Here is a 121,896-nt window from a genome sequence, read left to right on the forward strand (position 1 = left end):
TTTGCGACAGGACGACTCCTGGGCCTTGCCAGGGGGAGGTGAGCTTTGGGCACCTTCCCTTCCGCCTCCGGGGATTAAAGAACCAAATCTTCATCCCCGGAGCGTATTGACTCCCCTGGCTCCGGTCGTCGTACCTGCGCTTCATCTTTTCCCCCGCCAGATGGAGTTGGCGGCGGGCGAAGGCATGGACTAGCTCCATGCCTTCCTCTAGGTGACGTGCGTACCCCTCCCTCGGCGGGTTAACCACTGTGTTTGGAACGGGACCGCATAGCAAGTCGGCGGGAGCCCGTAACTCCCGCCCATACATAAGCAACGCTGGACTGCATGCGGTGGCCCCGTGCTGGCTGGTTCGGTAGGCCATAAGCAAATAAGGGAGATGTTCGTCCCAGTCATCCTGACGGGTGGCGGTGAACAGTGCCAGTTGTTGGATTAGAGTTCGGTTAAATCTTTCCACCATCCCGTCAGATTGAGGTCTTAAAGGCGTTGTTCTGGTTTTCCGAATTGACAGGAGACTGCACACATCTTTTAGCAATTTGCTCTCAAAATTTCGTCCCTGGTCGGTGTGCAACTCCTGTGGAATCCCATGCCGGCACACAAATCCTTCCACGAAGGCCTGCACTACCACCCCTGCTTCTTGATTAGGGAGGGCGTAGGCCTCCGGCCACTTGGTGAAGTAGTCCATCACAACGAGGATGTACTTATTACCTAGGCGGGTGCGGGGTAGTGGGCCTAGGATATCCATGGCCACCCGCTCTAGGGGGGCCCCCACCTGGTGTAATTGAAGGGGGGCCCTCATCCTCCGTGCTGGTCCCTTTTTGGCAGTACAGGCGTCGCATCTCCGACACCAGTCCTGTATGTCGCGCCCCATATTCACCCAATAAAACCTCCGGCGTAACCGCGATATTGTCTTTGTCCTGCCCAAATGGCCGCCGGAGTGGGTACCATGCACCTGTTGCAATATGACGTTCTTGAATTTGTCAGGGACTATCACCAGCCAGGAAGTTCTATCAGAGGGAACCTCCACCCACTTGCGATACAAGATGTTATCCTTCAATTCCAGGGTCTGCCACTGAGCCCAATATGCCTTTGTTTGTGCCCCGAGGGGGGTGACCTCTTCCCCCTTTGGTCTTTGCCCCAATTTGACCCAATTGAACACTGGCCCCAGAACAGGATCCTCCTGCTGGGCCGTGCTCCATGCCAAAGTTCCGAATTCCTCATCTGCGGTTAGTGGCAAAATTGGCCCTCTCACCCGGGTTGCCCGGACAACGAGGGTCGGGTCCGAATCGCCCAATTGTTCCCTCTCCTCGTGTCTCGCACAAAATTTGCAGTTTTCCCCCAGACAAGGACGCCGAGAGAGTGCGTCCGCATTACCATGGGCCTTCCCGGCCCTATGGGCCACATCAAAATCGTACTGCTGCAACTTTTCCAACCACCTTGCAATTTGGCCCTCTGGTTCCTTGAACCGAAGGAGCCATTGCAAGGAGGAATGATCAGTTCTCACCAAAAATTTCCGCCCGTACAAGTACGGGTGGAAATGGTTCATGGCAGCCAGCATAGCCAATAACTCTTTGCGAGTGACGCAATAATTTCTCTCGGGCCTACTTAAGGCCCGACTATAATAACCAATCACTCTCTCCACGCCCTCCTGTGTCTGAGACAAAACTGCGCCCAATCCTTCCTGGCTCGCATCCGTGTCCAGGGTAAATGCCCCGTTGCTAGTGGGGTACGCTAGAAGGGGTGCGGATATCAGACACCCCTTCAATTTTTGGAAGGCCTCGTGGCACTCCCGTGTCCAATTAAATCGCGTCCCCTTCTCCGTAAGCCGGTGGAGGGGACGGGCCAACTCCGCAAATTTCGCCACAAAGCGCCGGTAGTAGGAGCAGAGTCCCAAAAATCCCCGCACCTCTTTGATGGTACGTGGTGCGGGCCACTCCTCTACCGCTTTAATTTTGTCTGGGTCCGTTTTTACCCCCTCGCGGCCGATCACGTGACCTAGATAGGCCACCTCTCTGGCAAACAAAGTGCACTTACTCGGGTTCAGCTTCAACCCTGCCTGTCTGAGGCACCCGAACACCTGGTCCAAATTAGCTACTGCCTGGGGGAACGTTTGGGCATGTACCAGGACGTCATCCAGGTACACCAGGCATGATTGCCATGGCATGCCGCCTAGTACATGCTCCATCAATCTTTCAAAGGTGGCGGGGGCGTTACACAAACCAAACGGCATCACAGTAAACTGATACAGTCCCTTACCTGTGGAAAATGCCGTTTTCTCCTTCCCTGCCCTATCCATCTCCACCTGCCAATACCCACTCTTGAGGTCCAAAGTTGTGAACCAATTTGAGCCCGCAACGGCATCGAGGGTGTCATCAATCCTTGGCAGGGGATATGAGTCCTTGAGTGTCACGTTGTTTAGCTGGCGATAGTCCACGCAGAACCGCGTGGTCCCATCCTTCTTTTTGACCAGCACAACAGGTGACATCCAAGGACTTCCCGAGGGCTCGATCACACCTGCATCGAGCATTTTTTCAACCTGCTCGTCAGCTTCCGCCCTCTTGCTCCAAGGGAGCCGTCGGGCGGCCTGACGAATAGGCCGGGCCTCACCGGTGTGGATCTGATGTTTCACCAGGCCCGTACGTCCAATATCCTCGGTGGACAGGGAGAAGAGGTCCAAATGGGACCCAACCAGTTTGTGTAAGGCCTCCCTCTGGGTACCTCCCAACTCTACGCTACTACGATTTACCATCTCGCAAATGGGATCGGGCCAATTCCTACTTCTTATTGAAGGCTCCCCCCGGGGTCGGCTCGGCTGGACGTTCTCGCCCCTCACTGTCGCGACTTCCTCAACTGGGGTGCAGCCAGCTACCCTCGTGCCCCTTACTATAGTGCGTGGTTCTGTACTCATATTTATTACTCGGACGGCCACTACCGGTCCGTCCGTTTTTACAAGGGTGCGGCCCACGATTAAACCCGGTATGGACTGTGCTGCCACCGGTTCGACCAGGCCGCAGGACTCCTGCCACGTTGGGCGAGCTGCCCACCGGGCCGGCACTATCGCCTCGGCCCTTGGGGGGATGGTCACGGCCTCGGAAGCCTCCAGCTCCGCTCTCTCAGCCGTGCTCACTCCCCCTAACGGCAGCTCTTCTACTCCCACCTGCAGGATCCCCCGGCACAAGTCGATTTTACAGCCGCTGGCAGTCAACAGGTCCAACCCTATTAAACATGGGTCGCACACCTCCGCCACCCAAACATCTATCTCCCTCCTTACCGACCCTAACTTGAGGGTCACAGAACCACGCCCTATGATCGGGGCCGTTACCCCAGTAGCAAGCTGCAAACTATAATTTTGCAGGCGCTGGATCTTATCCCAGCCACCTGCGCTCGAATCAAGGACCACAGGGCTGATGATCGTGGCGCTAGCTCCTGTGTCCACTACGGCGTCTACCCCCACGCCGGCAATTTTGCATCTAATTGTCAGGCTACCGGTTCCAATTTGGCCACAATAAATGACCTGTCGCGTCAATGAGGGCTCTCCTCCATCCTCTGCTGCCGAACACCGCCCTACGTGCCCGACACCTTCTAGTTTCCTGGGGTCTGGCGGGGGGGTGTCTGGGGTCGGCTAACCCGCTCCCCCCTGGGCGGCGTTGAGGACCTCAACCGCCGGGGATCATCCCGGCGCGCGGCTCGACAGTGCCGCGCCAGGTGACCCAGACGGTTGCAGGTATAGCACCTCACCTGATAAGGTGCTTGCCTCCGGAATTCCAAATTTCCCCCCCTGTAGGTCCGAATTGGATTACCCGCTCGTGGTCCACCGCGGGCCACCTCCGGGGCCGCCTGCCATGGTCCAGGTCCCGCCAGGCGCTGGTCCACCAGCCTCCGGACCATGCCCGCCAGGTCAGGACCCACGTCGGGGCGGGCCCCCTAAGGGGTCCGCCCTGCATCGGGGGTCCCACCTGGCGGACCGCCATTGCGAGACGCTCGCCCCCCCCGGGCCAGGGGCCTCGCTGCTTCCCAACGGGCCGCAGCGTCAGCCGCCTGGCTCAGAGTCTGCGGGCGCCACATGGCGAGCTGTTGCCGGAGCTCAATATCCGGGAGGGCCTGGATAAAATGGTCCAGCGCCAGGCTTTGCCGGGAATCCGCTGCCATGCTAGCATGTGCGATCCCCACTGCGCGGCGAATGTCGTGGGCAAGTTCCCCGATGGCTTCCTGGGGCTTGCGCTTTCGCAGCGCGAGCTGAGCTTTAACAAGCTCGCTCTGCTGTTCAATGCCGAATCGATTAATTAGGGCGTCGCGGAGGGCTGGCAGGGTGAGAGCACCCGCTGGTAATGCCGTCAGCACCTCCGCCGCCACGCCGCGCAATGCGGCCACCAGGTGTACTCCACCTTCGTCCTCACCCCAACCGTTGCCCTTACACACACAGTCGAACTGCGCCAGGTACGCGCGTAGATCACTCTTGCCGTCATACGGCGCGAGTGGGACCTTGTGGGACCACCTCGTATGCGAGTCGTTGCCCGCCTGCCGGACCCCGTGCGTCGCCCCTTGCGGGGTCAGCGCGGGGCCGAACCGGCCGGGCCCCCACAGTACATTACCCCCAAGGGGCCCTCGTGCCTCCCCGGTCCCTCCAACAACTACCCCTGTTGGTGTCGATGCATGGGTCACACTTCCGCAACCCGCTACCCATTCCATACCACCACAACCTTGCTCACCCACACCTCGCACCTCTCGTTCCATACCCTCCGGACCAGCCATACACCTCACTCGTGGCCTCTCACGAACATCCCGGTCTATCTCGACCCCCAAGCTTATTAAATCACCTGGCGCATCATACGCACGACCATATTGGTCACCACTTACACCGGGTCCTCTTTCTCTTCGCTTCTCCTCCATCACCTGCGAATCCCTCATCCGGTTAATGAGCACATCATCACGATCCGAACACAGACTTTGGACCAATTCTTTTACTTCCTCCTTTATCTCTTTCTTATCCTCTCTCCGTCGCTTCTTAATTTCGCTCACCCCTTCTTCCACTTCTTCTAATTTCTGCTTCACCTCCTTCATCTCTTCGTGCGCCCCTTTAAGTTCTTCCTCTAACTCCACTTAATTTTTTTCTATGTGCTCCCGCACCTCCCGCTCTTTAACCTCCATCACCTCTACCACCTTGTCCATTTTCCTCGTCAGGTCCTCATGTACCGTCTGACACTCTTTTTTAATTACCCCTACGTCCTTTTTCATCTCCTTCTGTGTCGATTTTAAACCCTCTATTACCGCTGTGTTCTTCTTTACCTGGTCCCCCAACTCCTTTTGTCCCACTGTCAGTTGTTCTACTCCCAGCGTCAACTCCTCTATACCCCCTTGCAATTTTACAGTCCCCTTTCTCACCTCCTTCTCCATGCGCTTCTTACAGTGCCTCACCTCCTCGCGCACTCCTCCGACCTCCTCACTCACCCCTCTTCTGATCTCCTCTCCCATCACTTGCATCTCCTGCCCAGATGCCACCCTCATCTGCTCCATTTCCTCCCTGTGAGCATCCAGTTTGGTTTCTACCCCCATTCTGACCCCCTCTATCTGCTGCCCCATTTGTTTAACTTCCCTTTCCGCTTGGTCCCTCATGTCCCTCAATTTGCCTTCCATACTGTTTTCTAACCCCTCTAACCCCTTCTGCATCCCTTCCATTTGATTCTCTTGAGCGGCCATTCTGTTTTCTACCCCCATTAACCCCTCCTGTATTTCCCCTAATCTATTGTCTAATCCCTCTATTCTACTTCCTAACCCATGTTTCACCCCTTCTATCCCATTGTCTAACCCCTCTAATTTCTTGTCTAATCCCTCACCGGTACCCCTCGCTTCGTCCCTCATTACCCCCATTTGGTTTCCCATTACCCCCAATTGGTTTCCCATTACCCCCATTTGGCCCTCCAATCGCTCACTCTGAGCATCCATCCGGTTCCCCATTACCCCCATCATTCTGCTTTCCATTTCTTCGCTATTCTTGTCCATAAGGGCCTTCATTTGTAGAAAAAAAAGGTTCAAATCCACCAGGGGCGCTGCCACGGTCGCGGGCGCGGTCGCCGTGACCAGCGAGGCGCCATTTTGTGCGTCTGCTACCCTCGCTGCTTCGCTCTCCTCACGTCCCTCAATTTGGTCCTGGACCGACCCTGCCTCACTCTCCTCTACCGGAACCCAGCCGACTTGGTCTGCCATAGCGCGACTTTCAAAATTCGGGTTTTTATTTTCGTAAAACAAAATCAAATTTCGCCGTTATAATTTCGAGCGCGGGAAACGCGCTCCGGAACGAATTCAACCTCCCAACACCAATTGTTACCCTAGTGGTACAATTGGTGTTCCAAAATTTGGGCCTAATAAATTTAGTCCCAGGTCCGAATCCGACACTCCTGACACCAATTGTTACAGACGCGGTTGTGGATGTTGGTTTACCGAGCGGTTTGGTATGACCGCGTCTGCACGTTTACCCGATTATACTCGAACCTTGGCCGAGTCGCGCTACGCTAAATCAATTGAGGAAAAGGACACAACGGCTGGGTTTAAAATGACACGACACCAAGGGTTCAGTTCTCAAGACCTCCGGAGGAGGTTATAATATTGCGGAAGGTCAGATTACAGGGATGAGAGAGACAGCATTGTAAGGTAGGCACTTAATTACGGTCTTATAATAGCCCCGACAGACGACAGATAAACCGGACAAAACTGACTCACACGGGGATTGATGGCAAGGAAAGCGGGTAGTCGATGGCTCAAGGTGCACCTTGGCTCAGGGACAGAATCGACCCGGTCCGGTCCAGTAGATGCGGGGAGGTCGCTCAGCGCTCGGAGGTCGCGACTTGTCTCTTCTTCAAGCTCGGGGCGCATCTGATCTCACATCCGGTAAGTCGCTGCGTATATCCGGCGGGGAGTGACACGCCCTCGGCTAGTTAGCTCCGCCCCAGATGGAATCGGTCCGCCCTTCTTATTGGGTGCGGGGGGGTTACCGGGCTCCGCCCTTGACGAGGAGCCGACAGTGAGCCCCTTCGTGGTAACCCCGTCGGAGCGCATGGTCAATGGCGGCTAACCAAGCCGGTGTGAGGACGCACACTCCCCGCACGCCGTTGTTGTAGTTGTTGTTGTTGTTGTTGTTGTTGTTGTTTCATGGGGAAGATGGGAGGAGGTATGGGGAGGTCCTAAACTCACTACTGGTGCCATACGATCACATTCTGGTGCAACGAAGAGTCAGAATTAATGGAAACGAGTCCTTAACTGACATAGACTAAGAATAACTAGCAAGATGTCCGAAAGTTGTCTACGTGAGATGCGGTGGACCTGGGCACGACATTTAATGGGGGAAAAAGGGGAAGGTCGGTTCTACAGAGTGTTATTTACAGGCAATGGGACTAGGGAATGGGGGATTGGGGATAGTTGGGGAGTATTGGGGAAATAGGGGAATATTTACAAGCGGATATGGAGGCCAAATGCCATATCCGCAACAATATATATATATATGTATGTGTGTGTGTGTCCTCCATAACTCCAAAACCATGAAACTTAGCGGCCCCAAAATTTGCATGCATACTTATCGAACTCCAAGGGAGTGCATGAATGAAAACTGGGTGTTTGGGTGTGTGTAAGCACCCCATTCTAAAGATAATTTACCGGCTTATTTAATTAAAACAAAAACGGACTTTATCCTTGGTCACTCTCTATCTCTCACAGGGGTCTTCAGCTTTTTGTGCCTCCTCCAACCGCCTTGCCTTGGAACAGGCTGCAACGGTTTCTACACGATTAAGTGCTCAATATTTATTTTTTCACTTTCTCACTCAAATCATCGAATGTCTGATTTTCATTTTTATGTCACTTTACGTTTTATGACTTTGTGGAGAATTACCTTTGGTGAAAATGTAGTTTTTCTTACCGATGGCCTCTCACCATCATTGGGACTCTGATTCGATTTCTACTTTAATTTATGTCAGTTGTTAAAGTAGATTTAGACTCGGTGAAAAGAAAAATTTGTGAAAATCAGTTCACTTTTGATTAATTCACGGTGTGGAATGATCTAACATGGTGCATGTTGTAGGCCTTGTCTACTGTTAGGCCATGCCATTTTCTGCTCATAAAGGTGTCTGAATGATTGTTTTTGTTTAAAGTTGTGCATATCATCACATGCCTGAAGTTATAAGCTCCTGGATTAGATAAGGATTTATAGATGCATGGCTTACAAATCACATTTTAAGACGTTGTCAAGGATTTACTTTGGTGTAAACGTGGTATTTGCTTTGAGTGGCCTCATACTGTAGCGGTTGCCGCTGAACATACACAATCGCCTTACACCTGCCGAGGACGCAACCACGGAGCGATCGTTGTGCCGGGCTCGCCCAGACCGCCCGGAGACGCTCAGTCTCGCCTTCCCCGGGCATGCCCGGACTCGCCTTTCCCGGGCTCGCCCGGCCCGTCCGGCGACACCCAGTCTCGCCGTTCCCGGGCATGTCCAGGCACGCCTGGCCCGTCCGGCGACACCAAGTCTCGCCGTTCCCGGGCATGTCCAGACTCGCCCAGGTCTCCCGGACACGCCCAGTCGCGCCTTTTAAGGGCAAACGCTCCGGCATGAGATATTCGAGTGCTTGTATATAATGCTGCCCGATAAACGGGCTTTTCAGAGTACCCGAGTTGATTTGATGCAATAAAGAAACTCGGACGAATTCCAGCTTTTTGTCGCGTCCATTCTTTCGATTCGAGTTGGAGCACAGCTCCTTCATTGGTGACCTACCGACATGGACACGGCAGTTGCCCTCAAACTGCCTACCTTCTGGGAGGCTCACGCGGCGGTTTGGTTCGCCCAGGCAGACTCCCAGTTTGCCCTGCGAGGCATCACCGCCGACTACACCCGCTTCCATCATGTGGTAGCAGCACTCGGCTCAGCCACCGCGGCCCGCGCCCTCAGCCTCCTCCAGCACCCGCCAGCCGCTGACAAGTACGGCACGATCAAGAAGCTCCTCCTCGACGCTTTCGCCCTCTCATCGACGGAACGTGCACGGCGCCTGCTCGACCTGCCCGAGCTCGGCGACACGTGCCCGTCCGAGCGAATGGATTACATGCTCTCGTTGCTCGGGGAGCACGCCCCGGATTTTCTTTTTCAAGAGCTGTTCTTCCGTCAGCTGCCTAGCCAGGTACGCCTCGCCCTGGCAAGCACGCAGATCACGGATCCCCGCGCCCTCGCCAGGGAAGCCGACAAGATCTCCTCGACAGGCCAACGCATCGGGGCAGCGACCTGGAGCCCGCCGCCATCCGAAGCAATGCCCATGGCGCCCGAGCACCCAGCACGGTCGGCGGCCGAACTGCCGGCGCAATTGGCGGCCGCTACGCCGTGCCGACTGCCTCCAACACGACGACGGGGCCTCCACCTGACCAGGCGTGGTGTTACTACCATGCCAGGTTCGGACAAAAGGCCCGGACATGCCGACCCCCGTGCACTTTCGGCAAGTCGGGAAACGGCTGGCCCGGCATTCATTACCAGCCATGAGCGCCGGCCACATGGGTAACTTACTTTTTATCAGGGACAAAGTGTCCGGACGGCGCTTCCTGTGTGACACCGGCGCCCAACTGAGCGTCATACCCGCCTCCGATCAGGACAGGTAGTCCGCGGTTTGTGGCCCCTCCTTGGTGGCGGCCAACGGATCGGCCATCCGCACCTTCGGCCCGTGCAACGTCACCCTCTGCTTCGGCAGCCAGCGCTTTCATTGGACTTTTGTGACTGCAAGCGTGCCCATGGCTCTGTTGGGCGCCGACTTCCTCTGCGCACACGGGCTGCTGGTTGACGTCAAACGGCGTCGCCTCGTCAACGCCGAGACCTTCAGCTCCCTGGCATGCACGTTGAGCAGCTCTGCGCCGACCGAGCTAGCATGCGCCCTCCCGGCGGCGAATGAGTTTGCTCGCCTGCTCACGGAGTTCCCGGCCCTCACGCGGCCGACGTTTTCGGCCGTCGCGGTACGACATGGTATCGAGCGCCACATACCAACTATGGGCCCGCCGGTCTACGCCAGAGCCCGCCGCCTCGACCCAGCCAAGCTCGCCGTGGCCAAAGCCGAGTTCGATGCTTTGGAACACATCGGCATCGTGCGGCGCTCCGATAGCGCGTGGGCTTCGCCACTACACATCGTACCGAAGCCGGGGGGCGGCTGGCGCCCATGTGGCGACTACCACAGCCTTAACGACGTTACCACCCCCGACAGGTATCCGATCCCGCACATTCAAGACTTCTCCGCCCGTTTGGCAGGATGGGTCATTTTTTCGAAGATCGATTTGATACGGGGATACCACCAGGTACCTGTCAGGTCGGCCGACGTCCCAAAAACGGCCGTCATCATGCCGTTCGGCTCATTCGAATTCCTTTGAATGCCATTTGGCCTCAAGAACGCGGCTCAGGCGTTCCAGCGCTTGATGGACGGCGTGCTGCGTGACCTGCCGTTCCTCTTCGTCTACCTGGACAACATCCTCGTCGCCAGCGCATCCCGGGCCGAGCACCTCCTCCATCTCCGAACACTGTTCGGGCACCTCAGCGAGCACGGCCTAATCATCAACCCGGCCAAATGCCACTTCAGCACGACGGCCGTTGATTTTTTGGGCCACCACATCACCAAGAATGGGGCCGTGCCGCTGCCTACCAAGGTCGAGGCCATCACCGCGTTTCCGCATCCCCGCTCCATCAAGGCCCTGCAGGAGTTCCTCGGAATGGTGAATTTCTATCACCGCTTCGTGCCCCACGCTGCTCAGCTCATGCGGCCCCTCTACGAAGCCCTCCGGGGCAAGCCGGCCAAATACGACGTCGTCTGGTCCGCGGCCATGGACGCGGCATTTACAAGCTCAAAGCGGGCCCTCGCCGACGCAACACTGCTCGCTCACCCGGTGCTCAACGCTCCCATCGCCCTCACCACGGATGCCTCCGACTACGCGGTGGGCGCCGTACATGAGCAATGGGTGAACGGGGTTTGGCAGCCACTCGCTTTTTTCAGCCGGCAACTCTGGCCGAACGAGCTCAAATATAGCACGTTTGACCGCGAGCTCCTCGGTCTACACCTGGCCGTTCGCCATTTCCGCCACCTCCTGGAGGGCCGACCCTTCACGGCTTTCGTCGACCACAAGCCGTTGGTTTACGCAATGGCCAAAGTCACGGAGCCATGGTCGGCCCGCCAGCAGCGCCACCTCTCCGCCGTGTCGGAGTTTACCACGGACATCCGGCACGTCGCCGGCAAAGACAACGCCGTGGCCGACTGTCTTTCTCGGGCCAGCGCGAATGTGGTCCACCTCGGCGTGGACTTCGCGCTTATGGCGGCTGACCAGACCACCGACACCATGGTGCAAGCCCTCCGGGCGGCGGACACGGGCCTCCGCCTGGCCGACATCCCCTTCGCGGACACTGTCCTGCTCTGCGATGTCTCCCAAGGCCAGCCTCGCCCCATCGTGCCTGTTACCTGGCAACGCCGCATCTTCGCCTCCCTCCACGGCCTTTCCCACCCGGGCCGGAAAGCTTCCCAGAAGCTGGTGTCGGCGCTATTCGTCTGGCACGGCCTTCAACGGGATGTCCGCGATTGGACCAGCACCTGCACGGCCTGCCAACAGGCCAAGTTCCACCGACACACCCAGGCCCCGCTGGCACCTTTCACCGTGCCCGAACGGCGTTTCGACCACGTCAACGTGGACCTGGTGGGCCCCCTCCCCCCATCACGGGGTTTCACACACCTGCTCACCATGGGGGACAGGACCACCAGGTGGCCGGAGGCCGTTCCCCTCGTCTCCACCACCACCGCCGACGTGGCGCAGGCTTTCATCGCCACCTGGGTCGCCCGTTTCGGCGCACCGGCGGACATCTCTTCGGACCGCGGGCCGCAGTTCACCTCCGAGCCGTGGGGCGCGGTCGCCCGCAACCTGGGGGTCAGGCTCCACCGTACCACGGCCTAACACCCCCAAGCCAACGGGTTGTGCGAGCGGTTCCACCGTTCCATGAAGGCCGCGCTCATGGCCGGCCTTCAGGACGGCGGCTGGACCGACCGGCTACCGTTGGTCCTTTTGGGTCTCCGCACGGCCCCCAAGGAGGACCTCCGGGCGTCCACCGTCGAGCTGGTCTACGGCCAGCCGCTACGCGTCCCGGGCGAATTCGTGCCCGACGCTACCAGTCCCTGGTCCACAGCTCGCCAGCGCTCGGACCTCCAGGAGACCGCCCGACGGTTTGCCCCCGTGCCAACGTCCCACCACGGTGACCCCCAGGCCTACGTCCCCCCAGCGCTTCGCACAGCGGAGTACGTTTTTGTGCGTCATGACGCTTCCGGGTTCGCAGGACCCTTCCGGGTCCTGCGACGGGACGACACGTCCTTCGTCATCGACGTCGGCGGCAGGTCGGACCGGATTTCGGTGGACCGCCTCAAGCCGGCGCACGTGGACATCGACCAACCACCTCGGTTGGCCCTTCCTTCGCGGCGAGGCCGCCCCCCGTCCACGGTGCCTCCCGCTCGACCACCCACCCCCACACCGGACCCCCCCCCCCCCCACGACCCTCCAGGGGTCGCTTCGGCCAGGTCATCAGGACCCCCCTTAAATTGACCCTGCCGGTGCAAGTCGATTCTGGGGGGGCATGTGTAGCAGTTGCCGCTGAACATACACAATCTCCTTACACCTGCCGAGGACGCAACCACGGAGCGATCGTTGTGCCGGGCTCGCCCAGACCGCCCGGAGACGCTCAGTCTCGCCTTCCCCGGGCATGCCCGGACTCGCCTTTCCCGGGCTCGCCCGGCCCGTCCGGCGACACCCAGTCTCGCCATTCCCGGGCATGTCCAGGCACGCCCGGCCCGTCCGGCGACACCCAGTCTCGCCGTTCCCGGGCATGTCCAGACTCGCCCAGGTCTCCCGGACACGCCCAGTCGCGCCTTTTAAGGGCAAACGCTCCGGCATGAGATATTCGAGTGCTTGTATATAATGCTGCCCGATAAACGGGCTTTTCAGAGTACCCGAGTTGATTTGATGCAATAAAGAAATTCGGACGAATTCCAGCTTTTTGTCGTGTCCATTCTTTCGATTCGAGTTGGAGCACAGCTCCTTCAATACCATCATTGTAACCCCGATTCGATTTGTTTTAAGTTCTGGTAGTCGCTAAGATAAAAACTCTGCGAAAACAAATCATGTGAAAATCCATTCACCTTTGATTGATTTACCACGTCGAGTGACTTTACATGGTACAATGCTTAAATGTTCCTCGTGCTCTTCGTATCGGCCATGCTTCCTCCCCTTCCCTTCGTATCAGCCAACCCCCTTACCTCTCTCTCCTCTCCCCTCCCTACTTTTCTCTCTCCCCCCGCTCCCTTTCCACTCTTCTAGCTCTTAATGTTCCCGTCATGAAGCAACTTTGCGTACCTTTGCTGGTATAAAATGTACGTCTGATAAATCGATAAGATGTTGTTTACCATCCGCCACTGAAGGTGGACGAAGTTCATGTTTCCACTCGTCTGTCTATTTGTGAGCAGGATACCTCAAAAAGATGTAAACTGATTCAGGTAAAATTTGGTGGACAGGTTCGGTGTGTGACAAGGACTAATTCATTTTATTTTGGTGAAGATCCGGATACAGATATGAGAATTTCATTGATTCTTCTCCATTGAGAGATTGGACCAAAAACAATATGTACCGGTAGCGCGATATCTCAAAAAGTTGTGGATGAGCTAGGACAAAACCAAAGCAGCTTCTAATAACAAAATAATAACACCAATGATAACTGCATAATATTAATCTTCCTACAAAACAATATTAATATAACTGGTGAGATACCCGTGCTACGCACGGGTGGGAGGCCAGAAGCAAACAGGCAATGCAGATACGGCGAATGCTAAAGCATGAAACCAATAAATTCCACATTCCTGTAGCACCTTCAGTCACACGTCAGACATGGACAGCAAGTTCGTGAAGGACTTCCATGAAAAACGTACCAGTTCACAAACAAACAGGTACGTTCACGTATAGAAACATCGATCGCGGGTCCGTGGCGAATCTGCATATGGTGATCCGCGATGTCACGTTCAGAAAGTAGAAACCATCACGGCATGTCGTCATTCACTTGAACTCGATATCTCTTTTTCATTCCAAACAGCATAACTCCAATCACAAATTAATCACAAAATAAACTTTTAACAACATTGTTAATGTTTCCTTCATTGTAAAAACTACCAAGTCAACAGTTAAAAGGATTTTGAGCCGATAGGTGTTACGGCCTTGGCAAGATCGACGGATACAGTGATCTGTTGGCTTATACACCGCCCAAATAGCTATGTGGAATTCTCTCATGTAGAGATTAAACCCACATCGTTTGAACTTTGGCCGAGGTCATTATTTACTTTTAATGATGTTTATATATGAATCAAAAAGAAGATAATTGGTTTTGGGTCGTCCTTTCAGCATATCTCGTGGGATTGTGAGTTGGAGAGACGACCGTGATGGCGGGGAGGGAGTTGGCATTCTCTCAAGAAGGGATTCAACCCATGTCCTTATAAAAGGTCTTTGTCCGAGGTCACCGAGTCCGATCGGTGCAGCTGTGAAGCGATCGGTGCAGCCGTTTGTGTGGCACCCGGGAAAATAATGTTATGTGGGAGTCCAAACCTGAAAATGCTAGAGGTCAAAGCTGAAATTGGAAAAACAATATAGCCTATTTTACTCCAGGAGATCCCAGGATTACCCACCCAAAATATCGTTGCGATCTGTTCAGCCGTTTTTGCGGTACCTTCGAACGGACGGACAGACGGACGGACATTTGGTGAATTACAGTAAGATTGTAATATCCCCTCTGCCTTCCTTGGAAAAGGCTGTGTTAACGACTTAACATGAATAAATAGCTTATCATGGGGCACGCCCCATGATAATTTTTTTTTTTAAACCATTGTAAATCACAAACACATCTGATTACCTGTTTAACACTAATCTGAAAGAAATCTGGAGGAATCCTGGCGTCCTTGAGGCACAATATGCTTATCGCATCCACCACAGACTAACAGACCCGAGCCTAGATCTACTGTAATCTATACACTCCAGAGAAGATAATAATGACCCTTCCTGGTGCTCCCGTAGGCACCAGGACGTACTCGTACTATAAGAGAGCCGTTTGTGTGTATGTCTGTGCCACATTTTCTCATCAATGACTGAATAGATCTTCATCAAACATTCAGCGGTTCATCAAGGAGTTCCAGGGAGTGTTTCAGGCAAAAATCTTTTTTTTATTTGGGGGGGGGGGGCGAGGGAGGGGGGGGGGGAAGTTGGATTTATCTTTTTTTTTTTTTTTTATCGGTCTATAATGCCTGAGCCTTTGTAGCTATGTGAAAGGTAATATTACGTAATCCTCGACGCCTTTCCAAGTGGGTGTAGGGAAGTGTTTTAGGCCCCCACAAAAAATAGATTTTTTTCAAAATGCCAACATGATTAGAATAGCATCGGGCAACGCCGGGTACCCCTGCTGGTAACTATATACGAAAGGCTTATGCCGTCTCTGTCCGGCCTGGAATACGGAATCGCTCCTCGGAAAGGAAAAAATATTAAATAGGAGTTGCTTCAAATGGATCCAAACCTACAAGAAAATTATATATTTTTTCAATCAGCTAAAAATTGAACGCGGGGGTGTATTAGGCAACATATTAGGCAACAGACCGCTGCCTCTGCCGCTCCCCCAAAATTTTTTTCTTTCTTTGCTGTTAAGAAATATGATTTTAGAATATGATGCTACTCTATACATCTACCATATAAAACACAGTGTGTGTGTGTGTGTGTGTGTGTATCAATGTGTGTGTGTGTATCAATGTGTGTGTGTGTGTGTGTGTGTGTGTGTGTGTGTGTGTGTGTGTGTGTGTGTGTGCTTGTATGTCTGTCCCCCTTCGAAAGGGTAGGTTTTAAAGGGTTTGAGTAGTGCTTTTGGAGGGATTTGAGTGGGTGGGTTTAATGGGAAATCTTTGAACACGACTGCGTGTCCAACAGTTAAAAGACCTAAAAGGCTTTGAGGACCCAAAATACCCCAAACACCCAAAATACCCAATGTACCCCAAACACCCAAAATACCCGAAGACCCAAAATACCCTGTAGACTGTTAAAGACAAAAGACCATGAAGACCCCAAGGACCCAGAAGACCTCAAGGACTCTGAAGACCCAAAACACCCTGAAGACCCAAACGACTGAAAAGACCCTGAAGAACCAATGGACCACAGAGACCCAAAAGAGCCCGAGGATCCAAAAGACCCAAACAATCCTGAGGACCCAGAGGACCCAAAATAACCCAAGGACTTAGAAGACTCCCAAGGACTCTGAAGATCGAAAATACCCCGAAGACCCAAAATACCCCGAAGACCCTTAAAGACCCGAATGAACCAAACAATCCAAAAGACTGAAAATACCCCGAAGACCCTAAAAGACCCTGAGGACCCCAATGACCCAAATTACCCATAAGACCCAAAATATCTCAAAGACCCTTAAATACCCCAAAGATCCACATCGAGGACCCAAAATACTCAAAAGACCTAGAGGACCCAAAAGACTCAAATGACCCAAAAAGACCGATAAACCAGAAGACCCAAAAGATCCCGAGGACCCAAATAACCCAGATGACACAAAAGACCCCAAGGACTCCGAAGACCCAAAAGAAGAGTAATTATGCCTCTTAGATTGTAATTCTGGACGGTGGCTTGCAAACTGAGCCTCAAGGTCGGTGTACAGAAGCGGTATTTTTTTAAACACAATAAATACAAGGAACAGGGAGGTGAAATTTGCTGCACGTGACGTGCAAAGTGCGCAGAGTAAAACGAGTGTTCATTTATGTCTGCAGGATGTCTAATAAATAAAGATGATATAAGCACACCTGATACGAGACCCAGACTTCAGACTTTGGCATGCTCACCTGGCTGTACCGTCAGAAACTGTTCCAACCCGTCAATTTTGACGGGCTTTATACTAGTGTATATATAATACGTAGGCTAATGCTATCGATCTGTCCCATCCTGAAACACGGAAACCCCCCCTCGGAGAGAGAAAAAAAAGTAAAAATTGCTTCAAATGAATCCAAACCTACAGGAAAATTATAATATATAAAAACCGAAGTTGTACGCAAGTGATTGCATCTTCATGCAAATAAAGTGCATTTCGTGCGACCTTTAGAAACTTTAAAATTAATCACTTGGCGTTTTACATCACAAAAAACTTCACAGGGTTGTCCAGCAAGGTCAAATACATCACAGTATGTCCCAAAAATAATTTCCAGGTGTACAGTGTGCTCAAGAAGAATTTATCACTTTGTGGAAACATCACCACCTTAAATTTCCCACTGCAGGTGGGTCGAGACCGGCACTCTCACCACGGAGGGCCAGAGTGCTGATATGCTAGTGCAAAGAATGTAGGGATGGTCACAATAAATTATCATGTGGAACCATCCCAATATCCTTTTGAATTTTTACAGTGTGTGTGTGTGTGTGTGTGTGTGTGTGTGTGTGTGTGTGTGTGTGTGTGTGTGTGTGTGTGTACACACGTGTATATAAATATCTATATTATAATAGCCGTAGGTGATTCTGTCTGTCTGTCCGGGGGTGTGGCTTACTCCGTTTAGAGAGTAGCTCCACCCATTCTGGGAGAGTCTTCATAAACAAATATCCACCATTTTATTAACTTGCATAGCTTTGAGACCCTTTTGTTAGGCCCGCGGTGTCTTGCTCTCTCTCACAGATTTATTTTAAACTCTAATTCGATATATCATTTCATTTTTCACAGTCGCTAACATAGTTTGACTCGTTGAAAAAAACGGGAAGAAAATCCGATGAAAGTTTCCGTTTATAGAACGAAATGCAATTTCGAAGGCCTTTTTTTTTTCTTTTTTTTTTTCTTTTTTTTTTCTTTTTTTTTTTCTTTTTGTATACTGAATCGAGGCTCGTGAAAGAGCTAACATTTACTTCACAAACAAATCGACCAGACAAACAAAATACACAAAAAGAGGGAGCGGAAGACAAGATGGGGAGAAAATGGGAAGCACACAAACACAACATCCGAGAGCAGAGAGATGTGTGGAAGGGAGAGGGCCCGGGGGGAGGAGGCATGGGAAGGGGGGGGGGGGAGGGAGAAGTATAAAGCACAAGGACACCAAGGACTTCCAGGACAGAAGTTGGTATTTCAAAAAGGGGAATTGGGGTGAAATTAGCGGGGGTAGAAAAGATCAAGGTTTTGGATGGGGGAGGATAAGAGATGGTGGTGAACAGCTGTTTTAAAGACTTGGAGGGTGGAGTGGGATTGAAGAGAGTGAGGGAGTTTGTTCCAGAGGCGGGAGAAAAGAGGAATGAAGGAGTGAAGGTGAGCAGAGAGTCTTGATTTTGGCAGTTTAACCAAAAGAGGGTTGCAGGCAGATCTTGTGCGACCTGTAGGAATATTTGCGGGACAGAGCCCAGAGAGAGCTGGGGGGGCAAGGCCAGAGAGGAGTCGGTAGAAGACGGAAAGACCACCAACCTGCCTGCGGTGAGTGAGTGAGAGGCCCTTGGAGTTAGCTTCATCGCGGGAGATTCCAATGATTCTGAATGCTTTGGTTTCAACAGCGCGAAGGCGAGCTAGGTGTGAGGCAGGAGCACCAGCCCAGAGGGGAGAGCAGTATTCCATTGAGCTGCGGATGAAAGCCTTGTATGTGGTGAGGAGCTCAGGTGTGCCAAGGAAGGACTTCGCACGACGGAGGATGCCCAGTCGGCGACTGGCTTTGGAGGCCAGATTTGAAATGTGGTTTTTCCAGGAAAGATCATGGCAGATAGTGAGACCCAAAAGCTTGAGTGACAGAACTTCTTGGAGAGGATTATTCAGAAAGTGGATGGGAGGGTTGTCCAGTCGGTCTTTTCGGAGAGACATCGTAAGAGTGTGAGATTTGTCAGGATTGAAAGACATGTTCCACTTGTTTGCCCAGTCTGTGATTTTGTCAAGGTCTGCAGAGAGTGAGGAGGCTGCAGACTGCCGATCTGAGGGATGAAGAATGGAGCGACAGAGAGTAGAGTCGTCAGCAAAGAGATAGAGAGGATTTTCAAGAGAGTCAGAGAGATCATTGATGAAGACCAGAAAAAGCACAGGGCCCAGAACACTGCCTTGGGGAACTCCAGCCTGAACAGGAAGAGGAGATGAGAGAAACCCATTCAGGGCCACACGTTGACTACGACTAGAGAGGAAGTCCGCCAGCCATGCGTGGAGATTTCCATGGATACCAAAAGAGGAGAGTTTGGTGAGCAGAGCGGGGTGCCAGACTGTATCGAAGGCACGTGATATGTCAAGGGAGACTGCTCTAATTTCCTGTTTGGCATTGAGGACCTCCATCCATTGTTGAGAAAGCAGAAGCAGCATGTCCAGAGTGGAGTGTCCAGGTCTGAAACCAAATTGATGATCAGAGATCAAGCCATTGGAGAAGAGGAAAGATTTCATATCTGAAGCAATGATGGATTCCATGACCTTGCTGATAATTGGGAGAAGGCTGATTGGTCTGTAGTTGCTGGGATCTGTTTTTGCACCTTTTTTGTGCAAAGCGGTGATGTTGGCAGATTTCCAAGCAGATGGAAGATGACCTTGAGCAAAAGAGAGGGTGAAGAGAACAGAGAGAGGGAGTGAAAGAGCGGAAGAACATGATTTTAGGACCCGTGGGCTGATGCCGTCAGGTCCAGTTGCAGAATCAGAGTCGAGGGTTGACAGACACTTTTCCACCTTGTCAGGAGGAAAGGTCACAGAGTCCAGGAGCAGCTGGGTACGACTGGGTACGGTGGGTACAGAGAGGGATGGGTTTGGGACACAAGATTTAGAGGCAAACACAGAGTTGAGGCATTCGGCTTTTTCACGTGCAGAGTCAGCCGTGTGGCCATTTAAGGTGAGGGAGGGGATGGAGGGGGAACAAACACCAGAAACAGATTTTACCAGACGCCACCAGGATTTGGAAGAGGGAGACAGATAAGAGAGTTCGGTCCTGAGGACGGAGAGATATTGTTTCCTGGCTCTCCTGAGGGTGGACACACACTTGTTTCGGGCTTTGTGAAAGGAAATGAGATTTCCTTCCGTTGGATTTGCTTTCCAGGAGACGAAAGCAAGTTGTTTCTGGGCAATAGCCTCACCACAAGATTCCGTGTACCATGGACGGGAGGAAGGGTATGACAACTGAAGACGAGAAGGGATAAAACTGTGCATGAGAGAGAGCAATTTACTTTGGAAGAATTCCCAGGATGAGTTGATGTCAGAGGCAGTAGAGATGGGAGACCAGTCCAGATGATTGATGGCTGCTTGAAGACCGTGCCAGTTGGCCTGAGTGAAATGCCAGACTCGTCGACGCTGAGGAGGCTCTCTGAAATAGGCTCTCCAGCCTGTAAAATAAAGCCCATTCATTGTCACCCTCACGATTTTATCTCGAATTCACCATCTGATTTCATTTTTATCGATGGTTTTAGACTCGGTTTCAGCAATCATTGAAAAAATAAACACACACGGGAAAATGCCGACATAAATAAAAAATCGCCGCACGCTGTATCATACACCGCCCAACATGATACAGACAGCAACATGTCAACATATATTAAAGTTTCTTTTGTGATTGGAGTTATGTTGTTTGGAATGAAAAAAGATATCGAGTTCAAGCAAATGACGACATGCCGTGATGGTTTCTACTTTCCAAACGTGAACTTCGCGATCGCCATATGCAGATTCACCACGGACCCACGATCGATGTTTCTATACGTGAACGTACCCATTTGTTTGCGAACGGGTACGTTTTTCATGGAAGTCCTTCACGAACTTGCTGTCCATGTCTGACGTGCGACTGAAGGTGCCACAGGAATGTGGAATTTATTGGTTTCATGCTTTAGCATTCGCTGTATCTGCATTACCTGTTTGCTTCCAGCCTCCCACCCGTGCGTAGCATGGGTATCTCACTATAAAAATTCGCTTTTTCTTTTCCATTAAAATATATTACTTTTCCATTTGATGACAGTCGTCACAAAAACTTCAATAATGATGCCGACATATATTTCTTCGTTCTTATTTCATTCAACATTATTATCCGGAAGTAAAGGTTCACGTGTTCATTCCACGTGTGGAAAAACAAACCATTTCACGTGTGCATGGACGTGTCATTCACATATGTAAAATAAATAAATTAACAGACGGGAAATTGCTGAGAGATATTTCGGTCGGAGCGATTATACACCGCCCAAAGGAAATTTTTCACTGAGAAACCGAGTGAATTCACCGAGAGGAATGTCATCGAATTTCACCGAGTTTCAGGAAATTGCTGAGAGATATTTCTTCGTTTTTATTTTATTAGTTACGTGCACGTACACTTTAAACATGTATATACAGTCACGAGAAAAAGTAAGTACACCCCATGTAAAGTTTTGACTTTTTCAACATATTTCAACATACAGCTATTTGATCTTCATTTCAACAATATTGATAAATAAAGGTAATATAATATAACAAATGCATATGTAATGTGTATATGTGTATGCATGTGTGTCGGTGTACATGTGTGTGTGTGTGGATGTGTATGCGTGTGTGTCTGTGTGTGTACGTGTGTTTGCGTGTGTGTATATATATGTGTGTGTCTGTATGTGTATATGTGTGTATGTATGTGTGTGTGAATGTGTATATGTGTATATGTGTATATGTGTGTGTGTGTGTGTGTACGTGTGTGTGGATGTGTATGTGTATATATGTGTGTGTGTCTATGTGTGTGTGTGTGTGTCTCTGTATGTGTATATGTGTGCATATACTGTGTGTGTGTGTGTGTGTGTGTGTGTGTGTGTGTGTGTGTGTGTGTGTGTGTGTGTGTGTGTGTGTGTGTGTGCACGCACATGCATTCACATGTTATCAGAAGTAAATATATTGTGTCGATTACATCATTTGTGGATCTGATAAATTGCCTGTGACCATTTTGTAAAACGGAATGTCCAGCAACTAAATGAAGATGTCCAAATGTCACACACGTCCATACTCGTGGGATTCCCACGGGTGACCCCACTAGTGTATGTATATATCACCCTGGTGATGTGTGTGCTCTCCCTACTGTTCTCCTCTCCACCCCTACACTTCCCACCCACCCTATTAATTTAATTTGATAAATTGATATATTAAATTAATGTGGTGCAGACGTAGCAGAGGCTTTATTGGCCAAATGTCTTCCTCCTCCGTAAAACTTCCTTGTGTATCCTTGTGGAGGATGAGCCATTATTTTTTATGGCAAATTAAATTTGACATCAAGAAATACATAATTCATAAACACACAAACACAAAACAAGAGAAAGCATTTTTAATGTAAAGGTTTTGTATCATTGACACAGCAACCACATATAGAACATTGAACCGGCACAGTGCAAGGCAGCAAGAAGGGAAATGTGATTCTAGGATGCATTATCAGGATACCGTGTCACCTGGACATACCTGTACTACTGTAATTACAAAAGAAAATTGCAGACAGATCTCATTTTGAATACTGAATTCATATATCATGGTCATCCTGTAGTTGAAGTAGTTTTGCAGTCGGAGTGCTCGGGGTTTGATGGGATAAGTAATGAAGAGGTGGTAGAGGGTGTTTTATTTATTTCCTCAGTTAAAGTAATACGGTTAGAATCTCATCCATGAAGTTTTGATATGGTGGGGTTAGGGTGCTGAATATTAGGATAAATACGAAAAATGGTCAAAAGGAAACCACCAGGGAGAGCGAATGTGAATACGTAAAGTAGACTGGGAGAAATGTGCTGCATCATGGTTTAAATACCCATAACCGAAACACTCAAACTGCATCAATATTAATATAATGATGTAATCAGCCTGTGCAGTTTATTATTTACACAGAGTGGATGAAACACAACAAGATGCAGCTGAAAACGAGAATAATCTACATAAAAAAAATAGACATCTACAGAAATACAAATAATAATCTACAGAAAACCAAAACACTGCTAGGTTCTTCAGTTGCACGTTCGTTCGTTCGTTTGTACGTGGCATGGAGTTGTAGGTTGGCATTTGTTCTTGTTGGGGGACGTCAGTGCCGCTGATGCAGTGCCCCTTTCAGGCGAGAGGAGCAACTTGTAATTTGTTCAGGGTGCTGTTAATATTGCGCCTACTCTTCACGAAGGACACCATCATGGGTAGATAAAACATTATTAATGTGAAACTTCTCCTTTTGGTGGGCTTCGCAGCAAGATTGTGTGTGTGTGTGTGTGTGTGTGTGTGTGTGTGTGTGTGTGTGTGTGTGTGTGTGTGTGTGTGTGTGTGTGTGTGTGTGTGTGTGCGCGCACCTCTTCAAGTTCTTTGTTTAGAAAGTAGAGGTAAGGGTTTGCCAAATGGTACTTTCGGAGAGAAAGGGTGATTGGGTGGGATTTTTTTTGAGTTGAAAGACATATTCCAAGTTTATGACCTTAGTATTTAGGCTTAGTGATTTTTATAAGGATCTGCAGAGAGGGACGAGGCGACTGCCTGCCTGTGTGAAAGATGAGAAATTATACGATAGAGGTGGGAATCGTCAGCAAAGAGAAAGATAGGATTTTCCAGGGAATCAGAAAGATCATTGATGAAGTTGAGGAACAGGACTGGGCCAAAGATACTGCCTCGGGTACTCCGGCCTCAACTAGGAGAGATGAGAGGATCCCTTTATGAGCTACATGCTGAATACAGGAGTGGAGGAAGTCAGTGGTCCGTGAGAGTAGGTGCCCTTGGATTCCATAAGCAGAGAGTTTGGAGTTCAAGTTGAGGTGCCAGACTGTATCAGGTGTTCGAGATATGTCCAGAGAGAAGACCCTGATCTCACATCTGAGATTGAGGGCTTCCATCCATTGTTTGGAATGTAGAAGCAGCAAGTCCAGGGTAGAATGACCGGGTCTGAAAACAAACAGATGATCTTCGATCAGGCAGTTGGAGAAAAGGAAGGATTTGACATCAACTGCGATGACAGATTCCATGTCCTTGTTTATAATCGCAAACAAGCTAATAGGCCTGTAGTTAAGAGGATCCGTTTTCACATCATGTTTGTGTATTGCAGTGATTTTGCTAATTTCCAGACAGACCGAAACGGACTCAGAGAGGACTGAGAGAACTAAGCAGAAATAGGATGACCAGGAGCAGCAGTGCAGGTTTTTAGGACACGTACTAATGCCCTTTGGGCGTGTCGCATAATCGGAGTTGAGGTTTTCCAGAAACCTCCCTACCTTCTCAAGTGAGAAAGACACGGTATCCAGGAGCAGTTGGGTATGAGAGGGTAATGGAGTAGTAGGGACTGGGGGATTAGGTACACACGATTTTGAAGTAAACAGAATTGAAGCCTTCAGCTTTCTCATGAGCAGAGCATTCAGCTGTGATGCCACTTGAAATGAGGGAAGAGATGGAGGGGGAGCATACTCCAGAGACAGACTTAACAATGCATCAATGAGCAGGTCTTTGAAGAGAAAGACAAGTTCGAGAGTGAAGCCTTGAGGTTGGCCAGATGTTGTTTTCTGGCTTTTCTAACAGTGGACACACCTGTTCTGGGCTTTGTGGATTGATCTGAGGCTACCTTCAGTCGGATTTGCCTTCCAGGAAGAGAAGGCAAGTTGTTTGGAGGCAACTTCCTCACCACAGGATTCTGTAGCAGGTGCGAGAGGATTGATATGATAACTGCAGAGGAGATGGTATAAATCTGTAAATAAGTGGAAGCAAGCTTGTGTGGAAGGATTGCCAGGCAGTATTAATTTCAGGAGAGATGGAAATTAAGGACTGCAGCTTTGACATGAGAAGGCAGCGTGCACTCCCTGGCAGTCAGCTCAAGTGAACTTCCGGGCTATACGGTGATGAGGCCACTCTCTGAAAAAAGTCAGATGTGTCTCTCACAAGTGCATGATCAGATGAACCTATTGGAGCAGAAGAGGAACAGTAAACATTAGTAGGAAAATTCATCATTACCAAGTCAAGAAGGGAGGATGTGTGATTGGGAGAAATCCAGGTTGGAAGGTTCATTAATTGGGTGAGGCCCATGGAGTCACAGAAGTCCTTTGCTGCAATGCCAAGGCTGGTTGAAGAGGTACCAACACCCAGCCAATTGGCATGGTAACTGTTGAAATAACAGCATATGAGGAAGAGAGAGTTGGGATGGGTGGTTCGGAGATGGTCCACGTTGGCAGAGAGGGAAATGCAAATAGAGTCTTCCCTCATTTGAGCACGATACAGCACACACAGGAACAGGAGGTAGTTGTGGAGGGAAAAGCACATCCAAAAGTACTCCTGGGTGTTAGAAGGTGGAAGGTTAGTACATGGACATTGGGAAAGAGAGTCTTTGACATAAACTGCAACTCCGCCATCACAATGGGGTTCAGGCCTATCAAACCACAACAGACAATACCTGGAGAGAGCCACCAAGGAATGAAGGACCACCCATGGGAGGAAAGATTCTGTTTGGCAGATAATGTCAGGTTTACTAGTAACGGGACAGTGGGGGGGACCACACGGGGAGCAGAAAGGAGGCAGGATGCTGGGGAAGCAGAGAGGACACTGGGGACGCAAAGAGGGGGTGGGCGTGAAGGAAGCATGGGGGGTAGTGGCATGGGGTGGATGGATTATTTGTACACAAAAAGCAAGTGTTTTACTCAATTTTAACGTTATGGAATAAGCTTTAACGTTATGCACAGGTTACAATCAAAAGAAGGTCAACAGGATGGATTTGACTGCTTATGGAGAATATGGTTGATAAATGTAAACACAAGGAATTGCATCATGTTACTGAAAGGTATGACCACACCGTATCAACTCAGAAGCAAAAGAGTGGTGGTTTTAGGGGCAACCCTTGATAACAGACACAAAGGTGGGGTGATTGGAATTAGGAAAACAAAACAGTTTGTGGAAAGGAAGGATATGGGGAAAAACGGGATATTTAAAGGAGATGGAAGCAAGTGAATGGAATTTTATGGAGGAAGCAATCAACAATTCCACCCTTTTTGCATATATAATATGTAGATGGCTCCTAAGCTTTTGCTGACCTTTTTCCAGCGACTCTATTCGGGCCTACAAATATAACTTTCCACTGTACATGGCAAACGACAGGTGCAGGTAACATGTCGCACGAACTGTGTTCAATGGCTCGGTCCTGACATCACGTCGAAGAATCATCTGACTGAACAACAACAAAAAAAACTCTTCCGTCCCACAAAAAAAAAATGTTATAGTTCCTGGAGTTGATGGTTCTGTGCAGAAAAGCACAGACTCCACAGGTCTGACCGTCTAAGCAAAGAGTGGAACAAACGTGCGTGCGAAGTGCGGAGTGAGGAATTGCGCTCATTGATGAGGAATGTTCTGAAAATGAACGCTTGGCCATTAATAACATCCGTAAAAGGTTTTTGTGGGTTTAGTACTTTCCCAGTAGCACAACAACAGCTGGCAATACCTTTCTAATGTCCAATGAAGGTCCAAAGTTTGTGTCCTGACTCAATTTGACTCGGTTACCAAATGAGCTGGACAAAAGTGGAAGGAGATTGATGACGGAAAAGGCCAAAAAAAATACCAGCTTTTGTGGGATTGAGATATAAACATCATACCAGTTCTGTACCGGAATTGCGGATTGTGTCGGATCCATTGGGGAGCATCACAATCCCGCACTTGTCAAGTGTAAATGAAAATCTTTCATGTAAATCCAGCCTGCTGTAGCTCCAGTTAGAAGAATTCCCAGTATGGGATTTACGACGACAGGCAGGTATGGGTTAATCCAGGTGGACGCTGCCGTCCATGCCAATCGCTCGGTACCTTTTTCCATTTGGGATAGTTCCAGGCCCGTCCACTGGGCTACTTACGAAACGGTGCCAGCCGCCCTATTCCTTGCAAGAAGGTGCTGCGAGGCCAAGGTTTTCTCCGCGGCTCAGCGAGCACAAACACCTGTTGCTGGGGAACGCTGCTCGGAATGTCTGCGTAGGCCGAACAAATGGACACAGGCTGGTATGGTGCACCGGAGGTCTTATCCAGGAACTGAGCTAAGGATCAGAGGAGTGCAACAGTTCAAAATCGAGTGTTAGTGATATTTTGGGGGATGAGTTCTGGCCTACGATTGTAAAGGAATACGTAAAACAGGTTCTATAGGAGTTTAGAAATTTGAAAGTGGCAAATATGTGGAGTATATTTTTATTAAAGTGTGGCATTGATACCAGTGAAGACACATGGCCTCTACCATACCAGTCGAGCTGTCGTGGAACTCACCCTTGCACTTCCCATGGGACTTTGCCTTTCTACTGGCAATAATAGCTTGCTGTTTCTGGATTTCAGTGATCACAAAACCTACAAAAAGAGGAATTGGTTAAAAATGAAAAGTAATATTGAATCCAATCAGATATTTTATATACTAGCAACGGTACCCACCCTATGGGCGGGGCTTCAATTGAGAAGCCCAAATGAAAAGGCAAAATATCAGAAATCGAAGGCTTTTTTTATTCTAAACGATTCATATAAACATCGGTTGAATCATATCACACGCAAATCATCAAAATCTAAACAGTACATGGCACCCATTTTGAAAAAAGATTGAATTCTGCAAAACGGAAGTGGCTGCTACACGTCTTTCTCAGTCGCACGTTTATGTGTGAAGAGTGCGCGCCAAATCTGTAACACGGAAGTGGCCGCTACACCTGTTTCTCAGTCGCCTTGCACACGCTGCCGTGTTACTTTGGAGCCGCACGTTTATATAGGAAAAGTTTGTCAGGAGTCGATCTACTCTCTCCTGATACGTAGAATTTCAACAAAAGCCACATCACTGTTCATATCGGTAAATATTATTCCATCGTGTTTGGAAAAATTGGAAAATTGGAAAACTTGGAAAATTTGGGGAAAAAATGGAAAAACAATACAGCTTATTTTACTTCCAGGGGTCCCAGGAATACCCACCCAAAATATCGTTGCGATCGGTTCAGCCGTTTTTGCGGTACCTTCGAACGGACGGACGGACATTTGGTGAATTATCGTAAGATGTGAAAAAGGAGGCATCCAAACAATATTCATACTAAGATATACTCTGCCATTTTTGTACCAATCAGAACAGCGTGCTATAGCCAAATGCTGCCTTACAGCGTGCTATAGCTAAATGCTGCCTTACAGCGTGCTGTAGCCAAATGTTATTTTGCTCCATTGCGTTCATCAAACTTTTGTTTTAGATGCTTTTTTCCAGTTCAAACAAGGCTAGATGGACATAATAAAGAGGCACGACTTCCTAAGATGACACAGTTGGTCGTGGCACATTAGTCCTGCAAGCTGGGCGTGAAATTGACCTGGATGAGACCCGCATTCTGGACGTCGCGGAAAACAAATGCCAAAGATTGCTTCTTGAGGCGTTGCATGCCAAAGGGCGAGAAAATAGTTTAAGTGGGGAGACCTTGAACATCCCCCACACATTACACACCTATTTTGAATTGGAAAAAAAACTGACGTTAGAATCGAAAAGGCAGCGCCACGACACGTACATAAACGCAAAGCTGCATTACGCCGTTTACTTCAGCCCAGCTCACAGGCCCGGTACCTGACAGTACCACACCCACCTGTGTACAATTAACACTGCACTGAATCTACATATTAGGCAACCAACACATCACCACTGAGCACCCAGTCACACAGGCAGTCAAGGTCATGCCCCCAGAAGTACAACAACCAAAAGGTGCACATACATATACGCACCTGCATGCATATAGTACTAGATCACAACAGTAGAAAAAGCAGCAGACCATCGAAGACTGACGCCATTTTGAATGAGGTCCAGACACATTCCTTTGATTAATTATTTGGACCAGAACGTGACTGGAAATGGGTGCATGGACATAAATGCTGCCGGGTTGTGGAGCCTGGAGTCTTTGGCCTGAGGAACTCTATTAGAAAGCAGGTGAAACGTCACCTGAGACCCGAAATCAGATTGGCACTTTACTAAGGAAACTATAGCAATTCCACAACTTGCATTCACCCTGCACCCCTCATCGTTACCTGCATCCATTGTCCATCTCTGTCTATTTCCCCCACCCCCCTTCTACTGCTGTTCCTTTTGTTATGTTGTGTCCTTCTCCATTCTGTGTTCTAGATCTTTCATGAGCCTTGAATATGGATCCATAGTTTCATTGTAATATCCATTGTAACCTGAACCAACAACAAGTTTGTTGGCTCAGGGTACAATCCATAATGGGTCGCCACTCCGATGCATGATACAACAACAACAACAACAACAACAACAGGCATTTTAAGGCCATTCTCCCTGCTAGAGCGGGGGTTAGCCTTGCGGTCCCCATGACAATCTTCTCCATCTTGCCCTATTTTCTGCATCTCCCCTTGTTGACCCCCTTCCCCGCATTTCTTCTTCCACCACCTTTAGCCAAGTCTTTCTCGGTCTTCCCGTCCTCCACTTCCTTCTACATTCATTTCCATCACTCTTCTCAACCAGTCACTTTCATCCTTCCTCAACACATGACCAAACCATCTCAACCTGTTCCTCTTCACAGCATCAATCACAGGCTCTATTCCCATCATCTTTCGCAATTCATCATTTGTCTTCCTCTCTCTCAACGATACTCCGCACATCCATCGAACCATTCTCATTTCCACCCTTTCCAGGCTTCGTTGCTGCGCTACGTTCATTACCCATGTCTCCCTCCCATAAATCATAACACTTCTCACACATGCAGTATACACCTTTCCCTTCAGCTTCAACGACACTCCCCTCCTCGTCAGCACGCCACTCAGTACCGAAAAACTCCGATGCATGATATCCAAATATATTAAGAAAGTGATGCCAAAATATCAGGAAACACAATTGGGTTTTTTGGCACAAAGGTAAATCAAGTATGTAATTGAGCAAATTAAATTAGTTCAGACAATCTTGGTAGAGAAGCAGAGGAAAGCAAAAGGAGGATAGGGGGTATGAGGTAGCTTGGAGGAACGCATACATATAAAGGGAAAACTGAGAAACAAAATGAAATGAGAAAGGCGAGATGGATGTGTCATGTGACACTGAAGGAGAGAAAACTAAATGTGGAATTAAGAGATAGGTTAGTTGTAGAGAGCATTCGTGAGGTTATGCGTAAGGGTAGGTTGAGGTGGTTCGGACACTTGCTGTGTGAAGAGGTGTATAAATATGAATGTGAATGTGGAGAGCTAGAGGCCATCCAAGGAAAACATGGAAAGAGTTTCTGCGAGATGATCTCAGACTTAAAGGACTAGCAAGAGAGCTAGCAACGGATTGTGCGGCCTGGAAAGGCGGCCATTAGGTGAATCACGGCTTACACATGCAAACATGGAAACGGCCGTAAAATGACGATGATGATGACGACTACTTGGACACACCTGAGTCCAGGTCATCACATACACGCTTTCTCTCTTTTATAAAGGCCTCCATCCAGCATTTGTGGTCCTCAGGTTGCCGAGTGCACAAGAGCAGCGATGCTTCAACTGACCCCTTGCAGCGAAGAAGCAAAGAAGGCTTTGTGGAGATGTCTGTGACCTCTTCGACCACAAAGTCATCCATGACCACGCGGGACTTGTAGTAGAGGACATCACGCCGAATCAGGTCCTACGGGATCAGAAAATCTCAGCAAATGTTCCCTACACATCTAAGTTTTAACAATTAAATTGAAACATTTCCCTGGCCGCACAAAGAAAGGTCGGTGGGAGAGACCAAACCTTTTTGCAGAGTATTAGTTGGTGGTCAAACAGGATAGCATAACGAGGTTGGGGCCGCCCATTTGGTTGGGTACCGATGGTGACATCTCCTGAATGGATACGCTCGGAACTCCTCACCAATATGTCCTCTCCCTGAAAGAATCCAGAACTACAGTTGGCTAATGACAGATGGTAACGAAAAGTACGAACAACATTTTATATACGATGAATATGGTTTTCCTCAACTGGATTACAATTAAAAGCAGCGCCACTGAGTTACCGGAACAGACATCTTCCCGTATCCGGACTCCACGTCCTCACCTCCCAATTGCAAACTTCCACCTGCCACCTCGCTATTTTCCCCACGTTCTCCATCCGTCTCTTCCGCTCGTTAATAAGGTTTGCGACGTTGCTCATGGCTGCCAGCGCTGAAGCTACCACATTGTGATCACTGCAAAGTCAGAAGTGGCCAAGAAGTCGAGACGTAGAGACCGTCGAAGGACAAAATCACGCATTTACGGTCATGCTAACGTTGTCGGTGAAATTATGGTTTGAATGTCAGCAATGATTAAGGCCTGAGTCATTGTCGGGGTTACCTGTGGTCTTGTGGTGTGCATTTCAGCAACTCTTTCAATTGCAGGGGGTACTTGCAAATCTTCTGTACAGGATGCAGCAGAAAGCCGTTGAGGTTGATGCTTATCATGTCCTGGCGGAGACGACATTGCTCGAGAAATAGGCCGTAGCTTTTGTTCTTGGAAAGGCGTGAAACCTCGGCACATGCATCTGGGTGGTTGTTGCAATACTCGGAGTATATCTTAAACCTATCGCACTGCATGGGTGTTGCCAAAGAGGAGGTCAAAGATCAAACTGTGCTTCAATACAAGGCATAACATTTGAATTTCGATTAGAGCACAATTGTGCTTACGTTGTTAAGGAAGCAGGAACCAAAAAGGCTGAGGTGTGAGTGCTGCACGTCATATCCGGCCTCCAACTCCTTCAGGAAGCCCTGCTGGAAGTGGTATATCTCTTCAATGTTGCTGAAGATTGTGGCGAGCTGTTCGGTGCTGAACATGTCTGGGCGATTTTGGCACTGTTTGATGTAACCCTATGGGTGAAACCCCATGTATGAAACTCACAGTGACAGAGAAATACATATGTGACAGAAAACAATTCATAGACACTACAACAGGTGTAGCAGACAATTACACATGTTTGACTCGAACTAGAAAACACAAACCACCTGGCAGATGTTCTTGAGGTTTTGTATATAGTCTCTTTCTGTGCGGAGAATCTCTTCGATGACATTGGCTCGTTTCTGCATCCATTTGTTTGTTGAAAAGCCCGTCCTGTGCCCATGATCAATGGCCACCACTGGGCCATCGTCTCCTTCAACTCCTCTTTTAACTTCACTTCGATCAACCTGATCGCCATCTTCTGACAGCTCTTCCTGGTTCACACACAACTGCACAGCAGAGATTTTGGAATGAGGTAGTGAGAGAAACAAGCAGCTGAAACACCACCAACACTACCATCACCTGGATACTAGTACAGCCCTAAACCACCGGCTGTTATGAACATGACTCCCACCCAGAACTCTACGACTATTGCTACAACTAAAGCACCACCATTGCTGCTAATACTAACAGCACCCTCATTACTACCATTAATATTACTATCACTAATAATACCATTATCATGAATACAACTATTAGACTATTTTATTTTTGTATACGCACAACAGCAATAGGGAACAAGGACATCGGGAGATCTGTGGAGAAGAGAGGGCTGGGGCACAGTACATGGGATAAACAGGATGAACACCAAGGGCAGATCCAGGAATTTCAAGACGGAGGGGTGCATCAAGCCATAGCGCTGGGGGGAGGGGTTTGGGGGTTTGAGCCCCCCCCCCCCGGGAATTAAAAAAAATTGATCATCAGAAATGGCATTTCATGTGTTCATGGAAGTTTCTGCAGTTCCTTGAGTTCTTCCCTGGTCCAACAGTTCAGTAGATTCGCTGAAAGGTCGGTTTGACTAATGTTCTGACATCATGTCCTACATGTGAATTCTACATGTTCCTCTTGTTCCGATTCGCGATGACTAATGGCCAGATCGACGAACTGGTGAACCGACTTTCCCAGCTGTTCCTTCTGATATAAATTGATGAAATCATGTGTGTGCGTGTGTGTGTGTGCATGTGTGTGTTTGTGTGTGTGTGTGTGTGTGTGTGTGTGTGTGTGTGTATGTTTATGCATGTGTGTGTATGTGTGTGTTTGTGTGTGTGTGCATGTGTGTGCGTTTGTTTGTGTGTGTGTGTGTGTGTGCCTGTGTGTGTGTGTGTGTGTGTGTACGTCCTGCTGGTTGGTCCTAGCACGGAGAAAAGAAAGAAAACCAGAAAATTGTCTGAGGAGGTCAGACACACGATTGTAGCCAAGCATGGACAATCTCAAGTCTACAAGTCCATCTCCAGAGACCTTGATGTTCCTGTGTCCACCATACGCAATATTATCAGGAACATTAAGGCCCATGGCACTGTAGCCAACCTCCCTGGATGTGGCTGCAAGAGAAAACTTGATCGAAGATCGCAGCGAAGGATTGTTCGAATGGTGGAGAAAGCACCTTGATCAACTCCCAAACAGATTCAAGCTAACCTTCAGACACAAGGTACGATAGTTTCAACTCGCACCATCCGTCGCCAACTCAATGAGAGGGGGTTCTATGGTAGAAGACCCAGGAGAACCCCACTGCTGAGAGAGAGACATAAGAAAGCCCGACTGAAGTTGCGAAAACACACCTGAACAAACCAAAATCTTTCTGTGGACAGATGAGACCAAATTAGAGCTTTTTTTTTGTAAAGCACATCATCTCTATGTTTACAGAAAACAAAATGAAGCCTTCAAAGAAAAGAACACCTTCCTTATAGTCAAACATGGAGGAGGTTCAGTGATGTTTTGGGGTTGCTGTGCTGCCTCTGGCACTGGGTGCCTTGAATGTGTGCATGGCATCATGAAATCAGGAGATTACCAAGGCATTTTGGAGCACAATGTTGAACCCAGTGTCAGAAAGCTGGGTCTCCGTCGAAGGTCATGGGTCTTGCAGCAGGAGAACGACCCCACACACACTTCAAAAAGCACCCAGGAGTGGTTCAAGACAAAACGCTGGACTGTTCTGAAGTGGCCAGCAATGAGTCCAGATCTAAATCCCATTGAACACCTGTGGGGAGATCTGAAAACAGCAGTTGGGAGAAGGCACCCTTCAAATCTGGGAGAACTGGAGCAGTTTGTCCAAGAAGAGTGGGCCAAGCTGCCAGTAGATAGGTGTAGGAAGCTCAATCATGGCTATAGGAAGCGCTTGACTGCAGTTATTTTGTCCAATGGCTGTGCCACCAAATATTAAGTCTACGGTGTTTATAATTTTGTCAGTGCCATTTCTTTTTATTTTCTGATTTAAAAGGATATATTAAGTTCTGAATCAAAAACAAAGGTTCTGTAATATTAACAGTGAAATAAAGAATTGTGGAGACCAAATATTTTTGTCAATTTCAACTTCTTTTTAGAGAAAATTGTGAGTTATTTGAAAAAAGTACAAGGGTGCCAATACTTTTGGCCATGACTGCATGTAGCCACCTTAGCTTGACAAAAGTAGTGATCTCAAATTTGCATGTTGTAATCCTATTGTTACTAAGGTCATTTTATTTGTAATATTTGCCATGATAATTAGTTACATGTTATCAGTTATCGCAAAACGCACCCTCACGAAGTTGGCAGGGAACCATCCACGCGTCTCCCCGATTTCTCCAAACCACCATTGTGGATACGTCACCCCATGCACACGAACCAGCTGCCCCGCTCGCAGGCCCAACTCTGAAACATTCATGGTCACATGGTCCCACAGTGCCTCGGCATACACTGCACGGCCTGCAGTGAGCAGCTGAAACAGCAAATGACACAATCAAGTGCATCGTTTTCTGGTGTCATGGTAAATGAGCTGCCAATGCAAATCACGCAGAGTGGGAAGAGCACAAAGACAGCTCGCTCACAACAAGGCAAGAAAATCACGAAAAACATTCGTCTACCATTGATTGCTCCTGCAGAATGAAACCCTCTCCTGTTTGTCCTTTCTTAACCATTTGGCATGTCTTCCTGTCCTTTCATCTACACGTACAATTTTAGGCACTTTTGGTATGTGTTTGTGTTTACATAGACACGTATTTTGTTTTGTAGCTTTTCTTTCCCCTCTCTCTCTCTCTCGCTTGATTAATAAACATAATAGAATTACACCATCCTTTACAAAAATTGAATGCAACGAGATCGCATATAAAATAAAATAAATAGCACCGCAAAGCGGGCGTAACCCCTCAGCCCATGCATGGTGGAAACCAATTTCAAGATGGCTGCCGTGGCGGCCATATTGAAGATCGCAGCGCGCCCATTTTCGAAAGGAACCTTCCTCTACTCAAACCCCAACACACACTGCAAAAATGAATTTAATCGGACAAGCCGTTCTGCTCAAAATTGACGGAAACCAATTTCAAGATGGCTACCTTGGCGGCCATATTGAAAATCGCAGCGCGCCTATTTTCGAAAGGAACCTTCCTCTATTCAACCCAAACACACACTGCAAAAATGGATTTAATCGGACAAGCCGTTCTCCTTGAAATTGACGGAAACCAAAAGTTGATGGACGCCCAGACGCCCATGACGACAACACCCCTGAGCCCAATTTGGGCTGAGGGGTGAAAAGCATTGAAGAGCAGGGCTGCACAATACTTAGTACTGTTGAATTAAGCGAAATGCAGTATGATGGGCAACAGCGTATCACGAGATTCGATGCAACACAATTATGCGGAGTGCAACGCAGTTCGACATGATGAAGTCGAGACACAATGCAACACTGCGGCATAATGATACATGGTGCTGGAAATGCGACGATGAGACATCGTGCAGCATGATACAGTGCAGCACTATTCGTTGTGGAGCATGGTACAGTGCAGCACGAAACGTGGTGCAGCATGCCATAGTGCCGCATAATACATGGTGCAGCATGATAGTGTGCAGCACGAGACATGCACTGCAGGATGATACAGTGCAGCACCACACATGCTATGAAGCACGATGTAGTGCAGCATGAGACATGATACAGAGCAGCACAATACATGGTACAGCATGAGACATGTGATGCAGCATGATACAGTGCAGCACAATACATTACGCAGCATGATACAGTGCAGCACAAAGGCATAGTGCAGCATGATAGTGATACAGTGCGGCATGAAACATGATATGCAGCATGATACAGTGAAGCACGAGACATTATGCAGCATGATACAGTGCAACACGAGACATGGTGCAGCATGATACAGTGCAGCACAATACATGGTGCAGCATGAGACAGTGCAGCACACTACATGGTGCAGCATGAGACATGTGATGCAGCATGATACAGTGCAGCACGATACATTAAGCAGCATGATACAGTGAAGCACAATACATAGTGCAGCATGATACAGTGCGGCATGAAACATGAGGTGCAGCATGATACAGTGCAGCACGAGACATTACGCAGCATGATACAGTGCAACACGAGACATGGTGCAGCATGATACAGTGCAGCACGAGAGATGCGATGCAGCATGGTCCAGTGAATCACGAGCCATTGTGCAGCATGCTATAGTGCAGCACGAGACATCGTGCAGCATGCTACAGTGCAGCACGAGACATGCGATGCAGCATACGATGGAACCATCTATATCCTGTACATCAGATTTGAAGTGCATTATTGGAGTCATTCATTAAAATTCGTTACCTCCGTTGGTGAGGCTCAAGCACGAGCAGTGTATAAATCCAGGCAGGAACAGCAATAAGAGTGGTGGGAACAGAAGAGTGGATTTAGAAAGAGGGAAAGATTTTAAAAAAAAAAGTATGAAAGATGATCTAGCTCAATGTAGAGTAGACTGGACGTGAGAAGGCGGGTCAAGGGCCTCTGCACTCGGATACAACATCAAGGATTAAGTGTTGAAGCTGGACCCGGCTACCTGGCTAGACAGCAGGTTGCTATACCTTACACCAAGATGGCAACCCTCGGTGTCCTGTGCATGTATAACACTCAAAAGAGCAATTGGAAAGCCTGAATAGATGAACCCGCAAACCCCGGACATGTTCACCTTCTCCCCATAGATTGATGACATGATAAGAGAACATGTTTGCACCAACAGTTTGATGGACGCTTCCATGTTAGTAAGGCTGAACATTTATTCAGACAGATCCGGAACCTCTTTCTTTGCTTCACCTGCCCTCTAACACATCTGCACCAAAATAGGTACAGAAGAGGCCGCGTGAATAACATCCATTCACAACCACAAAAAGAGAATGGCAATCAAGGTTTTCATGTAACCCTGTTTTTCCATGGCATTCCAGATCCAAAAGAGTGAATTCTACAATCGCAGGTGGAAGTGTTCTTGTTGTTGTTGTTGTTGTTGTTGTTGTTGTTGTTGTTGTTTTATACCACCATTTCATACTACTTTCCCAAAAATTCTGACTTTATGTTATTTTATCCACACATTGTAGTCTATGTCACAATAAATCTTTATTTGTTCTTCTTGCTAATCTATTGCTCATTCAAAATCTCTTTCCTTCTGCTCATCTTCTTCTTCAATTGTCAATCTTTCACTGTTCTTTCCATCTAATTGCTAGTCATCAACCTCTTTCTCACTTTTTGTCCACTAAATCCTACAATTATGAAATTACTTTTTTCCTCTTTTCCTTTTTCTTTTTCTTTTCCACCCTCGTTATATAACCTTCTATCTGCTGTTTCTTCCAAATGTTCTTCTTTGAAGTCCTCTTTCCACTTATTTCATTCTATCTGTTGTTTCTTCCAAATGTTCTTCTTCGAAGTCCTCTTTCCCCTTATTTCAAGACCAGGTCAGAAACTGTCAGCAGAAATTACTTTTTCATTCTTTTCCTCCTTTTTTTTTTGTTTTCTGCCCTCGTTATATAATCTTCGATCTGCTGTTTCTTCCAAATGTTCTTCTTCGAAGTCCTCTTTCCCCTTATTTCATTCTATCTGCTGTTTCTTCCAAATGTTCTTCTTCGAAGTCCTCTTTCCCCTTATTTCAAGACCAGGTCAGAAACTGTCAGCAGAAATTACTTTTTCATTATTTTCCTCCTTTTTTTTCTTTTCCGCCCTCGTTATATAATCTTCGATCTGCTGTTTCTTCCAAATGTTCTTCTTCGAAGTCCTCTTTCCACTTATTTCAAGACCAGGTCAGCAGAAACATAAGCACCAGATTGACAGCTACCAGCAGGAACAGGATGGCGAAAACCACTGCATTTTGTGTGTCAGGGCTAAAGTTGCAGTTGAATAGCTGATAGAAAAAAGAATGTCTTTCCCTGGATGCATGGGACCTCCCACGTCGTACACCCAATGCCATCCCTCACCTGCTTTTGCTCTTCCTTCTGCACTTCCCTCTAATTCCCCGTTACAATTTCTGTAAATGTCCTCACCTTTTCACCAGCGGGTCGACTTCTTCGTTGATGTCTGTTGCTTGCTCGATCGTCTGTTTCCTTTTTCTTGTAGATGCTCGTGCCCCTTTTTTCTGCGTCCGTGCAGAGCCTCCAGATATAATCCTCCACAATGAAAGCAGACACCTTTCTTTTCAAAATGATTCTGTTTGTTGTTTGATATTCTATCCGTACAGTCGTCTGTCTCTGTCTCTGTAGATGTGGCTTGGCACACCCTCTTGGTCTGTACCCTCGGTCCTGCTTACCCTCTCATTTTCTGTTTGCCCATTTTCACATCTAGCAGACAAAGATGGGGAAGTCTTCCCTCGAGAAAGCAGCCTGAGGGGAGAGAGAGAGAGAGAGACTGCAACGAAAACAAGGAAAGATATAAATAAATAAAATTAACAGGCAAGAGAGAAAGAGCGAGAGAGCAGTATCCTCGAGGTATTATCACTTCTGTGTAGGATGCAGAGAGCAGAGAAAGAGGTGTGCGGCCGAGAGAGAGCGATGGAGCAGAGTCAGGGGAGGAGAGCAAACACAGACAGATGGGCGGGGAAATGAAGCAAGAAGGAGGGGGAGAGAGAAGGACCATTAATAGGAAGGGGAATTATGTTCTGGCCAAAGACATGTGGGGAAGATGTATTATCATGAGCAATGACTCTAATGCTCAGCAAAAATCTGCATGGGGGCATCAATGATAATATAATTCAGACAATTAGGACATTTCCATAAATAAAAATGCAAAAACTGTCTAATATACCAAAGCTAATCATGGAAAGAAGGAGGTGATGAGGAGACTAAATGCATGCAAGAGAAAGGTGTGATGAGTTTGGAGGTGTTGCCGCTGCAGTAGGTGAAGGGTCCCTCTTGGTTTGCCTATGCTTCGCCTTGCTTAAAATTCATTGCACGGAGCTTCCAGCTGGCCTCGCGTTGTTTGCCCTTTTTTTCTTACTCCCTTTTCAACAATTAAATTTGCAACTACGTTTAGTTCTCCTGTTCAGGAAATGCAACCCCAGAGGTACTAAAAGGAGAAAAAAAAAGAAATGGTGGAAATTGGTGAGATTCTGGAATTAATAATTTCCCAAAAGACACGATGCGGAACTGCTGACCAAGGTTGTTTCAGTGATGGTTGAAAGTTGATGAGCTTGTTTAGACTATAGTGCAGCTGCACAGTAGCACAAACTTTGAGCCAATTCACATTGCGAGAACAGTAGTCATTGAGAAAAAAAAGGTGCGGGCATTGGAGCAATCCATGTAGTCGCAACTGATGCTGTTCAACCCGGACTGGATTTATGAGTTATTTTGCATCAAGTCATACATAAGAATATTTGGAACGTCCAGATGACTTTAAATATCTGCATGAACTCTAAATTTTGCAAACGAGGAAGTTTTAATCAAAATAGGGTACAACTCTCAGATTTAGTGCTCTATAACTATCAAGACCTAGTTCTGATGATGATGATGATGGCCTACCTTGGTGATGGTGTGCTGCTCCCTGCTGCCTGTTAGTGGACCAAGGCACGACCTCGTGTCTGAAGAGTCTTCAGAATAGTCGTCATCATCACTGCTTGACGCCCCTGGCACAGCTCCCAGGCCGCCCAGCCCTTCTCTGCCATTTGTCCAGCCTTCGCCTGAGCACACAGAGCCCTGGCTCGATCAAGCATGCACGCCCGATGGTTTGGTTACAATTATATTTTTCGTTTCTTTCATTCCTCATTTCAACAAGTAAAGGTATCTTTACACTTTTGAGTGTAAACGTCTTTCTTTAAGACAATGACAATGATGCATGCACTTTGTTTGCAGGACATGTATGTCAGAGATCCCAGCATCTCAAGGTGCAGCAGAGTACGTGTGTGTATTGTTATGCAACCGATGCCACCCTTCTACATCTTCTACATCAGTTCAGAAAACTGGCAGAAAGTGATACGGAACAAGCAAGAATCACAGAGAAAACTGTCACCTTGCGGCAAATACACCCAACATACAGCAGGCCCCAAGTTAACTATTTCATTGTAATATATTCCCTGTTGTGTAGTCGGTTAGAAGGGAATATGCATTGTGTGGGATTAGATAGGTTTTCCCCCATCATCCGCTTACCTTTCAACCACTTTCAACCATGCCACAATTAAAATCGGCCCCCGCTAAAACAAACCATCACTCTGCCCCCACAAGGGCACGAACCACCAGGCAGCTCAGGAATTAGCTGCCGTTTCTTTGCTGCCAGTGATAACCCTACTTGCTTCAAAAACCCACTGGACACATACCTTTTTTGTTTTTTTTGGTATACAGAATCGAGGCTCATGTAAGAACTAATACATTGAACATGAAAACATGCACAGACACAAAAAACATACAATTAAGGGAGCGGGAGACTAGAGGGGGAGGGAGAGGGAAGCACAGAAGAAACAGAAGAGAACAGGGACGTCGGTAGATCTGTGGAAGGGGGAGGGCTGGGGAGGAGGGAGAGGTACATGGTATAAAGCAAATGAACACTACTAGGAATTTCACTACTAGGAATTTCAGGAAAAAAGTTGGGGATTGAAACAGGCGGATTTGGTGTGTCTTAACAGGGGTAGAAAAGATCAAGGTTTTGGATGGGGGAAGATAAGAGATGGTGGTGAACAGCTGTTTTAAAGACCTGGAGGGAGGAGTGGGATTGAAGAGAGTGTGGGAGCTTCTTCCACAGATGGGAGAAAAGAGGAATGAGAGAGTGAAGGTGAGCAGAGAGTCTTGATTTTGGCAGTTTCACCAAAGAGGGTTGCTGGCAGATCTTGTGCGACCTGTAGGCAGTGGCGTACCTAAGGTATGGCAGGTATGGCATGTGCCCTTGGGCGCCACTTGAAGGGGGGCGCAACTGAGCAGTTTCTATTAAAGTCAGACAAGCCATCCTCGGATAGTAAAAAAAGAATTTTCTTCAGATATATGATCTGTCTTTGATTATCATGGGTGAGAAACACTAGGATGGCTAGATTGTTAAACCACTTATATAAACTAGAACGCCACTCAGTAGAGCGCATACTCCCGCCGTGGGTCAAGTTGGAATAATACCTTTTGTTTTACATCCCCTCTCCCCAAAACAATAAATGAAAAAGAAAGTAGGCCCTAACTGTCAGATAATTTATTTTGATATATGTCGCAATTAGAGGAGAAAAATATCATTTAACAATAGGAATAAAAGCTTTAATGCAGTAAAACAGAAAAAACAAGTACAAAAAGTTTTAATTAAAACAAAAGCCGCGTCGATGTTACACAATGCCTAGATGCAGCTGTGCCTATAACGTCGATGTTATAGGCACAGGACAATCCTATTGATTCGATTACTTGATGTTAATTTTGTGCAAAGTGAAAATATATCTCGGCAATTTCCCGTGTGTGGCGACGAATTTTTAATATATCTCGGCATTTTCCCATCTGTTATTTCAGGCGGTGTATGACTGACCATGCCGTGATTAAAAAAATATATATCTCGGCAATTTCCCGTGTGTGGCGACACGTGAACGAAGCTATGCTCCTCTCTCCACATTATTGTGACGACGTATAAATTAAATATTTCATCGTGACGATTGTCATCAAATGGACGAATTTTTAAATATATCTCGGCATTTTCCCATCTGTTATTTCAGGCGGTGTATGACTGACCATGCCGCGATTAAAAAAAAAAAAATCTCGGCAATTTCCCGTATGTGGCGACACGTGAACGAAGCTATGCTCCTCTCTCCACATTATTGTGACGACGTATAAATTAAATATTTCATCGTGACAATTGTCATCAAATGGACGAATTTTTAATATACCTCGGCATTTTCCCATCTGTTATTTCGGGCGGTGTATGACTGACCATGCCGCGATTTAAACAAAATATATCTCAATGGACTTGAAGTTACAGGCTTTTGAGAATTCATTTCGTTCTATAAAGGGCAACTTTCATCGGATTTTCTTCACGTTTTTTTTCAACCGAGTCTAAAACTATGTTAGCGACTGTGAAAAATGAAATGATATATCGAATTTGATTTGAAAGAAAACTGTGTGAGAGAGCAAGACACCACGGGCCTACAAAACAGGCCTCAAAGCTATGCGAGTTAATAAAATGGTGGATATTTGTTTATATGAAGCCTCTCCCACAATGGGTGGAGCTATGGTTCCCAGAATGGGTGGAGCTTTGAGGTTTTGTCTTCTCTGCAAGAACAACAACAACAAGAAGAAGAAGAACAAGAAGAAGAAGAAGAACAAGAAGAAGAAGAACAACAACAACAGCAGAGGGCACTCTATGAGCAGCGTCTGCGACGCGGCTAAAAATTCCCCAAATAAATTCCTGGATCCAGAATAATATTCTGAGCTTCACCAAAAACTAATCAATTCTTCCTTATCCCAAGGGCAATCATCCCACCGACTTTCATCCAAATCGGTTCAGAACTTTTCCAAATATCTTGTTCACAAACACACGAACACACACACACACACACACACACACACACACACACACACATACACATACACACGGACGGACACGATCGAATGCATTACTTCCTGGCGGGAGTAATTATTAGGTAAAAATACAGTGCTGGGAGCTACATGACCACATACCTCACAGTACCACTGCTCATTGCCAACTGGCAGTAAGACCATTCTCCTGCGCAAACTAGGGAGGTAGTCTAGAATTTTGTGCAAAATCTGTGAAATTTAATGTTCTTATTAAAAGTGCCATTTCCTTATTTCAGAGCATTGTGTAAGAAGACCATGAAACGTTTATTCACGAAGAAGAAGGAAAGTGGAGCTGAAGGACGGAAGAGACGAAAGTTGGAGACGGAGGAAGCCAAGAAGTCGAGCAAGTTCTTCATGCCCTTCTTTGAAAAGCCCGGAACAAGTTGTTCGACACGTTCCATGGAGTCGCCTGCACCTGCTACAAGTTTGTTAGAATCCGAAGGTGGATCAAGTACAAATGCGTCACATGCCGAGGAGGAAGTCAAGTCAGATAAATCCGAGTATGACGAGATTAAAAGTGAGGCTGCCAGAGAGAACGTGGACATGACAAGAGGGGAAGATGATGGTGGTGATGATGATGTTGAGTTTATTGACGAGATTTTACCTGACGATATTTTACCTGACGACACTGAACCTAGTGAACTGGATGGTGTTGAAGAGCCTCGAACTGTCATACCAGAAGTGATTGAACAGCTTGGCATTGGACTTCTGAAGTTCGACAAGGATACTGGAAAAGCAATTCTGCCTGACGCGTTGAGAACAGAAATAATAAAGCTGGGTTCGAAGTATTTCCAGAACAGTGAGGGGCCTTTCCTACAAACAAATAACTGCTCGATGAACAAAACTTGGTTCAGGAGGAAATTGGGAAATGGTCGTGGTGAGGAAGTGACTCGCTCATGGCTGGTCTATTCCCCTTCTAAAAAGTCTGCATTTTGTATCTGTTGTCTTCTCTATTCCCGTTCCCGGTCAGACCATCAATCCTCATTGGAGCAGGAAAGTGGATTCAACCAGTGGAAAGCACCTGAAAGGATTAGTGTTCATGAAAATGCTAAGAATCATCGGGAGTGCTTCACATGGTGGAAAGAAATGGAAAGAAATTTAGGTGAAAACAGAGGAGTTATTGACGCGGAACTTCAGTCACAGATTGAGAAGGAAAAGCAGAAGTGGCATGATATCTTGACGAGAATCCTTCACTGCATAAAATTCCTTGCGACTCAGAACCTGGCTTTGCGAGGACCCAGGGAGTCACTTCAGCTGGACGATGACTCCAATGTGGGAAATTTCCTTGGCTTACTGAAACTACTGGCCATCTTTGACCCTGTCATGAAAGAACACCTCACTCGTGTGGAAAGTCATTCTGGATCCACGTCTTATCTTTCACCAGGTGTCCAGAACGAATTCATCCACATGATGGCATCCACTGTTCGCCAAAGTTTACTGAGAAGCATTCGTAAAGCCAAGTACTATGGTCTCATGTTCGACTCGACTCCTGATCAGGCACACCGTGAGCAGATGTCAGAAGTAGTAAGGTACATGGAAGTTAATTTTGAGAGGAAAACAGTCCGTGTTAGAGAGTCCTTCCTTGGTTTTATCCAGATAAGCCAGAAGGATGCTGAGAGCTTGGTTGAAGACATCTTGAAACAGCTTGAGAAGGACGAATTGGAGCTACAAGATTGTCGGTCACTGTGCTATGACAACGCTGCTGTGATGGCTGGACACAGAAGTGGTGTTCATCAAAAAATAAGTGAGAAAAACAACCTGGCAGTGTTTGTGAATTGCGACAATCACTCACTCAACATGGTGGGTGTACATGTAGCCAAGCAGGATACAATGATGGTCACGTTTTTTGGAACCATCGAAGATCTCCACGTGTTCTTCTCTCGTTCAACACAGCGCTGGGAAAAACTCAAAAACGCCGTGCCTGTGGTTGTTAAGTCGGAGTCTGAAACCAGGTGGAGTGCAAGGACAGAAGCAGTGAAGCCCGTCAACAAGTACCTTGAGGAGATACTTCAAGTTCTCCAGGACCTGATAGACAATGAAAACGAGACCAGTGAAACAAGAAGTGACACAAGGCAGCTGTGTAACCGCATGTTGAGTTACGATTTTCTGACTTTGCTAGGATTTTGGAACAAAGTACTCATTCGCATTGACCGTATTCAAAAGAGGCTGCAGGATCCTCGCATGAACTTCCACGATGCTGCCCTGGATTTGAAATCCCCTCCGAGATCATTTTGGTGATGAAAGAGTAGTGTTGGTCAGTGAGTCACTCGAAGAAGGACTCGGTCTCTGTCAAGAATGGAATATTGAAGTTGAAAGACGTCAGAGACAAAAGAAACGAATGGCTGATGAGAACTCGAGAGACGCTGGGTTAACAGTCAAGGAGGAAATGGAAAGAGTCATGAAGGGAACACTCGACCGTCTTCACAGAGAAATGGATGAAAGGTTCGCTCGTTTGCACGACACTGACGCCAAGTTTGGGTTCCTTCTCGATGTCGAGGGACTGTGTTACGGCGTCGACAGTAACGACCAAAAGAAGAAGTGCGAAAATTTGGGCGAATTGTACAGCTCTGATGTTGATGGACAGCAGCTATATGAAGAAGTTTTGGATTGCAGAATGTTGCTATCAAGTCGGGCCAACATGAAAATATCAAGACCTGAAGAGCTTCTCGAATTAATTGTTCAGTATGGAGATGAGAGCGTCTTCCCCAATCTTCGCATTGCTATTCAGATAATGCTAACCATCGCAGTTTCCATCGCCAGCTGTGAGAGATCATTCAGCAAGTTAAAACGAATTCTTTCGTATTTGAGAGCCTCCATGGATCAAGGCAGACTCTGTGATCTTGCTCTGCTGAGTGTAGAAAGAAGAAAATTAAAAAAACTGACTTTGAGCACATCATAGACCAATTTGCATCAGTGAAAGCAAGGAAGGTGCAGTTGTAATTTTCATGTAGTGCCATAATTTGTTAATTAAAAGATTAACGAGCTTGACTTGTATTTTTGAGCTGATTTTATGGTAAAGTTATCTAAAAGATGGGTGTCAGATGTTTGGACAGGGGCGCAATTTCAGTGCTTGCCATAGGCGCTATTTTCCGTAGATACGCCCCTGCCTGTAGGAATATCTGGGGGACAGAGCACAGACATAGCAGGGGGAGCAAGGCCAGAGGGGAGTCGGTAGAAGACAGAAAGACCACCTACCTGCCTGCGGTGAGAGAGAGAAAGGCCCTTTGATTCCGCTTCATCGCGGGAGATACCAATGATTCTGAATGCTTTGGTTTCAACCGCGTGCAGCCGAGCTAGGTGTGAGGCAGGAGCACCAGCCCAGAGTGGAGAGCAGTATTCCATTGAGCTGCGGATGAAAGCTTTGTATGCGGTGAGGAGCTCAGGTGTGCCAAGGAAGGACTTCGCACGACGGAGGATGCCCAGTCGGCGACTGGCTTTGGAGGCCAGCTTGGAAATGTGGTTTTCCCAAGAAAGATCATGGCAGATAGTGAGACCCAAAAGCTTGAGTGACAGAACTTCTTCAAGAGGATTGTTCGGAAAGTAGATGGAAGGGTTGACCAGTCAAATGACAGACCAGTCAGATGGTCTTTTCAGAGAGACAAAGTGAGAGGGTGAGATTTGTTAGGATTAAAAGACATGTCCCACTTGTTTGACCATTTTGTGATTTTTGTCCAGGTCTGCATAAAGTAAAGACGCTGCTGCCTGCTGAGCTGACGGTTGAGATATGGTCAGATATGGAGAGTGGAGTCATCAGCAAAGAGATAGAAAGGATTTTCCAGAGAGTCGGAGAGATCATTAATGAAGACCAGAAAAAGCACAGGGCCCAGAACACTGCCTTGAGGAACTCCAGCCTGAACAGGAAGGGGAGATGAGAGGATTCCATTCAGGGCCACACATTGACTGCGACCGGTGAGGAAGTCCGCAAGCCATGCGTGGAGGTTTCCATGGATACCATAAGAGGAGAGTTTGATGAGCAGGGCGGCGTGCCAGACCGTAATGAAGGCACGTGATATGTCAACGTAGACAGCTCTGATTTCCTGTTTGGCATTGAGGATCTCAACCTATTGTTGAGACAGCAGAATCAGAATGTCCAGAGTAGAATGACATGGTCTGAATCCAAATTGATGATCCGAGATCAAGCCATTGGAGAAGAGGAAGAATTTGATGTCAGAAGCAATGATGAATTCCATGACCTTGCTGATTATTGGGAGCAGGCTGATTGGTATGTAGTTGCGTGTTTTTGCATCTTTGTTGTGTAAAGCAGTAATGTTGGCTGATTTCCAAGCTGATGGCAGATGACCTTGAGCAAAAGATAGGGTGAAGAGAACAGAGAGAGGGTGAGATAGAGCAGCAGAGCAGGATTTTAAGACCCGTGGGCTGATGCCGTCTGGACCAGTTGCAGGATCAGAGTCGAGGTTTGACAGAAACTTCTCCACCTTGTCAAGAGAGAAAGACACAGAGCCCAGGAGCAGCTGGGTTCGACTGGGTAAGGTGGGTACAGAGAGAAATGAGTTCGGGGCACAAGATTTTGAGGCAACCACAGAGTTGAGGCATTTGGCTTTTTCATGTGCGGTGTCAGCTGTGTAGCCATTTGAGGTGAGGGAGGGGATTGAAGGGGAACACACATCAGAAACAGATTTGACCAGATGCCACCAGAATTTGGAGGAAGGAGACAGGTTTGAGAGTTCGGTCTTGAGAGTAGACACCTCTCCTGAGGGTAGCCACACACTTGTTCCGAGCTTTGTGAAAGGAAGTGAGATTGCCTACAGTTGGATTAGCCTTCCAAGAGGCAATGGCAAGTTGTTTCAGGGCAACTGCCTCACCACAAGCTTTAGTGTACCATGGATGGGAGGAAGGGTATGACAACTGAAGGAGATGGGATAAATCTGCGCATGAGAGAGAGAGCAGTTTACTTAGGAAAGAATATCCAGGAAGAGTTGATGTCAGAGGCAGTGGAGATGGGAGACCAGTCCAGATGATTGATGGCTGCTTGAAGACCGTGCCAGTCGGCCTGAGTGAAATGCAAGATATGTCGACGCTGAGGAGGCTCTCTGAGAATGGCCAGAGAGATGTCCACTTTAACAAGGAAATTATCTGATGAACCGATTGGAGCAGAAGAAGAACAGCAGACATTTGCAGGGAAGTTTGTCATAACCAAGTGTCGAAGAGAAGATGCTCTTTTGACTGAGATCCGGGTCGGGAAATTGACAGATTGTCAGGTCAGGAGGAGGGAGTAACCAGGAAGAGATATTATGGAATCAGAGACATCTTGAAGGAGGAAAGTTTCTGTTAAGCAGATTAAGTCTGGTTTGTCAGAAGCAACCTGTATGGAGAGATCAATCAGGTTTGAGCGAAGGCCCCGGATGTTTGAGGTCCATACCGTTAAGGAAGAGGGAGGGGGGAGCATCGGATACAGGACAGGGGAGCGTGGGGGTAGGGTAAGACGTAGGGTGAGAGGGGGAGGTCCGGAGAGTTGTTGATAGTGTGTTGGAGATTGCAGAAGAGTTAGGAGAAAGGGAAGGATGAGGAGGACAATAGGTTTGATGGTGATGGGAAGAGGCACAGTGAGGTGTTGTTTGAGGAGGGGGGGGCAGAGCAAAGTCGAAGGTTGGAGGAGGTGGAGGTATGTGATGGAAGGAAGAGGAAGTGGGGAGGAGGCAGCTTTGAGGAGGAGGAGGGAGGAGGGGGGGGGGGGAATTGGAGAAAGATGGTAGGGGGGGAGATTAGAAAGGGAGGGGTTGGGGGGGAGTTTTTAAGGGGTGGGGTGAGGGGGAGTTTTGAAGGGGAGGGGGGAGGGCGGAAATTAGAAGGGGAGGGGCAAGGAGGGACATTTGGAGGGGAGGGGCAAGGGGGGACATTTGTAGGGGAGGGGTGAGGGGGGAGTTTAGGAGGGGAGGTGTGAGGGGGGAGATTTGAATGGAAGGGGTGAGGAAGAGTTTTGGAGGGGAGGGGTGAGGGGGGAGTTTAGGAGGGGAGAAGGGATGGGGGAGTGTATAAAGTGGATGATTAATGACAAACAAACATTTATTACAAACTGGGTTTATTGTGATTTTCAAGTCAGAGATCCATTTGAAAATGATAGAGGAGGGGTGGAATGAAGGTGAGTTTAGAGAATGTAGAAAGGAAGAACTTTAAGAGATTTAGTATTTTTTTTAATGGAATGAATTGAAGAGGAAATTGAAAAAAGCCTTTTAAGTAGGAAGGAAAACAGCGTGTTGTAATATACCACTGAATAAAATACTGCAAGGGAAAGCTTAAACATATTTGAATAATATTTAAACAAAACCATGAAAAAACAATCTGGGAAAAGGCCCTGAAGTGAGGACATGGATCCGAGAAAGAAGGAGAGAGGGTTGAATGAGTATGGTGGAAACTAGAATTGGAAAGGTATCGGCTGGAGAGGTGTAAGAAAAGGAGAAAAAGGGGGCAGAGCGAGACAACAGCACTTGGTCATGGGCAGGGCCCGTGAGGAGAGAACGAAAAAAAATTTGTAGTTAAAACGTTAGACAAAGGGTAAGATGATCAGGGGAGGTAAGGGGAGAAAAGAAAATCAAAGAAAAAGCAATACAGCGAAGGAAATAACTTAAATTCACAAAACACCGATGGGGGAGGGAAGCCTAGAGGGACCAGGCAGCGCACACGGCGCGAACAAAAGAAGACTAATTACACACAAGTTTGCACAAATTACAAACCCAAACCAACTAGAAACACACAGTAACATATACACAATAAAATACCAGTGGAAATTTGACAAAGACACAAATGGGAAAATACTTAACTTTGATGACGTGGAGAGCTCGAAGGACGCTTCCTCGCCAGAGGAACCGGAAGTGGAAGCCCAAACATCATTCCACATCATTCCAGCTTACCTTTCAATCAATCCACATCATTCCAGCTTGCCTTTCAATACTCGCTCGCTATTCATACCCACCATTGCCAGGCAGTGCCACATCACCATGAGGTCAAACACAAACAACCACAACCATTGCCACCTCAACCACCTTCCTATGCCTCACTGCCAGCAACCACTATCTTACCTGCCCAGGACGCAAGTAGTGCTACGCTCGCAGCTTGAGCACGGCTCCGCTATTGACCAAGCCCCTGTTTCGCTCTACCACACAAGAATACAACCTGTGCTAACCATCCTACTGTGCCCTTCTGCCAGCAACGGCCACTCCATTTGCAACGACCACTCCACATGTCCAACATGCCGTCAGCGCCTTGGTTGTGCGGCAAATAGGGAGTGCCACATCCAGCCCCATGTTAATTCAGGAGCACATGCTTGTGGCTTGTCCCAGAGGCAACTGAGACCCTTTTACGAACTGCATTATTGGATAGAAGTGTGACATCATGATGAGACAGGTCTGGACCAATGGGAATGCCATGCCCACCACAAAAAGGTGGAGCATGATCCTTGTGTCTGGCAACCATGTCCATGAAGACCACAAAGTAACACCCCTCCCGGGATGAATAAAGGGTGGAGCGCTTGTGCATTCCGCGGTTCGGTCTAGTTTTCACAAGTGGAACGGAGCAGAACGCTGGTGGAGCACCGGAGAATGAGCAGCACAAGTGGAACGGAGCAGAACGCTGGTGGAGCACCGGAGAATGAGCAGCACAAGCGGAATGGACATGGAGTGGAACACAGGTGGAGCACTTGAAGAAGGAGAACTCGAACTCAGAGAAGGAGAGCAGACCAACCACACTGGCAAACAATAGCCCGTCATGCAAGGAGACACTCCTCAAATCCAGTACCACTTTCCTTACCCTCCCCACAATTGGGTCCAGTGTGGGCTCACGAGTCCATGCTGGGTGAGCCAAGAACTGTCCCTGTCACTCTCCTTTGTCTACTATTCCCTCACATGTGAGTCTGATTGGCGCCATGTTGTGTTATCGTAAGTAAGGTGTATAAGAGGTCAGTTAGACAGGTAAGATCTCCACTGTACCTCTTCTCTACTGTACATCGCGCCCCACACTAATTTCCCCGTTGTTGTCTTTTGCCGCACCACACAAATAAATGTATATCTGCTGTACTGATTGTAAATAAAAACCCTCTTGTCTTAATGTGCCACATACCTTTCCTCGCCCCCCTTTTGGAAATAATAAACCCCCAACACATGTTCTTCCGATCTGCCTTGGATGTCTTTTCCTTATTGATCCAGCAAAGTCGGCACTAGCAATAGCCGTGAAGTCTTACCCGACCTGTTTTGCTCCAATTCAGTCAGCGCTGTATTTCTGCTCTGCTTGGCAGTAATCTAAGTGCAGCGCTGAGGGCACAATCCCTGGTTAGTTGGGCCACGTCAGCCCCAGGTAAATGGTGTTAGACATTGGGATCCTGGGAGATTTGACCATCAGATTGGCGTTCATAGTTGGTTCCAACCTGACGGGCCATGGAGTTATCTGTGGCATGCCGGCCTAGAGACCGGAGGTTGGGAGGGATTTTGAGGGGGTTCCCCTCGCAGTGAACCCTGAATCCATATCAATATATATATGGACATGCACAGACTCGGGTAGTAGGTCCAGCAATTCAGCCCAGGCAGTGCTGCTGATTGATGCCCAGATCGTCCCAAACTGACACAGATGGTAGTTGCACTGCCAGGCAAGCAGCGGTTCAGAAGTGAGGTCCGGTGAGGTAGTTTGAATGTGGAATAAATGGAGGGGAGAGGGGTCGAGGTGGTGGAGATGATGCAGAGAAGCAGTTTGGAAGTGCTGTCTGTGCAGGAGGTCAGATGGAAAGGAGACAGGGCAAGGAGGTTGGTAGATACAATACAAGCTGTTGTACGCAGGTGGTGATGGAAGGAGTAATGGTGTGAGAATAATAGTATCGGAAATGATCAGCAAGTAGGTGAGGGTGGGTAGGGGCAGGTGGGAGGTGGGGTTGAGTTGGTGAGAACCAGAGACACGTGCACTTTCCCCAGGCCTCAGTATGTATTGCACCACCCTCGCCGACCACCAGTATTATTATATATAGACCAATATTAGTATGGAGTATGTATTGCCAGGCCTCAGTCAGGTGTGTCCTCAGTGCAGAGCGAGCCCGCCTTTGCGGATGTTTACCTGTGCCACCCTGCAATCCTTCCCCATGCTACATTTTGGAGACCTGCCCACATGTATTCTTCAAGACCTTGCCTGAGCTCTCCCCTTTGTGCATGAGAGGATATGTGCATGTGCTGATATTGTCCCATTTCTGTATTAAGTACCTGTCATTTTATTGAGTGTATTTATTTATTTGTCTTTATACATTGTTTCAGTCTGCCTTGCATCTCAGGATTCTCAATTTTCATCTTCCTGTGTCTCCTTTCAATAAACAGTTATTCCTTAAATACACGTGTCACCTGATAACCTGCTGTTATTCTCGCATGCGCGCAATTTGTTATCGAACATGATCCCTTTTAATTTGGCCATCCACAAAGCACATCGCTTCAGTGTGGCGGGGCCACGTTAGCATGCTGTCGATGCTAAAATACTTTATTATAAAATGGACTTGAGTGTCCTCCCCCATCTATTGTTCTAAAGCCCATTGTGATCTTCAATGGTTATGGGATCAAGGCCAACTAGAGGCAGTTGGGATTTGAAACTTCAGAAGTTGAGCTAATCTCACAAGCATTACAACGTCACTTTGATTTTTAATAAAAAATCCATCTGCTTCATTTTTGATGATTGGAAAGCTCTTAGTGAACGTCATCTCAGGATATGCTCCGCAGGTCGGTCAGAGCGATGAAGAGAAGAACAACTTCTGGTGGGCAATAGAGAAGCTGATGGAAAACGAGAAAGACGAGGAAGTTCTTGTGGTAGGAGGAGACCTAAATAGACATGTGGGAAGGAGTACAAACGGTTTTGAGGGAGTTAATGGGGGTTACGGATATGGTGTGAGGAATGGAGAAGGTGAAAGGATTTTGGAGTTTGCTGATGGAGCTGGTTTGTTGATTTGTAATACTCAGTTCCAGAAAGAGGATAATAAGCTTGTTACATACATATCAGGTGGGTCGACGACAACCGTTGACTAACTGGTGGTGCGTAGGCGAGATGGGGGCTCCTCCGGGACACGAAGGTGATCCCAGGGGAGGAGGCTGTAAAACATGCACCACTTGGTTGTCTGCGACATAAGGGTGAAAGGTGCGAAGAGAGCTTGGCGGGTGAAGTACCAACCGAGAATGAAGGTGTGGATGTTGAAAGAGGTGACAGTGAGGGAGGCATTAAAAGAGAGGCTGGGTATGGTAGAGGATGATGTGGTTGAGCTTGAAAGTGGTTGGATGTCAACGAAAGATAGTCTGTTGGGAGCTGCTGGTGAGGTATGTGGATGGACAAAAGGACCACCGAGGCACTCGGAAACATGGTGGTGGGATGATGAAGTTGGAAAGAGGATTGCCGAGAAGAGGAAGAAGTTCAAGGAGTGGCAGAAGGTGAAGGGTATGGGGGCAGAAGAGGCAGCGCATGGAAGTTATAAGGCAGCCAAGAAGGCTGAAAAAAAAGAGGTAGCAAAGGTGCAGGAGGCTCCTAGGAAAATGTTCGGAGAACGCTTGGATTCGGAAAGAGGGTCAGAGAGCGGTATTCAGGATCGCAAAGCAGATAGCGAAAGAGAGGTGTGATGTGATGGGGGTGAGTTGCTTGAAGGATGAAGTGGGACAAATCGTTGTGGACCCAGATGGAATTAAAGGAAGATGGAAGAGATATGTGGAAATGCTGTTAAATGCAGAGAATGAATGGGATGGCAACATAGAGAGTAACCCAGTTTTAGGACCGGCAGAGAAGATAACTGAGAAGGAAGTTGAGGAAGCGATAAAAGCAATGAAGAGTAGAAAAGCGGAAGGGCCGACGGGAGTTGTGGGAGATATGTTGAAGGCAGGGGAAGTTGGGGTGTGAAGAGAATGACAGAGATCTGCAATCTGGTGGTGAAAGAAGGCCGCATTCCAGTGGATTGGGAACTGAGTACCCTCGTCCCTCTATACAAGGGGAAAGGTGACCCTCTGGACTGTGGCTCGTATCGAGCGATAAAATTATTGGAGCATGGAATGAAGGTCTTGGAAAGGGTGTTGGAGAAGAGGATAAGGAAGAAAGTGAAGATCGACGAAATGCAGTTTGGATTTATGCCAGGAAGAGGAACGACCGACAGATGTGCTTTTTATTGTAAGGCAGTTGCAGGAGAAGTACATGTAGAAGAGAAAGAAGTTGATTCTTGGGTTTATTGATCTGGAGAAAGCATTCGATAGGGTTCCACGCGAAGTAGTGACATGGGCATTGAGGAAGTTGGGAGTGGATGAATGGTTGATCAGAGTAGTGATGGCAATGTACGAGAGAGCACGCACAGCTGTAAGGACGAAGGACGGGAACAGTGGTGAGTTTTAAGGTGAAGGTGGGGGGGAATCAAGGATCGGTACTAAGTCCACTACTATTTGTAGCTGTGATTGAGGTGCTGGCTCGGAACGTAAAGGAGGGTTTACCATGGGAGTTGTTGCATGCAGATGATCTGGTGTTGATTGGGGAGAGTATGGATGGACTGAAGGAGAAGATGAGCAAGTGGAAGGAATGTATGGAGACAAAAGGTCTGAAGGTGAATATCAGAAAGACGAAGGTGATGGCAAGTGGTAAAGCAAGTGGTGAGGTGGAAGAATTGGGAAGTGGCCGTGTGCTGTGTGCAGGAAGGGTGTCGGAGTGAAGTCCATTCAATGTACAATGTGCGCTGAGTGGGTTCATCAAAAATGTAGTGGTCTGAGAGGGTCATTAACCAGTGTGTCAGCTATATTCAAGTTTAAGGTGTGCACAGAGGGAACTGCAGATGGAGGAAATGTTGAGTTGGATTTTGGAGACGGTGTGAAGCTGGAAGGTGTGAAAACATTTTGCTACCTCGGAGACATGCTGAATGGAGAAGGTGGATCAGAATCGGCAACGGTTGCTAGAGTGAGATGTGCATGGAAGAAGTTTCGGGAATTGAGTGGCGTGCTGATGAGGAGGGGAGTGTCGTTGAAGCTGAAGGGAAAGGTGCATGCTGCATGTGTGAGAAGTGTTATGATTCATGGGAGCGAGACATGGGTAATGAACGTAGAGCATCAACAAAGGCTGGAAAGGGTGGAAATGCGAATGGTTTGGTGGATGTGCAGAGTATCATTGAGAGAGAGGAAGACAAATGATGAATTGCGAAAGATGATGGGAATAGAGCCTGTGATGGATGCAGTGAAGAGGAACAGGTTGAGATGGTTTGGTCATGTGTTGAGGAAGGATGAAAGTGACTGGTTGAGGAGAGTGATGGAAATGAATGTAGAAGGAAGTAGAGGACGGGGAAGACCGAGAAAGACTTGGCTAAAGATGGTGGAAGAAGAAATGCGGGCAAGGGGGTTAACAAGGAGAGATGCAGAAAATAGGGCAAAATGGAGAAGATTGTCATGGGGACCGCAAGGCTAACCCCCGCTCTAGCAGGGAAAATGGCCTTAAAATGCCTGTTGTTGTCTTCATTTTTGAACTTCAGGGAGGAAGTACTCTGCCTACCCTTCGTCATCTTGTCTACATGCGAGGCCAGTTTATATACACGAACTTAGTATTAATACTCAGAACAACTCTGTAAGCACATTACAATGCTACCAATCAAAAGGCACTGGTGACAACACACAACTGCAAAATGAACACAAAATCCTTTTTCAAACGAAAATACTTCGATTACAATAAAGATCTGATTATAACAAAACACACCTTTAGTATGTTGCCGTCTTCGTCGCCCCATGTGGTTGAGACCCGTTGGTGTACTTTTAGAAACAACGAGGGGCCGGACAGGGTCAGCCAGTGGAATCCGTGGCCATCGTTTGCTCTTAGATAAGAGGAGACAATAATTTTAATCAACCGGAGAGTGGTAGTTATCTGATGGTCGTGCTGCCACACAGGAATTGGCCATTTTTCTTGCCATGTGTGTATCATGTCTATTGTGATCCTGATTGACAAATGTATAGATGAGAGTTGTATGGACATAACACAAGATCAAATACAAATGTTGCTCAAATAATACCACTGGATTTATGACATTCAAGTCTAACAAGATGATCATGCGGGGAAAGTTTTTGGCCCAAGTTTTTCATGAACGAGCTGGCCAGGCCTGACATTTGACCACTCAGTAAGCCGGTACTCATTTTTCTGAGCTCGGAAGGGTGACAAGCTGAGTCAACCCACCTGGTGTTACCGTAATCAAATGGTTGACAGGGGCTCGAACTCAGGATCATAAGATCTGAAGCCAACCACCTTATCCCTTAGGCCAACACCAAGCTAATATAGTCAAGGATGGCAGTATACAACACTTTGTGATACCTTTGATACCCTGCTACAGTTTATAGTCGGGATGTGAATAGAACCAGACTAAATAGCTCAACTGTAAGTGCGCTACCTCTGCACAATCCGATCAGACTCTGCAATGCAGGACAACAGGTTTACAAATTGATTTTATCTTTTGGGAAGCAAAGCTACACGAGATAAAAAAGATGGAAAGCAGGCTTATCTTTACACACTTTACAGTGCCTTTAGAAAGTATTCACACCCCTTGACCTGTTCAGTGTTCAGCCTGAATTAAAAATGCATTAAATTGGGATTTTTGTCACTGATCTACAAATAATACTCCATAATTTCAAAGTGGAATCTTTTTTTAGAAATTGTTACAAAATAATTAAAAAAGAAAAGTTTAAATGTCTTGAGTCAATAAATATTCAACCCCTTTGCTATGATAATCCAAATTGAGCTCAGGTGCATCCAATTTCATTTGATCATCCTTGAGATGTCTCTACAACTTGATTGGAGTCCACCTGTGGTCAATTCAATTGAGTCTACATCATCTAGAAAGAAACACACCTTTCTAAGGAGTATGGCAAAACATTTTACCTTTTTTTCCCCCGAGGTATGCTTCCCTTGATGCATGTTAAAATAGCCGAGAATAGAATAACGCACATGCCATCACAGCAACGACAAGCGAAGAAAAAGTGACGACGTGGACGCAAGGTACGCATGCACACGTCATGTCCGAATGCGTGCACAACCGTAACGGGTTCTCGGGGGGAAAAAAGGTAAAATGTTTTGCAACACCCCTTATATAAGGTCCCACAGTTGACAGTGCATGTCAGAGCAGAAACTCGACCATGAAGTCCAAGAAACTGTGCGTAGAACCCTGAGATAGAATTGTGAGGAGGCATAGATCTGAGGAAGGGTATAAAACAATTTCTAGAGTATTGAAAGTTACCAACAGCACAGTGACCTCCATCATTAGGAAATGGAAAGAATATGGAACGACCCAGACGCTTCCTAGAGCTGGCCGACTGATCAAACTGAGCAACCTGGCAAGGAGGACCTTGGTCAGGGAGGTGACCAAGAACCCAATGACTAATCTGACAGAAATACAGAGTTCCTTGGCTGAGATGGGAGAACCTGCTGGAAGGACAACAGTCTCAGTAGCACTTCATAAATCTAGGCTTTATGGGAGAGTGTGCAGACGGAATCCACTCCTGAGAAAAGGGCACACGACAGCATGCCTGGAGTTTGCAAAAAGGCACGTGAAAGACTCGGAGAGCATGAGGCAAAAGATTCTGTGGTCTGATGACACAACAATTGAACTGTTTGGCCTCAATGTGAATTGCTACGTCGGCAGAAACTGAGCACAGCTTCACCCACCGTGAAGCAAGGTGGTGGCAGCATCATGCTATGAAGATGATTTTCAGTGGCAGGGACTGGGAGACTTTTGAGGATAGAAGGAACAATGAATGGAGCCAAATACAGGCACATTCTTGAGGAGAACCTGCTTCACTGTGCAAAATACCTTAGACTGTGATGAAGACTTACGTTCCAACAGATCAATGACCCCAAGCATACAGCCAAATCAACACTGGAATGGCTTTAGAACAAGAACATGAAAGACCCTTGAGTGGTCCAGCCAAAGCCCAGACTTGATTCCCATTGAGAATCTGTGGAAAGACTTGAAGATTTCTGTTCACTGACACTCCCCATTCAACTTGACAGAGCTTGAGCAAATCTGCAAGGAAGAATGGAAGAAACTACCCAAATCCAGATACATACCCAAGAAGACTCGAAGCTGTAATCACTGCCAAAGGCGCTTCTATGAAGTATTGACTCAGGGGGCTGAATACTTATGTAAATTTGATGTTTCATTTTTAATTATTTTATAAAAGTTTCTAAAAAAAATTGCACTTTGATATTAACGGGGTTATGTGTAGATAAGTGACAAAGAATCTCAATTTAATTCATTTTAAATTCAGGCTGTAACACAACAAAATGTGAAAAAGTCAAGGGGCGTGAATACTTTCTGAAGTCACTATCGGACATTGTAATGCAAAACATGGATACAAGTGAATCCAAATATTTTTTTTTTTACTAACCATGAAGTAGAACTCAGCACATCTTTTTCCATTTCCCTACCCCTTTATGGGCACCAGGACACCGAAGACCAGTTGTGAATGTCTCTATGTCGGAGTATGTTTCTCAGAAACGTGTTCCATCACAGGATGTGACCGAAGCAGCATTCAAACAGGGTAGGAATTTTGGTTTTGTGCATTTTAGTACCCCACCATACAATGGGTGTGAGCGGAGGAAAGAAATATTAATAAATACTCCGACAGACATGCAAAGCAGCATCTGCGAAGCACCATTGTATAGCTGAGCTGGATTCAAACCCAGACGAGACAGCTCATAGGTAAGCATGCTACCTGTAAATTCTGCTGTCCGTCCAGTCTAATATACATGTTCTCCTGAAGCATTTCGAAACGAGATCCTCTGTTAATGTGTTGATAAAATACTACGACTTCATCTATGTCTTTACCAGTAACAATGGTAACCGTGTGAGGCAGGTGCGTTTCTCACCTGAGTGCTCTCATCACGATTTCTCTGAATGCCATGGATGGAAAGTGGGCGCTGGCGACTCAGCCGTTCCTCCTTACAATGTACATCTTGATCTCTGAGCCCGGTTGAATTCACCGTTTCATCACCAGGTGTGATTGGCTCTGAAGAGGTCACCTGCTGCAGGTGAAAAAAGCATTTGATTAATTATGTGATACATTTTAGTGTTGGTGTACAGCGCCTCCATCTTTGTCACCTGGCTGAGCCAGGTGATACCTGGCTTTAGATATGGACAGATTAACCAACGGGGTTCTCAAAGCTCGACCTAAAACACACAGGGCACCAAAGAGAAGACTAATGAATTGTCAGCTCAAGTGATTTTCTCAGGTTATTAAAAAATGTCTGATGCTGTACATAAAAGTGCAGTAGGGTGGGATAATTGGTAAGGAGCCACAAACAATAAGCACATTCTCCGAGTCATTTAGTACATTTTCATTACTAATTGTTGTAACTAGGGCATGCCCGTACGTGGGTGCAATGCCCGTACGTGGGTACGTGGGTACGTGGGTGCGAGTACGGTGACAATCCCCCCCCCCTCTATTTACATGAAATGGTTTGGTCCATGAAATGTTTTGGTCCATTCGCAACGCCAAAGCGAACGGCGAACGGCTTGCGAGTACAGTGACAACCCCCCCCCCCTCTATTTACATGAAATGGTTTGGTCCATTCGCAACGACCACAGAACCCCCCCCCCCCCTCTATTTACATGAAATGGTTTGGTCCATTCGCAACGCCAAAGCGAACGGCGAACGGCTAAATCGCCATAGCTCGGTAAGTACTTGTCCGATTAATATGAAACCTTGAAAAGGCACATCCTCGGGTCCCCAGCAATATACCTGGCAAGTTTAAAGTATATCGGACCGGTAGTTGTCGAGAAACAGCGGTCACAGACAAACATACATACAAACATACATACAAACATACACACAGAGATTAGTGGAATTATAGATAGACTAGGGCATGCCCGTACTATATATATATCTAAAATTATACCCCCCCCCCTCTATTTACATGAAATGGTTTGGTCCATGAAATGTTTTGGTTCATTCGCAACGCCAAAGCGAACGGCGAACGCTTTACATGAAATGGTTTGGTCCATGAAATGTTTTGGTCCATTCGCAACGCCAAAGCGAACGGCGAACGGCTTGCGAGTACAGTGACAATCCCCCCCCCTCTATTTACATGAAATGGTTTTAATTAGTTTTAAAACATAGTTTAACGCCAACATAGCGGCAACATAGTTTGCCAACGTGAAATAAATGAATACGCTCTCAAATGTGCCGTCCGAGGCAGAGTGTGTTCGCCACGTTCGGCACACGCGATAGCTCGCTGCTCTCTGATTGGTTGAATCGTTTTTTGGACATAGCTCGGTAACTACTTCTCCGATTAATATGAAACCTTGAAAAGGCACATCCTCGGGTCCCCAGCAATATACCTGGCAAGTTTAAAGTATATCGGACCCGTGGTTGTCGAGAAACAGCGGTCACATACAAACAAACAAACAAACAAACAAACAAACACACATACAGAGATTACTGGAATTATAGATAGATGATTAAAAAAAAAAACGTTTTATAGTCCATCCCCTGCGCAGCAGGACACGGGGTTTGGTAATCACTTCTGTGTGTTGTCTGTCTGTCTGTCTGTGTGTGTGTGTGTGTGTGTGTGTGTGTGTGTGTGTGTGTGTGTGTGTGTGTGTGTCCAGGCCGTAAATCTTTTACCATTTGAGCTATTGTGATCAAATTTTCACGAAAGCTTTAATATGATAATACGGAGAAGGCAAATTAATAATTTTATCAAAAGGTCAAAAGGTGTAAGGTCAGCGTCACATAAAATCATCAATTTTCATCCAATTGACTTGAAATTTGAATTTACCATTTGTGTTTTGTCATCAAATTTTCACCAAAGCTTTATTATGATAATACGGAGAAGGCAAATTAATAATTTTATCAAAAGGTCAAAAGGTGTAAGGTCAGCGTCACATAAAATCATCAATTTTCATCCAATTGACTTGAAATTTGAATTTACCATTTGTGTTTTGTCATCAAATTTTCACCAAAGCTTTATTATGATAATACAGAGAAGGCAAATTAATAATTTTATCAAAAGGTCAAAGGTCAGCGTCACATAAAATCATCAATTTTCATCCAATTGACTTGAAATTTGAATTTACCATTTGTGTTTTGTCATCAAATTTTCACCAAAGCTTTATTATGATAATATGGAGAAGGCAAATTAATACTTCTATCAAAGGGACAAAAGGTCAAAGGTCAGCGTCACATAAAATCATCAATTTTCATCCAATTGACTTGAAATTTGAATTTACCATTTGTGTGTTTTTTGTTTTTTTGTTTTTTTTAAATACTGAATCGAGGCTCGTGAAAGAGCTGACAACCGCGAGGGAAAGACAGCACAGGGGGACCACGAGGGAAAGACAGCACAGGGGGACCGCGAGGGAAAGACAGCACAGGGGGACCACGAGGGAAAGACAGCACAGGGGGACCGCGAGGGAAAGACAGCACAGTTTTGTCATCAAATTTTCACCAAAGCTTTATCTATCTATAATTCCAGTAATCTCTGTGTGTATGTTTGTATGTTTGTATGTTTGTATGTTTGTATGTTTGTATGTCTGTGACCGCTGTTTCTCGACAACCATGGGTCCGATATACTTTAAACTTGCCAGGTATATTGCTGGGGACCCGAGGATGTGCCTTTTCAAGGTTTCATATTAATCGGAGAAGTAGTTACCGAGCTATGTCCAAAAAACGATTCAACCAATCAGAGAGCAGCGAGCTATCACGTGTGCCGAACGTGGCGAACAGACTCTGCCTCGGACGGCACATTTGAGAGCATATTCATTTATTTCACGTTGGAAAACTATGTTGCCGTTAAACTATGTTTTAAAACTAATAAAAACTAATTTGCGATTCATCGTATTCATCGCTTCACATTTGCGACAGTGAAGACTTCACTTCCGGCAGCCAATCACAGAACGCGTTGTTGCGAGCCCGAGAGCCTGTGCCATTACGGTTCGTAATTCGATTTCTTCCGGAGAAAATAATAATTTCTCGATTTCTTATGCGCATTATTTCTCCCAATTCAGTCAGAGCGAAGGGCGGAAGCGAAGAGCGTTGTTTTTTTTGTTTACGGGCGTACGGGCGTACGGGCGGGGTAGAGCGTACGGGTAGCGTTTTTTGTTTTTTTGGCAAGGAACGGGCACCCACGTACGGGCATGCCCTAGTTATGATAATACGGAGAAGGCAAATTAATAATTTTATCAAAAGGTCAAAAGGTGTCATGTCAGCGTCACATAAAATCATTAATTTTCATCCAATTGACTTGAAATTTGAATTTACCATTTGTGTTTTGTCATCAAATTTTCACCAAAGCTTTATTATGATAATACGAGAAGGCAAATTAAGAATGTTATCAAAAGGTCAAAAGGTCAAAGGTCAGCTTCACATAAAATCATCAATTTTCATCCAATTGACTTGAAATTTGAATTTACCATTTGTGTTTTGTCATAAAATTTTCACCAAAGCTTTATTATGATAAAATGGAGAAGGCAAATTAATAATTTTATCAAAAGGTCAAAAGGTCAAAGGTCAGCGTCACATAAAATCATCAATTTTCATCCAATTGACTTGAAATTTGAATTTACCAATTGTGTTTTGTCATCAACTTTTCACCAAAGCTTTATTATGATAATACGGAGAAGGCAAATTAATAATTTTATGAAAAGGTCAAAAGGTGAAAGGTCAGCATCACATAAAATCATCAATTTTCATCCAATTGACTTGAAATTTGAATTTACCATTTGTGTTTTGTCATCAAATTTTCACCAAAGCTTTATTTTGATAATATGGAGAAGGCAAATTCATAATTTTATCAAAAGGTCAAAAGGTGTAAGGTCAGCGTCACATAAAATCATCAATTTTCATCCAATTGACTTGAAATTTGAATTTACCATTTGTGTTTTGTCATCAAATTTTCACCAAAGCTTTATTATGATAATACGGAGAAGGAAAATTAATAATTTTATCAAAAGGTCAAAAGGTCAAAGGTCAGCGTCACATAAAATCATCAATTTTCATCCAATTGACTTGAAATTTGAATTTACCATTTGTGTTTTGTCATCAAATTTTCACGAAAGCTTTATTATGATAATACGGAGAAGGCAAATTCATAATTTTATCAAAAGGTCAATAGGTGTAAGGTCAGCGTCACATAAAATCATCAATTTTCATCCAATTGACTTGAAATTTGAATTTACCATTTGTGTTTTGTCATCAAATTTTCACCAAAGCTTTATTATGATAATACGGAGAAGGCAAATTCATAATTTTATCAAAAGGTCAAAAGGTGTAAGGTCAGCATCACATAAAATCATCAATTTTCATCCAATTGACTTGAAATTTGAATTTACCATTTGTGTTTTGTCATCAAATTTTCACCAAAGCTTTATTATGATAATATGGAGAAGGCAAATTAATACTTCTATCAAAAGGTTAAAAGGTCAAAGGTCAGCATCACATAAAATCATCAATTTTCATCCAATTGACTTGAAATTTGAATTTACCATTTGTGTTTTGTCATAAAATTTTCACGAAAGCTTTATTATGATAATATGAAGAAGGCAAATTAATAATTTTATCAAAAGGTCAAAAGGTGAAAGGTCAGCATCACATAAAATCATCAATTTTCATCCAATTGACTTGAAATTTGAATTTACCATTTGTGTTTTGTCATCAAATTTTCACCAAAGCTTTATTATGATAATACGGAGAAGGCAAATTCATAATTTTATCAAAAGGTCAAAAGGTGTAAGGTCAGCGTCACATAAAATCATCAATTTTCATCCAATTGACTTGAAATTTGAATTTACCATTTGTGTTTTGTCATCAAATTTTCACCAAAGCTTTATTATGATAATATGGAGAAGGCAAATTAATAATTTTATCAGAAGGGCAAAGGTCAAAGGTCAGCGTCACATAAAATCATCAATTTTCATCCAATTGACTTGAAATTTGAATTTACCATTTGTGTTTTGTCATCAAATTTTCACCAAAGCTTTATTATGATAATACGGAGAAGGCAAATTAATAATTTTATCAAAAGGTCAAAAGGTGAAAGGTCAGCGTCACATAAAATCATCAATTTTCATCCAATTGACTTGAAATTTGATTTTACCATTTGTGGTTTGTCATCAAATTTTCAACAAAGCTTTATTATGAGAATATGGAGAAGGTAAATTAATAATTTGGGCAAAAGATCAAAGGTCAGCATCACATAAAATCACCAATTTTCACCTGATTGACCTGAAATTTTAAGAATTATTCATATTGGGTCACTGAATTGGTTCACCAATCAAAAGATACAAGCTGATTGTTTTGTTAGAGCAAAAGGTCAAAGGTCAAGGTTGCATAAAATGACCAATTTTCACCTGATTGACCATACATTTTAAGAATTTGCATATCGGGTCACTGAATTGGTTCACCAATCAAAAGCTAGAGGCTGATTTTTTTTTTTAGATCTAAAGCTCAAAGGACAAGACTGCATAAAATCATCAATTTTCATTTTGTATTATATTTTAAACTATTTTCGTTATTTTGAGCATATAGAAGAAAAATAAGACGTCTGAATACAAACAGACGTGGACAGGTTTTGCATTTTTAGATGCTTCGTAGTTCACTTTGTAATAGTTTTTTCAAGGCTCAATTGCCAAGATGACGTATTTGGCCCCATGTACGACAAAGGCATGGGAGATTGCGAGCAGACGCTGCAGGCATGAGTCTGAACAATCGAATCGAGGATGTCAGATGAAGTAGGGTGATTGGATATACAGTGACGCAGAATTGTGATGGATGTAGTGTATTTAAATTTGACTTCCCCAAACTGCACTTTCATGAGAATGGTACATTTTCCTAACTCAATTTGGCCAAATAACTTTCTCATTGTGTATGCCTCCAGGAAGATGGGATTTGGGCAATTTATTTTGCTATGTATAAGAAGAAGGAGAAGAAGGGCGTATTGTCTGTTATACGGAACCCACTGTCAGTGTGTTTCCTTCTACCCTGTCACTTTCCTCTTCCATGTGTCTAACCTTTGTATTGATAAATGAGAGGGCATCAAATGCTACCATGTTTGTGTATGCCGCACTGAATATGCAGACGTCCCCTTTTGCAAGCTCAATGCACATCGCCATTACGGAGCAACCATTTATATTATGAACAGTGATGTATGAAAGTAAAACAAATGGAGATTCCCAGTTCTCATTCCTACCTCGGGGCTCTTGGGCGATGGCAGAGCTGGCAGCACCATGGCGGAAACAGGGCGACGTCGATGATGAAGAGGTATGTGTCGAGGTGCATCCTCTTGGCCCTCCTTTGGATACGGTGGGTTTATGATGGAGGTGGAGTGGCACAGTGTTGGACCTGAAAGCTCAGGAGTAGATAAATCACTGCTAGGACTGAGGCATGGTGTGTCTGGAAAGGAGAAAGTACTGCAGGGAATTGGGCTGGGCGAGCTGGTGTTGGAATGAGAGCACCGTGGAGTCTGCAGGCATTTTTGTGGTGCCGGTATCTGCATACATATCACAATAAACACATTTTCCTTGTGCTTTTTTGTTTTTTTTCTCACGTGCTTTTTTTCTCCTGTAAGACTAAACCAGAGAGAACTAATATGTGTAAACGAGTAACTTTTGAGTCAAGCAATGGGCAGATGTGACTGTTAATATGACAAAGAGATAGTATATGACAAGCGATTGAATTAATAAAAAATGGAGGATTAAATGTAATGTGTGAGTTTAGCAAGAAATTGAGCATTAAATTAAACTTCTTTTAGCATTAAATAATTAAAGCAAATTTTTGAAATCTTACTATAATTCACCAAATGTCTGTCCGTCTGTCTGTTCCCAGGTACCGCAAAAACGGCTGACCCGATTGCAACAAAGTTTGGGTGGGTAATCCTGGGACCCCCTGGAGTAAAATAGGCCATATTGTTTTTCCAATTTTTCCAATTTTTCCAATTTTCCAATTTTCCAGTTTTTCCAAACACGATGGAATAATATTTACCGATATGCACAGTGATGTGGCTTTTTTTTTTTCTTTTTTTTTTTTGTAGAACAATAGAACAAACAACAAATTTTGTAGAACAAACCAGACAAACAAAACATACAAAAAGAGGGAACGGAAGACAAGATGGGGAGAGAAGGTGAAGCACACAACCACAACACCCAAGAGCAGGGAGAAGCGTGGGAGGGAGAGGGCCCAGGGGGAGGAGGCGTGGGAAGGGGGGGGGGGGGGGAGAGGTATAAAACACAAGGGGACCGAAATTAGCGGGGGTAGAAAAGATCAAGGTTTTGGATGGGGGAGGATAAGAGATGGTGGTGAACAGCTGTTTTAAAGACCTGGAGGGTGGAGTGGGATTGAAGAGAGTGAGGGAGTTTGTTCCAGAGGCGGGAGAAAAGAGGAATGAAGGAGTGAAGGTGAGCAGAAAGTCTTGATTTTGGCAGTTTAACCATAAGAGGGTTGCAGGCAGATCTTGTGCGACCTGTAGGAATATTTGGGGGACAGAGCCCAGAGAGAGCTGGGGGGGGGGGGGGGGGCAAGGCCAGAGAAGAGTGGGTAGAAGACGGAAAGACCACCAACCTGCCTGCGGTGAGTGAGTGAAAGGCCCTTGGAGTTAGCTTCATCGCGGGAGATTCCAATGATTCTGAACGCTTTGGTTTCAACAGCGTGAAGACGAGGTAGGTGTGAGGCAGGAGCACCAGACTAGAGGGGAGAGCAGTATTCCATAGAGCTGCGGATGAAAGCCTTGTATGTGGTGAGGAGCTCAGGTGTGCCAAGGAAGGACTTCGCATGACGGAGGATGCCCAGTCGGCAACTGGCTTTGGAGGCCAGATTTGAAATGTGGTTTTCCCAGGAAAGATCATGGCAAATAGTGAGACCCAAAAGCTTGAGTGACAGAACTTCTTGGAGAGGATTATTCAGAAAGTGGATGGGAGGGTTGTCCAGTCGGTCTTTTCGGAGAGACATCGTAAGAGTGTGAGATTTATCAGGATTGAAAGACATGTTCCATTTGTTTGCCCAGTCTGTGATTTTGTCCAGGTCTGCAGAGAGCGAGGAGGCTGCAGACTGCCGATCTGAGGGATGAGGAATGGAGCGACAGAGAGTAGAGTCGTCAGCAAAGAGATAGAGAGGATTTTCAAGAGAGTCAGAGAGATCATTGATGAAGACCAGAAAAAGCACAGGGCCCAGAACACTACCTTGGGGAACTCCAGCCTGAACAGGAAGAGGAGATGAGAGAAACCCATTCAGGGCCACACGTTGACTACGACCAGAGAGGAAGTCTGCCAGCCATGCGTGGAGATTTCCATGGATACCAAAGGAGGAGAGTTTGGTGAGCAGAGCAGGGTGCCAGACCGTATCGAAGGCACGTGAAATGTCAAGGGAGACAGCTCTAATTTCCTATTTGGTGTTGAGGACCTCCATCCATTGTTGAGAAAGCAGAAGCAGCATGTCCAGAGTAGAGTGACCAGGTCTGAAACCAAATTGATGATCAGAGATCAAGCCATTGAAGAAGAGGAAAGATTTCATATCTGAAGCAATGATGGATTCCATGACTTTGCTGATAATTGGGAGAAGGCTGATTGGTCTGTAGTTGCTACGATCTGTTTTTGCCCCTTTTTTGTGCAAAGCGGTGATGTTGGCTGATTTCCAAGCAGATGGCAGATGACCTTGAGCAAAAGAGAGGGTGAAGAGAACAGAAAGAGGGAGTGAAAGAGCGGAAGAACATGATTTTAGGACCCATGGGCTGATGTCGTCAGGACCAGTTGCAGAATCAGAGTCGAGGGTTGACAGAAACTTTTCCACCTTGTCAGGAGGAAAGGACACAGAGTCCAGGAGCAGCTGGGTATGACTAGGTATGGTGGGTACAGAGAGGGATGGGTTTGGGACACAAGATTTAGAGGCAAACACAGAGTTGAGGCATTCAGCTTTTTCACGTGCGGAGTCAGCCGTTAAGCCGTTTGAGGTGAGGGAGGGGATGGAGGAGGAACAAACACCATAAATAGATTTGACCAGACGCCACCAGGATTTGGAAGAGGGAGACAGATAAGAGAGTTCTGTCTTGAGAACGGTGAGGTATTGTTTCCTGGCTCTCCTGAGGGTGGACACACACTGGTTTCGGGCTTTGTGAAAGGAAATGAGATTTCCTTCCGTTGGATTTGCTTTCCAGGAGACGAAAGCAAGTTGTTTGAGGGCAACAGCCTCACCACAAGATTCCGTGTACCATGGACGGGAGGAAGGGTATGACAACTGAAGACGAGATGGGATAAATCTGTGCATGAGAGAGAGAGCAATTTACTTTGAAAGAATTCCCAGGATGAGTTGATGTCAGAGGCGGTAGAGGGAGACCAGTCCAGATGATTGATGACTGCTTGAAGACCGTGCCAGTTGGCCTGAGTGAAATGCCAGACTCGTTGACGCTGAGGAGGCTCTCTGAGAATGGTCAGAGAGATGTCCACTTTGACAAGCACATGATCAGATGAGCCGATTGGAGCAGAAGAAGAGCAGCAGACATTTTCAGGGAAGTTAGTCATAACCAAGTCCAGAAGAGAAGATGCTCCGTTGACTGAGATCCGGGTCGGGAAATTGACAGATTGTGTCAGTCCCAGTGAGTCGCAGAAGTCCTTTGCTGAAGAGCCATGGCTGGTGAGAGAGGTACCCACACCCAGCCAACTGGCATGGTGACAATTGAAATCACCACATATGAGGAAGAGAGAGTTGGGATGGGTAGATAGAAGTTGGTCCATATTATCAGACAGCGAGATGTCGATGGAGTTATCACTGTTTGGTGGACGGTACAACACACATATGAACAAAAGGTTGGAGCGAAGGGGAAGCCGTAGCCAAAGGTATTCCTGGGGGTGAGGTGGAGAGAGGGCAGTGGAGGGCGAGTGAGGAAGAGAGTTTTTTATAAAGATAGCAACACCCCCTCCAGGACGAGGCTCAGGTCTATCATACCGGAGGAGGGAGTAACCTGGGAGAGATACCAAGGCATCAGAGACATCATGAAGGAGGAAAGTTTCTGTTAAGCAGATCACATCTGGTTTGTCAGAAGCAACCTGTATGGAGAGATCAGTCAAGTATGAGCGAAGGCCCCGGATGTTTGAGGTCCATACCATACCATACCTTTTATTGAAATTCTACAAATACTGTTTAGATTTTGATGATTTGCGTGTGATATGATTTCACGGATGTTTATATAAATCGTTTAAAATAAAAAAAGCCTTCAATTTCTGATATCTTGCCTTTTCATTTGGGCCTCCCAATTGAAGCCCCGCCCGTAGGGCGGGTACCGTTGCTCGTAAATTTAATTTGCCAACTAAAAAAACACCACAAAACGAGTTCCATTAAAGACATTTCACACTTTTAAAAGATCAAAAGGCCTACATATCCTTTCCCCCAAATTAAACTACAACCTAACAACTCAGATCAGTGACACAAGGTTACCAATAACACAGTAAAGAGAAAATGAATTTAGCCCATCGGAGGTATAGAGCAGGTAGTGCTAGGTATAGAGCAGGTAGAACGCCTGATTCAAAGCAGAAAATTTGGATAGGGTACCAGCAAACAATAACATGCTCTTTCCAAATGATAAGGGTGGGATCTTGCACATCCATGACCTAAATGTAGATGTGACAGCTGGGTTCACATCCAATCTGAGAGATGGCATGCCCTACAATGCTGCAACCCTTGCTGGTATTACTTCAGAATGGCAGTTACGATCAGGGATCAAACTAAGGACCAGATAGATAGGTCCATACGCAAGAAAGATAGCAATAAGCTCTTATGCCTCCTCAACAAGAAACTCCTTTACCTCATTTTAATGGCAACATTGATGATATGCTGCAGAGAATGTACGATATACAAGTGTCGCACCGATTTCAGCAATATGGAACACAGGCAGACCTGCTAACCTAAAGTTATAGCAAACAGGAACTTTTGATATTTCATTGAGGCCTTCAAGTTCACAATAATCATCTTTGAGCACAGTTTGGAGTTAGGACATTTTCGCAGGCAGCTACAGGTATCCCTAACCAATTGTGTTCTCTCGACCAATATGCAGGAGGAAACGTAGCATTATTTGGTTTGGATAAGGGACCTCACTTGACAATTAGAGTGTATAACTACAACGGCACTAGGTAGAACGCATACCTCCGCAACAGTTTACGTTTTGGATCCCACTGATAGGCCGGATGTGGATTCTGACATGAGCCAAAATTGAATCAGTTTATTCTTGTCACCTAACCAACTCATCCACCTAGTTTTGTCATCTCGTCCATAACTTTTTTGAAATAGGATGCTATATATATTTTTGGCCCTATCTGAGTTAGGGTTAGGGTTAGGGTTAGGGTTAGGGTTAGGTTGGGCTATCTACCCATCCCAACTCAAATTAGAGATTCTCAATGGTGAAGAATCACTTGAAAAATTATTGTATCCAGATACGGATACAGATCTTCACCAAAATCTAATGAATTCGTCCTTGTCAGGCACCCAACCAGTCCACCAAAGTTCGTCCAAATCTGTCCACAACTTTTTGAGATAGCCTTTTCACAACCAGACAGACAGTAGTGAAAACATAACCTCCGTCCACCTTCAGGGGCACCTGGCTTCAAAACAAGACATCAATAATGATGTATTTTGTAACATAAAGCAAAATAATAAACAAAAAAAGTCCAAATTAGATTTGATAGCATGAAGCACCTGGCTTTATTTTTTAATTATTAGCATTGTTGAGCAAACCAACCTGTACGCCACTTCCATTGCAGACAGAAGTTGGACTTGGGCTGGTTACTCCACAAACTTCCACTGAAGTATTCCTTTCGTTCATTGAGGGTGGCCCACAAGCGTGTTTGGATGGCAGGCCCCATGCAAGGCTGCCCGCAGAATTTTCCTCCTTGTTCTCCTCGCGAGCTGTACTTGGTGTCGACTGTGTTGGCATTGACATTTGGGTGCTGTGAAGCTCCATTGGCTTTGCTTCCAAAGAGACAGGCTTTTGCCTATTTGACTGAATGAAGAAAATATAAAAATAGCTCAAGAAGTAGGAACAAAAGAGTATGGTCAATTAAATAAAAACAGCGTAAAACCAAAAAACAGCAAAAAAAAATAAGAAAAGGAAGAACGAGCAACCCACCTTACTTAATAGACAAGGCCGAGAAGGGGTATCTGTAGGACTGAGAGTTTGAGAAATGACAGTTTGGTTTTCTCTCGGGAGCCATGGGTCTCCAAAGAAAAGCGAGGGCTTTGTGGAGTCCGGTAAGGTGTGTCCACTGTGGTGAACAGACAAATCCTTTTGAAGTCCAAAACTGGAGCCAGTAAAACTGAGAGACTTAGGACGTATCCTCGTCAACAACCCCTTAGGTGTTTTGTTTCGTGCTTTCTCAGATTTTGAGGTACTCCCCCCAGGTGTGTCAGGTTCTGGAGATATGGGAGAAGAGTTGCCAGTCATTACTTGAACCAAAGTTTCATCCATGGGCTCTGTTTCAGTATGGTAGGCTATGGAGGAATCTGGACTGAAGGTGGGACTTGTTGAAACTGGAGACCCTATGACCTCATATCCAGGCGACTTTGAATCTGCACAATCATCAGAGTGCAAATGCTGCAAGGGTCTAATTTGAACATGTTGAGATCGAGTAATAAACCTTCGCTGCCGATTGGTCCCCGATTCAGACAGGCACGTGCTCTTGGAGACTTTTCTCTGTTCATTAACAACAGCAGTTGGTGTGTTAAAACTTTCTTTGAGAAGTGTCTGAGGTTCATTTGATACTTTACGGATATTATATGGTTTGTTAATAATAAGTTCGTGCTGTAAGGGTAGAGATCTTTTTCTGGCAGTGATGTCCTTTAAAACTTTTACAGTTTCCTTAGTAATCATCGTTTTCACATCTCTATTTGTCTCCACATCTTGGGACTTTGTTGTCGATTTACCTGGCTCGATCCAGCCCAGGTCGCAAGCTTGACGCATACTCCATGAGCGCTGGAGCCTCCCGGTTAACACTCCACTTTCACTGCCTGATTCATCCGATGGTACAGAAAATCGCTGCCCTTTTGCTGCGGCAGCCTTGATACGATCATGATTGCTGTGGGACTCATAATCTGATGCAGGTGTCTGAGCCTCTGCCAATTTTGATCCTCCATCACCCTTCTCCTCATTTCCTTGCCTCATTTCATGTACATTGGAGAGTTGCTGACATGTGGATTGCTTACGTCTGGCTGAGAGTAAAGACCACGGCCACGAGTGTTGGACTAATGATAATTCCGGCCAAGCATTTCTCTTGGACCCCTCTTGAAGAGGTCTTAATGGCTCGCAATCATCCTGAGTTGTGCTCTTTACTCGAGTTGAAAGTCTGTTGGCAGTTGGGATCACTTGAATTGCCTCTGTTTGTCTTGGGACAGGAACAGGATCTTTGCTGCCCCCTTGAGTTTTCCAGGGTTTCCACAAAGAGGGTGAATCACTGTCTGGTCGTTTGGAAATCTGGAAATGAAAAGGTAATAACATATCATGTCAGTTACCATAATCATATAATTAGGCCTCCTCCTATAGGATAGGGGAAGGCTTGTTGCTGTTGTAGGGTTTGTTTCTATAATTGGTGCCCCCAATTTTTAATAGAACCACAGAGTTTCTTAGACCCCTTAGGAGTACCAAACCACCATTTGATATTTTATTTTCTTTCTGCACTCTAAACACTACAACTTTCTAAACTGTATCAATTTCCAAACTGTATCAATTTCTAAACGGAATCAATTTCCAAACGGTATCAATTTATAAACTGTATCAATTTCCAAACGGTATCAATTTCTAAACGGAATCAATTTCTAAACGGATTCAATTTCTAAACAGAATCAATTTCCAAACTGTATCGATTTCCAAGCTGTATCAACTTCCAAACTGTATCAATTTCCAAACGGTATCAATTTCCAAACTGTATCAATTTCCAAACTGTATCAATTTCTAAACGGAATCAATTTCCAAACGGTATCAATTTATAAACTATCAATTTCTAAACGGAATCAACTTCTAAACTGTATCGATTTCCAAACGGTATCAATTTCTAAACGGAATCAATTTCTAAACTGTATCAATTTCCAAACGGTATCAATTTCTAAACGGATTCAATTTCTAAACAGAATCAATTTCCAAACTGTATCGATTTCCAAGCTGTATCAACTTCCAAACTGTATCAATTTCCAAACTGTATCAATTTCCAAACTGTATCAATTTCCAAACTGTATCGATTTCCAAGCTGTATCAACTTCCAAACTGTATCAATTTCCAAACTGTATCAATTTCCAAACTGTATCGATTTCTAAACGGTATCAATTTCCAAACTGTATCAATTTCCAAACTATATCAATTTCCAAGCTGTATCAACTTCCAAACTGTATCGATTTCTAAACGGTATCAACTTCCAAACTGTATCAATTTCCAAACTGTATCAATTTCTAAACGGTATCAATTTCCATACTGTATCGATTTCCAAGCTGTATCAACTTCCAAACTGTATCAATTTCTAAACGGTATCAATTTCCAAACTGTATCAATTTCCAAGCTGTATCAACTTCCAAACTGTATCGATTTCTAAACGGTATCAATTTCCAAACTGTATCGATTTCCAAGCTGTATCAACTTCAAAACTGTATCAATTTCCAAACTATATCAATTTCCAAGCTGTATCAACTTCCAAACTGTATCGATTTATAAACGGTATCATATTCCAAACTGTATCAATTTCCAAACTATATCAATTTCCGAGCTGTATCAACTTCCAAACTGTATTGATTTCTAAACAGTATCAACTTCCAAACTGTATCAATTTCCAAACTGTATCAATTTCCAAACTGTATCAATTTCTAAACGGTATCAATTTCCAAACTGTATCAATTTCCAAACTGTATCAATTTCCAAACTGTATCGATTTCCAAGCTGTATCAACTTCCAAACTGTATCAATTTCCAAACTGTATCAATTTCCAAACTATATCAATTTCCAAGCTGTATCAACTTCCAAACTGTATTGATTTCTAAACAGTATCAACTTCCAAACTGTATCAATTTCCAAACTGTATCAATTTCCAAACTGTATCAATTTCTAAACGGTATCAATTTCCAAACTGTATCAATTTCCAAACTGTATCAATTTCCAAACTGTATCGATTTCCAAGCTGTATCAACTTCCAAACTGTATCAATTTCCAAACTGTATCAATTTCCAAACTATATCAATTTCCAAGCTGTATCAACTTCCAAACTGTATCAATTTCCAAACTGTATCAATTTCGAAACTGTATCAATTTCCAAACTGTATCAATTTCCAAACTGTATCAATTTCCAAGTGGTATCATATTCCAAACTGTATCAATTTCCAAACTATATCAATTTCCAAGCTGTATCAATTTCCAAACTGTATCAATTTCCAAACTGTATCAATTTCCAAACTGTATCAATTTCCAAGCTGTATCAATTTCCAAACTGTATCAATTTCCAAACTGTATCAATTTCCAAGTGGTATCATATTCCAAACTGTATCAATTTCCAAACGGTATCAATTTCCAAACTGTATCAATTTCTAAACTGTATCGATTTCTAAACGGTATCAATTTCCAAACTGTATCAATTTCCAAACTATATAAATTTCCAAGCTGTATCAATTTCCAAACTGTATCGATTTCTAAACGGTATCAACTTCCAAACTGTATCAATTTCCAAACTGTATCAATTTCTAAACGGTATCAATTTTCAAACTGTATCGATTTCCAAGCTGTATCAACTTCCAAACTATCAATTTCCAAACTGTATCAATTTCCAAACTGTATCGATTTCCAAGCTGTATCAACTTCCAAACTGTATCAATTTCCAAACTGTATCAATTTCCAAACTGTATCAATTTCCAAGTGGTATCATATTCCAAACTGTATCAATTTCCAAACTATATCAATTTCCAAGCTGTATCAACTTCCAAACTGTATCGATTTATAAACGGTATCATATTCCAAACTGTATCAATTTCCAAACTATATCAATTTCCAAGCTGTATCAACTTCCAAACTGTATCGATTTCTAAACGGTATCAACTTCCAAACTGTATCAATTTCCAAACTGTATCAATTTCTAAACGGTATCAATTTCCATACTGTATCGATTTCTAAACGGTATCAACTTCCAAACTGTATCAATTTCCAAACTGTATCAATTTCCAAGCTGTATAAATTTCCAAACTGTATCAATTTCCAAACTGTATCAATTTCCAAACTGTATCGATTTCCAAGCTGTATCAACTTCCAAACTGTATCAATTTCCAAACTGTATCAATTTCCAAACTATATCAATTTCCAAGCTGTATCAACTTCCAAACTGTATCAATTTCCAAACTGTATCAATTTCCAAACGATATCAATTTCCAAGCTGTATCAACTTCCAAACTGTATCGATTTCTAAACGGTATCAATTTCCAAACTGTATCAATTCTCAAACTATATCAACTTCCAAGCTGTATCAACTTCCAAACTGTATCGATTTCTAAACGGTATCAACTTCCAAACTGTATCAATATCCAAACTGGAACAATTTCCAAACTGTATCAATTTCCAAACTGTATCAATTTCTAAACGGTATCATATTCCAAACTGTATCAATTTCCAAACGATATCAATTTCCAAGCTGTATCAACTTCCAAACTGTATCGATTTCTAAACGGTATCAATTTCCAAACTGTATCGATTTCCAAGCTGTATCAACTTCCAAACTTTATCAATTTCCAAACTGTATCAATTTCCAAACTGTATCAATTTCCAAGTGGTATCAATTTCCAAACTGTATCGATTTCCAAGCTGTATCAACTTCCAAACTGTATCAATTTCCAAACTGTATCAATTTCCAAACTGTATCAATTTCCAAACTGTATCAATTTCCAAGTGGTATCATATTCCAAACTGTATCAATTTCCAAACTATATCAATTTCCAAGCTGTATCAACTTCCAAACTGTATCGATTTATAAACGGTATCATATTCCAAACTGTATCAATTTCCAAACTATATCAATTTCCAAGCTGTATCAACTTCCAAACTGTATCGATTTCTAAACGGTATCAACTTCCAAACTGTATCAATTTCCAAACTGTATCAATTTCCAAACTGTATCAATTTCTAAACGGTATCAATTTCCAAACTGTATCGATTTCTAAATGGTATCAACTTCCAAACTGTATCAATTTCCAAGCTGTATCAATTTCCAAACTGTATCAATTTCCAAACTGTATCAATTTCCAAACTGTATCGATTTCCAAGCTGTATCAACTTCCAAACTGTATCAATTTCCAAACTGTATCAATTTCCAAACTATATCAATTTCCAAGCTGTATCAACTTCCAAACTGTATCAATTTCCAAACTGTATCAATTTCCAAACTATATCAATTTCCAAGCTGTATCAACTTCCAAACTGTATCAATTTCCAAACTGTATCAATTTCCAAACTATATCAATTTCCAAGCTGTATCAACTTCCAAACTGTATCAATTTCCAAACTGTATCAATTTCCAAGCTATATCAATTTCCAAGCTGTATCAACTTCCAAACTGTATCGATTTCTAAACGGTATCAATTTCCAAACTGTATCAATTTTCAAACTATATCAACTTCCAAGCTGTATCAACTTCCATACTGTTTCGATTTCTAAATGGTATCAACTTCCAAACTGTATCAATATCCAAACTGGATCAATTTCCAAACTGTATTAATTTCCAAACTGTATCAATTTCTAAACGGTATCATATTCCAAACTGTATCAATTTCCAAACTATATCAATTTCCAAGCTGTATCAACTTCCAAACTGTATCGATTTCTAAACGGTATCAATTTCCAAACTGTATCGATTTCCAAGCTGTATCAACTTCCAAACTGTATCAATTTCCAAACTGTATCAATTTCCAAACTGTATCAATTTCCAAACTGTATCAATTTCCAAGTGGTATCATATTCCAAACTGTATCGATTTCTAAACGGTATCAATTTCCAAGTGGTATCATATTCCAAACTGTATCAATTTCTAAACTGTATCAATTTCCAAACTGTATCGATTTCTAAACGGTATCAATTTCCAAACTGTATCGATTTCCAAGCTGTATCAACTTCCAAACTGTATCGATTTCCAAACTGTATCAATTTCCAAACTGTATCAATTTCCAAACTGTATCGATTTCCAAGCTGTATCAACTTCCAAACTGTATCAATTTCCAAACTGTATCAATTTCCAAACTGTATCAATTTCCAAGTGGTATCATATTCCAAACTGTATCAATTTCCAAACTATATCAATTTCCAAGCTGTATCAACTTCCAAACTGGATCGATTTATAAACGGTATCATATTCCAAACTGTATCAATTTCCAAACTATATCAATTTCCAAGCTGTATCAACTTCCAAACTGTATCGATTTCTAAATGGTATCAACTTCCAAACTGTATCAATTTCCAAACTGTATCAATTTCCAAACTGTATCAATTTCTAAACGGTATCAATTTCCAAACTGTATCGATTTCTAAACGGTATCAACTTCCAAACTGTATCAATTTCCAAACTGTATCAATTTCCAAACTGTATCAATTTCCAAACTGTATCGATTTCCAAGCTGTATCAACTTCCAAACTGTTTCAATTTCCAAACTGTATCAATTTCCAAACTATATCAATTTCCAAGCTGTATCAACTTCCAAACTGTATCGATTTTTAAACGGTATCAACTTCCAAGCTGTATCAACTTCCAAACGGTATCAATTTCCAAACTGTATCAATTTCCAAACTGTATCAATTTCCGAACTGTATCAATTTCCAAACTGTATCAATTTCTAAACGGTATCATATTCCAAACTGTATCCATTTCCAAACTATATCAATTTCCAAGCTGTATCAACTTCCAAACTGTTTCAATTGCCAAACTGTATCAATTTCCAAACTATATCAATTTCCAAGCTGTATCAACTTCCAAACTGTATCGATTTTTAAACGGTATCAACTTCCAAGCTGTATCAACTTCCAAACGGTATCAATTTCCAAACTGTATCAATTTCCAAACTGTATCAATTTCCGAACTGTATCAACTTCCAAACTGTATCGATTTCTAAACGGCATCAATTTCCAAACTGTATCGATTTCCAAGCTGTATCAACTTCCAAACTGTATCAATTTCCAAACTGTATCAATTTCCAAACTGTATCAATTTCCAAATTGTATCAATTTCCAAGTGGTATCATATTCCAAACTGTATCAATTTCCAAACTATATCAATTTCCAAGCTGTATCAACTTCCAAACTGTATCGATTTCCAAACTGTATCAATTTCCAAACTATATCAATTTCCAAGCTGTATCAACTTCCAAACTGTATCAATTTCCAAACTGTATCAATTTCCAAACTATATCAATTTCCAAGCTGTATCAACTTCCAAACTGTATCGATTTCCAAACTGTATCAATTTCCAAACGGTATCAATTTCTAAACGGTATCAATTTCCAAACTGTATCCATTTCCAAACTGTATCAATTTCCAAACTGTATCAATTTCCAAACTGTATCGATTTCCAAACTGTATCGATTTCCAAGCTGTATCAACTTCCAAGCTGTATCAACTTCCAAACTGTATCATTTTCCAAACTGTATGAATTTCCAAACTATCAATTTCTGAGCTGTATCTCGGATCCAGCTGGGACTTTTGGAATGACATTTTGCAACAATAATAAGAAAATAAAGCATGCTGGGTTGACCTCAATGTTTGACCTTGACCTAATTTAAAGGTCGTGACCCAATTATAGGCATTTAAAGACATTTCATCAAAATAGACTTATGTTAATCCGATCAGAACGGAACTGCCCTCTCTAGATAGTCCCGAGCAAGGCACATTTATGCTTCATTGACATCATTCCCCTCTGGATTAAAGGTCAAGTTAAAATGGCGGTTTAAAAAATAAAACGTTTTTTTTGGTCACATTCGCTCAATTTTGCCAATGCGTAATCTCAAAGAATGCTTGGCCTCCTTCTAAGATGTTCTTGTATCATAATAGTGGACCTGCACTGAAGTTATGCACCTCATATTTGTTCGATATCCTTAAACCTACTTTTTTCGGATTGTGGCCTAATTAACAAAAAACACCTTTTTAATCATAACTTGAATAATTTTCCTCCGATTTTCATGATGTTGAGTTTTATGGATAGATTATAGATGGGTCGACATTTTTTTAATTTACACTATATCCCCAAATGTTGAAGGTCAAGGTCATATTGTGGTCCAAACAAAAACGGGCATCATTGGATCACGGGTCAAGGGTTAGTCGTGGGCGCCCGCCAAGGCCAAGGATAACCGTCCACTTTTTGGGGGAGCCTTACCCTTCGCAATCGCTTTGTGATCGCAGATATCTAGTTGTAAAAGTGACATTACAATGATTATTGGTGAGCTACACCGACTTAACAGAATGCACAACATTGTTTGTGGATAATTTTAGTGAATGGAGTTAACTAATAGCTGATGTAGTGTCAATACATAAAGTTGGGTTGGCTGTTCATGTTCCCATCATGGCTCATGATGCATGGTAAACCCAGGTTCAAATGCCATATACCATGTGTTTGTTCATTAATTATCTATTAATTTCCGTGTAATTAATGTAAAATTATTTACAAGGAGATTAATAGATAATTTCATCTCCTCCTCCATGAGCGTTGGATTAAAAGATACAAAGCTAAAAAATTTAGTTCAAAATCTACATTTCAAACGAGGGTTATCAATAAGGCCTGAAAATGTCCGTGTTTGTTCAAAATTCACTGCAGGTAAACTGATACATCGTATGTGTTACATGATATGAAAATCAAAACGGAATTTGGATACTTTTTACATATTATGGGTCCACATTACTTATGGGTCCACATTACTTATGGGTCCACATTCAAAATCAAGAAGATGAAATCGTGCAAAACAAGTAATTAATGTCTTAGACCATCAACCAAAGCATGAGGTTATCAATATGCATGAATTTCAATAATCACATTTGCCTATTACATGTTCTTTCCTCCATTATTAAATTTTACATTGATCTAAGTCTCATAGTGGAGCTTGCACATAAATCACATGCCGAGCAAAGACATTAGAAGAACGCAGTGTACATTAGCGAGAATTACAAAGATCTCAAGAGACAATAGACAAATACTGGGCAAGTGTATTATATATTATACTAGCCGAAAGCACCCGGCGTTGCCCGGGTTCTTTTTGAATGAATTTACTACTATAATTCAGCTTTTACTCGCGGCCGTAGAAGATTGAGTACGACAATTCAGCTCAGCTTTTAATTGTGAAATGGGCCCAGCCCGGCCAAAGCGGCCTCGACAGGCCTCGCCACCTAGCCTATAACCTTCCCGGGGCACGTCCCGACATTTTAAGTTCTTTTTGAATGAATTTACTACTATAATTCAGCTTTTACTCGTGGCCGTAGAAGATTGACTACTATAATTCAGCTTAGCTTTTAATTGCGAAATGGGCCTCGGCCGGCGTCGCCACCTAGCCTAAAACCTTCCCGGGGTCCGTCCCGACATTTTTTGTATTTGTTTCCTCCTATCTTTCACCGTTCAGGAGATTAGCTTGCGCAGACAAACAAACAAAAACTTTCTTTTATAATATAGAGAGATAGTGTAATATTTGGGATTTAAACCTGGTGTCCAGCACCATGGGTCATTTTACCTAGTGCTGGCAAATGGCATACTCGCCTTTAAGGTGCATAACCTGGATTCGAATCTCAGCCCAACTATAAATTGCCATTTTGGTGTTTCACAGGCAGGGTGATTGATTAATGTGTGTGCCGTGCCTCCGATGGACGTTGAATTGGGCATCCTGTCTGCCGACGTTGATTGGTCAACCTTCGCGAAGAGTAGGCGACCCATCACCGGCACCATGAACAAATTACAAATTACAAATTCCTGCTCTAACCTAGAGAGGGTGTTGCATCAGCAGCAAGGCCACACCTTCAGCCAATGATACTGCCCCGCAGCCCTATGCTGCATATGAAAGAAGAAGAAGAAGAAGCCATTGACTTCGGTGAAATACTAAAATGGCTGAGTTCTGCAAGTTAAATTAAAATGACTAAATACACAAACTAAATATACAAATGACTAAGTTAAATGACTAAATATACAAGCAGGTTCTGCCAGAAATACAGAATGCACAACAACTTGACGAGGAGCGATCAAAAGTTATTTTGAAGGAGATACAATAACCAAATCCAAGAAACATTAACGTTTTATTTTCAACATACAGTAAAGTACAACTACATCATGTTAGTAAAGGATATAAATGTATTTGTTACATCTCACTTGGCCTAAAATCGACTGAAGATGGCAGAAATTTGTAATTTGTTTAGGGTAATGGGAATAATTCACCTACTCTTCACGAAAATATTTACATCCAACAATTGATGCCACCAGATGGGGAACACAGCTATCATCTATCCGAGGAAGCGGCACACTCATTCGTGCAGCACCCTGCTCGAAAATCATCAATCCGACAGATTTTATAGTCAGGCCAAATTTTCGAACTGCGCATAGAGGGCAAAGGTCAAATGGGCAAAGGAGGTCAAAGGTCAAATGGTCAAAGGAGGTCAAAGGTCAAAGGTAGAATATCTATTAATGTAATGAAGGATATAATTGATTCCAAATGTTGCATGTTCTGAGCAGTTAAGTTTTCATACTACTTTATTGTTCAATTTCAGCAGAGCTTCAGGAAATATACTTCCATAGAAAAAGCTATTCTCAGGCCCTGATGACAGATCTCTACTAAAAAGAGCCTGACCAAACAAATAGCAAAGGGAAAGCTTCACTAAATATAGTTTGGCCGCACACATAAATGATCGCATAGCTTTAAAGATGGAAAAATATTATTATTAGCGAATGCATGACCTTCATTAACTCAACTGGACTACCGTCTACCGGATTTCCCGCGGCCCCGCACGATCAAGGGGCTCCAGGAGTTCCTGGGCATGGTAAATTTTTACCACCGCTTCGTGCCCCACGTCGCCCAGCTCCTCTGCCCCTTGCACGAGGCCCTCCGGGGCAAGCCGGACAAAGGTGACATCGCCTGGTCGGAGCCGATGGCCGCGGCGTTTGCGGGCGCAAAGCTGGCCCTGGCCGACGCCACCATGCTGATGCACCCGGCGCCCGATCGCCCTCACCACCGACGCGTCGGACTATGCGGTGGGCGCGGTGCACGAGCAGTGGGTGCGTGGTGCTTGGCAACCGCTGGCGTTTTTTTTAGCCGGCAGCTTCGCCCGCACGAACGCCGCTATAGCACCTTCGACCGTGAGCTGCTCGGGCTCCAACTGGCGGTCCGACACTTCCGCCATCTCCTGGAGGGCCGTCCGTTCACGGCTTTCGTCGACCACAAGCCCCTTGTGTTCGCAATGGCCAAGGTCGCTGAGCCATGGTCGGCACGGCAGCAGCGTCACCTCTCTGCCGTGTCCGAGTACACGACGGACATCCGTCACATGGCGGGTAAAGACAACCCAGTGGCGGGTAAAGACAACCCAGTGGCGGATTGCCTTTCCCGGTCCGTCGTGCATGCGGTCCACCTCGGGGTCGACTATGCCCGGATGGCGGAGGACCAGACCGCCGACCCCGGCATCCAGGCCTTGCGGACCGCCGTCACAGGCCTCCGCATCACCGAGGTGCCATTCGACGCCGCGGGCGCGGTCCTCCTATGCGACGTCTCCCTCGGGCGGCCTCGCCCCATCGTGCCCGCTGGCTGGCGGCACCCAGTTTTCGACGCCATCCACGGCCTGTCCCACCCGGGCACGAAGGCATCCCAGAAGCTCATCGCGGCGAAGTTCGTCTGGCATGGCCTCCGGAAGGACGTCCACGACTGGGCCAGGACATGCCTCGCGTGCCAGCGCGCAAAGGTCCACCGCCACACCCAGGCCCCGTTGGCCCCATTTGCGGTGCCCGAGCGTCGGTTCGACCACGTGCACGTCGACTGGTGGGACCTCTACCCCCCTCGCGGGGGTTCACCCACCTCCTCACCATGGTCGACCGCACCACACGGTTGCCGGAGGCCGTCCCATTGGCGGCGACGTCTGCGGCTTATGTGGCGCACGCCTTCATCGCCACTTGGGTTGCCTGGTTCGGTGCCCCCTCGGACATCTCGTCCGACCGCGGCCCCCAGTTCACCTCGGAGCTCTGGGCCGCGGTGGCGCAAGGGCTCGGGGTGAGACTACACCGCACCACGGCCTACCACCCCCAGGCCAATGGCCTGTGCGAGCGCTTTCATCGCTCAATGAAGGCCGCGCTCCGGGCCAGCCTCCGTGACGGCGGCTGGGCCGACAGACTCCCCTGGGTCCTGCTGGGCCTCAGGACGGCGCCCAAGGACGACCTGCGCACGTCCTCGGCGGAGCTGGTCTTCGGGCAACCACTGTGGGTACCGGGTGAATTTATCCCCAACTCCACGGCTCCTTGGTCCATGGCGCAACAGCGCTCCGCCCTTCAGGAGACCGCCCGGAGGTTCGCCCGGGTGCTGACGGCACACCACGGTTGCCCGCCTTCCCACGTCACCCCGGAGCTTCGCACGGCAAAGTATGTCTTCATCCGGCACGACGCCCACCGGGCACCGCTACGGCCCCTGTACGACGGGCCCTTCCACGTGCTGGAGACCGGGGACAAATTTTTCACCATCGACATCGGCGGTGCCCCGGATCGCATCTCCGTGGACCGCCTCAAGCCGGCCCACCTCGATCCGGACCACCCCCCGCACGCAGCTCTGCCTCCGCGTCGAGGCCGCCCCTCCGCTACCCCCCAGCCCTGCACCCATCGCCAGGGGGCGTTTTGGCCGGGTCATCCGGCTTCCTTGCAAACTCACCCTTCAGGTGCGTGGGAATTATGGGGGGGTGCGTGTGGCGGGCACAAGGGGCAATAATTCCGCGCACCAGTGGGTGGCGCGAGCGTCCAGGCGGAGAACGAAAGCACATGCCCCGCCTTTCGACCGATCGGCCACGCCCGGGGACTAGGCGTGGCCTCGGCACATAAATGCGGGCTCTAAGCTCGAGCCCGCCCAGTGCTGAAGTACGAGCTTTGAATAAAGACTCTTTGTTATGCCAACGCGTTGTGGCCTACCTCTCTGGCAATCGAGTCGTGTGTGTGCAGCACCACACCACCATCAATCAATGGTCGTAGAGGAAGGCCCCAACCTGACGTCCCATCTGATGGACGGCGCACGCTTCGAGGCTTTGCCCTGCCCGACAAGCACCAGTACGAAGGTTTGAATCCTCGGGTTGAGAATCAATCCCAGACCGGCCAGATCACTATCCTATTCGGACAATATTGAGAAAGTGTTAGCATTGTTCCAAACTTTTGGCCTCCGTGAAGACTCTTGTCTGCCCTAGCACAGACCAACCATCAAGTTGTTAAACCGTTCGGGTGGTCACTAATACATCCAGTGATCATTTTCAATATTTACAGCTATGCAAACTGACTACAGCAAGCTAATCATGAATGTAGCTTATTATCTGCAAACCAGGAAGTAGTTCAATTATATCAGCAGAAAAGGTAATCATGAATGTAGCTTATTATCTGCAAACCAGGAAGTAGTGAATGTAGCTTATTATCTGCAAACCAGGAAGTAGTGAATGTAGCTTATTATCTGCAAACCAGGAAGTAGTGAATGTAGCTTATTATCTGCAAACCAGGAAGTAGTAAATGTAGCTTATTAATCTGCAAACCAGGAAGTAGTTCAATTATATCAGCAGAAAAGGTAATCATGAATGTAGCTTATTAATCTGCAAACCAGGAAGTAGTGAATGTAGCTTATTATCTGCAAACCAGGAAGTAGTAAATGTAGCTTATTAATCTGCAAACCAGGAAGTAGTTCAATTATATCAGCAGAAAAGGTAATCATGTATGTAGCTTATTATCTGCAAACCAGGAAGTAGTGAATGTAGCTTATTATCTGCAAACCAGGAAGTAGTGAATGTCGCTTATCAATCTGCAAACCAGGAAGTAGTGAATGAAGCTTATTATCTGCAAACCAGGAAGTAGTGAATGAAGCTTATTATCTGCAAACCAGGAAGTAGTGAATGAAGCTTATTATCTGCAAACCAGGAAGTAGTGAATGTCACTTATCAATCTGCAAACCAGGAAGTAGTGAATGAAGCTTATTATCTGCAAACCAGGAAGTAGTTCAATTATATCAGCAGAAAAGGTCATCTGTTAAGTGAAAGTGAATGGCCCAAACTGCCAAATGTCGATGACAATTTCGATTCGGCACGTGATGTCATTAAGAATTATCATCCTTTTTCCTTCAGATAACAAGTTGTAAAATGTCAATTTGAAGCGACTAACGTTTATTTATTTTACAAAATTTACAGGAAAAGGCGGGTCATATGATGCCACACAAGTGAATGAATTGTTTTAAGAACTAAGAGCTAACCTTCAATTATTAATTTGTAGATGCACTTTAACCGCGTATTTTGCAGCTTCACCATTGATGACAGGAAGTCTCCTGTGAGGCTAGGGCAATCTGCTTAGATAAAAAAGTCAATGTTATCCAAAAGAACGAGCGATTCAAAGTAATATTGATGCTGTTACTGAATTTTTTTTGGAAGTTAATACATTCTAAACTAGAACGCCACTCAGTAGAGCGCATACTCCCGCCGTGGGTTTAGTTGGAATAATACGTTTTGTTTAACATCCCCTCTCCCCAAAACAATAAATGAAAAAGAAAGTAAACTCTAACTGTCAGAGAATTAATTTTGATATATCTCGGAATTAGAGGAGAAAAACATCATTTAATAATAAGAATAAAAGCTTTAATGCAGTAAAACAGAAAAAAATCTTTCCCAAAAAAATTTCCCCAAAAAATTCGTGGATCCGGAATAATATCCTGAGCTTCACCAAAAACTAATCAATTCTTCCTTATCCCAAGGGCAATCATCCCACCAACTTTCATCCAAATCCGTTCAGAACTTTTCCAGATATCTTGCTCACGAACACACACACACACACACACACACACACACACACACACATACACGAGTGAATGCATTACTCCCTGGCGGGAGTAACTAGAGAGTTCATCGAATACCTCACCCTGCACAGTCTTGAGAAAAAGGACACACAAAGAGTCTTTCAAACTCTTGTTTTGCATTTCCAAGTACAATCTATATTTCCTATGAACCGCGATTTTGGCTGAATGTCAATATTCCCCAATGCTGAGAGTGCAAGCGGCAAATTTGATTGGTCGAGATGGCGTAAAATGTGGGAACGTTTTGTCCAAATACCGCTAAACTGGAGGTTTTTGGAAGTGTAAACAAGGAGATTTGTGTTCGACAGTGTTTATGTATATTGTTGCGGATATGAGAACTGTATTTTTTTTGATTGTGTGTATTATTATTATTGTTATTATTATTCTGCGCCTCCTGCCTCCGGAGCTGTGTAAAGGTCAAAGGGCGTCCCATAATTAGTCCATAAAGCATCCACACCACAGCCAATCATAGAATACCCCTGTTCAATAGTTATATCTTAGTATGTGTTTTAGGGTAAGGCTGTGTCTCCCATTAATTGAAATACTCCATTGCACCAGTGAAAGAGATAGATTCCCTTCATTCCCATTCCCAAAACCTCCATTCCCCCTTTCATCGATTGGAAACTACCTCCGCTCCAATTGCCGCCATTGACCACGAGGCAGGGTTGGGGAAGAAAGGCGGGTCCCCACCTCGTCATAGAGGGGAGGAGTGAGTCAGCCCCACTCAACCAACCACGAACAAGGGGTTGGACTTGGAGAGGGTGTGGAGAGAAACATCGAGGAGGTTCGCGAAGGTTGAGGGGTGGGGCCTATATAACCCGCAGGCAGGGCGTTTCCAAAGAGAGATGAGCCTTTACCGAGAGACGAGAGGGAGTCCAAGGAGTTGAGTCCAACCAAGAAGTCCAGAGGTGAACTGCAGCTCGAGCCACCGCAACTGCATTTGCTGCAGCTGGAGCCACCGAAACTGCAGCCACAGCAGCGTGAGGCCTGGACGGCAGTTTGGAGCAGGGCCGCGAAGGAGCGGCAGCTGCCCACGAGTCGATCGGCTGCAGGACGAGTTGGACCTCCCTATCCCGCCAGCCATCCATCTCCCGCCAGTCCTATCATCATGCCGACTGGGCATCCTCCGTCGTGCGAAGTCCTTCCTCGGCACACCTGAGCTCCTCACCACTTACAAGGCTTTCATCCGCAGCTCAATGGAATACTGTTCTCCCCTATGGGCTGGTGCTCCTGCCTCACACCTGGCTCGGCTTCACGCTGTTGAATCCAAAGCTTTCAAAATCATTGGAATCTCCCGCGATGAAGCTATCTCTGAGGGCCTTTCACTCACTCACCGCAGGCAGGTAGGTGGTCTTTCTGTCTTCTACCGACTCCTCTCCGGCCTTGCTCCCCCAGCTCTCTCTGTGCTCTGTCCCCCAAATATTCCTACAGGTCGCACAAGATCTGCCAGCAACCCTCTGATGGTTAAACTGCCGAAATCTCGGCTCTCTGCTCACCTTCACTCTTTCATTCCTCTTTTCTCCCGCCTGTGGAACAAACTCCCACACTCCCTTCAATCCCTCTCCTCCCTCCAGGTCTTTAAAACAGCTGTTCACCACCATCTCTTATCTTCCCCCATCCATAACCTTGATCTTTTCTACCCCCACTAATTCACCCCAGATCCACCTTGTTTGAAATTCCAACTTATTTCCTGGAAATCCTGGCAGTGTCCATATGTTTATACCTCTCCCACCCCCCCCCTTCACATGCCTCCCCCCCTTCACATGCCTCCCCCCCTTCACATGCCTCCCCCCCTTCACATGCCTCCCCCCCTTCACATGCCTCCCCCCCAAAGCCCTCTCCCTCCCACAGATCTCTCGATGTCTCCATGTCTCTCGGTCCCTGCTCTCAAATGTTGTGTTTGTGTCCTTCCCCCTCTCTCCCCATCTTGTCTACCGCTCCCGATGTTATTTGTTTTATGTGTCTGTTTGTCTTTCTGTGTGATTAATGTTCGCTCTTTCACGAGCCTCGATCTTGTATACAAAAAAAAAAAAAAAAAAAAAAAAAAAAAATTCCCCGCGTGAGTCTGTCCTTGTTTGTTCTGTCCCTGGGTTAATTAAGACTGTAGGTAAGCTAGCGTTGCACTGTGTATCTAATCTCGTCTGTAAATAAACGTGACTGCTTTCTTCCTACTTATATGTGTAAATAATAAATCCAATTCCACTTCTGTACGTCTTCTTCCTCTTTGTATTCGGTCGCTTTAGAGTTTTCCCGATTGAATAACGGTGGCGCGATCCGGCCAAAGTTTGGGGCAAATCGGGTATTAGTCGGGGAATAACTGTTCGGCCGCGGTTACACCACCGCTCGGTCAAAATAACATCTTTAACTGCGTCCGTAACAATATAATTCAATTGAAACAGGAGGTTTTAAAGGCTGTGGAAATTCTTTTCGGAAGTTTACCACCGATGATGCACCGCCTTTTACACCACCTTATTTAACGCATTTAATTAGTTATTCGTGCCTGTTGCTTGTGTCCATTATGACGTCCCTAAAAATCAAGTTTCCTGCTTGGAATGATTTTCAATTCTGTTTGACAGGCAGACGGAGAAAACAATTACCTTACTCCTCTGTGCGCATGCTCGCTCGGGAGGAGATTCCGTACAATTTCCGACATTTAGAGCCAAAGTACTGCTAAACTGCAGGTTCATGCTCGATTCGTGTCCTACAGTGTTCAAAATATATAATTAAAAATAAATTAAGTAGTACCTCTGCCATGGACTGATGTCTGTAGACAGACAGACAGACAGACAGAATGAGCCTATTGCTTAACCCCACTTTTCACTTCACACGCAGCATGGGGTAATAAACAAGGATGTCTTTGACTGACCGGGGGGGTGGGGGGGGAGGGGGGTGTTTTTAAGCCGGTGTAATCATCATTTGGGGTGTACACAAAATCCCTGCCGTTTTTGGTAGGTGTTTCCTGGAGCATTGGGGGTGTGGGTAGAGCTGGTCAGAGCTACAGTCACCTGATATACCATTTTCATCTTCATGGACAAAGCCATCTTGGATTTCCTTTCACGTCTCAATTTAGAGCCGCTCTGCTTTTGCTTGAATTCATCCAAAAATGTCAGAGGTGCTGTTTATATCATTAACTTGAAGCCACGAGAGGACATTTCCGAAAAGGAGAAAGCCGGAAGGTCAACTGGCAGTTTGTGAAATTTGGAGAGACGTGGAGGGCACCACTATCTCATTGACTGAGTTGTCGGATGTCACCGATAAAAAAAAGTTTGCAGAAGGGAAGCTGATAGTTAATTTAAGAAGGTGACATTACTCTTAGTCACAGTCACATATTCTTTTAGGGTGGGGATTAGGCAAAGTGTCACCGAACGTCACAGTGGGGAGGGAGGATGTCAAAAAAACTGCCAAAAAAAGAGCCGCACTTTGTGTACACACCCATACCAGAGCTCCAGCTGCACGTGGGCTTTATTCAAGATGGCGATGCCAGCGTACAAAATACAATGCCCCCAGGGCAGCACAAAAACATTCTGCCCTCAGAGTTACAAACACCATAGTCAAACACAACGGTGTTTAGAGATTACTGAAGGATGAAGCTTAGTTTTGTAGAGACAGAATAGTGGATGTAACGGGTTTAGCTCACCTAATAGTCTCAACACCATTACATTTTTACGCTTCCACTGACGAAGTCACAAAGTCATGAGGCATTGCTTTTGGGTTGTCCGTCTGGCTGTCCGTCTGTCCATCCGTGATAGGTTTTCGTTATTGAGATAACCTAAGAACTGCTGAAGGGATCAAAGTCAAACTTGGTACAAGTATGCATAAGGATGTAAAGATAAACAGATTTGATTATGGTGTCAAGAGGTCAAAGATCAGAGGTTATGTTAGGTGAAATCCTGTTACCACGATAACTTGTGAATGAGTGATGGGATTTTGACCAAACTTGGTACAAGTATACATAATGATGCAAAGATGAACTGATTCGATGTTAGCATCAAGAGGTCGAAGGTCAGAGGTCATGTCAGGTAAAAATGTTATTATCGAGGTAGGGAATTGAACTAAACTATGGACATGTACCATGATACATATGCACAGATTAGATACTGTGGTAAAATGGTCTTGAGGTTTTAGGTCAAAGTTAGAGTAAGCAAAGACTTCATGTGGGCAAGGGCATATCAATCGATGTCGCGACGTCAAATTATGTCTAGTTCTAAATGTCCGAGTTAGGGTCTTCCTCGGTGTGTTTGCAAGCTTTTTACAGCGTAGCCCATAGGGCAAAGCCGTCTAGAACAGTGTTTGTCCGTCTGTGTGTATGTCCCCTCAAACGTATACCAATCAGAGCTGAGGATCTGGTCACATGACAGGGATTACGACAGGATGTGATTACGTCTGATGTCATTACGGCGGCTGACTCTCCACACTCCGCCATTTTGATTTATATGCCGTTAATGCCGAACATATCGTCGAACCTGTCATATATCACAATCGCCATGCTCTACCTTTACGTTTTTCATTCAGTGTGAAACACAAACAAACCGATTGTTAAAATGACCATCAAATATTGAAAGCATCGGCGTTACGGGTTTTCCAACAATACGGTACATATAGGCCTTAGGCTTCATGCCTCACCTTCGGGCCGTTTTGGACAAATTAAGCCCAGGTTTCTTAATACAGTAGTGCATCATTTCAGTAGTATAGTTTTCGTAATAGTAATAATAATAATATAGTAAATATGACCATAACATTTTAATCCCAATGGCGTGAATACAAAGTTAATGGATTGAAGCGGTGTATGGTTCATGATTAATGATAAGTGGTGTACGGTACTAACAACCGCTGAAGTAAGGAATTCGCCTCAGTTTTTTGATAGCATGTTATTAACCCAATCGTTGTGGGGTATATAGATTACAGTAGATCTTCCCTCAGTTCTCTAAGTTCATATATTTTCTCCTGCCTCTGGAACAAACTCCCTCACTCTCTTCAATCCCACTCCACCCTCCAGGTCTTTAAAACAGCTGTTCACCACCATCTCTTATCCTCCCCCATCCAAAACCTTGATCTTTTCTACCCCTGCTAATTTCACCCCAAATCCACTTTTTCGAAATACCAACTTCTGTCCGGGAAGTCCTTGGTGTCCTTGTGTTTTATACTTCTCCCACCCCCCCCCCCCCCCTTTCCACGCCTCCTCCCCCCAAGCCCTCTCCCTCCCACACATCTCCCTGCTCTCAAATGTTATGTTTGTGTGCTTTCCCTTCTCTCCCCATCTTGTCTTCCACTCCCTCTTTTTGTATATTTTGTTTGTCTGGTTGATTTGTTTGTGAAATAAATGTTAGCTCTTTCACGAGCCTCGATTCAGTATACAAAAAAAACAAAAAAAAAAAAAAGTAAAACGTACCTCACAGATGTCGGGGTTCCTCCAAATTTCTTTGTTTAATGTTACAAACAGGATTAGCGACTGTTTAAAAAGCGAATCATGTGTGTTTGTGGTTTATAATATTTTACAAGCCCGGCTACGCCGCTGTTAGACTTTTGGTCTTGTTGTTATTTTTTCATCCACGTTAAAGCTTCATTAAAGGCTGATTGTGATTGTGGAGGATTTGGGGTGTGGGAGAGGGGAAAGGGAGGGGTTGGGTGACTATGTGGGTTCAAATGCAAATAGTCACACAAAACTTTCGGTAGTAGGTTATAGACAGCCACCGCCCAGGGTAGCACTACCATTCTGACATATGAGTGTTAAAGTGGTGCCTGGAACATTCTTACACACTCCATGTCAGGATTGCTGGTCTTACTTTCTGTCTCACTCAAATTATAGCTACCGGTACCAGGCTAGTTTCAATCTCTCCTTCTTACAAACAAACATCATTCCCTTTTTTCTCTTGTATTTATATGCCTGGCCTCGATGAGCGCTATATAGTCCATGCATGGAGCCTTCAACATAAAATAAATAAATAAATAAAATGAAAATAGCATTTACACCCTCCATGGCCATTCACAAAGAAAACGTATCACATATGTATTTTCATATACTCTTATCTGAAAAGCAAAATAACTGAACTGCATAACCTGCTCTCAGATACAACATGCACATTACTCAAGAGTGCATTATTTTGCTGGCCTCTCCTTCTCCAAATAACTTATCTAGCATAAATAATGACGTCAGTATTATGAGATCATACCACAGTGGGTAACCCTGGACATCTCAGAGGGTAAATTTTACTTCTCAACAGCCTGCTAATAGCCCTTCAAAGATGGTGTAACTGCCAGTCATATTTAATGGCCCCGTCACTGCCAGCCTGCCCAGTCTCATGGGCAATTGAACTATGATGTAAATGGGCTTTTATTTCTGTCATTGTCATTAGATGTCAAAAAGTGTCATGATAATTGAATAAAGCACCGCATTGTTTTTACGTTAATTTATGTATACAATAAATGTGGGGGGTGGGGGGAAGGGGGGAATAAGTGGGGGGGGGGGGGGGGGAAAGTATAATCAACGTTTTATGGCCTTTCCTAATTCCAAAGTACTGCAGGCCAGCTGGACTATAACTTTAAATTTTTACTTATAGCCAGGATATAAAGAATAATATACAAAATGACTATTCTTTATTGTAATGAGTTATTTATAGCTGTGGATGAATGTGAACATTTCCCCAATATATTTAGCATTTCCATCACTTTAATACACAAAACAGATAATGCAGGCACTGTGGATTGAATACGAGGTATCTTCATGTTTTATTCACTCAGTCGGATTTTTATATCATTTTGAAACTCAAAACTCGTGTGAAAATTTGTTCACAACTTTGATGACAAAGAGGCCTTATGCTGAGCATGAGCACCCAATGGCAGTGATCAGTCAGCATTTTAAAACTTTCTTTAAAAAACTTTTCTCCTGCATTTACCCATAGATTATTTATGCTATAATATATGTTTTTAAATATCCAGTCATTCTTGGCTGAAAGCATTACAGGAACAATTCCAAAGAAACATCAACGTTTCAACTGGAGTTCCCCAAGGCAGTGTTCTGGGCCCTGTGCTTTTTCTGGTCTTCATCAATGATCTCTCTGACTCTCTTGAAAATCCTCTCTATCTCTTTGCTGATGACTCTACTCTCTGTCGCTCCATTCCTCATCCCTCAGATCGGCAGTCTGCAGCCTCCTCACTCTCTGCAGACCTGGACAAAATCACAGGCTGGGCAAACAAATGGAACATGTCTTTCAATCCTGATAAATCTCACACTCTTACGATGTCTCTCCGAAAAGACCGACTGGACAACCCTCCCATCCACTTTCTGAATAATCCTCTCCAAGAAGTTCTGTCACTCAAGCTTTTGGGTCTCACTATTTGCCATGATCTTTCCTGGGAAAACCACATTTCAAATCTGGCCTCCAAAGCCAGTCGCCGACTGGGCATCCTCCGTCGTGCGAAGTCCTTCCTTGGCACACCTGAGCTCCTCACCACATACAAGGCTTTCATCCGCAGCTCTATGGAATACTGCTCTCCCCTCTGGTCTGGTGCTCCTGCCTCACACCTAGCTCGTCTTCACGCTGTTGAAACCAAAGCGTTCAGAATCATTGGAATCTCCCGCGATGAAGCTAACTCCAAGGGCCTTTCACTCACTCACCGCAGGCAGGTTGGTGGTCTTTCCGTCTTGTACCGACTCCTCTCTGGCCTTGCCCCCCCCCAGCTCTCTCTGGGCTCTGTCCCCCAAATATTCCTACAGGTCGCACAAGATCTGCCTGCAACCCTCTTATGGTTAAACTGCCAAAATCAAGACTTTCTGCTCACCTTCACTCCTTCATTCCTCTTTTCTCCTGCCTCTGGAACAAACTCCCTCACTCTCTTCAATCCCACTCCACCCTCCAGGTCTTTAAAACAGCTGTTCACCACCATCTCTTATCCTCCCCCATCCAAAACCTTGATCTTTTCTACCCCAACTAATTTCGGTCCCCTTGTGTTTTATACCTCTCCCCCCCCCCCCCTTCCCACGCCTCCTCCCCCCCCACACTTCTCCCTGCTCTCAAATGTTGTGGTTGTGTGCTTCCCCTTCTCTCCCCATCTTGTCTTCCGCTCCCTCTTTTTGTATATTTTGTTTGTCTGGTTGATTTGTTTGTGAAATAAATGTTAGCTCTTTCACGAGCCTCGATTCAGTATACAAAAAAAAACAAAAAAAACGTGCATTATAATTCAATGTTTAATGGACCAACTTAATTGTCATAAACTATAATGCATAACCTGCATCGATTCTATAGGAAAAAAAACACGAGTGATCACATAAGGTATTATATTTGTGGTGCGTTAATAAAAATTTATTAGTGTACATTAAGAAATTTATTTCAACATGTGCATTATGATCAGGCCTCAGAGCTAGCAGGGTAATCTAGAAGCTCTGACTTGTCCAGTCTGGGTACGGAACTTGACCAAGCTATAAATTGTCATCCTGGTGTTTCGCATGCAAAGTGAGAGATCGAGACATCAATGTGCACCGTCCGTCGGAAGACGTTAAGCTGGATAACCAGTTTACCAGCACTGGGTGCATTGATGAACGGTAAAAATGTCTCATGAAGAGGAGGCAAATTTAAATTAATTTGTATTAAAAAAAAAAATCCACGTTGACATTATGAGGTATTATGTGTAGATCAGTGACAAAAATCTCATTTTAATCCATTTTAAAATCAGGTTGTAACACAACAAAATGTGAAAAAGTCAAGGGGTGTGAATACTTTCTGAAGGCACTGTATGTAATATTATAGTTCAGTGTTGACATTTTGTTCAGTTACAACGTGTACCCTGAGCAGGTTATAAAGGAAGAGGCATCAATTCTGGTACAATCATTCTGGGTAAAACCAGGATGGTGGCCAACATAGTCAGGTGTGACTATGTTGTAAACTCAGCTGTAAATCTTATGGCAATAATGTTTTGGGACCTTCACAATTTAATTAATGTGGAATAGTTATAACATAGGAAAACCATTATTTCACAGTGCTCCAGTGACTTGTTATGCAATGAAGCTGGACAAGCAATATATAGATGCCACTCGGGTATACTGTCTCAGACTGTGACTTTACTACACAATAATGCTCACTCTCACATAGCAAATGTGGCCACTTCTATTCTAGTGGAAATAGTTTGCAAAGATGTGAATCATCCTCCATAGAGGCACAAGAGGGTAGGATTAGGGCAGTTCACCGACGTGCATTAAGAATCTTTGAGGATAGATGCAATCCTCTGGGGAAGTGTCACAAGATTTGTCTGAAGTTGCAGACTCTCGAAGGAATCATTTCATTGGCTGCTGAATCTTGTGTAAGATGGTGTGGATCAACCTACGAAGAGCAAATGTGTTGAATCCCCTCCAACAATTGTCTGTGGCGCTGAGATTCTATGCAAGTGCATCATTTCAATTGGATGTTGGAGATATGGGCGGAGTTTCACAAGCTAATCAGCTGTTTAGACACGCACAACTAATCAGCTGATTATCTCCCTTCATAAAATGGTATTTAGACGGGCGATTAGCTGAGCGCATACAACGATGTTTTTCTCTGGGTTTAAATGTTTGGTTAGGCGTGTGTTAGCAAGACGCTTGCGAAGCGTCTTTCATAAATTTGGCCCATACTGTTTAAGTAATTTTGAAAAATATTGGTTGGGGTTTTTAATATATTTTTTTGTATACAAGATCGAGGCTCGTGGAAGAGCTAACATAAATCACACAAAAAAAAAAAACTGACACACAAAACATCCAATAAAGGGAGTGGGAGACAAGATGGGGAGAGAGAGGGAAGCACACAGGTACAACAGCAGAGAACATGGACATCGGGATATCTGTGGGAGGGAGAGGGCTTGGGGGGAGGAGGCATGGGAAGGGGGGAGGGAGAGGTATAAAACACATGGACGCTGCTAGGATTTCCAGCAAATTTCCAGCATTTCTGTCTTTGTCTTTCCCTCGCGGTCCCCATGTGCTGTCTTTGTCTTTCCCTCGCGGTCCCCATGTGCTGTCTTTGTCTTTCCCTCACGGTCCCCATGTGCTGTCTTTGTCTTTCCCTCGCGGTCACCATGTGCTGTCTTTGTCTTTCCCTCGCGGTCCCCATGTGCTGTCTTTGTCTTTCCTTCGCGGTCCCCATGTGCTGTCTTTGTCTTTCCCTCGCGGTCCCCATGTGCTGTCTTTGTCTTCCCCTCACGGTCCCCATGTGCTGTCTTTGTCTTTCCCTCGCGGTCCCCATGTGCGGTCCCCATGTGCTGTCTTTGTCTTTCCCTCGCGGTCCCCATGTGCTGTCTTTGTCTTTCCCTCGCGGTCCCCATGTGCTGTCTTTGTCTTTCCCTCGTGGTCCCCATGTGCTGTCTTTGTCTTTCCCTCGCGGTCCCCATGTGCTGTCTTTGTCTTTCCCTCGTGGTCCCCCTGTGCTGTCTTTGTCTTTCCCTCGCGGTCCCCATGTGCTCTCTTTGTCTTTCCCTCACGGTCCCCATGTGCTGTCTTTGTCTTTCCCTCGCAGTCCCCATGTGCTGTTTTTGTCTTTCCCTCGTGGTCCCCCTGTGCTGTCTTTGTCTTTCCCTCGTGGTCCCCATGTGCTGTTTTTGTCTTTCCCTCGTGGTCCCCATGTGCTGTCTTTGTCTTTCCCTCGCGGTCCCCATGTGCTGTTTTTGTCTTTCCCTCACGGTCCCCATGTGCTGTCTTTGTCTTTCCCTCGTGGTCCCCCTGTGCTGTCTTTGTCTTTCCCTCGCGGTCCCCATGTGCTGTTTTTGTCTTTCCCTCGCGGTCCCCATGTGCTGTCTTTGTCTTTCCCTCGTGGTCCCCATGTGCTGTCTTTGTCTTTCCCTCGTGGTCCCCCTGTGCTGTCTTTGTCTTTCCCTCGTGGTCCCCATGTGCTGTCTTTGTCTTTCCCTCGTGGTCCCCATGTGCTGTCTTTGTCTTTCCCTCGCTGTCCCCATGTGCTGTTTTTGTCTTTCCCTCGCGGTCCCCATGTGCTGTCTTTGTCTTTCCCTCGTGGTCCCCCTGTGCTGTCTTTGTCTTTCCCTCGTGGTCCCCCTGTGCTGTCTTTGTCTTTCCCTCGTGGTCCGCATGTGCTGTTTTTGTCTTTCCCTCGCGGTCCCCATGTGCTGTCTTTGTCTTTCCCTCGTGGTCCCCCTGTGCTGTCTTTCCCTCGCGGTTGTCAGCTCTTTCACGAGCCTCGATTCAGTATAGAAGAAAAAAAAAGAAAGGAGTGGGTATTTCAAAAAAGTGGATCTGACGTGAATTAACGGGGGGAGAAGAGATCAAGGTTTTGGATGGGGGAAGATAAGAGATGGTGGTGAACAGCTGTTTTAAAGACCTGGAGGGAGGAGTGGGATTGAAGAGAGTGAGGGAGTTTGTTCCAGAGATGGGACTAAAGAGGAATGAAGGAGTGAAGGTGAGCAGAAAGTCTTGATTTTGGCAGTTTTACCATAAGAGTGTTGCTGGCAGATCTTGTGCGACCTGCAGGAATATTTGGGGGACAGAGCACAGATAGAGCTGGGGGAGCTAGGCCGGATATGAGTCGGTAGAAGACAGAAAGTCCACCAACCTGCCTGCGGTGAGTGAGTGAAAGGCCCTCACAATCAGCTTCATCGCGGGAGATTCCAATGATTCTGAAAGCTTTGGTTTCAACAGCGTGAAGCCGAGCTAGGTGTGAGTCAGGAGCACCAGCCCAGAGGGGAGAACAGTATTCCATTGAGCTGCGGATGAAAGCCTTGTATGTGGTGAGGAGCTCAGGTGTGCCAAAGAAGGACTTTGCATGACGGAGGATGCCCAGTCGGCGACTGGCTTTGGAGGCCAGCTTGGAAATGTGGTTTTCCCAGGAAAGATCATGGCAGATAGTGAGACCCAAAAGCTTGAGTGACAGAACTTCTTGGAGAGGATTGTTGAGAAAGTAGATGGGAGGGTTTTCCAGTCGGTCTTTTCGGAGAGACATTGTGAGAGTGAGATTTGTAAGGATTGAAAGACATGTTGCACTTGTTTGACCAGTCTGTGATTTTTAACAGGTCTGCAGAGAGTGAGGAGGCTGCAGACTGCTGATCTGAGGGATGATGAATGGAGTCGTCAGCAAAGAGATAGAGAGGATTTTCAAGAGAGTCGGAGAGATCATTGATGAAGACCAGAAAAAGCACAGGGCCCAGAACACTGCCTTGGGGAACTCCAGCCTGAACAGGAAGGGGGAGATGAGAGAAATCCATTCAGGGCCACACGTTGACTACGACTAGAGAGGAAGTCCACAAGCCATGCGTGGAGATTTCCATGGATACCATTGAGTTCAACAGTAAGAAATTCTACAATAAGAAATTTCTAGAAATGCATGATATCACTCGAATCACTGCAAATTCCACAGTAAGATTAGAAACATTGAGAGTGCATTGAGTTCGTATTACCGTACTTCTTTATACCACTATTTATACAGACTATCACAAACGCATATCCAATCATAACACTGGACTTGCAACAACTCAGCTGTGAGGACTTCATAGTGGAAAGGCACTTTTTTACAACCGAATTACTATTATCAACAGGATGTGTGTGTTTCGACAGTGCCACAAAAAACGATCAACAAAATTGTAAACCAACCCGAGCATGACCAAAAATAACACTTTCAATTTCCAAACATTCAGACTGCCGATCTGAGGGATGAGGAATGGAAGGGGGGGGGGGGGGCAGAGAGTGGAGTGATCAGCAAAGAGATAGAGAGGATTTTCCAGAGAGTCGGAGAGATCATTGATGAAGACCAGAAAAAGCACAGGGCCCAGAACACTGCCTTGTGGAACTCCAGCCTGAACAGGAAAGGGAGATTAGAGAAACCCATTCAGGGCCACACGTTGACTACGACCAGAGAGGAAGTCCGCAATGAATAGTTGAATATAAATGCTCTCAGATCAAATTGTAATGGACAACTTTCAAAAGGTTGGGCCATCTAAATGATTACATCCCTCGAAACAATAAAATTGTTTCAGTGTGCTCAGTGTGTTTTGTAAAAGTTTCATTTTCCTCTTGAGAGCCGTGGATTAGTCTTTATTGAAAGTCAAGATAATTTTGGGGAGTTGCAAAAGGCAGCTGCATCCTACAAATCATCTGGAGCAGAGCTGTGTCAGATTTCGGGTGATTAACAGCTGAATAACAATGCGCAACATTTATGTCTTATCTCCACATTATCAGGAGTGGATAGTTTGAACTGGAATCAGGCCGAGGTGAAACTAAAACAAATGACTCCAGAAACAAGAAAGAATCTCAAGGGAGAAGTCATTATAAAGTATCTGTGCTCTCCACATGGAAGTTAATGAATTTTGGCACAGACAAATGCAGCTGTTGCTTGCAACTCCCCAAAATTATCTTTACTTTCAATAAAGACCGATGGAAAGCTCATTCCATTTGAATTCAACAATGGCGCTATGGGAAGTGGTTGGATGTTGGACACGTTGGCAAAATTGTGATGCGCAATTTTCAACAAACAGCTCACGCACACTGGTTTGAGTAAAGGAGTGATTTGACTTTTTCTAAACCACAAGGTAATTCTCACAGTCGAGGTATGATGTCAGTTGATTACATTTCTGGGACTTTACCAACCAGAGAAGTGTGCGCTCACCATTTGCAAAGGATATTTTGTGACTTGTGCAGTCCGAAGGTACGCCAAAGAAAATAGAGAACTTGCCAAAAATAAACGAAAGAACTTACCAAAGCTGTTTATGTGGTGGTGTGATAATTAGGTGACGAGAGCCAGCAAGACCGTCTTTGTGAAAGACAATTGAAACATGAGACATACAAACGACAGTGGTTGAGGCAGAAATTTGATGACAATGGCGTTCACATCACAACATTCACCTGTAACCAAGCACGATAGTTACCATGCTATCCCTGCACTTGCTCGTGAAAAATTGGATCAATTCCAACGTTCTGACTTTAACCTACCCCCATTGCCCCCCCTCCCTCTACGAGATCAAACATGTGTGAAATAACTGAGATCTAATCTAAGAGGGTGCCTCTGGTACAGAATCTAAGATGACCCAGAAAACCTGAGACCTCACAGATTTGGATTATTCAATGATTTAGCATCCCTCAGAGAGTGCAGTTCGAAACACATGTGAGCAAGGCTAGGTGAGGTTTCCCTTTAAGATCCAGATTCCATAGGCAAACACAAGCATACAAGAGTTCTCTCGTTCTCTCGTTCTCTCGCTCTCTCGCTCTCTCGTTCTCTCGCTCTCTCGTTCTCTCGCTCTCTCGCTCTCTCGTTCTCTCATTCTCTCGCTCTCTCGCTCTCTCGTTCTCTCGTTCTCTCGCTCTCTCGCTCTCTCTCTCTCTCTCTCTCTCTCTCTAGGAAGAACTTGTTACCTCCGCCACCAAAGGTGGATGGAGGTTATGTTTTCACCCCTGTCTGTCTGTTTATCTGTCTGTGAACAAGATATCTCAAAAAGTTGCAGATGGATTCGGACGAAATTTGGCAGAGAGCTAGTGTATGTGACAAGGACAAAACGATTAGATTTTGGGGAAGATCGGGATTCGCATCCGGCTAGTAGAATTTTTAAAGTGATTGTTCACCATTGGGAGATCGGGCCAAAAACGATATCTCAAAATCTCAAAAAGTTATGGATATCTCAAAAAGTTATGGATATCTCAAAAAGTTATGGATATCTCAAAAAGTTATGGATATCTCAAAAAGTTATGGATATCTCAAAAAGTTATGGATATCTCAAAAAGTTATGGATATCTCAAAAAGTTATGGATATCTCAAAAAGTTATGGACAGATTTGGACAAAACTTGATGGACAGGTTGGGTGTGCAACAAGGACGAATCGATTAGATTTGGTGAAGATCTGAATATTGATTCACATACGAGAATTATTTAATTTTTAAGTGATTCTTCACCATTGAGAGATCCGGCGAAAAGCAAAATATAACACGATATTTTAAAAAGTTATTTAAAAAAGAGTGATGACTAAACTTTGGGGACAGGTTTGTTCGGTGATAAGAACAAGTCGATTAGATTGTGGTTTAGGTCCGAATCCAGATCCGGCCTATCAGTGGGATACAAAACATAAACTGTTCAGCCTGGCAGAGGTTTGTGCACTACCGAGTGTAGTTCTAGTTTGAGATGCTTTGCCTTCATGTGCCGTTTTATCTAAATTAAAATAAAATCGGATTGATACTGGTGAATGTATTAACTCAATACCGAGAATAATACAATGTAATAAGAGGTGGCTGTTTTTCTTTATTGTGAAATAAAAGATTCGCAAGTACATTGGTTGATCGAGTCTGTTATTCTGTCGATCTGTATGTCTGTATATATGTCAATCGCCAACAGGTCGAAATGGTACACCCTGATCATCACGAAACTTAACTACCTGGTAGAGCTATAGTCCGGCAGCTAAGCTAAATATAGCATAACAATTGTGCATTTTGTGAGGAAAGCACCAAATTTGGCACACTACTAGACTATCATATTATGAAAAGATCTGGATATTGGGCCATCTCAGATTCAGAGATTTGATTTTTGCAAGATTTGCAGATTTGCAAGCGGAGATTGCAACGCCAGGGACGGCCGACTCCTTCCTGCGAGCTGCCCACGTCACCCGCACAAGAAGAGCTCATCAAATCACTGCAGCGGCATTGCACATCCTGCAACACCGTGCGTATGAACGCCACTGTATGACATATGCTGATGATGCAGAAGACCTGCCTGAGTTCGAAGCCTGGTGTCACCAGAGAGGAGAAGACATTCCCAACTTTCAGTACTGGGCAACTGTGCTGGAACTAGAGATGTTGGTACTGGTCTACGTGCGTTCTCTGCGGCAGGCTTCATTCACGATGTACCTTGATGCCCTGACGGAACTGGTCCCATGGTTCCATGCCTTAGACCACACACACTATGCCAGGTGGGTCCCTGTTCACCTGAGGGACATGGTTGCACTCCCAATGAAGCACCCAGATGTAGCCAGAGAATTCAGGGCTGGCAACTTCACTGTACAGAAGACGAAGAAGGTGTTCTCTTCGATCCCAATCGAATCGAAATCTTGCAAAAATCAAATCTCTGAATCTGAGATGGCCCAATATCCAGATCTTTTCATAATATGATAGTCTACTAGTGTGCCAAATTTGGTGCTTTCCTCACAAAATGCACAATTGTTATGCTAAGTTGCCCCACTACTAGTCAAAAACCAATAGCCTATTGTTTTTGAGGCCAAAAGGTGAAGGTCACATAAAATCGGAAATTTTCAGCTGATTGACTTGCAATTTCAACATCATTTTGCATATTGGGTAACTGACGCCTATTTTTTGAGGTCAAAAGGTCAAGGTCACAAAATCATCAATTTTCATCCGATTAATTTGATGTTTTAACATAATTTGCATATTGGGTCTCTGAATTGGTTCAGCAATCAAAAGCTAGAAGCCTATTGTTTTTGAGGTCAAAAGGATAAAGGTGAACGTCGTATAAAAACATCACTTTTCATCCGATTGACTTGAAATTGGAACAGGATTTGCATTTTGGGCCACTGAAGCCAAAAGTTTGAGGTCAAAAGGTCAAAGGTCAAGTTGACATTAAAATCATAAATTTTTTCATAACCCCTATCTATAAAATCATAAAAGGTTAAATAAAAATTAATCATAATTTTAAATAGACTGGAAATTTTAACAGAAATTGCAGATTGGGTCAATGAATTGATTCATCAATCAGAAGCTAGAAGTCTATTGTTTTTGAGGTCCAAAGGGCAAGGTCGCAGAAAACGATTATGTAAGTATCAGTCTATGACCGCTTGTTACCTGCGCCGCAGAAGATGGATGGAGGTTATGTTTTCACCCCTTTTTCTGTCTGGTGGTCTATCTGTGAGCAGCATATATCAAAAAGTCATGGAGGGATTCGGACGAAAATTCGTGGACAGATTGAGTGTAAGATAAGGATGAAATAAGTGCTCATGACCTGACCCACGGTGCCCCAATAACGTATGCAATATTTGGTGGAGATTGGCCGAGCCATTTTGAATGATATAACGGTCAGACGTACCGATATACAAAAGGTCAAGGTCACAAAATCATCAATTTTCATCTGATTAATTTGATATTTGAACATAATTTGCATATTGGGTCACTGAATTGGTTCAGCAATCAAAAGCATTTCCATGCTCTGATGCTCTGAAAGCTCTGATGTCAGCTGAACATCCATCCGATACATACATACATACATACATACATACATACACACGGACATACATACATACATACATACATACAATTGCCTTATTTTAGTATGAAGATAATATTATTATTATTAGAGCAATAATAAATATTTTTCATCACCATTCCATCATCCGCTGTCTAATAAAAAAGCACCAGCTAGCACAGTCACTGGTGAGGTACACCAGCTACAATTCGCCGATGCTCCAAGGCAAACTTTACATTTTGGGTTTTTTGTTTGTATAGTCGAGGAATTTAGACGAGCTTGAACACAGAATAGAGCAGGCCACAACATAACAAAAAGAACAGTACATACTTGGGATGGGAGAAAGGGAACACACCACAAGCAGTGTAAAGGGACAAAATATGTGACCTGGAGGAAAAAAATGAAATGGGGAAGAATGAGAGCAAGGGGAAGGGAGGAAATATCCAAACAGAGGTGTGCTGATCACTATACTTAATTAGCATAACCACCTATTCCCTGCCATACCCTGCACACCACCACACCCTCTCAAACCACTTTTCAGCTAACACACCCAATCTATAGGCATGGAATTGGAATGTGAGGTCAACCACAAATTATCCAATGACAAATAACAACTGACGTGGCTTCCACCTTTTCCTGTTTTAATCCCTGCTGGTTACAGAGCTTTGTCAGTCTCTCATCATCATCAACATCATCGTCATCATCATCTTACGCCAAGGCCTATTTTTAGTATGACGTTGTGGGCTACTAGAGAGTGGAGGATTGGCCTAAGTCTCTTAGGAACCAGCTGGCTAGGCCTGACATTCAAGTGGAGCTGGTTAGGGCAGGAATTTGTATTTTGGAACAGGGCACCCACTACAACTTACATACTTTGTTGAAAAAGCCTGTGGGAACTGAACTCTACGTCCTCCAAATATTGCTAGCACATGGGTCCCCAGCTGAACATCCATCCGATGGACAGCATGCACTAATTGATGCAACACCCTCTCCGTGAAGCACCAATCTGATAGTTTATAGTTGGGCCGTGAATCATACACAGACTCGACAGCTCAAAGCCAGTGAGAAACCTCAACACCTTCCTGTCGGACAAAATCTTGGTCTCTCACCACCTGTTATTTCACTGTCTGGAACCGGAGCATTATTGACATACTAACTTTCAACTTTCTAAGGCATTCCTGTCTCAATCTATGGGGAGCACTGCAACCCTGATGTAGTCTAACACTGTAACCCCCATACATGATACAACCAGCCTGGATAGATACAAGATACAAGACCTGGAGCTGGGAAAGGAGAATATTGAGTGACTGAGAATATTGAGGGTGAAGGGTCATAATTCATCAGTTAAAGACCAAGAACCTGCAACAACTCATCTGCTTTGAGAAAACAGCAATTCCGGTGTCAAGTATTCCAATGGGTGAGGATAACATTGACCAAAGGTTTGGATGTGGTATAACAATCAGGATAACTTAGAGGTAATGGAGTCGAGAACATCCCTCACCACCTTTACCTGGGCATTCACCACATAGTAGGGTATGAATGATTTGACACATATGATACTTGAGTTCGCACACAAAACCTGCGCTGGCCTATAATTGAGCAATACCAACTGAGCACTGAGTTCATATTGCCAGGATCCCAAATTCACATCCAAAATACTGTTGTTGTGTTGATTTGTACATTCCCTTACAATATGTCTCATTAGATATGATTAGATTATCAGATTTCATGAGAAATCATTGAATATTATTTACCTCTGCCACTGAAGGTGGATAATGTGTTCACCCCTGTTTGTTTGGCTGTCTGTTTGCTTATGAGGAGGATATCTCAAAACGTTGTGGACAGGTTGGGTGTGTGACAAGAACAAATTGATTCGATAACTCATATGACACATGATAACAATTGAGCTGTGTCCCCAAATTTTGATCATGGACAGGTTTGGACTTAATCAAAAGCTGCTATTCTGTAGCAGAGAGTGTTGTATGTAGAGGCCTAATATTCCTCACATGGGGATGTACGTCTGGCAGTTCGCTCTGTTTTTAGCTCATAAAAATAAAGATGCTTGATATTTATTGAAATTAAGAGGTCATTGTGCACTGGTAGTCTCGATAATTGCTTAGGTTTCTGGTTGTAAAAATTAGCTTTACCTACATTTAATGAGAGTATTAGGATATATATACAGTATATACAGCATGTATGTATGTATATATATATACATATACTAGCTTTGCTTGGCTTGCTACGCTCACCTCCCCACGTGTCGTTACAGAGGAACGGGCTTGTCTTACCTGAGGATAATGACTGTACCTGAGTTGCTATGTTGTCATGATTTACACCAATCACAAACAAACAATTATTTTGCACAAATTTATTTGTAGTGTTTGTGATATAACATTTTTATAAGCAATTTAGGTTGAAGATTTAGGTTGAAAAAATAATAAAAATTCAAAAAAGAACCCCTCAGCACATACATACGGGAGGGGTATGTGCAGACTGGAAGTTTGGGACGATTACACCTCACCACCACATAATTCAAAACACCTCACCACCACATAATTAAAAACATCTCACCACCACGTAATTCAAAGCACCTCGCCACCACGTAATTCAAAACACCTCGCCACCACGTAATTCAAAACACCTCGCCACCACGTAATTCAAAACACCTCGCCACCACGTAATTCAAAACACGTCACCACCACGTAATTCAAAACACCTCGCCACCACGTAATTCAAAACACCTCACCACCATGTAATTCAAAACACCTCGCCACCATGTAATTCAAAACACCTCGCCACCACGTAATTCAAAACACCTCACCACCACGTAATTAAAAACATCTCACCACCACATAATTCAAAACACCTCACCACCATGTAATTCAAAACACCTCACCACCATGTAATTCAAAACACCTCACCACCACGTAATTAAAAACATGTCACCACCACATAATTCAAAACACCTCACCACCATGTAATTCAAAACACCTCACCACCATGTAATTCAAAACACCTCACCACCACGTAATTAAAAACATCTCACCACCACATAATTCAAAACACCTCACCACCATGTAATTCAAAACACCTCGCCACCACGTAATTCAAAACACCTCACCACCATGTAATTCAAAACACCTCACCACCACATGATTCAAAACACCTCACCACCATGTAATTAAAAACATCTCACCACCACATAATTCAAAACACCTCACCACCATGTAATTCAAAACACCTCACCACCATGTAATTCAAAACACCTCACCACCATGTAATTAAAAAAAAACCTCACCACCACATAATTCAAAACACCTCGCCACCACGTAATTCAAAACACCTCGCCACCACATAATTCAAAACACCTCACCACCACGTAATTAAAAACACCTCACCACCACATAATTAAAAACACCTCACCACCATGGAATTTTAAAAAAACCTCACCACCACATAATTCAAAACACCTCACCACCATGTAATTCAAAACACCTCACCATCACGTAATTCAAAACACCTCATCACCACGTAATTCAAAACACCTCAGCACCATGTAATTCAAAACACCTGACAGCCACGTTATTAAGAACACTTCACAACCCCAGAAACAAAAGTTTGAGGGAGTAGTTCAGTAACAACACAGACACTGCCCAGATATGTGGATATATAGATAGATGATTGTACCTGAGTTACTGTTTTGTCATGGTTTACACCAATCATAATACAAACAATTGTTTTTTGCACAAATGTATTTGTAATATATGTGATATTACATTCTATAAACAATTGAAGTTGAAGATTTAAGTTGAAAAAAAATAATTGTTTTTTAAAAAATTCCAAAACAACACCCAAGGACATACACATGGGAGAGCTAGGTGCATACCATAAGTTTGGTACGATTTCACAAAAGCCTGAGGGAATAGTTCAGAGACAAGACAGACACTGCACAGATATATATATATATATATATATATATATATATATATATATATATATATATATATATATATATATAGTCTTTCAGAAGAAGCAGTGCAATAGAAGCTTAACACCTGTTGTGCAACAAGATATGTCTTTCAGAAAAAAGTATTTATTGTCAGTTGTTGGGTATCCCATTCGAGCAAGTCAATGATACTTGCAAGTACAAAAGCATACACTTACATTTTGAGGACAACAAACACATGAACGCAGTATATATATATATATATATATATATATATATACACACACACATATGTATGTATAACCAAAATATTACTTTTTGACTCCCTGCTACACCCCAAACACGAGAAAACAAGCAAAAATATCTCACCTTGCCATCACAAGAGTCCAGCAAAGCTGATGATGTGCCATGAAAGGTCTTCCACAAATATAAACCAAGGTGGCAGAGCCAGGAAACACCTGGAAGCCTAGATATGCCAAGCCAAATCGAAGTGAAAAATGCTATGCTCACTCGCCATAATCCCATTGTTTCATACAAATATACTGTTCTTCCAGTGTCTGAGTTCATCTGCAAAGTTGTTAACCACTGAATATTACAACACAACCATCTTTCCCACACTACTTGTGAAAGTGGTCTTCAAGTGACAAAGAGTGCAGAGGATGGTCGAACGAGAGGAAGCAAGTTCAATATGATATCCATACAGAAAGAGCTACACTGACCTGGCTCTCAATTTACTTCTCTATCTCACTCTATCTTTCAGTCTGTTTTGCTCTCACTCGCTCGTACTTTCTGAAAATGAGGCCAGAGCAAGGGGAAGGCTCAGCATGTATTTTGGGCGTGGCTTGGCATCTAAGCAACAGGCTTGAAGGTGTGACTGCCACTGCATTACAAGAATGGCCGTACCTGGCAGCAGCAAAACCCGGTGGACTCCTAGCGTGTACTGGTCCAATATAAACCGGTGGCATTAGGTTAGCTTTGCAAGCAGAACCCACAATTGGAGTTCGTGAGGAGTTTGTGACATTAATCCACCTTCCTCTTTCTGAGTTCATCTGGAAAAACTTTGAAAACTATGCAACTTATGGAAATGCCTGCCAAGTGAGTGAGAAGTGCGATGTCGATAATTATGCGATCCAAGCGATCCAAACATGGATGTAAATGGACCTAGTAAGACGTAATAATTGGTGAGGACTAATTTGACATGAGAATCAGTATTAGAACAGGTGAAGAGGTGTAAGATTCGAGTGAATACAACTGTGAAAAGGTGTATGTACATTATGGGAATGATGCGGAAGAAGGAAATGAAAGGAAATGTATGTAAAACGAAGCAAAGAGGGACTGATGAAAGCAAATATGAGTTGTAACAAATACTTTAGAGTATGATGTTCCAAATGGAGAAATATTTCAATCCAGAAATCAAAAGGTCATGTCACTTGGAATTGCAAACACAATTTTCAACATTCATAAAATTCCTTTTCTGCAAAAGGTTGTTGTTCGTCGAAAGAGAGTTAAGGTTTTGCTTCTGCATTGCGCATTTCAACTCCAGAATACCATGATCAAATTAAACATCGCTTTACATGCAACTACTGACTTGTTACCACAAGGACGCCAGCGCGAGAACAAGTTTGAGGACAGGGCATTGAATATGAAAGTGCCACTTCACATCAAAGGCCTACAGAAAAAAGATTGCGTAAACAACGTACACCAGCATGCCAGTGTGCATTTAACCCAAATCCTCAAAAACGTCTGGCTTCATTTCAGAATAAGGTTATAATGCCAACCACATAATTCTGATCATCTCAGAGAAATAGAGTGAAGTGGAACTCAAAATGGAGATAAAGAAAATTGAAGTAATCGAGGAAAAATGGAGATTGATGAAAGGTCTCCACAGCCGGTGTTACAATTTGCTGTTTAAGCGTTCAAGGCTTCATCGGCAGGATGAAATGCTGAATATGAACCTATCACAGTCTTGTGGAGTGGGTTGGGGTGGGGCAAGCGAATGGAAAATGCCCTTTCACTCAAGGCTAAAGGATGCCATGAATGTATGTGAGATGACAACACAAACCTTTACTGGCGGAGATAGAAAGAAGTAAAGGTAAAAGGTCAAAAAAAGCAAAAAGGTAAAATAAAGATTTAGAAAATTAGTTAGAAAACAAGTAGGCACAGAAGAAGAGAAAAAAAAAAGCAGAAAGAAGAAAGCTCCTCAAATAATTAACCATTGGCTCTCTGTTTACACAAACAAGAACATTCATTTGGTCGGAAGTGTCAGTATGCAAATGGGCCAATGCAGGTCTGGCTTTGGTGGGTTTTGGTGTGCTATCAGCATAGTATGACATGAGGAAAGGATTTTTTGATATTTTTTTTTTTTGTATACAAGATCGAGGCTCGTGGAAGAGCTAACATTGATCACAAAAAGACAAACTAAAACATAAAACATAAGATAAAGGGAGCGGGAGAACACGATGGAGAGCAGGGACATCGGGAGATCTGCCAGACGGAAGCCTCTCCTCAGTGAAAGACATATGAAAGCCCGCTTGGAGTTTGTAAAAAAAAGCACCTAAAGGACTCTCAGACTGTGAGAAACAAGATTCTGTGGTCTGATGAAACCAAGATTGAGCTGTTTGGCTTCCGTCTGGCCACTCTGCCATAAAGCCCAGATCGGTGGAGTGTTGCAGTGATGGTTGTCCTTCTGGAAGTTTCTCCCATCTCCACACAGGATCTCTGGAGCTCAGCCAGAGTGACCTTTGGGTTCTTGGTCACCTCTCTTACCAAGGCCCTTCTCCCCCGATTGCTCAGTTTGGCCGGGCGGCCAGCTCTAGCAAGAGTCCTGGTTGTTCCAAACTTCTTCATTTAAGAATTATGGAGGCCACTGCGCTCTTGGGAACCTTCAATGCAGCAGAGATTTTTTTGTAGGCTTCCCCAGATCTGTGCCTCGACACAATCCTGTCTCTGGGCTCTGCAGGCAGTTCCTTTGACCTCATGGCTTGGTTTTTGCTCTGATATGCATTGTCAGCTGTGAGACCTTATATAGACAGGTGTGTGCCTTTCCAAATCATGTCCAATCAATTGAATTCACCACAGGTGGACTCAAATCAAGGTGCAGAAACATCGCAAAGATGATGAAGAGAAATGGGAGGCACCTGAGCTAAATTTCAAGTGTCATAGCAAAGGGTATGAATACTTATGTCAATGTGATATTTCAGTTTTTTCTTTTAAATAAATTTGCAAAACTTTCTAAAATCCTGTTTTCTCTTTGTCATTGTGGGGTATTGAGTGCAGATTGATGAGGGAAAAAATGAATTTAAACGATTTCAGCATAAGGCTGCAACATAACAAAATGTGAAAAAGTGAAGGGGTCTGAATACATTCTGAATGCGCTGTATGTCAACTGTGAATACTGACTACATCTGGGCTGTAAGGATACCCTAGAAGGCCTCGAGGCTTGTTCAATTGCCTCTGAGGTGACTATCATGGGTTTGAGTATTTCTTGGTGGAACTAGAAAAGCCGTCATCCTCGTGTTTCACTTGCAGGCCGAGGCATCCCTTGGATTGTGTGCGATCCCTTGGACTGCCGCTAAACTGGACATCCCATTTGCTGGCATTGGTAGTAGAAAAAAAATACGTCACAGTGTCCTTCATGAAGTGAAATTGCAAATTCCTGCCTTAATCTATATTTGACTGTCCTATATACTATATTTACTATATTTACTATAATATTATATTTACCTGTCCCCCCTTTGACTTCCGCTTCCGGTCCGGTCTGGAGAGGACGCTGGCGTTACTTGTTCGCCGCTTCTCCGACTGGGCCATTGTACATAGTTTGCTTTTCTGGTGGTCGTGGCGGATTTTTGACCGTTGGGTCTGCCCTCTGCTCGGTCCCGGCTCTGCTCCTGGCTTCGCCTGCCCGGCTCCTCCACTGTTTCCCCAGGCCCGCTCCCGTTGTTTGCGGCGGTGGCTGTTTGCCGCTGTGGTCTTAATTAGCGGCTGCAGTCGTTTGCCGCTGCGTTTGCCGCTTTGCCTCCTCGACCTTGGCCTCGTACTCGTCCCTTCGCTCCTGCCTGGCATGGCTCTGAGGTACTCCGCCGCAGGGCTTCTTCTGCTCGGTACCCGCTCCACCCCATCATGCATCTCTGCCATTAAATCAAATGGACTCCTCCGACGACCCAGGTACATTCACCGTGGCTCCGGTCGTAAGTTTGTTTATTTGCAATCAGGTCACTCCATCCCCGTCCTCTGGTCGGCTCAGCGCACTCTCACTCTTCGTCCCAGCGCACCTGGTCACAGCAACGCACACGATCGCACCTCCTGCCTACGAACCCTGGCTAAATCACCTGAATTCATCCCTGCTGTTCAAAACAACATCAAGCTCACCCTGTTCAACACCCGGTCCCTCAACAACAAATGCCTCATCCTGAACGAATACATCCTGGATAACAAACTGGACTTTCTCTGTCTCACCGAAACCTGGCAACAACCTCTGGACTACTACACGCTCAACCTCACCACACCCAATGGATATTCCTACGTCAATAAACCACGCTCGGAGGGCCGAGGTGGTGGAATTGCCGTTATCCACCGTCAAGACATCAAGACCAACCTCATCTCCATCTCATCTGCTCCATCATTTGAACACCTGGCTTTAAAACTCTATGGTCGCATGCAGTCAGTCATGGCTGTCGTCTACCGCCCTCCCAAACCACACCCATCATTCCTGTCTGACTTCTCCTACTTTCTGACCCAGCTATGTTCCCTCTCCCCCTCAATCCTCCTCCTTGGTGATTTCAATATCCACATGGACTCCACTGACTCCACAATAACCACTGACTTCACTGATTTACTCACCTGCTTTAACCTCACTCAACATGTCGACTTTCCTACCCATATCCCTGGTCACATTTTGGACCTTGTCTGCTCCACTGGATTAAATTTGCACCATCTCTATGGCTCCGACCTCACCCTCTCTGACCACTTAGCCATCACTCTGACCATCAACATCCCCGCCCCAACACCAAGGCATTATCGCACAATCAACTCCCGTAAGCTAAACGCTCTTTCACCTACCTCATTCTCATCCACCCTCTCTGAAAAAATGTCCACTTCTCCCTTCATTGACCTCCACACCCCTTCCGACCTCACTGACTACTACAACCACACTCTCTCCTCCTGCCTTGACCAGCTTGCGCCTGTAAAAACCAAAACAGTTTCTTTCACCCATTCTGCTCCCTGGTTTACCCCTGAACTCCACCTGATGAAAGCTCGTGCTCGCCAACTTGAAAGACTCCGCAATAAAACGGGTCTCACAGTTCACTCCCAAGCCTACAAGGACCACCTACAACACTACAAAGATGCCCTCTCCAGCGCCCGCTCTGCCTACTACTCTCAAATTATCCACTCTGGCTCCGGAAACCCAAAAGCACTCTTCTCGACAATAAACAAACTCCTCCGCCCCCTGAACCCCACCACCCAGTCATTCACAGTAGACAACTGCATCTCCTTCCTCTCTTTCTTCCAACGCAAAATTGACAACATCTACAACAGCTTGACCACCGCCGCACCCGCTCCCCCTCCAACCACCTGCCCCCCCTTGTCCTGCCATCCCCTGTCTCGGTTCTCCCCAATCTCCCCTACTGACCTCTCTGAACTCCTCATAGGAATGAAAACTGCCACCTGCACTCTTGACCCCATCCCCTCCAGCTTTGTCAAAGCCTCCCTCCCTGCTCTCTCTCCACTTATCATTGCAACAATAAACTCCTCCCTGTCTACAGGCATCGTCCCACCTTCCCTCAAAATTGCTGCTGTTACCCCCATTCTAAAAAAACCTGGTCTAAACCCTGACACCCTAAACAACTTCAGACCCATCTCCAACCTACCCTTTCTGTCAAAAGTTTTGGAACGCGCTGTAGCCACTCAACTCAAACATCATCTCTCTGCCAATAACCTGTATGAAACATTCCAATCCGGATTCCGGTCCAACCACAGTACTGAAACTGCTCTCCTCAAAATCACCAATGACCTTCTCCTCTCCTCTGACGCTGGCAACCTCAACATTCTCGTCCTCCTCGACCTCAGCGCTGCCTTTGACACCATCGATCACACCATCCTCCTCACCCGACTTGAATCCACCTTTAACGTTACCGGCACTGCCCTCTCTTGGATTAAATCATACCTCTCTGACAGATGCCAGTTCATCTCCATCAATAACTGCAAATCCCCCACTGCTCCCCTCCCCCAAGGTGTCCCCCAAGGTTCAGTTCTTGGCCCCCTCCTCTTCATCCTTTACCTGTCCCCGCTCGGTCACTTAATCCGCCGTCATGGTCTCCAATTCCACTGCTTCGCCGATGACATCCAGCTTTTCATCTCCACCAAGTCCATCTCCACCGACACCCACTCTATCCTGACAAACTGCATCACTGAAATAAAATCCTGGCTTCAAATCAACTTCCTCAAGCTTAACTGTGATAAATCTGAAATAATCATCATTGGCCCAAAAACGCTCACAAAATCCACCCATAACTTTGCCCTCAACATCGACGGTATCCCAGTATCCACCTCCCCTCACATCCGGAATCTTGGCGTCATCTTTGACCAAACCCTTTCCTTCGACAAATACACTAAACAGATCACAAAGTCAGCCTTCTTTCACCTGAAAAACATTGCCCGTCTCCGCTCATCCCTCTCCTCCACGGCTGCAGAAACCCTCATCCACGCCTTCATCACCTCCCGTCTGGACTACTGCAATAGCCTCCTCTATGGTTCACCCTCAAAAATCACCAATAAACTCCAATACATTCAGAACTCCGCTGCCCGTCTACTCACCCATTCCCGGACCCGTGACCACATCACCCCCGTCCTTTACAAGCTTCACTGGCTCCCCATCCCCCAGAGAATCCAGTACAAAATCCTCCTCTTGACATACAAAGCCCTCCATAACCTGGCCCCATCCTACCTGGCTGACCTCCTCTCCAGACACACTCCCACCCGCAACCTCCGCTCTGCTGGTACCAACCTCCTGACCCCCTCCATCCGGACCAAATTCAGATCCTGGGGGGACAGGGCCTTCTCCATCGCTGCTCCCACCCTCTGGAACTCACTACCTCACACCATCAGAGACTCCTCCTCACTCACCACATTCAAAACATCACTAAAGACCCACCTGTTCAACACTGCATTCAACATTCAACCCACAGCATTTAACCCCTGACTATCTCTTCTCCTTCTCCCTCCTTTTGCTTTAAATATTTCCCTATTGATTCTTGTCTTTTTGCAATTGTTGTTTTCATGTATTGTTATGCATTATGTTTGCATTATGCATCATGCATGCATTATGTTTTTATGTATTGTGATGCATTATGTTTGCCACTCTGTCAAAGCGCCTTTGGGCTTCTGGAAAAGCGCTATACAAAATAAATGAATTATTATTATTATTATTAATCTACAGTGAGCATTGCTTAATCTACAATGGTACAACTGATACTACCCACAGCCATGTACTGCAACAAAACAACAAGAAAAAGACTATAAATTATGTATATATTTAGGCAAATGAGCAGAATACATTTCTGCATACATCAGAATGGAGGGTTTGGTGTGGGGGAACTGGATAAAGTGATATGCAGTGAATGATCGGTCTTCCACTCAATCCATACAAGGTGAAAGATAAATAATGTCATGATGTACTCGGTTTACGAACCGTGAATAAATATAATTGGAATCATGGTAATGACGAGGGTAAACCAGACAGTTCAGTTCTGCACCGATCAGACAACATGCCAGGGGTGAATAATCTGTATATGTATATATATGTATAATTGTGTATATATATATATATATATATAATATATATATATATATATGTATAATTGTATATATATATGTATAATTGTATATATATATATGTATATATATATATGTATATATATATATATATATATATTTATTTATAATTAGTGCTCCAACCTATGACTAATGCCGTAACGTCACTGCCACAACGCCTGCACTGTCTGCGAAGTTCTGCAAGAGCCATCCTGCAGTGCCAATCAGAAAGATGAATTTCAGATGCTGTCACAAGTGTGTAGAATTCAAAGTTCAAATTCAAATTCCAAAGCAATTTCTACGAAGGATGCGACAATTGTTGGGTGAGAAAAACCTAGAGAATAATACTCAAGCTGCTTTTTCTTCATAGATTTTTGCCAACCAATGGTCAGCGTATCCTTGTTTCAACCAGTGATTCAGTGAATATCGAACAACTCGCCAATATAGTTGACAAGATAATCAAAGTTGCTATGCCACCCACTTCCTCCATCGGTGAGGTCAGATCCCATTTCACCAGTGACATGTCTACCTCAGCTACATCCAACATGCAATGACTTAAAACCCAAATGGACCAGTCAACTGCCCAAGTGCAGGCTCGTACATGCCATCTTCAGGAGGAGCATAGTCATAGTTGGACCCATAGCAACATCCAGGAGACTGACGCACAATGCCGTAGTCCTGGTGATTCCCCTGTGCATCAGGACAGTGGCGGTCAAACACTCCACTACTCACTAAATTGACTTGCCCTCCAGTCATGGGTCGATTTGTGACTAGCTCCGGATTGTTATGCAATTGCTAAAGCAGAGTTTGATCACATGCTTGAGCTGGGTATCATTCAACCTTCAAGAAGCAACTGGTCCTCACCTTTACATATGGTCCAGAAGAAGACATTTAGCGATTGGAGGACCTGTGGTGACTACTGTTGTGATTGCGAAGAAGAAGAGGAATTGAAGGTGTCAGCCGCTAGGGGCTTGAGGCTATTTAAGATCTGGCCGTGCTAACAGGTGTGTTTTCTGGTAGGCTCTACCCTTTCCGGTAGACAGGTTTCTGGTACACAGGTTTCTGGTGGACCTTCCTCCTTAAGTGAAACTTTGGGTGCACTGCAGGGGGAAGGTAAACAAAATACGATATCTAAGGAGGAAGTTGTTGTTTTTCTGAACGAATCCTTTAGGCAACGCAATGTGCAAATTAAGGATCATTCCCCTGATATCAAGGCTTTCATTGTGACTGCAAAACATATGATACAGAGGAATGACTGTGGAACTTTCTGAACCTCAATTTCAACGCCTTAGGAAAACCTTGACAAAAGCGAACAACAAATTGCAGGTAGAAAGTCATTTTAGTGCATAGTTTCTGATATTTCTGGGAGAATAAAAGCTGATATTATTCTCTTATAGGAGACCCATGCTACAAATACTCTAAAAACTGAGTGGGAGAAACTTTTTAGAGGTCAATGGTTCTTAAGCGGGTTTCCTACACCCAAGGCCGGTGTTGCTATTTGCTTAAGCCACAGGTTTTCTGTGCAGCAGGTTTCCTTTAAGGAAATACATAAAGGACACCTATATCTGTAGAGTTTTTGTGTAATGCACAAAAAATAATTGTGGTGAACGTCTATACCCCGAGTGATCCTCGAGAAAGGTAAATTTTGTTTCCTATCCTAGAGGACTTCATTAAAGACCAGGATTCGACCGCATTCATTTGCATTGCTGGAGATTTTAAATGTACAATTTGCCCAGAAATCGATAGGAATGGTCATGTGCCTCATGTAGCCTCTACTAAGGGGTTGGATAACATTGTTAAGCACTATTGTTTTAAAGATGTGTGGAGGCTACAACACCCACATATGTGTAGGTACACATGGTGCAGATATCAGGATGGGTTTATATCAAGGGCAAGACTTGATAGAATATATGTTAATAAGCCAATGGTAAATGTTGTAACTACGTCCCAAATTCTACCAACCAGGTTCACAGATCGTAGTTTAGTTGTGCTGTCCTTTAAATTGCCATTGCCATCAGGTGGTAGTGCATACTTGACTCTTAATACTCGTCTTTTAAGTGACAAATTTTTAAAAAGACTATTTCAAGGCTGTATGGGAAAAGATCTGTACCTCCAAGCTTGAGCACGCCAACCTTCCGTTGTGGTGGGACCTTGCGAAATCCCAAATAAAATCTTTCTGCCAGCAATATAGTCTATATACAACCAAGGTTCAATCTCACTCAATTGATTTGTTGAAGTCTGAAACTGTTTCCCTAGAGCAAAGTAATGACGATGCTGGAAAGGACACACGAGACCAGTTGCAATGGGCAAAGAGAACATTGCTGGCTGTAATGGTTAAGCAAAGGGCAATGGGTACCTTGGTAAGAATGTAGATGATCAATCTGATGCTGGATATGCCAAGCAAAGAGTTCTTCAAATTAGAGAACTCTACCAAAAAGTCACAACAAATTCATGGCTTACTTACTCCAAATGGGGCTTAGACGACATCCCAGCAGGGAATTTGGGGGGTCTTGAAAGACTTTTACTCGGACCTTTACTCCCCCCAGAGTGTGAATAATGGAATGATACAGGAACTGATTGCTGGACTTCCAAAGCTTGAAGAGGACCAGCGACGAGTGCTTGACTCCTCAATCTCAGCCGAGGAACTTGAAGCGGCCATGCAAAGCCTAAAAGACGGAAAGGCTTCTGGGATTGATGGCTTACTGGAGAATTTTTTAAAGACTTTTTGGAAGCTTGTTGGACCTGAGTTGCTTGATGTCCTCGAGGAAAACATTAACGTTGGAGAACTGCCATTGTCATGTAGGAGAGCAGTTGTGTGTTTAATACCCAAAGCTGGTGACCTTCAATTAGTTGAAAACTGGTGGCCTGTATCGTTATTGTGTGCTGATTATAAGATTTTCTTTAAGGTTCTTGCAAATCGTATGAAAGCTGTGGTCGGTTCTGTTGTACATCAGGACCAGATTTATTGTGTACCGGGAAGGTCTATACATGATAACATATTTTTGGTTAAGAGATAGTCTTTCTTGTAACAACTACTTGCATGATGATTATGGGCTATTGTTTATTGATCAAGCTAAATCTTTTGATCGTGTTGATCACCAATACCTTTTGTCTGTCCTTGAAGGGATGGGCTTCAGATAATTTTTCATCTCCCATGTGAAACTATTGTACTCTGGCACTTACTGCATGATGAAAGTTAAAAACAGGTTATGCTTTCCCTTTCCCTTTCAACGTGGTATTCGTCAAGGGTGTCCTCTTTCTGGGTTGTATACAATCGCTCTTGAACCACTCTTGTCCTCCATCAGGCAGCAAATGCCCCAGAATAATGGAGGCATAGAAGGTCCAACATTTGTGCTGACTGCTTACGCTGATGATGTTTGTGTTTCAATTAGAGACCAAAACGGTGTCTTGGTTTTGAAACGGTGTTTGGAAAATTTCTCCACAGCCTCTTCCAGTGAGGTAAATTGGAGCAAAAGTACAGCCCTGTGGTGCGGTCATTAAAATCTTTCCTCAATACAGCCACCTTCACACCCACAAAACATGGTATGGAGAACTGATGGAGTTACATACCTCGGAGTCTATCTTGGCAATCTTTAGAGGGAATCGAAGAATTTGGAAGGTGTGCTCGAACAGATTGCATGACGGTTAAAAACATTGGAAGAACTACTGAGGTCTCTGTCCAATAGGGGACGCAGCCTGGTTATCAATAACCTAACAGCAACCAGGTTATGGCACAAGGTGATTGCCATATAGCCACCTAATGGACTAATCCTTGCTATCCAGCGAGCACTGGTGAACTTCTTTTTGAGTGGCTACCATTGGCTTCGACCTGCTGTATTGCACGACCCCCGGAAAGAGGGTGACCAAGGTGTTATAGACATCCCCGGCAGAGCCATTGCTTTTCGTCTGCAAACTGTGCAAAAACTGCTGTTCACCGAGCAGCTGCCATGGCGTCCTTTTGCATTTTTTTGTTGCAACAGGCCGGTGAATTGTGGTATGACCGGCAACTTTTCTTGATCGACCTGGAACGGTTTCATTTTGGCTCATTTCCGATGTTTTACCAAAGCTTGCTGGATACTTGGAAGGGCTTTAGCGTCCACCAATTAATTGACGCTTACAATTGCCGAATGTTCCTGCAAGAACCTCTTTTTTACAATCCGTTTCTCCCAGGTATTCCTCATAGCAATGCCTTGATCAAAAAATTCATACCAGGATGGGTCAACAAAGTGTGCGATCTCAGAGATTCATCTGGGTCTAGGTGGAGACCTGCTGGGGCAATTGCAACAAGCCTAGAGTGCAGGTCTGTTCGACTCGGACACCAGATTGTCCGAATTGTGATTCGGAAATTTTGACTGCTAAATATTGGCTGGGAAGGTGTCGGTATTGTGGAGGATCCACAATCCCCCCTTTCATCTTCCCCCCTTTCACTTGGTAACTAAAGCTGGGATTCATGACCTCTTCAGACAAAGGCAAGCAGCACCATCCCTTTCTGGGTCAACACGTACAGCAATGTGGTCAGAATGACTAGGGCTTGGATGTCCGTCAGCTCCACTGTGGCCTGCGATGTAAACATTACCTATCTATGGCCTATTGGCAGACATACAATGGAGATTATCCCTATGGGCCCTCCCATCCAATACCCTGGTACACCATTTCAACAGCTTGGTGGAAGTCACTTGTCCCTTCTGCGAACACAAGGAGGACCTCTTTCATGCGTACGTGCAATGCAAAAGATTGAAGCCTCTTTTTTCTTTACTTTCAAACCTTTTTCACAAACTGTCTTTTCATTTCACTCCTCATATGTTTGTGTTTGTGGTAGCTTTTAAGCTCTTGTGCAAGGACTCTGGTGTTCTTCTCAACTTTCTCGTTGCTGTTGTGAAATATGGCATATATAAATTGAGGAAAATTAAAATTGACAATGGTTACAGGTCTGATGTCATGCCTATTTTCAAAGGGTTTGTTGCAGCAAGACTTCAGTTAGAGTTTGACTATTACCTAAGTATGGAGAATGTTAAACTTTTTCAGAAAAAATGGTGGTGTGGTAATGTTTTGTGCTTTGTGGATCAACTGGAATTGGTGATCACCTTGTAATGATTCATGCAAAGTTTTTGAGTTTTCTCCCTGTCTGGAATTGTTATCCTTCTTTTCAAACTGTTTTTTTGTGGATGAAATAAACGGTTTGCAAATTCTCTCATTCTTTCTTTCTTTTTTTTTTCTTCTTTTTTTTTCTCTCTCTCTCTCTCTCTCTCTCTCTCTCTCTCTCTCTCTCTCTCTCTCTCTCTCTCTCTCTCTCTCTCTCCTTTGTGAAGGTGGGGGTACATCATCCTGGACGTGGGGGATCCCTGGGTCACTCCTGGAAGATCAATCGGCTGTCTCCCTGCCGCGGGCTTGTTCAAAATAACTCTCCAGAGCTATAAAACAACAACAACAACAACAACAACAACAACAACAACAACAGGCTTGCCAATGCACAACAGGTGGATGAGGAACTGCAGCATCTCTTTGCCAGCTTCACATCGCACAGGTTGAGTGAAGTGCTTCTCCCTATTTCTGAAAGTGGTTGGTTGGTTGCTCGAGCCTATATTTTCAGTGATGTGGATTCTGGGAGTGGAGGCCGTTGTTTTGTTGTTGTATTTTGTGTTCTTGCTGACTGGGGTGGGGGTACGTATGTATTCATGTCTAGTTGCTGCATGTGGTGGCATATGTGCCCCTGCTGGCCCACTTTAGCTGAACATATCAAGGTTGAAGGGTCAAAACGGGATGATGCTGAGGACTTCAACTAAATATTTTCTTTCCAGCCATCCAAAGTAGCATATTATGCTACTTATATGAGACTAAAGCATTGGTTGTAGAGGGAAAGGGGGGAGGGGTGCAGGGTACCAACGTTCTTAGTGATCATGCTGGACAGTTAAGGTGACTGGCTTGAGATCTTGGGGTCCTGAGTTTGAGCCGTTATCAAGCCGTTGAATTAACACCAGGTGTGTTGACTCAGTCTGTCATCCTTCCAAAGTCAGCAAAATGAGTACCAGCTGACTGATGAAAGGGGGCATCAAATCAGTGGCATAGCCTCGACCCCAGAAAAACGATGCAGCTATGCAAGCAACCACAGGCTCCATTCAAACCACCACCATGCTGGCCTATCTAAAAGAGTTATTGACACCAGGGGTAAATTAAATTACAGCAAAGGCAAACTAACACGAAAGGTGAATTACCGACAACATGCCCAACTGTAAAAATGACTGAAATCGCAGATATAGCCATGTACAGTACAATAATTAATGTCAACATTCTGATTATAGTGCATGCCACAAACTGAAATTTTATGGGAAAAAGGCCTGAACTTTCTAAAACAAAGTTGTATCTTTTGGGGAAGGGAAAACTGGCATATCTGCTTCGTTTCACTCAGTGCAATAACTGAAAGCAGCAAGAGTGAACCTCCACAATTACTCAGTCCTGCCCTGCAATGAAACCCAAAAGCCCTAAAACTGTCATTTCAGAAAACACAATAATTAATTTATAGTGTGCACGTATGCACGTAGGCATACACGCACACACACACACATCTCGTTTTTACATTTCTGTTCCTCACAATTCTGTCTCTCTCTTATTCACGCTGACACACAAAGACGCACATACACATACATACACACACACACTCTCACACACACAGACATACAACGCACAAACATGCACGCACACAAACACACACATAAACACACAAACACAAACAAATACAGACACACAAACACATACACACACACAAACATATACAGACACACAAACACATACAGACACACAAACACATACAGACACACAAACACACACAAACATATACAGACACACAAACACATAAACACACACACACACACATGCATAAACACACACGCATAAACACACACACAAACACATACAGACACACAAACACATACACACAAACACATACAGACACACAAACACATACACACAAACACAGACACACAAACACACAAACATATACACACAAACACACACTCACAAACACACACGCATAAACACACACACAAACACACACACACAAACACACACATAAACACACACACACACACACAAACACAGACCGGCAAACACACACACACAAACACACTCACACAAACACACACCTACCTTGAGCCAACTGTTCTCATATCTTTGTAATCCAGTCTGTTTTTCATTCTGTCTCACTATTTTTTCTCCCGCCAATGCTCACCTTTCTAGCAAGGAGGGAAGATAAAAGTACCAAAGCAATCATAAACCCTCATTTTATTATCGCCTCCCTCTCTCTGGTGATACTGATCGTTCACAGACATTCTCCTCCCCTTTTTTCATTCCATAATTTTCTTTTCTTGTATCCGAAGTCTTTTTGCTAAATTGCTACAAATTAATTAATTGGAATTTCCAACAG

At 44.8% G+C, this 121,896-nt stretch overlaps 1 protein-coding gene across 3 annotated transcripts; it reads right to left on the minus strand.

Moving 5' to 3' along the window:
• Positions 1 to 22,286: 22,286 nt before the first annotated feature.
• On the minus strand, positions 22,287 to 121,693 carry LOC137435127 (uncharacterized). Of its 3 annotated transcripts, none has more exons than XM_068128627.2 (16): positions 121,620 to 121,693; positions 70,684 to 72,024; positions 70,297 to 70,557; positions 64,768 to 65,067; positions 58,450 to 58,605; positions 55,294 to 55,408; positions 39,604 to 39,761; positions 34,382 to 34,561; positions 31,875 to 32,096; positions 31,560 to 31,739; positions 31,231 to 31,463; positions 30,956 to 31,085; positions 30,656 to 30,787; positions 30,320 to 30,545; positions 27,206 to 27,283; positions 22,287 to 26,982 (listed from the first exon to the last, which is right to left on the minus strand). In XM_068128627.2, the coding sequence occupies exons 2-16, from the start codon at positions 71,713 to 71,715 to the stop codon at positions 26,798 to 26,800; spliced, it is 3,588 nt and encodes a 1,195-aa protein (XP_067984728.2). In that variant the 5' UTR covers positions 71,716 to 72,024; positions 121,620 to 121,693; the 3' UTR covers positions 22,287 to 26,797. The 3 variants fall into 3 exon arrangements, with proteins under 3 accessions (XP_067984728.2, XP_067984726.2, XP_067984727.2); XM_068128625.2 differs by lacking the exon at positions 121,620 to 121,693 and adding an exon at positions 107,037 to 107,441; XM_068128626.2 differs by lacking the exon at positions 121,620 to 121,693 and adding an exon at positions 107,037 to 107,441 and having other exon boundaries at positions 26,836 to 26,977.
• Positions 121,694 to 121,896: the final 203 nt, after the last annotated feature.

The sequence above is a fragment of the Myxine glutinosa genome, chromosome 9 (assembly GCF_964187855.1).
Source record: "Myxine glutinosa chromosome 9, kmMyxGlut1.1, whole genome shotgun sequence".
Classification (NCBI taxonomy): domain Eukaryota; kingdom Metazoa; phylum Chordata; class Myxini; order Myxiniformes; family Myxinidae; genus Myxine; species Myxine glutinosa.

Coding starts and splice junctions, on each gene's coding strand:
- LOC137435127 (XM_068128625.2), bottom strand. CDS start 107,234: ATGAACTCAGACACTGGAAGAACAGTATATTTGTATGAAACAATGGGA. Junction 58,606..64,767: donor CATCGCCCAAGAGCCCCGAG/GTAGGAATGAGA, acceptor TTTCACCTGCAG/CAGGTGACCTCTTCAGAGCC. Junction 30,788..30,955: donor TGGAAGTTTGCAATTGGGAG/GTGAGGACGTGG, acceptor GGATTCTTTCAG/GGAGAGGACATATTGGTGAG.